The sequence below is a fragment of the Pecten maximus genome, chromosome 6 (assembly GCF_902652985.1).
Source record: "Pecten maximus chromosome 6, xPecMax1.1, whole genome shotgun sequence".
Taxonomy (NCBI): domain Eukaryota; kingdom Metazoa; phylum Mollusca; class Bivalvia; order Pectinida; family Pectinidae; genus Pecten; species Pecten maximus.
This window is the reverse complement of record NC_047020.1, coordinates 37009952-37154130: the sequence shown is the minus strand read 5'-3', so window position 1 is coordinate 37154130 and position 144179 is coordinate 37009952. Positions and strand designations below refer to the sequence as shown.

The following is a 144179-nucleotide window of genomic DNA, read 5'->3' as shown; positions in this document are numbered from 1 at the left end:
TGTCACATTGGATGTACGTCTCTGCTGTACCGTGACATTTACTAAATAAATAAATAAATAAATGTCTTCTTTGCCTGTTGTCTAAAGCGACTGCTGTGATATGATTATAAACTGTACTTATTAGACATTGTCGTTTGACCAAAGTGATTGTTCCATTTATATAAACAAATACTGAACATTTGTTTGAATTGCAAATCTATCTTTAATTATGAAGTCACGGAGTCACATAGCAGTCTTAAAATAACGTATGTTTATCGAGTGGGGTTGAAGGGAGTTTTTTTTGGGGGGGGGGGGGGGGGGGGGGGGGGGGGGTGTTTGTTTGCAGGGTTTATCGCCCGTATCGGTCGTTTTGAGGCAGGGTCTCCTGGTAGTAGCTGGTGGCTACCTCACTGAACAACATACGGGAGGCCCGTCGCATGTCATCCAGAGCAATTAGGGTAAAGTGTCTTGCCGAAAGACACAAACGACACAGACCGGCCCGTTTCTCTGCTGCCCGACAAACACACATCGCCACGGACAACAGGAGAATTTAACTACTCAACTCGGGTTTTCATCTGATGTTTCATTACTTATCCCCTCTTCAAAATGAAATAATGCCTGAACGCAATTATTAAAATATGGATTATGACACATATATAATGGACAACTAGGTTTTGACCTTCATGTGAACATATTTGAATGCATTTATGTTGCTGCTTGTGCAAACAAATAAACATGTACAGTAAATACCGACGCTTTGTCAAAAGCACATAGTTCTACCGTCCTTAAAATCGATAACAGGACGGCAAAATATGAATAAACTAAATATTTATTCAAATTAAAAATAGCAAGAAGAATTTTGTTTGTTTGCATCGACGGCTGTGATCATTTAAGGCCATGGTGATTCATTTAAGGACGTTCCAAACACCGATCCGAATGTATCGTAGATTCGGAACTCCTCGGACAAAGGAGTTACCGTTCCTGATCACAAAAACGCATTTGAGTCAAACTGTGTAGAACCACCTTAATACCTTATTATGAACAGAAATATGGGTGGCGTGGACAATATAAGATAAAATGTTCATTGTTTAAAGTATTCACATTATATATCTTAGATCACTGAAATAAAACTGGGTTAAAATAATAAGAGAGATAACGAACAGTTGATGTTAACTATGTGATATATATATAACGTCAAAGGGAGTAAGGTGAAAGGACATTAAAGTCTATAAAATAGATACACGTCTTCAAATAGCTAGATAGTGCTTTCGAATCAACGGAGCTGAAAAGAGTTTTCATATCCGGAACTCTAGTAAAGCATTTATCACGAATGTACGTAAAATCGGAACATTCTATTAGAAAACGCTATTGTGAATTGATTGTCACATGCATGGCATGTTGGTGGATCTTCTCGTTTTAAAAGACACAACTGAGTGGATATGCGTGCCCAGTACGGAGCCGAGAGAGGTTTGGTTTGGTTTGGTTTATTTTATTTAACGTCCTATTAATAGCTTAGGTCATTTAAGGACGGCCTCCCGTGCGTGCGACATGTATGCGTGTGATGAGTGCGTATGTGTGTTTTGGGAGGCTGCGGTATGTTTGTGTTAAGTCTCCTTGTGATAGGCCGGATCTTTTGCCGATTTAGAGTGCTACCTCACTGAAGCATACTGCCGAAGACACCCAGCAGCACACCCCACCCGGTCACATTATACTGACAACGGGCGAACCAGTCGTCCCACTCCTAATTTGCTGAGCGCTAAGCAGGAGTAGCAACTACCATTTTTAAAGACTCTGGTATGTCTCGGCCAGGGGACAGAACCCAAAGCCTTCCTCACAGGGGCGAACACTCAACTAAAGACCAAAAGTGAGGCATTGTCAAGGGAGACATTAGGAAGAAGAAAGTTGTTCAGAAAGAAGAGAAAAGATATGATCCCAAGTTTAGTCGCCTTTTACGATCATGCAATGGGGGCAGCAGGTACAATTCTTACGCCCTACCTGCAGGGCAGAGACGGACAACTTCCTCTCTACGATCTGTTCGAGTGTGCTCGTCTCGAGAGACTTGGCCAGCGTTACTGCCATTTACTTTGAATGGGAGTACAAATAACAGGTTTGGAATCAGTACATGGTAGATTGATTTTTTGTTTGCCGTTTAACAGGTTCGTTGCCTTTAATTCCGACATGGCTCAGAATCCCAAGTAAAATTATTTTTTAAGATACGAGATATTCGAAAAACAAGGTTTTGTACGAGTATGTTTTTTAGGATCTCGTAACTGTAAACATTGAAGGACAGACAGTGGGTGAGAACAAATGATTGTCTTTTTACTTCTATGATGCTTCGACGGAAAAGATGGAGGCGCCGTCTGGTAGTCGAACTGAGAACTGAAGTGCAATAATTAGCGGGACAGCAGGATACTGCCACTTTCTCATCTTCTTTGGAAGCACACGTGTAAAGTTGTGTGTGAAGGGTAATTCGAAACACATTCCCGAAAGAGGATTTGTACACTTCTGTCATATTACTGGATTTATCTCTCGTGGTTCTCGAGATGGTTCATTTGATTCCACATACAGGCTTTTCACAGTTGTTCGAAAGTGTCCAAGGGTTAGACATATACCCTGATTATGGATTCGGTCCAACATTTGTAGGTATGACATGCGCACTGACCGTATACCGTAGAACCGTAATCCAGTTTTGTTCGAATAAGTGATATGTAGATGCGCAAACGCATTTTACGGTCCTCTCCCAAATTAGTTTGATAAGGAACTAATAAAATGTTCGCTTGGAACACTCATCCGTTCGATACTTTATGTGTGGTATGTGTGGTGTTCCGTTAGGGCCAAATTTCCAATATCGCTCCTTCGCTCCTTCGACCTAAACGCGAAGAAGCGAGAGAAGGGGCGAAAACACGATGGCGAGGGAGCGAAAACACGATGGCGAAGGAGCGATGGAACTTCCATCGTGTTTTCGCTCCTTTGCCATCGTGTTTTCACTCCTTCGCTCCTTCGCGTTTCGGTCGAAGGAGCAAAGGAGAAATATTGGAAATTTGGTCCTAACGGAAAACCATAGGTATGAGTGCTTCTACTGAAAATTTGGATTTGAATTGTTGTCAAATCCTCTTTTTGGTTACGCGGGCTCCATCATTATAAATGTTTATGCCATCGAGGGTCGTAGCGCAGAGACGTGAAAGGGGTTATTTACAGTGATTTTTTTATATGATTTTTGGTGCAGGTTGTAGATAAAATCAGCCGTATGTTTCAGTGTGGTGAGGGCGTCAAGGGCTGTATATGATATGTCCTGCTGTTGGAAGGAGATTCCATAGTGTTATTATTTTGAAAGAATGACTATTTGTAGGTTTCCTTTGTAGTAGCTTTGTGTTTGTATGCGTGAGGATGTGCAAGTGTCGTTCGGGGATCTGCGGAAGTGACTATATAAGAATATGATATTATGAAATATATCAGACAAGTGCATCCTTCTTGTAAGAGTTTAACTTGAATAACGCGACCAAGCTCTAGTTTTTGGCAATTATATAGTGTATTATTTCGAATTACGTATCAGATGTACTTATGAAGTTGTCAAATATATTTTAAAATTGTATTGATACCCTATTATTTGAGCGAAAATGATAAGCCACAAAACAAATTCTATGCAAACATACTCGTATGATCGCAATTAGAAGACATCATTACCTTCATTGTTTATGAAAGGCAAAGAGTGAACTTTTGGCATGACTGTTTTGAGATCGTACCTAAACGATGACGTTGTAGTTGTTTGAATTTCATATATATTTTAAAGACGTTTATTAAGCTTTGATAAAAAAGGAAAGTTTCAATCAGGCTCAATGTCTTTTTATTCCATTAAGCATTTGATTTTGTTCTGAAATATGTTAATGTCGATTATATGACATCAGATAATTTTAAATCTATTGTTATTATAACATCTTCGACATCTTGATCGATATCTGTTCATGAAATTGGTACATAGGAACGCCATTCTCCTATCGTCTCAGTCCCGGGGGTCCTCGAATTCCTGGAGGAAGAGGTCCGTTTTGTAACTCTATGTAATTGTTTCGGATCTGGTTTTGGACATCAAATTCACGTTTATCTTCAAGCTCGGCATATATATTTTCTCTTTTTTTCCTTTGTTGAGTACCAGCCATTGTTGAGACAACAAGGCAAAGTACAATGACTACTAGTACCAATCTCATCCTGTACCTGTAACATAAATGACGTCATATGTTATACACTGATATTTTATTACATTTATGTCACATACGTTATACACTGATATTTTATTACATTTATGTCACATACGTTATACACTTATATTTTATTACATTTATGTCACATACATTATACACTTATATTTTATTACATTTATGTCATTCTATAGATATACATTTTCTGGACAGCCATGTTGGAACTTTTATGAGATATGAAAAAATATATATTTAAATGTTGTCGCTTGTATAAAGGAACAAACAAGAAAATGTCGACGCATGTTATCAAACACGTAAATCCAGCCTCCTAAAATTGATACAACGACGACAAGATATTATCTATATGCATATTAAAATTACACGGAAATAAAAACATGTTTTCTGGACGGTCAAGTTTCGTCAGCGATTTTAATGACAGCCGTCATATGAATATATATGAAGCCCATTCAGATTTATTATCTACTAAATTCCTGCTGACTGAATTAGTCCTTTATTTTGTTCTATTTTGTATTAAAAATATAATTATTGTTATTTGTTTTTGAAAAAAATAATTCACTTAAATGTATCATCGACCGTTATAGAACTATTAACGTTTGTTTACTTCGATACAAATATTCATTAATGGCAAATGTCTCCATATAATCGTTCATGTAATGATCAATTAGTCTTTTGTATTCTTAACATAAAACTATTTGAGTCTTAGTCACATGGACGCTTTGTCACGAATATAAGGGTTTCTTCTGAAAATCTGGATTTGAATTGTTGATCATTAAAATCTGGACAAAGTAAAGTAGATTTTTCTCAGGAAAATATGAGTCTCATTGTCTTCAGTTTAGATCAGACTAGTTCATTCGATTTCAAGTACAGTATTACAATTTGATACATTGAATAAATTAAACTCTTATTGGTTAACGTCATGACAGAGGATTCGACAGTCAGACATGTTTTTTGATTAAGTTGACAATCAGTTTCTTTGCTCGCTTGTGGGAAAGAATTTATTTACGGTGTTCAAATAATACTTCGAACAAAACCCCGAAAACATATAATTTTTATCAACAGAACCATATTTAGACCCCCTCCTACAAAAAGAAAATGAACCAATGAATAAAAAAAAGAAAAAAATGTTAATATATTTAAAAAAAAAAGAAGCTAAAAAACAAAAACTTTTAACTAACAGGTTAACATTAAAAAATAAATTCCTAAAAATCTTAAAATTAAACAAAATAAAAAAAAAAAATTAGTGTAGAAGGATATCATTAAACGGGCGCCATATCAAAGACTACACGTGTGTGATGTATCTTACTGTTTAAAAGAAAGAAGATAATTTTTGTCACAAAACCGCATCTTACCTTGATGGTGGACTTGTCGTTGGTATTTTAGATAGTTCTGAATGAGGACAGACAGTTGAAGTAAAAGGTAGTATGGAATCTCGCTGTAATGAAATCAGCTAGAGATTCCATGTTTTATATCAAACAACCAACCGCCATCCATCATGAGTTGACCACAAATGTCGTGTTATGTAATGCATTTCCTGTCATTGTGGGTAGGGATGTTTAGGTACAACTTATCTTCCAAGGACACGTTTCTGAACATTAAAGCTTGCCTACAGCTCTATTTTGTGTTATTTCTGTGCTGTTCTATTGATATTTCCTCCTTTTGCGGAGAGACCATGTATATCTGATGTTTATTTCAATGCCATTGTAGATCCATACTCACTTGCACGGGAGCGTTCATCTAGCGCCAACTAGAATTGATACAGTTTATATTGTATACATGTATGGGCCTTATACATCCACACCTGAACGTAAACGGAATCGGTCTGATTTCTCGTCCAATTCAACACCATCCCCCTCATTCGTAAGAGACATAAAACGACCTAAATCTACCGATATACTTATATATTAGTGAAAGTGACATCGTCTCGACGCAATCATCTTCTGTTCCACCAAGTAACGGCCATCAGTTCATCGCTAGCCAAAATCAACTCCAACACCAACTTTTGATGAACGCTCTATCAACACAGGGGGGCCTTCCCCAGCAATTTGTACAGCCGAGCCGACCGTATAGCCAAGGCTGTAAGGAACCTCTTGCTTGATGACATTAATGTCATTGTTTAGAACCAAATTGCCCCCTTATCTGCTCGAGTAAAATCCCTTGAGGATGAAAATGAAATTCTTAGACACCAAATCGACGAAGTTGATCAGTATAGTCGACGTCCACTTGTAAGATTCTCTGGTTTCCCCGAGAATAAAGATGAAAACACGACTGACATCATTCTACAGGCTACTACGGCATGCAGTGTTGATCTGTCCCCTGATGAGGTCGAAAGGTCACATCGTGTAGGCAAATCCGCTCCACATCAGACAAAGCCACGCCAAATAATCATGCGGTTGCGATCCGTTGACGCCAAGTTCCAGCTGCTGAAATCCGCCAAAAACTTCAAGAAAAGTAAAGATTTCAAACACATTTCCGTGAATGAAGATTTGACCCAGCTCCGTTGTAAACTTTCCTACCTCGCTAGACAGGCTGTCAAAAACGGCCATGCCGAGCACACATGGACAACTAACGGGAAAGTTCTCATTAAAGACAAGAACGGCCGCGTCCACTTCATAAAGTCCGAACGTGACCTGACTTCATTCTGTCACACCATGGGTACATGATACCTGCTGTTACATGACATTGATATGAAATTGAGTAGCATGTAGACCTTACGGTCTGCAGTACACAAGGACTTAAGTGTACGTTCGCTACAATACCTAACTTTTTCAGTATGTAACAGAAAAATTACATCATGAGCTCAACTTTCTTTATCGAAGTGTCATCAAATGCCTTACATCTATGTGAATTAGAAATCGTTCTTTCCTCTAGTCAACCACATTAAGATATATATTTTGAATAGTGTATTTTCTGGGTTTTTTTGGGTTTTTTTTGTGTTTTTGTTTTTCCTTTTCAGTATGCGTATAAAAAAAAAAAAACAATAATAACCCGGAATTACTTGCTGCGCAGATATATAACTCAGTTTCACACCGGAATGCCCCAAACTTGTGTATTTGAAAAATATTACCTTGTATTCCTTATGTATTTATCAGATCGATAAGTACACTATTTGCTATTTTCGTCATATGCATATATCAATGACATTAAATACGGCATATATGATTCAGTGTTACTTTTATCGAAATGTTATATTATGTTTTGTCACGGTATCACGGTATGTAAGTGTTCAAATACAGTTTCTTTTGTCACGATATATGTGTATAAATACAGTGTCTCTAATGTCACGGTATATATGTGTATAGATACAGTGTCTCTAATGTCACGGTATATATGTGTACAAATACAGTGTCTCTAATGTCACGGTATATATGTGTATAAATACAGTGTCTCTTATGTCACGGTATATATGTGTATAAATACAGTGTCTCTTATGTCACGGTATATATGTGTATAAATATACTACTTCCTCAGATGTAAATTCCAATTGAAGGAAGTGGACTAGTATAAGCTTTCAAGCTTGTTTCCATATCCTGTTTCTGTTTGTTGTTGTTACTAAAATGCTGTCATATACTCTACCAAAAGAAACGAAATAAAGTTTACATAAAAAAAAAAAAAATAGAAAAAGAATACTTACCAATTGCTTCCTCTTCATGTAAAAACTATCACTAGAAGCTATATTCATGATCCAGCAATTCATGAAACGTAGTGTTTTTACGTTGACTTTTAATTTTTAAAGAAGTTGCCAATGGCATTCGAGTCATCTCCTAAGCTAAAAATAGTATATCAATCATTCAAAAATCTGTCTTCCTGTTCTACCTCAACAAGTAATTTAGTTTGGGTGTATGGATCTTTAATCATATAAGACGAGCGAATAACCACTATATTTAAAATATACATGTACACTGTGTTTATTTGTTTGTTGATTTCCCCATTTTCACATTGAGAAAAAAAAAGAAAATAGTTAACATGAAAACAATTAACTTAATGTTGACACTAGACCAATATAAATATTTCCAATAGTGAAGATTGGAATGTCAACTGTTACACAACTCGAATGTTGTGTTCTTTAAAATCAAATAAAATTCCAAACATCTATCCGAGTTTATCAAGGGTGATTAAAATCTGATTCAACGTCTTTCAATGTATATGATTTAAAAAAAAAGATATATGGAAGGACATCTCCGGGCAAATAGTAATAATAGTAATAATAAAATACCGAAACAACAAAGGGCAATAACTTTTGCAAAAAATAGTAAAATAAAAATGCTATTCAGGGAAACTCAACTACACATCATGATTGTAAATCTTACTAAATGTCAAAGTGTACGGATGAAAACTGTTTGAGGATATCTCCGGACAAAAATCAAATAGTGAAATATACCAATAAGAACTTTTTCAAAGTTGAATTACGTTTAGTTTAAATTAGTACAGCAATATAAATGAAAATGGTCGGATTCAGAAACAAGTACAGTGTACTTATATTAATCTGTCTCCATAAGTTGTAACATATTGGCAAAATGACGGTACCGACAAAGTGAACTACATTAATTAATACAGGTAGCGAGGGGGTGCGGGGGAGGGGAGGAAAGCGTGTGGGGTTGAGAAGAGGAAACTGTTACATGGATATCCGATAGGATTATTTTGTTAATATATATATATATTTACACATGTACTTACAACCTTATATCGGTAACCAGGTATGTGGTATGGAATCGTATGGTGTTTTCTGTACGTATAGATATTGCGCATATAAAAAGCACACATTATAATGTGATGTTAGACGTGTACCAGTGACTCTAGAATCTGTTAAAGTGTATAATAAATGTTTGAACAATATCAAAGATATTTTCGTTATACTGGTCTGGCATATCAGGGTTACCATGTAATAAAATGTTAACATTGTAGTCGGGAGGTAAGTTTCTAAAACATTGAATTCTGATGTGCTGGTAGTTTGGACAGTGAAGAAGGAAGTGCTCTGTAGTTTCGTCAGATAAGTTGCATGAACACAGGGGACTGTTAACTAGATTGCGTATATATAAATGACTGTTCAGAGAACTACAATGCATCCTGAGTCGTGCGTGGTGAATCTGACTGTGTCTAGTAATATAGTCATATATAGGGGTACGGTTTCAGTGCCAGCATTGAGGAATTTTTTAAGATTAATAATGGAGGGGTTAGTTTTTATGACTACAGGGAGTGCGTTCAACAGAACAACAGAAGAGGGAAGTAAAGAGTCTTTGAAGAGATTAGTTCGGCAGGGAATTAATTTGAAGGAGTCGGCTCTTCTTTTGTTTCAGGGAAGCCCATCTGCATATGATGCTTATAAAGTAAACTAACATTCAAATTGATCAGTGGAACATGTAGGAAGCGATCCCTGGACAAACAAAAGTGTGCGACGAACAGACAGACCAGAATTCTGCGGTCAAATTTTGACTGACGTATAATAAATAACATATTATGTTAATATAAAACGAAATCGTTATGTATTCTAACTCAAAAACAGTTTAACAAGAGCAAAATATCAACGAAATATAAATAAGGATGGGACACTTTAATAAGAAAAACTTTAGAAAAAGGTAGTATATCTTCTGATTACAGTACAATAACATAAAAATAAAAAACTTTTTTATCAACCACGACACTTATTGCGGCTAACATCTTACTATCATCATTCTCTTACCATACTTGACCCAAAATGTGACAAATTAATTGATGTTAAGTCTGACTGATTGTATTTTAAAAGTCGTACACAGCATGTAAATTACGTTGGTTGCTTTTCATCCGTTCTATTCTTGACATAAACGGGTTATCATGTGATAGAAGAATCGGCAGTCATAATAATATTGTAAATCAACTTACATTCGAATGCGATTAATTTTCGCAAAAATCAACCGCCGAAAAAAAAGTAAAGATCACAGGCTCAGTAGGCCTTTGATGACTGTTAATCACGAAATCAAATCACCGCGGAAAAGCTGTGAGGCATGCAAACACGAAATTAAGTCGCCGCGAAAATAAGTTGTTTTACAATGGAATCAATTGAAAGATACATTACCGATATTGATGAGAGAATGACATTTCCAGATACAGCTCTGCATAAACATCGCCTGGTGAACATGTGGGATTGCTCTAATGGAGTAAGTGACTCACACTGAGGGATAACTTTCCAACATGGCATCTCTAAAGGCCATCAATAATTTGAAATCAATTTATACGAACAAAATATGCGAAATTGCTTTTTTTCAATGTCGACGTTCCAGTATTTGAGCACACCTAAATCACAATATGAAGTTTTCACAAAATCCACCCATGTTTAAAAAATAGTTCACAAAAGTACCACTGGACCTAAACTATCATTGAGTCAAGATTGGCTGACAAGATTAAAAAAAGACAAGAGAAAAGAGAAACAATTGTATATTCTATTCCGGAGGTAAATTAAAGATCCCCCTCCCCGTCCTGAGAATTATCTCTGTAGCTTGTAAGCAGATATTGTTTGTTAAGTCATGATAAAAAAACATTATGACGGTAGTCTTACAAACAGATGACGAGACTATCAAAACCTGTTAACAAGAGCGTTCATTACGAAAAGGAAATATCTAAATAAAAATAAACACAGTTTTATGCTGGTGGTTATAATGTAAAACTGTTGGTGAAATAGATTAACGAACTAATGCGTATCAGCAAAGATAACAAAATTTATCAGTTTGAATCATTTTAAGTGATAAAAAGACAGCATTTGATCAGGAATATAATCTTATCGGTGTGCCATTTGAAAAGATACATGCACTTATTCAGCTTGCATTCATTCTTAACTTTGTTTCGTTTTTAACTGCATATCTGCATTTTACACTTACCGCTACATTGACCAATCACATACTTCATCTTGACTGGTAACGCCACCTGTCGCGTCATATCCGGGGCCAAAAGAATACATATTTGCATCTACATTTAATATTTTACTGATGATTATGTACCGCCGTAAACAGTCAATGGTTAAAAGCAGAACATAAATTCGATCGAAATGGCAAAGACTAACCAAATGATAATAACGAAGTCTGGAATTATATGAAATAGACATACATTTGATGTTTTAGAAAAAAAAGACCAACAAGTCCATTGACATAAGTCCTGATTTTCAAGAAAGAGTGTTTGAAAAAGGACTTGTAATAGTCTGTTTTCACTCTGAAGATCCAGTGTTTCATTTGGAGTGATAGATAATTTCATGATTAATTTCTGTCGGGTTACTTATTGTATATACGTTTGTATTATGGTAAAGCTAGCTTTGTTTGTCTCTTTTCTAAGGAATCCCAGGCTTTATACAGAAGATAGCAAATGAAGCATCAAAATATGTATGTGTTCTATAAGTTGTAAGTTTAAATGAAAATGTTAGTGATTTCAATTTCCTTTGTTTTGGAAACATTGTTCTTCACAAAGTTGAAAGTTTTATTGTCATTGAACGCCATTTCTACATCACCGACCCGGTTTTTATTCTTGTACCAAGAATGGAATCGTGAAAATTATTGGATTTCTCGTTAACAACTTTGTTGAGTTTGGCATGTTCTTATTAGTTCCTTACGCATGTACGTAACGCCAAAGTTTGTCAGCAATCTAGCGGCTTCATTCTTGAGGGATTTTGATCAAACTTCACACATTGAAAAGGACTATAATATCTTGGACAAATGAGTTTCAATGTTACGGGTCAAAGTCAATGTCACTATTTTTAAGAAAATCATTGCCAGCATTATAGGGCGTCATTATACCCCCGCAACGAAGTTAGGGGGTATACTGGAATCAGAATGTCTGTCCGTCCGTCCGCCCGAATGTCTGTAGACACATATTGTCCGGACAACTCCTCCTAAACCGATAGGCCGATTCCAATGATACTTCACACAAATATTACTGATCAAGTGTAGATGTGTATGCTACTTTCTTTTTCTCAAAATTATGGTTGCTATGGCAACTGGTCACTATAAACGGGTTTTCCGATAAGAACCATAACTTCAAATTTGTCCGGACAACCCCTCCTAAACCGGAGGGCCGATTTCGATTAAACTTCACACAAATATAGAGGACCATATGCAGATGTGCATGTCGCTTTCTTTTTCTCAAAATACTGGTTGCTATGGCAACTGGTCACTATAAAACAGGTTTTGCGATAAGAACCATAACTTTAAATCTGTCCGGACAACTCCTCCTAAACCGAAGGGCCGATTTCAATGAAACTTCACACAAATATAGAGGACCATCTGTGGATGTGCATGCCACTTTCTTTTTCTCAAAATTATGGTTGCTATGGCCACTGGTCACTGAAATCTCTTTATTCAATATTGTGAACAACACATATTTCAAACATTCTGAATTTCAGAAATATCGGCATGCACGGGTTGTCTTAGTTAGCAGGTAATTAACATTTCCAATTCACCATTGACTCGTGCAGATTGCGGGGGTATTAGTCAGCCATCCTGGCGACAGTTCTAGTTCCTTGAGGGATTTGGACCAATCCTCAGACACTTGTGAATGGCCATATCAGCTATCAGGGATAGGGGACTTGAGCAATACCCAGTTTGCTTGCTAGACAAGGTAAAACAATCCTTCAATGTCGCCTTTAGATTGTTCAGTATTTGTTACGGGATCTTTGGCAGGACTCAACTATATCAAATCAGCTAATGTAGGTATAGCTTTTTAATCTTTGGCCTGTAAGGAAAATTTTCAGAAGAATGTTTGAATATATGAGTACATTTTCGAAATAGATGTGTTAATTTCTTGAATACTTCTCTTCTCTTTATTTTTCTATGTGTGCTTGTTTGTTGGATGTATCGTCCAATGAACAGCCTTGACCTTTAATGATGTCGGATCTCCGTGCAGTAGTTGATGGCTACTTCTTTGCGGTCGGAGTTCGATTCCTCACCTTTCACCGGATACGAAAAGGTTTGGTGTCTCCTACCTGACCATGTGTATTTCTCTCACAGTAACAACCCCACGTGCTCCTAACTGGGTCAACAAGTATGTTAAACCATATATGTCATTAGAGGAAAAAGACCTTACACACATTCACTTGAAGTCGACACAATATGGAGCCAGTTTAATGACATCTTTTCCACATATTTCATTTAAGTTTAGAAAACTATAATTTCTTTCTATTCAAACAACAGGGACACTTTTAGATAACGAGACATAACACTTAACAAAAGCGAAATACTATTTCGATAAAACGAGATAATATTCTATTAGATTGCGTAATTTAAAAAAAAGTGTCAAGATGCTCAAACCTTTCAACATTTAAGGCTATATGTCCATGGTCTTTGGTATTTATATATCTGGAGCTGATTCTCTGTGATTTAAAATGAAATCTATTGATGCTGTTTGCGCGGGGTCGTGGTGGCCGAGTGTTTAAGATGTCCCGATACTTTATCACTAGCCTTCCAACTCTGTCTCGCGTGTGGGGTAGTTGCCTGGTAGTTTCCCCCCGGATATTCCGGCTTTCTTGCACCTCCGAAACCAGGCACGTCCCCGAGGGCTGAATGATATGTTGTGAGCCTCGTATTGAAGGAGGTACTCAACGATGGTCTTTTTGAGTCCTACTATTATATCTATATAAGGGCCGTGCACCCAAGGACTAGTCTCATTTGGTTAGTTTATATCAAAGCGGTAGCGCTATAAAGTAAACAAGACCAGCGGCTTTTGCGAAATATGGTTAAAATCGGTGAAAGTGCCACTAGTGATACAATATTTGTATATAAAAGTTAAAAAGGTAGCAACACTAGTGATGACGTCATACACACATTGGACATTCTGGCAAGCCAAGAAAAGGAGTTCTATTAATAAGGCATTGAGGCCCATAAATACCGCTGGCAAAAGTGTATAGATATTGAAGGGGAATATGTTGAAAAATAATACAATATGTCCGGCAAAATTCAAATCCTTGAATATGAGGTTCACAACATATCAACAAAACCTCGTATGTCATGTTATGGGTTTTTTTATGACTGTTTCGAGATCGTACCTGAACACAAACCCTTGAATATGAATGATGACGCATGTAATGCGGCTCTCGGTGTGTTGGTTTGAATATTACGAATAAAAGACAACACAACATTTATAAATCGTAAAGAAGTTTATTAAACTTTGATAAAGAAAATGAAACTGTGTCTTACCTTGACTTAAAAGTGGCATTTCGTTGGTATTTTAGTTAGCTGTAAATGAGGACAGACACTTGACGAAATAGTTAGCTGTAAATGAGGACAGACACTTGACGAAATAGTTAGCTGTAAATGAGGACAGACACTTGGCGAAATAGTTAGCTGTAAATGAGGACAGACACTTGACAAAATAGTTAGCTGTAAATGAGGACAGACACTTGACGAAAAATGCGCTGCTGGGAAACGTGCTAGAGATTCTGTCATTTACACGTATATCAAACAGCAAACCGCTATCCATCATGACTTAACCACCAAGGTCGTTGTGACGTAATGTGTAGCCAATCAGATTCATGCACAGCCGTACCATCCAAGGACACGTTTCTGAACATTGAACTTTGTCCACTTGCACTATTTTGTGTTATTTCTGTAACTGGTAAAAAAAAAATCTGGCCATTTAGCAACTACTACTAGGAGTTTTATTTGTTACTCAGCAGTACATAATATTACGCAGAAAAGAAAATAATTAATTTTGATTTTTAAAGAAGTTGCCCGATGACATTCGAGTCACTTCCTAAACTAAAAATAGTGCCGATATATCAATCATTTTAGTAATGAAAATCCGTCTTCTTCTTCCGCCACGATAACTTATGCGTTTAGGGTGTGTTTTTCTTTTCTTCAGTCCGATGAAACGAGCGAAGATACACTATTTTTGCATATCTATCTATATTTATCTATTATTTTTAAATAATCTATTGAAACACTTATCGTTTACATATAAACAATATATTTTTAATGTAGACAATGGGCTAACATAATAGCTGGAGAAAAGTGGAAGTTTGATGTTTTATTCGTTGAAATTATTAAAAAAAATATTTTTGATGACCTGTCAGACGGGATATTCTTTCTTTCTTTCTTTCTTTCTTTCTTTCTTTAATGTATCATAAATTTCAAAGATATCTTATATGCATAATGTGTATGTATAATATAATTTAAAGTTGATAAAATATCTAATATCTTTTTTAAGATATCGTTTAGTATTACATTTAAGCATTATGACATGTTTGTCTGCAAAGCTCTATCGAACAGAGATGCCATATCAAGACAGTTAAATGCTTATATTTACGTTTGATGAATTGTTTTTATTTAAAAAATATGTTGGTTTCGACTTATAATTTAAATTTCCCGCCTTATCGTCAATCGCGAAATAACCGTTTCAAAACTGCAACAGCCTTTCTTCTCACGTGCAGTTTGCCACACAAAATAGTGCATACAAAAACGACAAAAATAATGATACTGGTTTTCACAATGTTTTATTTATTATCATATTTTCTTTATTTGATGTGTTTTTGTCGATATTATACCATTTTGTCACTCAGGAGTTCAGAGTTCGATTCACATTGGCCGCCATCTTTGTTTACATTGTACATGTATTCTTACGCACTGGAATCATGGCATGCTTTTGGTGTCAGTTATACTCTCATAGACAACACTTTGTTTTGGTTAGTTTATTTAGTGGCATTGCCAGGCAAATGTAAATATAACGTTATATCAATCAGACATATGAAATATTTTATACAATATGTAAGATATCTGATAATGTTTTCTTTATAAGATATTTGTTATAAAGATATGTTATATAATTTATTTATGGTATATTAATATATAAGATATTAACTGCTATAAACTTCATAGGTTTGGTTTGGTTTGGTTTATTTTGTTTAACGTCCTATTAACAGCTAAGGTAATTTAAGGACGGCCTCCCGTGCGTGCGACATGTATGCACGTAGCGAGTGTGTATGTGTGTTTTGGGAGGCTGCGGTATGTTCGTGTTAAGTCTCCTTGTGATAGGCCGGATATTTTGCCGATTTAGAGTGCTACCTCACTGAAGCATACTGCCGAAGACACCCAGCAGCACACCCCACCCGGTCACATTATACTGACAACGGGCGAACCAGTCGTCCCACTCCTTATTTGCTGAGCGCTAAGCAGGAGCAGCAACTACCATTTTTAAAGACTCTGGTATGTCCCGGCCAGGGGGACAGAACCCAAAGCCTTCCTCACAGGGGCGAACGCTCAACTAAAGGCCAAAAGTGAGGCATTGTCAAGGGAGACATAAGGAAGAAGAATGTTATCAAGAAAGAAGAGAAAAGATAAGATCCCAAGTTTAGTCGCCTCTTACGATCATGCAATGGGGCAGCAGGTACAATTCTTACGCCCTACCTAACTTCATAGGGATTCCTAATTAATTTTCTTTGTTAGATATCATTTGCATTATATGGGATATATTTAAGATATTAAGTAAAGTTCGTAGGTCATCTCAAAATAAAGAGATTCTCGCGAGACCGACAAAGAAAACGGGTTTTCAAATGATTGCTGCTCCCATTTTGGTAAGATGAGTTACAGAATCGCGGATAATCGGGTGATTTAGTTTATTTGAAACATTTGGCTTGTTTGTTTGTTTTGTTAAAAGTCCTATTAACAGCCAGGGTCATTTAAGGACGTGCCAGGTTTTGGAGGTGGGGAAAAGCCGGAGTACCCGGAGAAAAACCACCGGCCTACAGTCAGTACTTGGCAACTGCCCCACGTAGGTTTAGAACTCGCAACCCAGAGGTGGAGGGCTAGTGTTAAAGTGTCGGGACACCTTAAACACTCGGCCACCGCGGCCGCTAATCATTAGGAAAAAATCCAAACATATATGTAAACAAAATAATAGAGTAATAAAAAAAAAAGATGTATAAATATATATATATATGGAAAAAAATAAACTGGGTAGTATTGAATTCCACTAGCTTACTGCTAGCTATAGTTTAACTGCATTCACTTCCTACTGCCAGCTATACTGCGTGCCGCGAGTCATCAATATATCCACTACTTACTACTTATAACTTACTGTCTACTGCTTACTGTCTATAGTCCAGTCAATTTGTAATATCGATGTGACAAAATTGCAACAGAATGTATGTTTGTCGCAAACCAGTAAGAATACATATATAAACAACATGCTGAAAGTTTTAAGATATATTTTTAGGGCAACTTTGCAATAAAAAATCAGTCCGGTGCTGCAAATTTTTGTATGGCGGCCGTACCAAGGGAGGTAAATGCTACACTAAAGGAATTCATTTTTATCTGTTCATTAGCTGTGAATTCATTATAATTAATCTACAAATTGCTGTGGCGAAAATTCCCAAGTAACAGCAACCTGCATTTGGTGGTTTTCGCGATACAGCCGATTGTCTCCCGTGATGTGCTGGTACATCTGACCTTGAATCTGTCAGGAATTGCAATGACCTGGCCTGAGCTGAAGCCTTTGTTTACCTATAAATTATAAACCAATTAACTGCAATCTTTGTACACATATTGAAGGTTTAAAATTGATACACCAATTTAATATATTTTTACAATGTTTTTTTTTTTAAAAATAACTATGTAAAAGATACCATAAAATTTCGTTTAAAACCTCATATTTAAAAAAACATTAAATGCAGAATTGACTGAAAGTTTACCTTGTACTATTGTACTATTGTACTAGGCAATTTGATATAAATAACCAATGATAGCAAGATTTAATCTGGGAATCAAAGGTAGCCATTCAGCTCCCTCAGGTGGGGTGTCTGAGTAATCTGTCAACATGGAAGTAGGGGAGCATTAAGCTTCTGTAATGCTACTTGAGTGACCCGGCAAACATCATTATCCTAAAAAGCGGCATTTTATTTATGAGTTATACACGATCAAGCCATCACTATATTGTATCTATATACGACAACTCAACCATTTATATAAAACCAATAACTTCTCACCCGGTATTCTGTTTGAACATCAGTAGAACGTTGTCCCGCTCCTTCCGACGTTTCATATTAGTTTCTTCTAAATTCTTCTGATTTCATTCTACTCGACGATCATGATAAAAAGGTAATGGAGCAGGCAATAATTAACTTAAACATCTTTTCTTGAGACAATAACTTTTAAACTGAAAATCCGTATGCTTCAATATCGCGCGACCGTACTTTCAAAGCCGAATAATATTTCCGAATTGCTGAAACCATCCCCTTAAATCATTGATGTGGCAGTGATTTATAAAAACAATAAACGAATGTTGATGCTGGTATACAGATCAGTTGTGCCGCCAGACTCTCCACGGACGCCCCCACACAGTTTATAATTTTCATTTCATTTCTAAGATATTGATTTCATATGCTAACTTTTAATTACACGTTTTCATCTACATTCAACATTGTTCCAAGAAAACCCAGGATTTTGCAACGGCGTGAGAATAAATGGTTGAAAAGAGAAAGAAAACATGGATTTTCGTGAAATGATCAACCTTAACCAAATAATAATAATGATACTAATGTTTGGAACTATATGAAATATAAACATCTATATGTATAAGAAAAGGGTGTGTAACCAACAAGTTTCCTTTTACATGTGACACTTCCGAACTCATGACCTAAAGGCATTCAGACTAGGAAAACAGCTATTTGGGGACCGAGAGTTCTAGGCAGAGACAGAGTTTTGAAAGATAAACTTGTGATTCTCTGTTTTAGTTTTGAAAAGTTTTGAAAGCTAGTATTCTCGTTTTGTATTTTGTCTTTTTGTCTTTTTCAGTTTTAAGTAATTGCAAGGCTGTCGCTGATAGCATTATAGCCTGGTCAGCCTAGCTCTGCTTCGCCAGGTTACAAAGGAGTTTTAATCTTAAAGAGATAAAGCAATTTGTTGCATAGAAACATACATGTATTCTACGTATTGAAAACGTTAATGCTTTTTTTCAGCCGACCCGGTTTTCGGTTTTATACAGAGGATGGAATGTCGAAAAAATATTAGCATCTTTGCGTTTGGCGTTTGGTTTAGACATTTCGACATTTTATAAAAATAACAAAGTCCTTCAATTTCATCTTTAGTTATTTTCAGTAGAGTGGAACTTCATATAACAGCTCATGCAAGATACAGTGAAACCTGTCTAATCCGACACCTGCCATTTCCGACATCCTGTCAAATCTGACACTGTACTGTATTCCGATGATGCTAAGTGTAGTCAACAACAAATACCTGACTTTAGCGACACCCTGTCTTAACAAACCTAAAGTGTCACTCCCACATGGTGTCGGATTAGACAGGTTTCACTGTACATGAAATTCTGGCCAGTTTGGAGAATGTTCAGTTTGGAAAAATGATTCGCTTTTAAAGGTTATGATCCAGGGATACTATTGATCGGATGGCGTTTGTTTCTATGAAACACTGTTAACATTATGGAAGTTAATGAATTCATAGAATGCAGAATCTATCAAAAATTACACCAACTAATTCTGTCCTAAAACTGACTGGTAAATATATGAAATATCTATTTTCATCTTTCATTTGTCATTGGCACTGACATGCATCTGCCATGTCGTTATACCTTTATGCTCAATATGTCCCGATGAACGCACAAAAAAAAAAAAAAAAAAAAGCAATTTAATACAAGTTTCATTTTTGGAACAAAGACAGAGAGGAATTTCCATGCTTTCACTCTCTCAAATATTTTCAATATTTAGCATGACTTTTTCGAAATCGTACCTGAACGCAAACCCTTGACTATGGATGATGATGCATGCAATGCAGCTCTCGTTGAAGTGGATAAAATATTGCGAAAATAATAGGACGAAACTTTTATAAATTGTAAGATTTAAATTAAACTTTGATAAAAAAGGAAAGTCAGATTCGATGTCTTTTTATTCAATTAAGCATTACATTTTACAATATTGTAATGTCGATTACATGACATCTGTCATCGATATCTGTTCATGAGATTGAAACATATGAATGTCGTCGACTTATCGTGTCCTCAGTCCTCCACGACCACCTCCTTGATACATCTCTATGTATTTGTTGTCGATCTGGTTGTGAGCATCAAACTCACGTTTATCTTCAAGCTCGGCATATATATTTTCTCTTTTTATCCTTTGTAGAGTACCAGCCATTGTCGAGGCAACAAGGCAAAGTACAATGACTACTAGTACCAATCTCATCTTGTGTCTGAAACATGAGTGACGTCATACATTACACACTTATCTTGTACCTCTTTGTATTCATACTGGACAGCCACGTTGGAACTATATAGTCATATTGGTATATTTTTCATTCAAGTATGTAAATATTTAACGGGCGACATGAAATATTTATCTGTAACCCAAATTGTATTCATATAGACTGTATACTATAATTTGGTATCTGTTCAATGCTTATATTTACATTTATAACGATTTTTAGCTCGTCTCTTCGAAGAAGAGTGAGAGCTTACGTTGTCACTCCGGCGTCGGCGTATGATATTTTATAAAAAAAAAATGAAGAAATATGTCCAAAAGCAATAACATTTGTATTTAATATATTCATTCAATATACAACAGCATAGGTTGTCTCTCGAATGTTTGTCCATAAATAATTTATATATATGCAGATTGGTATGGTTTTGAAAATTGCAAGAATTCACAAAACACAATCTGATCATGTAAACAATATAAATATTATTAATGCAATTTGCGGAACCGTTCCAATTAATATATTTTAATTATTTATTGACAAACATTTTTGAGACGAGCTATGCTGTTCTCCAACAGCTTTTGTTACTGTAGGTTTTGACGTTTTTAAATTTGCCGCTTACCCTATCACTGACGTCATCAAGTTCAAATACCGGAACAGTCGAAATTATAAGAAAGAATAATGTAGTCCCTTATGTCATTATCAAAAGCAAACACATAAAATGGTTTTTGCAAAAAAATTGGCTTTATTTCATATTTCTTATGCGTTAATTGATAATGCGTAATTTCTGATTGTTTAAAATTAAAACCGTTTTTCTGGGTAATGATATACAGCAAACATTTAGAAGTGACGCGGCTTTGAACGGGTATTGTACAGGACAGACTCGATTCCTCGGACACTCTTATGTTTCTATCGACTGGATTTACGTTATTTTCAAAAGAATACCAGCTCTAAAATTATAAATGAATGTCGTCTTGACAGTAGGTGAAAACGATTCCAAAGATATTTGGTTCGAAACTGATTCAAATGCAATCGATCATATCAATGTCGCTAACCTAGCAGACGATTTTCATCTTCACAGGGGCTCGATTTTGTAAGCTTGGCCTTTGACATCAGTGAAATACCACAAAACTAAAATCCTGTATACATACACAACCGGAAACCATGTCGATACTCTCGATTTTTTACAAGATTTTTTTTGATGAATACTTGACTTTTAATGTTGTCGTGTTTTGCATTTCTGAAAATTTGAAAACGAGCCCATGTGAGTATTTTGATCTGCAACACTTGGGGCTGTATTTCTACACTGACCGAATCACTGTAAATTGTAGTATACAGTCTCATGAATACAATTTGGTTTACTAACGGCATATAGGCAAATGCAACACAAAACGTAAATATTATTATTTGTTTTTGAAAAATAAACCACTTAAATATATTAACAAACTTTTCTTTAGTTCGACAAAAATATCCATAATGTCGTCGCATAATCGCCAATAGAATAATCATTCATTGTTTTATTTTCTTAACAGAATGTGGTTTTAGTCTAGGTGCCGCTACGTAATAAGAAGTTTGAATAAGAGATGTTGAAGAAATTCGCCCTGCCAGTTATAGTCCATAGTCAAGTCGCTTGATAGTCAATCAGGTTTTCTGATTTGGTTGGCAATCATTTACTTTATTGCTGGTTTATGATAATGAACTGATTCCATTGGGTTCAAATCGTAATACCGAGTATGTTATTATCTGTGTTAAGTTAGGAAAATAGATCATGAAGAATAGTAAATATTCAACTCATGCATGTAAATGAACGATTGCATATAATAGGTATACAATTTTGTAGATGTTAGGGAGTGGGCAATGTGCTTGCATTACTATAAATAGGTTATCAGACTTCAGTTATCAAATTTTATTTATTGCATTTTTGCCGGGGAAATATCGAAACATATTCTTTTTATGTAAATTATATTTTACATTACAAACGACAATTGGGGAAAATTAAAAGCTGATCGGTGTATTTTGCTATAAAAATGTTATAAACAGAATGTCTAAAAGTATATTCAGTAAAACCAAGTATATTTCACTCGTACAGATAATATTTTGATATTCTCACGAGTGCTGCACTCATTAAAATAATAAAAAATATTAACCTTCTCGTGAAATGTACTTGGTGAAGATACTGTTAGATATCCTCTATCTATTAAACAACTGATGATGTAAAACGTTACCTGCTTTCTTACCTTGTTAGTGGTCCTGTTGTTGGTATCTGAGTTGACACTTTACGTAAACGGCGATCTTATATCATACAGCTAACCGCCTTTCATCATGAGTAAGCCGCAAATATGTTGCCCTAAAGCTAAGGTAAATATTAGGGGAACATAGCTTGACACTACCTACCCGTGGTTTCTGTTTCTGAGGAATCTAAGAAATGAGCCGGTCTGTGTTGTCGTGGATGTGGCCTTACGTGATATATTAGGAGATATAAAAATGGTTTGTTAATATTTATTTTGACTTTGCTAGTGGACTTTTCGTCGAAACACACTCAAGATAAATATATGGTAGAAATTATGTAAAACAACCAGTGTGATAATTAAGAATGTGCCATTTCGATGACTATAATTTTACCTTCATTTGACTTATTATCGATTTGAGGCGTACTGGCTCTGATATAAGTAGTGTCCGAGATGGTCATAGACTCGAGTGACTATTTAGTATGTTTCGTCTCTATTATGATCCTATTGACAGCTATGTTTGAAAACAGTGTGACGAGATGGTAAAATAAATAGAATAAACAATAACAAGATCGTATGATATACTGTAGTCGAATCGACTACGCTTTAAGACACACATTGTGCATGTGAAAAACATAATCATTGATGTTACTTTGTGTTTTATAATTTCTGTAAGAGAAATCTGGAAACTTATCTGATATCCTGCAGGGACCCAAATAGAAATAAGAAATCGAGCTTCGATTGATAGAAAATGAATTACCCGTATGCTCTGTATTTTCGGTAAACAAGCCAATCGCAATAGATAAAAATCTGACCACAAACGCAACTCACATAACGGTTATCAATCATGTCACGTTGTGATCGATGCTTTTGTGTATGGGCCGTGTACACGTGTGTTGTGGAATCAAATATGACACACTGTGTCACGTATCAACAGTTACCTTTCAAACAAAATGTCTTATAGTGTAATATGATAATACTGGAGCCTAGACTACATACGTTATATTTACATTCACATTTCAATATCCGAAAATACACTAACAAGAATTAAAGCAAAGCATCTGTTGTTATTTGCCTACTATAGTCAGTAACATTTTTAGGCATCACCTGTAGCCGTACCGGTAACTTATTGGATGGTTAGAGATAACTTGTTAGACAGCTAATGCGGAAATTTTAACGAGTACGTGAACATGATTGACAATAAAATACAGCAATATCAGAAACTGGATGACATGGAAACGAAGAATATGTATACAAATAAATATTCATAAAATGTGACACAAAATTTGAATATATCATCAGTTTTCCCATGTGTTAGAATTTTTTTTAACAGGTTTGAATCATGAAACACTCGTTATACGTGAAACGTACAGATAGATGTATACATATCCATACACTTAACGAGAAACACATTTTATTCGAATTCGTAATTTTGGCGATGTCCTTTTGGAGTTACAATTGAAATCTTGTGTTTTCCTATGTTTCCCTCACAATTTATGTGCATAGAATTTCTTTCATTTCATCATCTCTTAAGTGATTCGTGTAGGATCCCAGAAATATAGCTTGATTTAACTTTGATGAAAATATTGTACTTTTTTACTCTTAAATTATATAATTTCTTTAATTTCATTTCTCACATTTATACTCCCTGAAATACACTGTAATCATTTCTTCAATAAATTACTCACATTAATTGAATTTAATCCATTTCAAAACTGAATTCCGGTGCATGAAGTTTTTTGTACATGGAATGTGTTGGAAATGCATCTTCACTGTCGGACAACAGTATTTGTTATGAAAGCACTAGAACAAAAGCATGCAAAGTACTCTACAGGTCACAGCTGTCCTTATTTGTATAAAAGCCCTTTGTGAATGATTGTATATTCTCAACAAATATTGAATCTCTCTAATATCAGCACAAAGATGTATTTGTTTTATGTAACGTACCAGGTTAAACTGCCGCTTGTGTTAAATATTGGACAGTCTTAGGCGTTATGGGCCTCAGACTTTCCAATATTTTACATATTATTTTTACATCCTATATAATGACATATCTATGACGGATGTAACACACAACTGTTTCGTCCTTCTAAGACCCGTCAGTGAGGTTAGACTTTAATAGTGGTAATTCTAATGAAAGAAGTTCTACAAATTTATATCAATATAACATTTTGATTTTGTCATGTTCAATATAATGAACAAACAAGAAATTAAAATAAAGATTAACCAAAGATTATGTCCTTTATCTCAACACCTTCATCTGAACAATCATCTTTAATCAATCACATAACCTCCTAACTACTAGTAGTTCATACATTTCGGATTACAAGTAAATGTAAGAGTATCCATCAGCTCAAAATAATGCTACCGTCATGGATTTGTTGATACTGTCATGTGATATGTACATTTCAAGTAATGAGATTAAAGAAGTTGATTTGATATTGGTCAATTATTTTTAAAGAATTATAACAATTTTATATTGATTCTTTCATTGCAATTGTCACAAAAATGGTATGAGTAATTTAAGACTCTTGCCTGACACCAGTGGGATATCGAAACATGTATGGGAAAAGTTTATAATATCAACGAATGCGCATCAGTTATATTTTGAATTGTGATCTGACTCACTATATAAATGGATATTAACCAAACTTGACTGTTTTCCTATAAAACATGCTACCCGTGAACTGTTGCCCGGTCATATGATTTACCATGAATGCTACCCATGAACTGTTGCCCGATCACGCGCTGCCCAATCGAACGCGCCTGATTACAAGCGTACAGATGACAGTGACTACACTACATGTCGTCGACAGGTTTGCAAACATCGGTCGACTGTAATCATGACTTCTAGGTTTGAAGACTTAAACGATGACGAGCTTTTAAATCTCATAGAGAACAGAGACTCAGCTAATACCAGGAATATCATCAAGGGTTCTGTGAGTTATTAAATTTTGAATTTTAGACTGTTTTTTTTGATGTTGTAATTTATTCACCTCAATGGTCAGATAACAAAACAGTTGTTTAATGCCTCATCAGTCAACAGTCAAAACAGTTTCCACTCGGTGTTGGTACTGACCAGGCGAACTGTTTCCCTTGGCCTTCGGCCTCTGGGAAACAGTTCGCCTGGTCAGTACCAACACCTCGTGAAAACAGTTTTGACTGTTGACTGATGAGGCATGAAACAACTGTATACTACTGCACGGCTAAAATAACTATTGCACGGCCATGTGCGAACTATTGATTACGTATGACGTTCAGAATTTAGCCATGCCATTTCAAGCGTCTAAGTTACTCATATGTCAGCACTGCCAGACGACAGTCATGGTAAATTCTAGGTCTATAGGAAAGTCGATTTTCTAAGTGTGTTTTAGTGATTATGTAATAAAACAAATATATATCATTGGTGTCTGTGCAATAGTCCTGAATATTTGACACGTGGTACTGGTAAATGACCACTGTTATATTGCACGAGGACGAAGGCCGAGAACAATAGAAAGCAGTCGATTACCAGTACATCGAGTCAAATATTCTGGACACTCATGATATATTTGTATAATATAGCATATCAGATGAATTTATAAAGTGGTCAGATATCTTTTAAAATTGTATTGATACCCTAATACCAAACTGCCTTACGATTCCGGTATTTTGCTACAGGAAACTGTGTTGCCTGTTTGTTGACATGCTGACCGAATTGGATTTATTTATGAGGCCCCTTTTGATTGGTTGTTCATTTCGGGGACCAATCGTTTTTGTTTGTTTGTTTGTTGTCCTTTTTTTTAGGATTTATGTAATCTCTTGGTTAGGAATTATTTTCTCGGATATAAAGCTCGGTAGTTTGGGGGTTGGCGCTCTCTGTATTTCTGGTCGGCAGCCAACTGTATCGTGTAGTTGTCAGGTAAGGTTAGCCTCCCTACAGGTCGTCCCTACAGCGAGATGTAGTGACCAGGAGTTATATTCCTAATATAAAGAGTAAGATAACGTTCCGTCAGCTGAATGCTACTTTCACCTTTACTTGTTAGCTTAACTTCCGGGATGTGGGGAGGTCTTATTGTAGTTCCGACACCGGAATGAGTTCTGATTATTAGTTATTTGAGTAGTCTGGTGACATATTAATAAATTAACATCATATAACAGTATTAGGACATTTTGGGGTAGTTCATAGTACCGGAAGGCCGGATGGTATTGTACATGCACGTTGACCTTGCTGAAACAATGCAAGAAGAAAACTTTCATAGGGGGCTGGACTTATACATGTGGCTGCTATGTACTCGGGGCACACAAGTAGTTTTTTCTTAGCTTGTTTATTATTATTCTTGCTGCAACTGATCGAATATTTGTATAGTTTTAGCATGGTTTTGATTATATCACTATAAGTACTTGGCATTTGATATTAATTAGTTGACTTATTGTAACTTAAAGGTTACTGAGTCCTATCAGCTTTTTGTCCATCCATAATTTATCGAATCATTGTATAAACCTTATATCATCATAATTACATAATAAATTGTTAAGTTTATATAATTCTTTTGGTGATCTTTTCACTCTATACCATTGACACACAGAACCTGTGGTAGTAGGGGCAGGACACAAGACTTGGTTTTACGGTTCTAAGAAATGAGCCGGTCTGTGTTGTCGTGGATGTGGCCTTACGTGATATATTAAGAGACATAAAAATGGTTTGTTAATATTTATTTTGACTTTGCTAGTGGACTGTTCGTCGAAACATATTAAAGATGTATGATAGAAGTTGTATAACACAACCAATATGATATTCAAGAATGTGACGTTTCGATGACTATAATGTTACCTTCATAGACTAATAACCAATGTGAAGCGTACTAGCACTGATATAAGTAGTGTCCGAGATGGTCATAGACTCGAGTGACAATTTAGTATGTTTCGTCTCTATTATGATCCTATTGACACCTAAGTTTGAAAACAGTGTGACGAGATGGTAAAATAAATAGAATAAATAATAACAAGATCGTATGATATACTGTAGTCGAATCGACCACGCTTTAAGACACACATTGTGCCTGTGAAAATCATAATCATTTATATTACTTTGTGTTTCGTCCATTCTGTAAGAGTAATCAGGAAAATTATCTAATTTCCTGCAGGGACCCAAATAGAAATAAGAAATCGAGCTTCGATTGATAGAAAATGAATTACCCGTATGCTCTGTATTTTCGGTAAACAAGCCAATCGCAATAGATACAAATCTGACCACAAACGCAACTCACATAACGGTTATCAATCATGTCACGGTGTGATCGATGCTTTTGTATATGGGCCGTGTACACGTGTGTTGTGGAATCAAATGTGACACACTGTGTCACGTATCAACAGGTAACTTTCAAAACAAAATGTCTTGTAGTGTAATATGATAATACTGGAGCCTAGACTACATACGTTATATTTACAGTCACATTACAATATCCGAAAATACAGTTACAAGAATCAAAACATAGCACCTGTTGTTATTTGCGTTCTGTATTCAATAAAAGACTTAGGCATCACCTGTAGCCGTACAGGTAACTTATTGAACGTCTACAGGTAGCTAATTGGACGGCTACAAGTAGCTTTTTGGATGGTTACAGATAATTTAATGAACGGTTACAGATGACTCATTGGACGGCTACATGTAGCTTTTTGGGCGGTTACAGATAACACATTTGACGGTTACAGATAACTTATTGGGCCGTTACAGGTAACTTAATGAACGGTTACAGGTAACTTATTGGAATTTTAGAGATAACTTATTGGATAGCTGATGCGAAAATCTATCGAGCACGTGACTATGATTGACAATGGAAACAGCAAACTCAGAAACATGATAACATGGAAAAGAAGAATAAGTATGCAAATAAATATTCATAAAATGTGACACAAAATTTGAATATATCATCAGTTTTCCCATGTGTTAGAATTTTTTTTAACAGGTTTGAATCATGAAACACTCGTTATACGTGAAACGTACAGATAGATGTATACATATCCATACACTTAACGAGAAACACATTTTATTCGAATTCGTAATTTTGGCGATGTCATTTTGGAGTTACAATTGAAATCTTGTGTTTTTCTATGTTTCCCTCACAATTTATGTGCATAGAATTTCTTTCATTTCATCATCTCTTAAGTGATTCGTGTAGGATCCCAGAAATATAGCTTGATTTAACTTTGATGAAAATATTGTACTTTTTTACTCTTAAATTATATAATTTCTTTAATTTCATTTCTCACATTTATACTCCCTGAAATACACTGTAATCATTTCTTCAATAAATTACTCACATTAATTGAAGTTAATCCATTTCAATATTGAATTCCGGTACTTAAAATGTATTGTACATGGAATGTGTTGCGAACGCACCTTCACTCTCGGACGACAGTATTTTTTATGAAAGCACTAGAACAAAAGCATGCAAAGTGTTCTACAGGTCACAGCTGTCCTTATTTGTATAAAAGCCTTTTTGAATGATTGTACATTCTCAAATATTGAAACTCTCCAATATCAGTACCTGTGTTGCCTGTATCTGTTTGGGGGATAAATTCAATATCACCAAATATTGATGATTAACAGTATACTTATATGAATATCAATATTTTATTGCTTTGTATTATTCACTGATAATATAATAATCCAGTATTTAAAATTAAGTACCCTTAGCCAAAGGGTTACTCTCCTAAACAACATTGAATATTCCCTGTAAGTCAATTTGTCATATCAATATGTACATATACATTATATTTTCTGTATTTCTTACCACCTGTTGTTACTAAGGAGAAGACTGAGATAGGCTATGCCTGATGTCTAATCCTATTGACTTTCCATACATGTCAATGAAATTTGTTGAAATTGAAATTGAATCAGTACAAAGATGTGTATGTTTTAAGTAAGGTACCAGGTTCAAACTGCCTCTTGTGTTAAATACTGGATAGTCTTAGGCGTTATGGGCCTCAGACTATCTAATATTTTACATAACAGACAGTTTTATATCCAATATAATCACATATCTATAACGGATGTACCACACAGCTGTTCCGTACTTCTAGGACCCGTCAGTGAGGTTAGACTTTAATAATAATAATTCTAATGAATTAAGTTCTACAAATATGAATATAACATTTTGATTTTGTAATGTTTAATATAATGAACACACAAGAAATTAAAATAAAGAGCAACCAAAGATACGTACTTTATCTCAACGCCTTTATCTGAACGTTCATCTTTATCAATCACATAACCTCCTAACTAGTTAATACGTTTCGGATAACAAGTTAATGTAAGTGTTTGTATCCATCAGCTCAAAATAATGCTCCCGTCAAGAATTTTTTCATACTCAATTAGTCAGTTTTTAACGGATGCAGATTTATAAAAACTTTTATGTGGTGTGTATTATGAGAGTAAACAGATTGATTTGATATTGGTCAATTTTTTTTCGAGAATTTATAACCATTTTATCTTGATTCTTTTATTGCAATTATCACAAAAACGGTATGAGTAATAGCAGACTCTTGCCTGACACCAGTGGGAAAAGTGTATAATCTCATTTATTACATAATTCGTTTGATTTTCCTTAAACATTAATGTGCATCAATTATATTTTGAACTATTGCACGGCTAAAATGACTATTGCACGGTCATGTGCGAACTATTGATTACATATGACGTTTCAGAATTTAGCCCTGTCCTTTCAAGCGTCTAAGTCACTCATATGTCAGAACTGCCAGACGACAGTCATGATAGATTCTAGATTTATAGGAAAGTCGAGCGTCTAAGTCACTCATATGTCAGAACTGCCAGACGACAGTCATGATAGATTCTAGATTTATAGGAAAGTCGAGATTCTAAGTGTGTTTTAGTGATTATGTAATAAAACAAGTATATCATGTGTATCTGTGCAACAGTAAACAAATATATTATGGGTGTCTGTGCAATAGTCCAGAATATTTAACACGTGGTACTGGTAAATGTCCACTGTTGTATTGCACGAGGACGAAGACCGAGTACAATAGAACTGCGGTCGATTACCAGTACCTCCTGTAAAATATTCTGGAGTATGACACAGACACTCATGATTTATTTGTATAATATATCTATCAGATGAATTTATGAAGAGGTCAGGTATCTTTTAAAATTGTATTGATACCCTATTACCAAACTGCCTTACGATTCCGGTATTTTGCTACAGGAAACTGTGTTGTCTACTTGTTGCCATGCTGGCGGAAGTGGTTTTATTGACAAGGCCCCTTTTGATTGGTTGTTCGTTTCGGGACCAATCGTTTTTGATTGTTTGTTTGTTTGTTGTTTTTTTTCTTAGGATTTATGTAATCTCTTAGTTGGAAACTATTTTCTCAGGTATAAAGCTCGGTAGTTTGAGGATGTGCGCTCTCTGTACTTCTGGTCGTTAGCCGACTGTATCGGGTCGTCCCGACAGCGGGATGTAGTGACAAGGAGTTATGTTCCTAATATAAAGCGTTAGCTAACGTTCCGTCAGCGGAATGTTACTTTCACCATTACTTGTTAGGTTAACTTCCGGGTTGTGGGGAGGTCTTATTGTAGTTCCGACACCGGAATGAGTTCTGTTTATTAGTTATTTGGGTAGTCTTGTGACATAATAATAAATTAACATCATGTAACATTTGTAGGACATTTTGGGGTAGTTCATAGTACCGGAAGTCCGGGTGGATTTATACATGCATGTTGACGTTGCTGAAGCAATGCAAAGGAGAAAACGTTTACAGGGGCTGGACTTAAATAGTTGTATGTATATATATCGTATAGTTTCTATGTACTCAGGACACACAAGTTGGTTTTTCTAAGCTTGTATACTATTATTCCTGCTGTCACTGATCGAGTATTTGTATCACTATAAAGCATTTGACATTTTATATTAATTAGTTGACTCATTGTAACTTAAGGGATACTGAGCCCTATGAACTTTTTGTCCATAATTTACTAGTAGACTTCTCTTTATCAATTCATTGCATATAACCCATATCATCTTGTTTACAAAATAAATTGTTAAGTTTATATAATTCTTGTGTTGATCTTTTCACTCTATGCCATTGACACATGGAACCTTGGTTAGTAGGGGCAGGACACATGACTTGGTGTTACGGTTCAATAACAGTTGCCATTTATACATTTGAAACACAGCGCGAGTCGAGGAGACACCCTTTCATGGCATTGCCCACGGCTCACTGCATAAACGTATGTCCTGATGTACGCAAAATGCAATTTAATACAAACTTCACTTTTAGATCACAGGCAAAGAAGAGCTACTATTCTTCTACCCTCAACGCATTTTTACTGCTTTGAGATTGTACCTGAACGCAAACCCTTGAGTATAGATGATGACTCATGCAATGCGGCCCTCGTTGAAATCGATAGAATGTTGCGAAAATAAGATAATGAAACTTTTTATCAATTATAAAGACAATTATCAAATTTTGAAAGTCAGACTCGACGTCTTTTTATTCCATTAAGCATTACATTTTGATCTGAAATATGGTAATGTCGATTATATGACATCAGATAATTTTTAATTTATCATTTATTTTAACATCTCCGACATCTTCATCGATATCTGTTCATAAAATTGATACATATAGGAATGCCATCCTCTTATCGTCTCCTCAGTCCTGTTAGTCTTCCACGATCGTCATCACCACCTCCTTGATACAACTCTATGTATTTGTTGCCGATCTGGTTGTGGGCATCAAATTCACGTTTATCTTCAAAATTGGCATTTATATTTTCTCTTTTTATCCTTTGTAGAGTACTAGCCATTGTTGAGACAACAAGGCAAAGTACAATGACTACTAGTACCAATCTCATCTTGTGTCTGTAACATGAGTGACGTCATACATTATACACTTATATTTTATTACATTCATGTTCCTCTATGTATATATACTGGACAGCCATGTTGGAACTATATAGTCATATTGGTATATTTTTCATTATAGTATATAAATATTTAACGGGCGACATGAAATATTTATCTGTCACCCAAATTGTATTCATATAGACTGTATACTATAATTGGGTAACTGTTCAATGCTTATATTTACATTCATAAAAAGTTCTTTTTTTACTGTAGTTTATGATGTGTTTAAATTTGCCGCTTAGCCTATCACTGACGTCATCAAGTTCAAATACTGGAACAGCCGAAATTTCAAGAAGGAATAATGTAATCCTTTATGTCATTATTAATAGCAAACACATACAATGGTTTTTGCAAAAATTTGGCTTTATTTGATATTTCATATACGTTTATAGATATCGTCAAATTGTTCTCAATTGCATATTTTCTGATTGTTTAAAATTAAAACTGTTTTTCTGCGCAATGATATACAGCAAACATTTAGAAGTGACGCGGCGTTGAACGGGTATTGCACAGGACAGACTCAATTCCTCGGAAACTCTTATGTTTCTATCGACTGGATTTACGTTATTTTCAGAAGAATACCAGCTCTTAAATTATAAATGAATGTCGTCTTGACAGTGGGTGAAAACGATTCCAAAGATAATTCGTTCGAAACAGATTCCAATGTAACTGATCATATTAATGTCGCTAACCTAGCAGACGATTTTCCTCTTCACAGAGGCTCGATTTTGTAAGGTTGGCCTTTGACATCAGTGAAAAACCACAAAACTAAAATCCTGTATACATACACAACCGGATACCATGTCGATACTCTCGATTTTTTACAAGTGTTTTGTTATAAATACTTGACTTTTAATGTTTTGCATTTCTGAAATTTGGAAAAGAGCCCATGTGAGTATTTTGATCTGCAACACTTGGGGCTGTATTTCTAAACTGACCGAATCACTGTAAATTGTAGTATACAGTCTCATGAATACATTTTGGTTTACTAACGACATATAAGCAAATGCAACACAGAATGTAAATATTATTATTTGTTTTTGAAAAATAAATCACTTAAATATAATAACAAACTTTTCTTTAGTTCGACAAAAATATCCATACACGGAAAATGTCTTCGCATAATCGCCAATAGAATAATCATTCATTGTTTTTATTTTCTTAACATAATACGGTTTAAGTCTACATGACGCTACGTAATAAGCAGTTTGAAAAGGGGATGTTGAAGAAATTAGCCCTGTCAGTTGCAGTACATAGTCATATCGCTTGACAGTAAATCATGTTTTCTGATTTGGTTGTCAATCATTTACTTTATTGCTGGTTTATGGAAATGAACTGATTCCATTGGGTTCGAATTGTTATACCGTGTAAGTTTTTATTTGTGTTAAGTTAGAAAAATAGATCAAATATTCAACTCATGCATCTAAATGAACGATTACATTTAATACGTATAAAATTTTGTAGATGTTAGGGAGTGGGCAATGTGCTTGCATAACTATATATAGTTTCTCAGACTTCAGTTATAAAATTTTATTTATTACATTTTTGTCAGAGAATTATCGAAACATATTCTTTATATGTAAATTATATTTTCACTTTACAAACGACAATGAGGAAAATTAAAAGCTGATCCGTATATTTTGCTATAAAAATGTAATAAACAGAATGTCTAGACTCATAACAATAATAAACATATTAACTCTGCTCCTGAAATATAATTGGTATTACTGAAGATACTGTTAGATATCCTCTATATATTAAACCACTGATGATGTAAAACGTTACCTGCTTTCTTACCTTGTTAGTGGTCCTGTTGTTGGTATCTTAGTTGACACTTTACGTATACTGCGATCTTATATCATACAACTAACCGCCATTCATCATGAGTTAGCCACAAATATGTTGCCCTATAACCTAAGGTGAAGACCAGGGGAACATGGTTTGACACTCCCTACCCGTGGTGGTTTGTGTTTCTGAGGAATCTAAGAAACGAGTCGGACTGTGTTGCCGTGGATGTGGCCTTACGTGATATATTAGGAGATATATAAATGATAATGTTTATTTTGACTTTGCTAGTTGACCTTTTGTCGGTACAAATTTAACATACACATATAGAAGTTGTTTAACACAACCAATATGATATTTAAGAAAGTGACGTTTCGATGACTACAATGCTACCTTCATTAGACTAATATTCAACTTGAGGCGTACAAGCACCGATATATGCAGTGTCGGAAATGGTAATAGACTCAAATGCCTTTTTAGTACGTTTCGTCTCTATTATGATCCTATTGACACCAAAGTTTGAAAACAGTGTGACGAGATGGAAAAATAAAATAGAATAAAAAAAAAGTTTACAAGATGGTATGTTATACTGTAGTCAAATCGACTACTTTTACGAGTCACATTGTGTATGTGAAAAATATAATCATTGATGTTACTTTATGTTTTATCCTTTCTGTAAGAGAAATCTGGAAACTTATCACATATCCTGCAGGGACCCAAATGGAAATAAGCATTCGAGGCTTCGATTGGTAGAATATAAATTACCTGGATGCTCTAAATTTTCGGTAAACCAGCCAATCGCAATAGATAAAATTCTGACCACAAACGCAACTTACATAACGGTTATCAATCATGTCACGGTGTGATCGATGCTTTTTTATATGGGCCGTGTACACGTGTGTTGTGGAATCTAATATGACACACTGTGCCACGTATCAACAGTTACCTTCCAAAACAAAATATCTTGTAGGGACACAGAACCAATTCAAAAATAGATTGTGGGTTTTCCCGTTTGGGCGGAAGATTTTCATTTCATTTCAAAACATTTTATTGACACAAGGACAATAGGATTGGACAGCAGGCAAAGCCTATATAAGTCCTCTCATAAAACAGTAACATACACAATGGTACAAACATGGACATAATATAACACATTACATATTACAATCTCAATGCTTAACAAAGAGGCAGCTCCATTAGATTAGTATTAATTTTGTTTGATGAAGAGAATACTCTAAACTTTTAAAATAGGTAAAACGTTATTTAAAGCAAAAAGACAGAATAGGCATTTATATCCTTATTGAATAAAATTGAACATACAAACTGTATGGAATAAACATCTGATGATATTGAATTTCCCTATCCCAACAGATACAGGCCACATAGTCCATTTCATCATCACACTGGCCATTCACTGATGAAATTAAGAAATTCCATATCACCAGATAGTTTATATTGTTTGGGTTAAAGGTTAAATATAAAGTTTGAAATGATTTTTTGACTGAGAATAGTATTTAACAGGAGCTGCCTCACAATATTTACATGTAGGTAGAAATATATATACTTTGACCACCAAGCCACACTCTCCATAGTAAACAACCATATGACTTAAATATAGAAAAAAGTAGGCAGAAGCAGGAAGTAGCATTAAAATGAATTCAATACAAGATGGTGGCCCCCATATAAAAAAAGTTCAAATTGGTGGAATTTTTAATCATTCTATTTACAGGTTTCCGAGATGACATTCTTCAAAATAATGGCTAGTGGACCAAGGTTGAAAACTCTATTTAAGCAGGACAGTGGTAAGCGTTAACATTATCGTCAATGGGAAATAATTTGGTTACGTGGTTCCTGTAGTGTACTATAAATAACACTTGAGCCTAAGACTACATACGTTATATATACATTCACATTACAGTATCCGAAAATACACTAACAAGAATCAAAACAAAGCATATGTTGTTATTTGCGTACTACATTCTGTAAAAGTCTTAGGCATCACCTGTAGCCGTACAGGTAACTTATTGAACGTCTACAGGTAGCTAATTGGACGGCTACTTGTAGCTTATTGGGAGGTTACTTGTAGCTTATTGGGAGTTACTTGTAGCTTTTTGGACGGCTGCAGGTAGCTTTTCGGACGGTTACAGGTAACTTATTGAACGGCTACAGGTAACTTATTGGACGGTTAGAGATAACGTATTTGACGGTTACAGATAACTTATTGCACGCTTACAGGTAGCTCATTGGACGGCTACAGGTAACTAATTGGACGGTTAAAGATAACTTATTGGACAGCTAATGCGAACTTTTTAACGAATTTCGTTCATGTCATCATCCCATAAGAGATTCGTGTATGATCCCAGAAATATAGCTTGATTGAACTTTGATGAAATTTGTACTTTTTCACTCTTTAGTTATGTGATTTCTCTCATTTCATTCTCTCACAGAGACTCCCAGAAATATACTGTAATCATTTTCTTCAATGAATTGGTCACATTAATTCAATTTAGTCCGTTTCAATACTGAATGCCGGTACTTAAAATGTAATGTACATGGAATGTGTTGTGAACGCATCTTCACTGGCCGACGTCAGTATTTGTAATGTAAGCACTAGAACAAAAGCATGCAAAGTATGCTACAGGTCCTAGCTTTTCTAATTTGTATAAAAAGCCTTTGTGAATGATTGTACATTCTCAACAAATATTGAAACTCTCCAATATCAGCACAACGATGTATTTGTTTTAAGTAAGGTACAAGGTTCAAACTGCCTCTTGTGTTAAATATTGGACCGTCTAAGGCGCAATGGGCCTCAGACTATCCAATATTTTACATACTAGTTTTAAATCCGATATAATGACATATCTATAACGGATGTACCACACAGCTGTTCCGTACTTCTAGGAGCCGTCAGTGAGATTAGACTTTAATAATAATAATTCTAATGAAAGAAGTTCTACAAATATTAATATAACATTTTGATTTTGTAATGTTCAATATAATGAACACACAAGAAATTAAAATAAAGAGCAACCAAAGATAATGTACTTTATCTCAACGCCTTTATCTGAACGTTCATCTTTATCAACCACATAACCTCCTAACTAGTTAATACGTTTCGGATAACAAGTTAATGTAAGTGTTTGTATCCATCAGCTCAAAAATAATGCTCCCGTCAAGAATTTGTTCATACTCAATTAGTCAGTTTTTAACGGATGCAGATTTATAAAAACTTTTATGTGGTGTGTATTATGAGAGTAAACAGATTGATTTGATATTGGTCAATTTTTTTCGAGAATTTATAACCATTTTATCTTGATTCTTTTATTGCAATTATCACAAAAACGGTATGAGTAATAGCAGACTCTTGCCTGACACCAGTGGGAAAAGTGTATAATCTCATTTATTACATAATTCGTTTGATTTTCCTTAAACATTAATGTGCATCAATTATATTTTGAACTATTGCACGGCTAAAATGACTATTGCACGGTCATGTGCGAACTATTGATTACATATGACGTTTCAGAATTTAGCCCTGTCCTTTCAAGCGTCTAAGTCACTCATATGTCAGAACTGCCAGACGACAGTCATGATAGATTCTAGATTTATAGGAAAGTCGAGATTCTAAGTGTGTTTTAGTGATTATGTAATAAAACAAGTATATCATGTGTATCTGTGCAACAGTAAACAAATATATTATGGATGTCTGTGCAATAGTCCAGAATATTTAACGCGTGGTACTGGTAAATGTCCACTGTTGTATTGCACGAGGACGAAGACCGAGTACAATAGAACTGCGGTCGATTACCAGTACCTCCTGTAAAATATTCTGGAGTATGACACAGACACTCATGATTTATTTGTATAATATATCTATCAGATGAATTTATGAAGAGGTCAGGTATCTTTTAAAATTGTATTGATACCCTATTACCAAACTGCCTTACGATTCCGGTATTTTGCTACAGGAAACTGTGTTGTCTACTTGTTGCCATGCTGGCGGAAGTGGTTTTATTGATAAGGCCCCTTTTGATTGGTTGTTCGTTTCGGGACCAATCGTTTTTGATTGTTTGTTTGTTTGTTGTTGTTTTTTTTTTATTAGGATTTATGTAATCTCTTAGTTGGAAACTATTTTCTCAGGTATAAAGCTCGGTAGTTTGAGGATGTGCGCTCTCTGTACTTCTGGTCGTTAGCCGACTGTATCGGGTCGTCCCGACAGCGGGATGTAGTGACAAGGAGTTATGTTCCTAATATAAAGCGTTAGCTAACGTTCCGTCAGCGGAATGTTACTTTCACCATTACTTGTTAGGTTAACTTCCGGGTTGTGGGGAGGTCTTATTGTAGTTCCGACACCGGAATGAGTTCTGTTTATTAGTTATTTGGGTAGTCTTGTGACATAATAATAAATTAACATCATGTAACATTTGTAGGACATTTTGGGGTAGTTCATAGTACCGGAAATCCGGGTGGATTTATACATGCATGTTGACGTTGCTGAAGCAATGCAAAGGAGAAAACGTTTACAGGGGATTGGACTTAAATAGTTGTATGTATATATATCGTATAGTTTCTATGTACTCAGGACACACAAGTTGGTTTTTCTAAGCTTGTATACTATTATTCCTGCTGTCACTGATCGAGTATTTGTATCACTATAAAGCATTTGACATTTTATATTAATTAGTTGACTCATTGTAACTTAAGGGATACTGAGCCCTATGAACTTTTTGTCCATAATTTACTAGTAGACTTTCTCTTTATCAATTCATTGCATATAACCCATATCATCTTGTTTACAAAATAAATTGTTAAGTTTATATAATTCTTGTGTTGATCTTTTCACTCTATGCCATTGACACATGGAACCTTGGTTAGTAGGGGCAGGACACATGACTTGGTGTTACGGTTCAATAACAGTTGCCATTTATACATTTGAAACACAGCGCGAGTCGAGGAGACACCCTTTCATGGCATTGCCCACGGCTCACTGCATAAACGTATGTCCTGATGTACGCAAAATGCAATTTAATACAAACTTCACTTTTAGATCACAGGCAAAGAAGAGCTACTATTCTTCTACCCTCAACGCATTTTTACTGCTTTGAGATTGTACCTGAACGCAAACCCTTGAGTATAGATGATGACTCATGCAATGCGGCCCTCGTTGAAATCGATAAAATGTTGCGAAAATAAGATAATGAAACTTTTTATCAATTATAAAGACAATTATCAAATTTTGAAAGTCAGACTCGACGTCTTTTTATTCCATTAAGCATTACATTTTGATCTGAAATATGGTAATGTCGATTATATGACATCAGATAATCTTTAATTTATCATTTATTTTAACATCTCCGACATCTTCATCGATATCTGTTCATAAAATTGATACATATAGGAATGCAATCCTCTTATCGTCTCCTCAGTCCTCTTAGTCCTGCACGATCGTTATCATCACCTCCTTGATACAACTCTATGTATTTGTTGCCGATCTGGTTGTGGGCATCAAATTCACGTTTATCTTCAAAATTGGCATTTATATTTTCTCTTTTTATCCTTTGTAGAGTACTAGCCATTGTTGAGACAACAAGGCAAAGTACAATGACTACTAGTACCAATCTCATCTTGTGTCTGTAACATGAGTGACGTCATACATTATACACTTATATTTTATTACATTCATGTTCCTCTATGTATATATACTGGACAGCCATGTTGGAACTATATAGTCATATTGGTATATTTTTCATTAAAGTATATAAATATTTAACGGGCGACATGAAATATTTATCTGTCACCCAAATTGTATTCATATAGACTGTATACTATAATTGGGTAACTGTTCAATGCTTATATTTACATTCATAAAAAGTTCTTTTTTTACTGTAGTTGATGACGTGTTTAAATTTGCCGCTTAGCCTATCACTGACGTCATCAAGTTCAAATACTGGAACAGCCGAAATTTCAAGAAGAAATAATGTAATCCTTTATGTCATTATTAATAGCAAACACATAAAATGGTTTTTGCAAAAATTTGGCTTTATTGGATATTTCATATACGTTTATAGATATCGTCAAATTGTTCTCAATTGCATATTTTCTGATTGTTTAAAATTAAAACTGTTTTTCTGCGCAATGATATACAGCAAACATTTAGAAGTGACGCGGCGTTGAACGGGTATTGCACAGGACAGACTCAATTCCTCGGAAACTCTTATGTTTCTATCGACTGGATTTACGTTATTTTCAGAAGAATACCAGCTCTTAAATTATAAATGAATGTCGTCTTGACAGTGGGTGAAAACGATTCCAAAGATAATTCGTTCGAAACAGATTCCAATGTAACTGATCATATTAATGTCGCTAACCTAGCAGACGATTTTCCTCTTCACAGAGGCTCGATTTTGTAAGGTTGGCCTTTGACATCAGTGAAAAACCACAAAACTAAAATCCTGTATACATACACAACCGGATACCATGTCGATACTCTCGATTTTTTACAAGATGTTTTGTTATAAATACTTGACTTTTAATGTTTTGCATTTCTGAAATTTGGAAAAGAGCCCATGTGAGTATTTTGATCTGCAACACTTGGGGCTGTATTTCTAAACTGACCGAATCACTGTAAATTGTAGTATACAGTCTCATGAATACATTTTGGTTTACTAACGACATATAGGCAAATGCAACACAGAATGTAAATATTATTATTTGTTTTTGAAAAATAAATCACTTAAATATAATAACAAACTTTTCTTTAGTTCGACAAAAAATATCCATACACGGAAAATGTCTTCGCATAATCGCCAATAGAATAATCATTCATTGTTTTATTTTCTTAACAGAATACGGTTTAAGTCTACGTGACGCTACGTAATAAGCAGTTTGAAAAGGGGATGTTGAAGAAATTAGCCCTGTCAGTTGTAGTACATAGCCAAGTCGCTTGACAGCAATCATGTTTTCTGATTTGGTTGGCAATCATTTACTTTATTGCTGGTTTAACTGATTCCATTGGGTTCGAATTGTTATACCGTGTAAGTTTTTATCTGTGTTAAGTTATAAAAATAGACCATGAAAAATAGTAAATATTCAACTCATGAATGTAAATGAACGATTGCATTTAATAGGTATAAAATTTTGTAGATGTTAGGGAGTGGGCAATGTGCTTGCATAACTATATATAGTTTTTCAGACTTCAGTTATAAAATTTTATCTATTACATTTTTGTCAGATAATTATCGAAACATATTCTTTATATGTAAATTATATTTTCACTTTACAAACGACAATGAGGAAAATTAAAAGCTGATCCGTATATTTTGCTATCAAAATGTAATAAACAGAATGTCTAAAAGTATATTCAGTAAAACCAAATATATTTCACTCATGACAATAATAAACATATTAACCCTACTCGTGAAATATACTTGGTATTACTGAAGATACTGTTAGATATCCTCTATATATTAAACCACTGATGATGTGAAACGTTACATGCTTTCTTACCTTGTTAGTGGTCCTGTTGTTGGTATCTTAGTTGACACTTTACGTAAACTGCGATCTTATATCATACAACTAACCGCCATTCATCATGAGTTATCCACAAATATGTTGCCCTATAACCTAAGGTGAAGACCAGGGGAACATGGTTTGACACTCCCTACCCGTGGTGGTTTGTGTTTCTGAGGAATCTAAGAAACGAGTCGGACTGTGTTGCCGTGGATGTGGCCTTACGTGATATATTAGGAGATATATAAATGATAATGTTTATTTTGACTTTGCTAGTTGACTTTTGTCGGTACAAATTTAACATACACATATAGAAGTTGTTTAACACAACCAATATGATATTTAAGAAAGTGACGTTTCGATGACTACAATGCTACCTTCATTAGACTAATATTCAACTTGAGGCGTACAAGCACCAATATATGCAGTGTCGGAAATGGTAATAGATTCGAATGCCTTTTTAGTACGTTTCGGCTCTATTATGATCCTATTGACACCAAAGTTTGAAAACAGTGTGACGAGATGGAAAAATAAAATAGAATAAAAAAAGTGTACAAGATGGTGTGTTATACTGTAGTCAAATCGACTACTTTTACGAGTCACATTGTGTATGTGAAAAATATAATCATTGATGTTACTTTATGTTTTATCCTTTCTGTAAGAGAAATCTGGAAACTTATATCATATCCTGCAGGGATCCCAAATGGAAATAAGCATTCGAGGCTTCGATTGGTAGAATATAAAGTACCCGGATGCTCTGAATTTTCGGTAAACCAGCCAATCGCAATAGATAAAAATCTGACCACAAACGCAACTGGCATAACGGTTATCAATCATGTCACGGTGTGATCAATGTTTTTGTAAATGGGCCGTGTACACGTGTATATTCGATGAAAATGTTAGGGATCACCTGTAGGCGTACAGACTACTTATTGAACGTCTGCAGGTAGCTAATTGGACGTAGCGTTTGGACGGTTACAGATAATTCAATGGACGGTTACAGATGACTCATTGGACGGTTACAGGAAACTTATTAGAAGGTTACAAGTAACTCATTTGGAGGTTACAGGTAACTTATTGAACGGTTACAGGTAGCTTATTCGACGGTTAGAGACAATTTATTGGACAGCTAATTCTAAAATTTTAATGAGCACATGATCATGCTTGACAATGAAAAACAACAGTATCAGAAACAGGATGACAAGGGAACGAAAAATAAGTATGTAAATAGATATTTATTAAATGTGACACAAAAATATATTGTCAGATTTCCCGTGCATCAGAATTTTTCGTATAATCATGAAACACTCGTTATACATAAAACATACATATAGATGTATACATATCCAAACACTTAATCAGAAACACATTTCTAGCATTGATTGTAATTTTTTTTCATAAAATTAGTCACATTGATTAAGTTTAATCCGTTTCAATACTGAATGCCGGTAATTAAAATGTATTGTACATGGAATGTGATGGGAACGCATCTTCAAGGTCCGACGACAGTATTTGTTATGCAAGCACGATAACAAAAGCATGTAAAGTATTCTACAGGTCACAGCTGTCCTATGATGTATCAAAACCCGTCGTCCGTAGTAAACAATTTACATTATCAACTTTTTCTTAATTTCCAACAAGCCCAGGAACCTGATATTGGGTCTGTGGCATGCTGGGATAAACGGCTACCAAAATTTTTCAAATGGATGACATTGACCATCTTCATTCAAGGTCACAGGGGTCAAATATGCAAAATTTTAAATGATCTCTTCTTGATAACCAAAAAGCCCATAGACCCAATATTAGGTCTGTAGCCTGCTGGAATGAGAGGCTACCAAGGATGGCCTTGACTTTCAATCAAAGTCACAGGGTCAAATAAGCTAAAATATTTAAACGACTTCTTGATAACCAAAAAAGGCCAAATACCTAATATTAGATCTGCAGCATGCTATGATGAAGCCATCATGAAGGGCTACCAAATTCGTTCAAATGGATGACCTAGACTTACATTAATGGTCACAGAGGCCAAATATGCTAAAATATATCAACATCTCTGTAATGGATGCACCACATAGCTGTTTCGTCCTTGTAGGACCCGTCAGGGAGGTTCTAATGAAATAAGTTTTACAAATATATATTAATAACATTTGATGGTGTCATGTTCAATATAAAGAAGACACAAGAAATTTAAATAAAGAGCAACCAAGGTTATGAACTTCATCTCAACACCTTCATCTAAACGTTTATCTTGAATCAACCACATAACCTTCTAACTAGTTTATACATTTCGGATTGCAAGTTAATGTAAGTGTTTGTATCCAACAGCTAAAAATAATGCACCCGTCATCAATTTGTTTGTACTCAATTAATCTGTTTTAACCCAATTGCAACAAAAACGGTATGACTAATTGAAGCTTCTGACCTGACCTCAATAGAATTTCGGAAAAATGTATTGTATGATCTCTTGTTTACGACATATTGATTTAGCCCTGATGTTGTTTGAGTCTGTGCTGAGTTCATCTGAATCTTTCTTGGTAAGTTTAACTTTTCCTCTCCACGTAGAAATGTATTTTGTTTTCATATTTTAAATTCTTCATCATAGATTCTGCCAGCAATAGTTAATAATAAGTTAATAAAATTGGAACTCTGTTGTGTCTATAAAACACTAGAGAGCTCCACGACAACCAAACACCGACATCGCGATTGAGAAAAGTCATGAGTACACATCTTAACGAAATCAGTCTCGGTTCTAACATATAGTCGATGACAGATCGAGGTAGTATTATGGGATGTTTGTGATGTAAGCTTATCAATAAAACATGTACATACACCTATCAATCTGATTAAAACACAGGTCATCAATACACTACGTTATAAACGGAATAAAGATATCAGACAGTCCACAGTGCGGCCACTTCCAGCTGATATTTCGTCACTGAATTAACAGTTATATTAGCCAATCAAAGATAAGGTAACAAATGAGAAGTCGGTAATAGTTCCAAAATGGCGACCATAGAAGCGTTAGATGTATTGAAGAAATGTTTTATTAATCAGATTGATGCACCAATATTATTGAATTTGAAATAGAAATATATTTCTCAAATACTTCACAAGGTCATGCCGCGGTGACTATTTTTCTCTTACTCTGGTTTCCATTCGTAGTGTGAAACAAATCCAAAACGTTTGCAAATAACATGTGGGCGGCGCAGACGCTTCACACCTTACGATGTTGATTTCCTATAGTTCCGATAAGCTTATCAAAAAGAACACTAAACACACCAAACATATGTATGTTTGTGACCTTGTAAAAGGAGTTCCGGGTCATGTCAGTCAGTGATGTCATCATATTGAGTACAAGAGCACGTTCAAAGAGCACGTGCAGCTTGTATTTCCTTGGTGTGAAATAAGAAAATCTCATCCTGGTAAAACTGCGGATACCTTGTCCGGGGTAAGACAAAAATCGACCTCACACAGTAGAGTTAAGACAGCTGGCACGTGCTATATGACGCTGTTCACAATATGTACGGTTTTCCCGTACACGCCCCGTAGAGTGCAAGGTTGTGACCGAGGCTAAGGAAGTGCCAGTGACGCAATGTTTCTATCTTGACGTTGCGTTTTAATGCGTGAAAATCTGCTCCTGGACCAGTTGGAAATCCTTCCGGTTGCTCTGAGACGCCTTACTTAACCCGAAATCACTGACCCCAATACCTCAAATCGCCTAGTGAGGACACGTTGTGACGTTTTCGACGATTAAAACAATAACCCTAATTTTATCAGTTTCGGACAATCGCGGTATTTCTTTGTTCAAAAATGTTGAAACATAATGTTTTGGAATCGATTAATATTCTTTGATGAGCGAAACAAATTATCCCAGTGTGTATAACTGCGCCTTTCAATATAAATTGACATATCAGTACAACACAGAAGACACGTTGAATTAAAATGCACCATACAGATAGTTCGTCCTGCTAGGATTCATAAGTGATGCCAAGGGCCTCCTTAAGTGTTCATGCAGATTAAATAACTGCGATTAGTTATGGCAATACAATGGTACGGTGGAATGTCCAAAAGGCTCTTTGTCTGAAAAGTAACGCCACAGCATGTAGTCTTGTACGTGATAACAGTTGACAGACTTTTAATCCAAAGATTATTGGGATAATATGCTGAAGTAAATGTATGTTAAATTTTATTGTATGAGGTGGACGGCAAAATGTTGCATTACTTAAAACACAAATATATTTTCGAATGAATCAACGTTTTAAAAGTTACATTGTAATGATTTTGTTTTGAAATGTTTCCTACTTTGATTCTTAATAAGTATTCATATCCACTGTGATGGCACTTCAATCGTGCACTTTTGAATGCGAAATGTTCATTGGCATGGATTAATCAAACTTGATGATTGTTGATGCATTTCTGTTCTGAAGAAACGACCATTTCTAGGCATAGTACAAAGTTTTAAAATTTGGTGTAGGTTATCACATAAGCTCTTAATATAACAATCATTTCTGTTTCCATAATGATGCTTTGCCTTATCTTCCAGGAATGTTAGTTACAAGTGGAACATTCAAACATGTTTTGTAAGACTCCTCGAAACTTCTTTGAATAGTTGAGTTACACTGTTTGAATCTGATTAACATATAATCCGGAATCAAATGAGACTTTATTTCTATATAATTTTACAATCAAATGTATCGAACATGTTTGATATGTTTTATTTCCTATTGGTATTTTGCTGAAATGAAGATTGTCATTTCCTCAGTCTAATTTCATCTCTTCGTCGATATCTTCAATCCCCTCACGTCTGATTTATTTTCCCTCTACCTTACCAATCTGTCAGGCCACCTCCAATGCCTCCCCAGAAGCCATGCCGTTTAACACGTCCTGTAGCAGTTGTTCTGCGTTTGTTATTGGCGAGCATATACGCAAAACTTTTGTCATAGTTTTCTTGATGTTTAGCAGCTGCAGGTTCTGTTTGGCTCCTACTTGCACTCGTCAATTTTGAGACGATCAGGCACAGAGCAACAGCAACCAGTACCGCCCTCATCTTATCCCTGTGAAACAAAGAAATATACAAACTAGTGTTTTAGGAGATTTTTAGGTAATAGTACGTTGTTTGTCGTGGCTATACTGGCGATTAGAACATGCAATTTGGTTTGAATGCGAGACCGATAGGTCGAGAGTTTAAACCAAATTTGGTTTATTAAATACAGAGCGTATGTATTTAAGTAATTACGGCTCACGATGATGAACATTGAGCTACATGTACATAAAACATTTGTTGGTTGTTCCCTGTATGAAGCAATGCCAGCAATAAATGCTATTATTATGCAAGTGTTCATTTTGAGTCGTGTTTCCTTTACAAGCGACTGTATGGACAGATGGCTTTGAGATATGCTAGACAAGTGACAAGCATGTATAAATATTTACGCACAAACTGGGTATTGTCTAAAAGATATAATTTTATACTTGTTATATTCAAAAGGAATACTGAGGCAGCCTCCTTCTTTCTCCTCCATCTTTCCTTCTGGTTGACGATTTTTTGATACGACGTTTTATAACTTTCATTGTCTTACTCATTTTCTCGGTGATTTCATTTTCTGTAAGCCATGTCTTTGTTTATCACTTCCCACGCAGAGCTGTCCGTCATTTTATTGATACAGCAACTCGTCAGCGTATTCATAATCTTTGGGGCGATTAAGTTTCGCAATTCGTGTCGTTCTTACTACGTTTCAAATATTTTATTTCTTACGAACATTGGATCATCTTTGGACTTCGATTGTAATATTAAGGTAAACTTTTAATACAACTTTTAACGAAAAATACAAGATTTTCGTTAACTTTAACTTTTAAAGCATAAAACCGATTGCATGCAGGCGGTATAATTAGCACGAGTTGTCTACCTTATTACATTCCTCACTGTCGTCAAAATATAGGCGAGTCATCATCATTTTTTTTATAATACATGTATATAAAATTGGGTCACTGTGACCAACCTTTTGACTATGGGCTATTTTTCCATTTGATTGATTTCCATTATATTATATTATCACATCATTATTATGAGAAAGATTCAAAAAAATATCAAATTTCGTCAAAATTGCGCAAATAGGGAAATTGACCCCCTCATAACTCGAAATAGGCTCATTGCAATTGTAACTGGAGAGAAAGAATGCAACGACCAGATATGTACACAATAAAAGAAGCAAATTACATATCCCGGCTAACATCAAGCTCATTATTGTTATTTTTGTTGGAAGCTTATAATATGGGTTTTCCTCCCAACGCAGGAATGAGCATCACTTAAGGTCAAAGTTCATGTCCTGTATGTAAATAGCCATGAATGTCTGCTTCATAACACGCGGTCAATGTCTTGTTTCATACACGTATGTGTGTGTATATATATGTGATAAGATACATTGTACTATATTCTCTGTTATGGGTAACAATAAAAAGGCCACCAGCCATTCTTTTTTTATTTAGAATTGGCCAGTTTAATCTTAATAGATTATCTACCTTTTGTTTGAAACGTTGAATCAGAAATACATGTATATTGAAATGCAAAGAGAGAAACCTATTTATACGTAAACCCTGATTCAAGAGCTGAAGAATTCGGACTTATATACATTTCCATACTACCAGTGAAGTTTTCCTCCCGTCCCTGTTTCAACCTTATAGGTATATTCATCAACGGTCATGAACAGTCATGCATATAGCTTAAGCATCAATTATCAAAAATCAATAAATAGATAATTAGATAAATAAATAAATTGATAAGAAAATATAGATCCATATCAGGGACATACATAGAGGAATTAGAGACTCCACTAATTTGGAGACTGACATAGCGTGAGCTTTTGTATTTGTGCAATGAGTCGTAACTACCACTATATCACTTCTACTATACCATCATACATAGGTAAAATTGGATATGTATTTTATCAGAGGTCTGCTATTTGATGAAAGAATGGGATGGATACTTTTGGAGAAAACTTTATAATTTATAACTTTATAACAAACAAAAAAGTTACTACTGTGAGCTATAGCACATGCAGAAAAACCAGGTACATGTCAATGTCTGGCACTCGCACATTTACCTATTCAATTAATCAATTAATTCCTCGCATACGAACCAGGTACAGGAATCCTAGTATTAATATTAATATTAGTATTAGTGCATCTGCAACATTTCCTTTTTATGTAAAAAAGACAATGAAGATTTGTTTATTACACAGTCAACATTATCGCAATAGGCGGCTAATACTGAGTGAGTGTAGGCAAAACAGTATATAAGATATGGTGGTTAGCATTCAACATCACTTTTTGACTAACGGACGCTTTCTGGATGATGCTGAATTTATCATAGGCCACTCACAGTGTGAAATTATAAGCCAATTTAAGTGTTGTTCTCCAAGGGCAAAGTCATGCCGAAAAACATATCCAAGTAAATCATAAAAAGGAGAACTGGATAGAGTGAAAGTGAATTTGATTTCAAGGCTTGAAATGTGTCATAGAACCTTTATTTCTAAACAGTGAAGCAAGTATTGTCGCGATTGTAAATGTTCTGAAATTTGATTTTTTATGCCTACACTTTCACCAAAAGACTGTCAAAACAGCGTAACTTATATACCAGAAACATGTCTAAAAACTTTATTTAACCGGCCACAGGTAACGTACGGGTAAATTCCATACACTCCTGGAAATAAATTTGGAAAAAAGAACCAAAGATTATCTTCTGCCAATGTTTGAAACAGCCTATATACAACATATATCAAATCAATTGTTGAACATTAACTGATTGCGTTTTTTGTAACATTCAATATCAACCAAATAAAACAAAAATATAGCTTACCTCAACGCTATGCTTATTTTCTGATATCAACTGATACTTTTGAAGCTGACAAGGAGCTTGACGTTGGTAGCAATGGAAGAGTACGTTTAGAATATGAATTAATTCCGTTGTCCGGCATTTTATATCAACGAACGTTAACCAATCATGTCGTCACCTTATTGTCACGTGATTATAGTCCAGTCAAAGTGGCCGTGATTGTGTTATACACGTAGGAAACTGTCACACTGTGACTGACATGTGAAGTAATGTGTGAATTATGGTAATATAATTTTAAAAGATGCAATCCACAAATAATCTGAATACAGATCTAAATTTATGCAATCCAGATAATTAGATAAAAAGAAAACCAAAAACCAAAACAAACAAACACAAAAACAAACAAAAAGATAAACAATAAAAAACAAAACCACTTAAAAGTGCTACATCACAGACAAAATGCTATTATAATCGGCTGAAATTATATCAAAGTTACATACTTTACGCTATTGGTGCACTTTCTAGCTTACCTTTTTGTCTTATAAATTTATGTATACCAGTACGACATGAAGGTGTGTGCTAGGACTCATTATGTATATGTGGAAACTGTCTGTGAATGATAATCACGTATGTAATTGTTCACGTCCATCGTTCAACTGTCAAGTTTAAGTTATTTTTGTGCACTCATACTGCATATTGTAAGAAACTATTTTTCTGTTTTTCAGTTTACCGTAAACACATACATATCTAAAAAATGTTGTGAATGCTTTTTATTTATTTTTTTAAAATTCTTTTCCCACACTTATTCTAACGCTTACAACCTCTGATCTGCTAATTGATTTTCGCGAAAACAGCTTGGACATCCTTGTATGTTATCACGTGGTTACAAAATAACGGATACATAATATTAACCCAGAATCGACACCAAGAGTACAAGATATGAACATCAATATAATGTTCCAAGGAGACTAATGGACAAAGTGAAAGACGAATGATCAGAAGAGATGATCCAGAATGGCACGTCATCAATATAAGAACCGGGCTGGTACTGGTGATACAGTAAATTACTTAAAGATATATTAATCAGGAAGGCGCCAAGCAAAGGGGAATCAAAGTGCTTTGATACTGAGGGATTGGATAGGTATAAATTGAAAGTTTCCATGCTATGATCATTCCCTTTTTATAAAGGTTTTACTTAGTCATGTTTTGTTATGAAGATCAGGTATTATCATTTATAATCTATTGTTGTGGTTTTAAGATAGTGTGTCAAGGTTATATATTTGAAGAAATTTTGTGATGTCTTCATTGGCTACGAAAATATAGGAGGGCCTAGTGACATGGTCGATGAAAGAAATTGTGTCAAAACACTTAAAGGATGAAGAAACATTATAGAAAGATTAAACTAATTAGTAAGTGTCACTTGCTTCGTCGTTGTCATGCACGCTATAGATATCTGGATTTTTTTCTTAACCATTTGCCACATCTATGTATTACCTAGCATGAGGCTATGTCAAAATAAATAACAGTTTGGAAACCTCAATTCAATGTTCCATTTTAACCGGAGTTATGGCCCTTTATTCTTAGGAAGTTCTCGTAATCACCCGTGTTCCGTACTCTTTTTTGTTGCAATGGCTGCATCAGTTTGTTACTTGTCATATGGATTTATCACGTTACATCTAACATCGAGTTAAATATCAATGCCAATATCCCGTTTTTGCAGTAGTTATGGTCCTTCGCACACAGGTAATTATTAAAGTTAATAATTTTTCATTTGTTTTCCTACTCGTCACAGCATATTTAATCTTTGTATATGGCTTATTCAGAAAACAGAAACCATGATGATTTTCATATAGTGACCATCAATTTTTCAAAATGAAAATCAATTCATTTTAGTGGGCGCTGGTGACACTTCTGAGGAAGAATTCAAATATTTGAAATCAATGGTATAATAACAAAAAACTCTCAAACTAGATGCAGCCTATATAATCAAAATATTAATGATACAGGAAAGCTTTCTATTGTGTTGAAGTTAATTTAACTTTACCTGATGCATGTTATTATCATGCGGACAAACCGGTTCGTCAGTTTTTAAATGTAATATTTCAAACAGTCCCCACACAACTGACACATGTTACACATACTCTCTCACATAAACGTTACCACATAGCAATAACAAAAATAACTTACACTCCTTCTCTCTCCCAGTCTATCATTAAATGATAAGTAGCAAAGTTTTCTGGGGGAAAAAATGATCCAGGCACATACGATAAAAGAAACAAATGCAAATATATTGGCTAGAAATTAAGTAAGCCCATGTCCAGAAGCTAATGCACTACAGTTAATCCAATAAAGCTGATTGTGATATTAGTATTTGGTGTGTACATTTTCATGTCATGTTAATTGATCTAATGCGAAATGGAAAACTGGTACATATTTTAATCATAATTAATCAAGGAAAACGTTTTCATAACCTAAATAACACTATTTGACTCCAAATGTCAACTACAACTAACTCAGCAGACACAATTAAATTTATGTGGACATTGGCAAGATGAAACAGCTTCAACAGTCGGGATAGATAAAATGAAGAAATATAAAAAATAAAATATTTCCAAATACCTTTTGTAAAATGAATATAATAATTATGGATATTCTGTTTTAACAAAAAAAAAAACAAAAAAAAAAACAATAGTTACAATACAATGAGTAACAGCAGAGAACTTTACACCCATGGAATTTTAAAGAAAATGGAAAATGTAATTGACTCGTAACTTTTGTTAACGGAACGCCTTAGGTTTTTAGACTTGGTGCTCCATAGCTTGTTGAAGCCCAGGTGTGGCCAGCAAAAATTGAAACGAAGGTCATAATCTTTAATTAGCATGCTTGGCGGATATATATGGAGACACCAGTTTGAATACGTTGACCTCAGATGGTATATTTGTAAGATGAATCATTCAGTATGCATGTACATATGCATAATATAACAATTTGGAAACATACAGTACATCAATTAAGTATGCTAACAACATAACCCTGCATATACACAGATTATCAGCCTACAAAACCGTTTGCTTTATTATGAAATAGTTTTATCTAGTAAAATAGAGTTCACCATTAATTTGTTATACAGTGTACATACTAAATGACGTAAACACTACGATGACCATAGGCCACCAGGCACATTCGAAGCATTCTTTACGCGTTTCTGCACCACGGTACACTTTTGACTGGTACACAAACCAAGTATTTCTTTGTCATATCTGTACCGTTGTATTCTTTTATCTGATTCACAAACGAAGTTTTTTCACTCGTTTCTGTATTTTTGTACACGTTTGGCGTAGATTTTTACGTTACATATTTATGATAAGTTGCTGTCACTTTTACATATGCGTTGTCCGTTTCATCTTTTCGGCGATACGAATGTTCAGCATTTGAAAAGTTACAATGATAGCATGATAAAAACTCAACACTAACGATTTCGGAAGTAACGGTAGCTACAACACGGTTATTTAAATTGACTTTTCATATATTGTTTTTTTTTGTTTGATCCCCTCTCCTTTGTACCTTTGAATGCGATGATCTGAACAGTTAATTCTGACTTGTATCCATAATTATTGACGACACAATATCTGTTTTTAACGCGTAGGTGATACACAGTATAGTCGGAATGCTTTCTTCTACAGTGTTGTCTCTGGTGTTATAAACTGTGAAAAATCTATCCCATAATATCATGAAGCGAAAATTTCTTGTAAAGATAAAATCAAATCAGGAAAAGAAATTCAACATACACGTATATATTCACATACATGTATCTTTTGCCCTTAACGATTGCAAAAACACTATTATTATTTATAAGACGTACCCTTTGTTTCCCTCAGCAGAGGAATTTAAATAACCAAATTCTACCACGTCAAATTAATACCTCTGTACACCACACCGTTACGTAATAACTACCGTGGTACAGAATCGAATAAAGAAAATGCTTCAAATATGTCCGGTCGCTTTTGGCTAACATGACAAACAAGAAATATCTTTAAAAAAGATAAACGGCATAGTTTTAATGCTGGTTGTTATAATCAGAGACATATAGAGATCTATAGGCCTATATGTCTCTGTTATAATGTAATACTGCTGGTGAAATAAATCAACGAACTAATGCGTTTCAGCACGGATAACAAAATTAGATCAGTTTGAATCATTTTTGGTAATAATAAGACTGCATTTGAATCAGGAATATGATTTTATTAATGTTTCATTTGAAAAGATACATCCACTTATTTAGCTCGCATTCAATCTTAACTTTGTTTCGTTTTTAACTGCATATCTGCATTTTGCATTGACCGCTACATTGACCAACCATATACTTCATCTTGACCTGTAACGCCATCTGTCGCGTCATATCCGGGGCCAAAACAAAATTAGACGGCTATGCCGAAAAAGGAAAATAAATTTGCACTAAAAAACATACCGTGATACAGAAACGAGTAAAGAATGCTGCGATTGTGCCGGGCGGCCCCGGCTATCGTAAACTACTGTACGGGAATACAACTCCCTACCATTTTCAGTTTAATATATATAATATTCTTATAGTAAAAAAGTAGGGAGTAACATTTCAGTACATACAGTGAACACAAATGTTAAAGCGTAAATTCAATAATGATTACAAATAAATGCAAACCATATGAAAATCTAAAAAAAGGATTTCTTACCCTTGTTGAGCAATATCATGCTGTAATTTGTCAAAGAAAGGGAGGAAATCGGATATAGGAGGAAGGGGGACAGGGATGTTATTGGCTAGGCGAACGATAGACTGGCCCCTGATTCTAGAATATTAAAACATTCAGAAAATTTAGCTTTATGATTTTTGGTTTCTTGAATATTTCTGATTCTAAGTTTCAAACAAGAGGTAGATAGTCTTTTAAGATTAAGCTGGTCAATTCTAAATAAAAAAGAATGGCTGGTATATCTTTATCCATAACAGAGAATATAGTACAGTGTATCTTGTCACATATATATACACACACACATACGTGTATAAAACATCACAATGACCGCGTGCTATGAAGCAGACATTTATGGTTATTTACATACAAGACATGCACTTTGACCTTAGTATGATCATAAGTGACCCTCATTCCTCCTAAACTATTTGAAAAGTAGTAAGTTCGACACGAAATACGAAACTTAGTCACCCCAAATGACTATGCATACAATGACGAGCTATATTAAACAAGAAATATCTTTAAACAAGATAAACGCCATAGTTTTAATGCTGGTGGTTATAATGTAAAACTGCTGGTGAAATAAATTAACGAACTAATTAATAAATGCGCTGTTTCAGCACGGATAAAAAAAATCAGTTTGAATCATTTTGGTGATAATCAGACTGCATTTGAATCAGAATGTGATTCTATTTAAGTGTCATTTTAATAGATATATACCCTTATTCAGCTTGCATTCAAACTTAATTTTGTTTCGTCTTTAACTGCATATCTGTATTTTGCATTTACCGCTATATTGACCAATCACATACTTCATCTTGACCAGTAACGCCACGTGTCGCGTCATATCCGGGACCAAAAGAAAATTATACGGCTATGCCGAAAAATGATGGGCGGCTCTGCGTGGTAATTGATAAGCTTCATCGAGATGATGTGAACAGTGCAAGACTTCTTAAAACGTCGTATAAACAGGGGGTCCAACGTGTTTGGTATGATGAGCGCGTATTTTGGTATGAGAAGATCAATATGGCTGACAAACACCGCTTCAGACCCCACCGTTGAGTACAAAATCCTTGATATTTCGTTAATATAGAATATGACAGATTAATGGAGATTGCGTTTCGGTGACAAAATGTTTGCAGTTTCCAATCATGTATGATATATTTGCTGACAGTATATAGTTTAGAAGTAATTGAGCAGTTAACGCGATATTTTGAGACAAAAATCAACACCTCGCACCTATTTTCCACTAGATTGATACTTTCAAGTCGAGTTGAATAGCATTGTAGCACATATAATCAACTAATATCACTATCGAACCATAATCAAGCCAAATCTGACTCGCTATAATGCCCTATATTCCCATTACCGATCAGTTTAGTTTTGTGTACACAATCATTGGTATGTGTCGTCATGTATACGACCAGATTTGGTATGATGCGGTTTTTTTTTCTTCAAAAATCGTCTTTACACGTGAAAGGGATACAAGAATCAATCGTCCACATTTTGAAAATAACATCTATTGATTTCACAGACAAATAAAGAAATCACTCGAGGAAAAACAAACTCATGCCGCACAGCTAGTGTAAACACGATTGGTCGCTTTCCGCACTCTACATGTATGTGTAACAGGTTATAGGGTACGTTGATAAGTCAAATATCTGGTTACTGAAACAAGTGTCAATTATTTATTTAGTTATTTTAAATCGCTCCATTAATTAAAACAGAATTGTAATAGCAATGGACATGGTACAGTTTATGAATATGTGTCTATTTTTTAGACTTTAATTTACGATGTACTAACGTGAAGGGGAATAAAACGGCATTGTTTGAGCCAAAACTGTACGCCCGTCCTGGACCGAGTCATGGGCACAACTGAAAAATGAATATTAAAGAAATGAACAAATCTTGTACACTTTACACCTGTATGTAAATTGGTTGCAATATTGTAATAAACAAGTATTTCATATGTGTCGAGTACGTTCAAGATTTGGTAATCATCAACCGTTGTATATTCGTTTAGTTCAACAGAAGCATTATGTGGTGGTGTCACGTCGGTATGAACGAATGTATAGTTTGTGATGGGTATTTATGGCGTTGCTTTGATCTATACAGGCTTAACTTGAGACGTTTTTTGTACCGTGCCATTATGAATTACCCGAAAATAAAAAGGAGCATTTTGAACAAGCCAGTTTGGGCATCATTGCATGGACGAACTACAAAAACGCATCATACCAAATCTGGTCGTATACATGGCGACATATACCAATGATTGTGTACACCAAATTAAACTGATCGGTAATCGGAATATAGGGCATTATAGCGAGTCGAATTTGGCTTGATTATGGTTCGATAGTGATAGTAGTTGACTATATGTGCTACAATGCTATTCAACTCGACTTGAAAGTATCAATCTAGTGGAAAATAGGTGCGAGGTGTTGATTTTTGTCTCAAAATATCGCGTTAACTGCTCAATAACTTCTAAACCATATACTGTCAGCAAATATATCATGCATGATTGGAAACTGCAAACATTTTGTCACCGAAACGCAATCTCCATTAATCTGTCATATTCAATGTTAACGAAATATCAAGGATTTTGTACTCAACGGTGGGGTCTGAAGCGGTGTTTGTCAGCCATATTGATCATCTCATACCAAAATACGCGCTCATCATACCAAACACGTTGGACCCCCTGATAAAGTATCGTCAAATATATATCTTGATTAAACTTTTTTATCAGCGATACAATGCACATGGGATTTATCTTTATCGAAATAGAACGTTTTATTTCTATATTCAGGGTCATCTAAATAGCAACTCTAGTGATGTTTACAATCCGATAACTCCTTTCTATGGTTCAACTTAACAGAAGTTACTATTGACCATGCATGGGCCTTGCTGTCGACATATGAAAACGCATATTTCATGGAAAACAATTCTCAGATCGATTTAATCTTGTGAAGTCCTTTATGTTTCTTGATAAACCACATCACGATTTCCTACGTATGTGTATCATGATTAAATATTTGATCTTTGATAATTTCGTTAGAAGAAACTTGCCTCGGAAATTTATTTTTGGTTACCGATCAATTGGCCTACCTTATTTGTTCAGGAGATTCGTTGAATTACACGTTCATGTTTAAAACATTTAACAAACATTACAATATCGACTGATTTAAATCATGTAACCTCGTTTTTGCTATCGGAATCAAAATCACTTCAACCAGCTGTTTCTGTACGGTCAATTGTGTTGGCATTTTTCTTTAAAATGGAAAATCTGAGACTAAAAACAGTATTCGACGGATGAGGATCATTTTAAGTTCTCTTGGGCTATTTATAGCTCAATTATAGCTGGAATTCTTTTAATTTAAGAACAACTAAATTTTAATGTCTATTTTTAGTAACAACAGTGAAACATAAGCTATACCACCCACTAGGCGACATCGTTTGGCCGAGATTCAGTGCAATTTATGTATGTTGGTGTTATCTGGACCATTGAGAGTATCAATTAATTTCGCCCAGGCCTCCCCTTGCACAAACCAGAGAGCAAGCGTAATACTTTGGGCAGAAAATAGTTCGGAATACTCAATGATAAAGCAGGTCGTTGTCTATGATTTAAACGAATTTTCTATAATTATTTTATCTTAAACAGACGTCGTCAAATACATATAAGCGTGAATCATATTACTAGATTACAAACAAATACTTCGCCGAGTGGACATCATGAGCTGTTACATGAAGAAGCAGCAGTAAAAAGATTAAGTCGAATACGATCTATAATGATAGAACTTTATTGGACTATGAACATGCATTACCAACAAACATAGTAGATGTCTTTTACATTTGATTGGTTAAATAATTATAAAAGTGACATCATTTACAGTTTATTATAAGAGCTTCAGCAATATCACGAACCTTGATCTTCAAGCACATTGGTCACAATTTTTATTGTCTCGTACGAAGGTCCCGGTTTTCATTCAAACGTTTTATCCAATGAGAAATCCCCTGCGTTTAACACGTCTTATCAAGCTTGGGTTAATGTTGTTGCTACTTTGTTTGTTGTTGGCATCAGGTATAAAGTTCATGTTGTCTTTTGATAGCTCACTTCCGCTTGTTCTTGCCACCCTGTTTGGATAGGCTAATGTTGATACGACCAGACAAAGTACGATGGTAACTAATAACACCTTCATCTTGTATCTGAAATATCAATCATCATCATCATCATCATCATCATCATCATTGTCCGTGACTAATATGAGTTTTCCCTGACTAATGCGAGTTGTCCCTGACTAATGTGAGTTGTCCCTAATGTGAGTTGTCCCTGACTAATGTAAGTTGTTCCTGACTCATTTGAGTTGTCCTGCGACACGTTCGGTATTTATTTAGGTGATGCTCATGAATCGTGCAGGCGGTGTGTGTATCGAAGTAATTACGGCTCATCATCAATACCAGGTTTGAAATCTTCGAAAAACGAAAATTAAGGAACCATGTTAAAAGTCTGGTAGTTATTGTTTGTGTCTGGTGTGTTGTTTTAGTCCGGTAGTATCCGTGGAAAAGACATAAGATATGACTTCAAACAAATATTATTCGGGGCAAGGCCGTGTCCTTATGAGCTAGCGTAGACGAGGAGGTAGACAGACTGGCCCTCTGTCTATAGAATATTAAAATTATAAATAAAATTGAGCTTTATGATTTTGATCCCTAGGATGTGTCTGATTCTAAGTTTCAAACTAGGGGCAGATAATCTGGAATTAGAATTTAGCTTGGCAATTCTTTAAAAAAAAACTGGTGGCCAGTCTAGCGAGGAGGTAAAATGAACAAATATACAAATATCTTGATACACAAAGACAGTAACTTATTACCTTGTTAACCCTGATTCTAGAAGTGAGGAATTCGAACTTATATAACATATACATTATTTATTATTAACCAGAAAAAAACATTTCCCTCCCGTCCCTAATACACAAGATAAGCATATTCAGTTATAAACATGCTGGTCAATGATAAAAAAATGTGTAAGTTTTCCTGGTATATATACTAGGGTACCTGTCAAGTGCGAAACGAAAGCAAAACGAAACGAAACGAAACGAAATCAAACGAAACGAAATCAAACTAAACGAAACGAACGAAATCAAACGAAATGAAAAATGAAAACATTGAAAAAATAGATAAATAGACAATTTTAGACATTTGCAAATGCCTTAGTGTCCCATTCCCATCGGTGTTCAAGCAAGACACAGGATTAAATTTATCGTAATAGGACGAAAGAAGCATGGTGAATGCTAGCTCATATGTATGAGGACATTATTGTATCTATATATCTTTGAAATAAAACAAAATCATTGAACCTGAAAAAGAGTATCGCAATATTCGTTCAGTTCTTTAAATATGAAATAACTTTATTCAGAATATATTTACTTATCTATTTAACATTTTTTCCAGTCCGCTATTACGGCCTTATGGTCTTTCAGCGGACGAGGATAGATAGGAAATTGAGTAGAATAGGAACAGTATAGAATGAAAAAGGAAAGTGGGGTGGAAGAGAGTCGCATGTCCAATTGATGGTGTGATCATTATTTGAAAGCAACTCCCAGATTCGAATGGGTCCGTAACCTAGCACTGTATAGTAGCAGCTACGCTTACCCTAGCGAAGATGAAGGGCGAAGAGAGACCCTATCCCGTGAATTTGGTTTATCAAGGTTTTTGACATCCATCTAAACACCTATTAAATATTTCGAAATATTAAATACTGGCCTAAAAATACCCTATCCTCTGGGCCGGCGCTATCACACCAAAATCTTCATCGTGCAAGTTAGATATCCTCACACGGGACACCAATTTAAGTCCTATCAGACGGACTTGATGCTAGTCGTAAACGGTTAATTTAAGAACTAGTGCTTTCTTTTGTGTCCGCACGTGTAAGACTTCCTTTGATGTCTGATTCAGAATATACGATTAGTCCATTATTTATAGGCATGCAAATCGCATAGTGTATTGTGTGTACAAAAATTGTGTATATTAAACATTAAACTATATACACTATTTCTTACCCATCTGCTAATTTTACTTTCCCGGAACTCTAACTTTTCGCGATCAGATACACACCTCGCTTTCCTACTATAAAAGGAGTTGCTTACAATCACCTCTGTCACCGTGATTTTAGATCGAGCGTGCACCAATACACTACGCGATTTGCGCGCCTATAAATTGTGGACTAAGCATATTATCGAAATAGAGTAAATATTTTATATTTAACAAACTGAGTGAATATTGCGATCAAATTCATTCTTTCCCGTGTTGTTTTAACACCGATGAGAATGGGACACTTAGGCCTATGTAAAGTCTAAAATTGTCTATTTATCTATTTCCTCAATATTTCATTTTTCATTTCGTTTGATTTCGTTTCGTTTGATTTCGTTTCGTTTCGTTTTGCTTTCGTTTCGCACTTTACAGGTACCCATATATACTATATATCCTTAAAAAATGTTCAATAGTAAATTATTCATTCACATGGGTATAGTTGAAATTAGCGAATGGAAAACACATACATATAAGTATTTATTGAAATCAATAACAGCGTGTATATCTGTATAATTGTTGAACATCAAGTGATTGCGGTTTTTTTTCTTTAAAACAATTTACGTTAATAATAAATATATCTTACCTCGACAATGTAATTATTTTCCCATATCAACTGATGCTTTTTTTTTTATAAGACCATGAATTTGGCGTTGACGGTGGTAGAGGAGTTCGTTCTGATTAGGAAAATCTCCGATGTCTTGCATTTTATCAGCAAACTTCAACCAATCGTGTCATCGCCTTATTGTCACGTGATACTAATCCAGTCAAAGTTGACGGCATTGTTTTGTACTTCTAGGAAACTAACAGACTGTGACTGATATGTGAACTCAAGTGTGAATAATGGTAATAGAATTTCAAAGGATGCGATCCATAAATAATTAGATTCAAATCTTCGACTGGAAAACTCTTTTTGTTTTGTTTTTTTCTGTCCAGCAATATATGAATTATTAAAAAAAAAAAAAAAATTAAAAATAAATAAAATAAAAGTGACTTTACGCTAGTACCATTTTCTAGCTAGAGTTTTTATATTTTAAATTGTAAAGCGGGAAGACATACATACACAGAAAATCATTAACGTCGATAGTAGACATGATTATATGGAAACTGTTTATCATAACAAATGTAAATTGGTTTTACAATAAAAACGGTATAAAAAAAGAAAGATCACAGTAGAGGTTACTGTCTGTGAGGAATATTTACGTATATAATTATTTATTTACGTATATAATTATTTATTTATGTATATAATTATTCACGTCCATTGTTCAACTGTCAAGTCGAAGGTTGTTTAAGTTGTTTTATTGTAAGAAAGTATTGTTCTGTGTTTATAACTTTACAATGAAATACTTATCTATAACGAGTTGTTGTGAATGGTAATGTCTTATTTTGTTTACATTTGTTCTAACGGACACTGACCGGCTTAGTGATTTCCACTTACATCTCTTCTTATGTTATTTCGTGAGCTATGTTGGAAGACACAAGCCGAAATCTGGCTAGACGTAATAAGGCAGGCAACTCGTACTAGGTAGCCCGCCTGCACGCAACAGCCAAGTGACCCATCTCGCAATAACCAAGAGGCTAAGGGACTTGGGGCCTGTAGCATGCCAGAGTGTTCAAATAAATCACCTTGACCTTCATTCAATGTCATATTGGTCAAAAAGGCTATCATCTTCAAACGACTTCTTCTCAATAACCGAGAGGCCAAGGGACCTGATATTGGGTCTGTAGCATGCCAGGGTGAAGCGCTACCAAATTTGTTCAAATGAATTACCTTGACCTTCATTCAAGGTCATATGGGTCAAAAAGGCTATCATCTCTAAATGACTTCTTCTCAATAACCAAGAGGCCCAGGGACTTGACATTTTTATTTCGCAAAACGTATTACAAAAAGGTTACTTTACTTAATACGACAAGTCCAAAAAAAATCCCAAGTTCTTAAGAAGTAATGTATTTGAAAATGTAAGTTCGACATGAAGCACGAAACTTAATCGTCGTGAATGATTAGGTCTATCAATACGCAAACAAGCAGCTATAGTTTAAAACAAAAAATGATGGACGGCTCTTCGTGGTAAATGGTTAGCTAATGAGTAAATGAACACGGAATCAGCGAGAAGATGAGGACACAAAAAGATAGTGAACGTCATTAAACGTTGTATTAATATCAGCAACCAGATGGAAGGATGGAGGAGAGCGAAAGAGGCCGCCTTGGTATTCATGTTGAATAAAAAAATATATAAAGTTTCTGCTTTTGGACTATCAAGTTGATGCGTACATAAAGATATAGGCTTATTGTTACTTGTCACTTACTTTAAGGTAGCACTTGCAAATTAATATCTTTTATTGCTGGTATACCATCATAAGCGATGCTACCAGTATCAATGAAATTAAGTATTTGGGAAAAGACTATATGTGTATTAATGACACATTTAAAGTAGACTAAGAAAGTAATTAAGGATTCAGTCCTCCTAATACACAAAAAGTTATTTGCCGGTAAGGGTAGATCTCTTTAAGAATATAAAAATTTAGATATGTACAAGAAATTTAAGCAGGAATTTCGACTGGACATTTTTTTATATAACATTAGCGACGTCAATATAAGTCTCCTACCGGTGAAACCGGGGGGACTATAGGTTTTGCCTACGTCCGTCCGTCAGTCCGTCAGGCCGTCCGTTCGTTTAAGTTTTGGTTAAAGTTTAATAATGGTATTAGGATGCTGATTCTTTGCATAGAGATTCTTTGGGGGATGTGGCATTACTTTTGTACAGTTAAAAATGAAAAAAATATTTTCATTTTTTGGTATTTTTGGCATATTACGAACTTTACTTTTTTCTCTGTATTCTTCAGGTTAAAGTTTTGGTTAAAGTTTTATATTGCATAGAGGTTCTTTGGGTGTGTGGCATTACTTATGTTCAGTTAAAAATGAAAAAAATTTTTTTTCATTTTTTGAAATTTTTGGTATATTATGAACCTAACTTTTTTCTCTATTCTTCAGGTTAAAGTTTTGGTTAAAGTTTTATAATTGCACACCATTCACTTAAATAATGGTATTAGGATGCTGATTCTTTGCATAGAGGTTCTTTGGGTGTGTGGCGTTACTTTTGTACAGTTAAAAATGAAAGAATTATTTTTACTTTTTTAATTTTTCCCCATATTATGGACTTAACTGTTTTCTCTGTATTCTTGAGGTTAAAGTTTTGTAATGGATATCTATTCACTTGATAATGGTATCAGGATGCTGCTTTTTAATTGTTAGTATTAATGAATCAATATATACATGTAACCTACTAGCATCTCCATTGGATTGAATGAACAGTGCAATTCTATCTAACATTTCATCTTCCTGATGAAAGATTGATTGATTAGTTTAACATTTAAATGTATTGAATGGTTCACTGATATGAGATTCTTTTGGAATAGCATCAGTGTACTACTATGCTGTGCTATGCAGAATTATGTTTATATTTCAATCCAAGGCTGTATTACACATTTCACTTTAAATTCACTTTAGATTATTTTACTCTGTACAGTAGACATACCAAAAGAATACCTGAATATCTTTAAGGGGCAAGAAATATTGTTTATTCAACCAAATAGAGTTGAATTTACACATTCTTTGGAATGAACTTATATATATTTTCATATATTTATTAACTTAGAGAAACAACACACGGATTGGATCTTTACGGTGTAAAATATCATTATTTAACTATTGTTCGGAGACCTGTCTACACTCGGAGCACTGCCGGGGTGTCTAGACAAAAATGTGTTTGTTATGGAGGGGTAAACGTGTCTGTAACTGATTTAATTGCCATCAAAGAGGTTGGTAGTTGCCATATCGCTTGCAGGCTATAAAGTGGTTCTTGTGAAAGAAAATCGGTTGCAAGTGTGCATATCGATTCTTACGTTACCATATATGACATAGTAAAGGCTTTCAGACATTTGGAATTCGACTTCTTAGACGAACTAAAAACACAAAAAGCCATAATCTCCGGCAATAATTGCTCATCATACCAAATTACATACGGATCATACGAAACACGCTCGACCCTCTGAGCAAACTGCAATAACAATTGAACTTTTAATTTTACTCAAAGATATAATTGGATGCGATATTTCGGTAGGTTTGTATAATTGTTTACTTAGCGCGATAAGATGATGAGACCTAACGCGGAACGAATTTTACAGAACTTTTATCAGATCTGGTGAAAGTTTTGATCAGCAATACTCATTCCAAATCATTTTACTCATATTGGATACATTTATATGGATACAAGCCTATTAATCAATTCTATGGTGTAACTTAACAGAAGTAGCTTTGTGCATTGTTACCATAGCTATAACAATGGACCTTCACGATGGCATGTACTTTGTTAATGTGAAAACGGATATTTCATGGGAACACAATAAGTTCATGAGCATCACATCTACTGCACAAAATACACATGTCGTTATGCTCGCTGGTGTATATAGTACTCAATGTATAATAAAGTTCATAAAAATGTACTATTTACATTATATCTATATCAATGATATAATATTTACATTTTACATCAAACTACACAAGAATCACACAATCATAGGTCAATAACAATGTTATGTGGCTGATTTTCTAAACACTGTTTGATAAACAATAGTTATGAGGCATGAGGGAAAACATTATTTTGTTCACAAATAGCCTAGTTCCTAATGATTTTGTGTTGATGAACCACTTTCATAATTCCTAACTTTCAATCCCTCGCGTGAAGCATCGCTGAACGCTCTTGACACTTCAATTAGTAAAATGCACCAACATAATCTAACCAATGACAATAGATGTCATTACAATGTCGAGATAAATTAGGGCCACATATTTGGCGTATTTCACCTTAGCAAGATATGTTAATTAAAAGTCGAATGAATTATTTTAAGTCGACTTATCATGATACTATTGGCGTGACAATTATTTTGGCAAAAAATATGCGGTGACAGGAATATGCGAACATATCTTTGAGATTAGAATTGTCAGATATAAATTCAGATATTTTATTTGAATGACAACCCGATTATTTTGTCATCCTGTATTTCGCTACTGTTATCCTGTCATCGAAATGTCCAGTGTAAGCTTTCTGAAAGAGAGTTGTTTCCCTTCTCACAGTCACGATTAACACCCACGACGTAAAAGTTTTCTATTTTGTTGATAATGTGTCTATATGAGGAGACTACAATAGCAGAAGTTGTACTTTTCACATTCTGTTTTATATTTAAATCACGTATACAAGATATTAGTTACACCAAATTATATCAATCCTTCTTGTTGCACGCGAGGGGTCTTACTGTTAGAAGAACCTTGAGAACAGTACTATCTGGGAATCGAACCCAGGCCTCCTAGGTGAATTGAATGTTTGCCACTCGACCATCCAATTATGTTTTTCATAGGAAATATATTTAATGTTTACAACATTTAAGATCTGCATTTTGTCTGATGATTCCGAACCCACATTCAAATTGACTAAAATATTTTACTCCACACTACTAGAAAACTTACATCAGACTACATCGTCAATTATGCAACAAAATATTCCTTCAGAAAAAAATAAGATGCACAAGTGTGATAACCAAGCTGTTTAAATGTATGGAGTTTAGAGAAATGATTGTTATGCGAAACATCTTTTAGACATATGAATTGAACCGCGACGCAACGAGGAAAGATATACAATGTTAAACGTCATTGTTTAGATGTTAAGATTAGACAAAGAACGTGCAGGTGAATACTTTATGTAGAATAGGTATATAGATAAATACAAAAGGTGTGACATACAAGGTAATGCTATATATATATATACTGTAACATGCATTGCTTTATAGAGCAAAGGTGCTGAGAAAGGAAGTTTTTACATGTATAACATGTTCATGAGCAATGCACGCAACTCGTATCCCCGTGTGAAAACATTATTCTCACAAACATGATTTTACGCAACTGTAATCAATTTTAATCGTTTTATTCCCCAGATGGAGACAAAAACAAATTAAATATACCTTTGATGCATTATTTGTTAAAAAATGGAACTGAAAAATATGTATTGAAACATAATACCGCAGTAAATATAAATATTACAAGTCACTTAGAATTTTGAGAAAAAATGTATATTCTTATGTAAACACTTGTTTGTGTATCCTTCTTTCTCTCTCTTTCTTCTCCTATCATTCTTTTTTTCCCCGTTTTAATCGTTTTTTTTCTGCTTTGTTTATGGTTTATTGGTTATGCCACACTAAAATGTACCGTGGTACAAAAGCTAATAAAGAAAATGCTTCAAATATGTCCAGCCTCTTTCGGCCTATAGAACAAAAATGAAGAATGAATTTGTATTACAAAATATACTGTGGTACAGAAACGAGTAAAGAATGCTGCGATTGTGCCGGGCGGCCTCGGCTATCGTAAAATACTGTACGGGAATACAACTCCCTACCATTTTCAGTTTAATATACATAATATTCTTATATGGAAAAAGTAGGGAGTAACATTTCAGTACATACAATGAACACTAATGTAAAAGCGTAAATTCAATAATGATTACAAATAAAAACAAACCATATTTAAACCTAAAAAATGGATTATTTACTTCCTGTTGAGCGATATCATGCTGTAATATGTAAAAGAAAGGGGGATGAAATAGGATATAGGAGGAAGGGGGACAGGGATGTGATTGGCTAGGCGAAGAATAGACTGGCTCCTGGTTCTAGAATATTAAGGACATTCAGAAAATTTTGGTTTCTGGAATATTTCTGATTCTAAGTTTCAAACAAGAGGTAGATAATTTATTAAGATCAAGCTGGTCAATTCTAAATGAAAAAGAATGGCTGGTATATCTTTACCCATAATAGAGAAAACAGTACAATGTATCTTGTCACATTTATATACACACACATACGTGTATAAAACATCACAATGACCGCGTGTGATGAAGCAGACATTCATGGTTATTTACATACAGGACATGAACTTTGACCTTAGAATGATCATTAGTGACGCTCATTCCTCATAAACTATTTGAAAAGTAGTAAGTTTGACATGAACTACGAAACTTAATCACCCAAATGTTAAACAATGACGGACGGCTCTGCGTGGTAAGTGATAAGCTAATGCATGGGTAACAGAAAACGGAATCATCGAGAAAATGGGGACAGTGTTATACTTCATAAAACGTCATATAAGATATCGTCAAATATATTTTTTTAAAATTTTCGATCAGCGATACAATTCACTCCTGATAATTTTCTATACGAAAGCCTGTATATGGGATATATCTATATGAATCATTATGTATTCTTAATATAACGTCATATTTCTGTGTTCAGGGTCATCTAAATAGCAAATCCAGAGATGTTTACAATCCTATAACTCATTTATGTGGTGCAAATTAACAGAAGTAACTTGTTACATTGTCAGTATGTATCATAAATGACCATGGGCCTTGCTGTCGACATATGAAAACGCATATCTCAGGGGAGCTTAATTCTTAGATTGATTATTTTCTTATGTCCTTCATGTTTCTTGATAAATCACATCACATTTGATAATTTCGTTGGAAGAAACCTGCATTATTCGTTCCGGGGATTTGTTGAATCGCACGTTCATGTTTTACACATTGTACAAGCATTTCAATATCGACTGATTTAAATCATACAACATCTTTATCGGAATCAAAATCACTTCAACCAGCTCAGCCAGTACGGTAATTATTGTTGTTTTTCTTTCTTTGAAATGACACCAGAAGCAATCAGAAGTATTCTCATTTCATTTTAAGAATCAAATGTAGAAAAAATCTGAGATTTCATTTATCGATTGCCAATTTGGAAATCTGAGACTAAAAACAGGATTCGGAGGTGGCCTATTTTGATCAACCCAAGAGGCTACTTTCCAATTTCATATCGACTATAGTGTGAACGAGGACCTCCCCTTTCACAGACCAGACAACAATCGTAATAATTTGGGCAGAAAATAGTTCGGAATACTCAATGATTAAGCAGGTCATTGTCTTTGATTTTAACGAATTTTCCATGATTTATGAATCTTAAACAGGCGTCGTCATATATCTAAAAGCGTGAATCATATTACTTACAAATAGTTCACGGAAGGACATAGTCTGTTGTTAGTTCTTTTGGGAAGAAAAATATCCGATCCCATTCTAAAATCATCGTGATTTGTTTTAGATATAAGCGACATTTTAATTCCCCCAAGAGATCCGAACGAATATGTCCTTGAAAGGTGGGTGGCGATAGCTATAGGTGGCTGTTCTTCTGAACCTAAAATAAGTTATATCAAGAAATATCAGCATTCAGTGGACATTATGAGCTGTTACATAAAGAAGCAACAGTGAAAAGATTAACTCGAATACGATATATAATAATATAATTTTATTGTACTATGAACATGGATTACAAACATTATAGTTGATTTTTTTATATTTTATTTGTTAAATAATGATAAAAGTGACATCATTTGCAGAGTTTATTATAAGATATTCAGCAATATCACGAACTTTGATCTTTAAGCACATTGGTCACGATTTTCATTGTCTCGTACGAAGGTCCCGGTTTTCATTTAAACATACCATATATAAATCCTCTGCGTTTAACACGTCCTATCAAGCCTGGGTTAAAGTTGTTATTACTTTGTTTGTTGTTGGCATCAGCTATCAAGTTCATGTTGTCTGTTGATAGCTCACTTCCACTTGTTCTTGCCACCCTGTTTGGATAGGCTAATGTTGACACGACCAGACAAAGTACGATGGTAACTAATAACACCTTCATCTTGTATCTGAAATATCAATCATCATCATCATCATCATCATCATCATCATCATCATCACGAAATGACAGATGGTTTATGTGTTGTCCTTTACTTATATGAGTTGTCCCTGACTAATGTGAGTTGTTCCAAACTAAATGAGTTGTCAAACTCTAATATGAGTTGTCCAACACTAATATGTATTGCCCGAGACTAACATGAGTTAGCCCAGGTTAATGTGAGTTGTCAAACACTAATGTGAGATGTCCAACAGTAACATGAGTTGTCCAATACTAATATGAGTTGTCCCAGTCTAATATGAGATGTCAAAGACCAAATGAGTTGTCCAACACTGATATGAGTTATGTAGCAATAATGTAAGTTGTCCAACACTAATATGAGATGTCCAACCTAACATAAGTTGTCCAATACTAATATAAGTTGTTCCAGACTAATAAGAGTTGTCAAAGACCAAATGAGATGTCTAACACTAATATGAGTTGTTTAAAATAATATGAATCGTCTAACACTAATGTGAGTTGTACAACACTAATATGAGTTGTCCAACACTAATGTGAATTGTCCAACACTAATATGAATTGTATAAGACCAATTGAGTTGTCTTAACACTAATATGAGTTGTCTAACACTGATATGAGTTGTCACCACTAATATGAGTTGTCCACACTAATATGAGTTGTCCTTGACTCATCTGGTTTGACTACAACACGTTCGGTATTTATTTAGGTGATGTTGATGAATCGAGCAGGCGGTGTGAGTAACATATACAATATTTATTATTACCCAATATTTACATTCTGTGTGACAGTCTCCCGTTACTCCTGTGTTAAAGCAGATGATAGTGATCACTGTATAAATGCAGACCAGATCTTATGACGTCACTTCCGTCAGCGTAAAAAAAATGTTTGTCATTGCGTTGCGGGTGAATCAAACCTAGCAAGGATTTCGACCTAAAACAATCGCGTAAATATGACGTCATTTTGGTGCTTTGCTGATAATAGTCACGCCGAGTATTTGTATTACACATGAGTTTGAATGCAAGCCAAGCACTACAATGAAATCGATTTCACATGTGCCGTTCTTTCAATTGAACAAATAGGGGAAAAGCTGAACTTAAACCACAGATTTAGCAAAGAGAACGTGAAGTCATCATGTCTTAACATGAATGTAACAATTAAACGCTTGTAAGCTAGTATTTATTGTTAATACCAATGCAATCTGGGTGACAGATAAATAGAATGACGCCCAAATAACAAGATAAGCATATTCACTAACAGTCATAAACATGCTGGCCAATAATAATAATAAGAAGAAAAAGAAAAAAAACAGAACATGTATGTCTTACCTCGACCATGCATTATTTTCCGATATCAACTGATGCTTTTGTGTAAGACCTCGTCGACGGCAGTGGAAGAATTCGTTCAGGCTAGGAATAAGATCAGATGTCCTGCATTTTATATAAAAAAATCAACCAATCATGCCATCGCCTTATTGTCACGTGATACTAATCCAGTCAAATTTGACGTCATTGTTTTGTACCTGTAGGAAACTGACAGACTGAGACTAATATGCAAACTCGAGTGTGAATGATAGTAATAGAATTTCAAAGGATGCGATCCACACATAATTAGATTCAAATCTATGACTGGAAAACTCGTTTTGTGAAAACGGATATTTCAAAGCAGCACAATTAATTCATGTGCATCACACTGCGGAAAATACACATGGCGTTATTCTTGATGGTGTTTGCACCACTCAATATATAATAAAGAGTCCTTAATATGTACTTTTTTCACATAATATCTATATGAATGATGTAATATTTACATGTTACATCAGATTACACAATCATAGGTAAAATAACAAGGCTATTTGGCTAATTTTCTAACTGCTTAGTATTTTGCAATAAACAATACTTTTGTTCACAGATAGCCTAATTTATAGTTCCTTATGATTTTGTCTTGATATACCACTATCATAATTCCTAACTTTCAATCCCTCACGTGTAGCATCTCTCAACGCTCTTGACACTTCAATTAGTATAACGCACTAAGCTTATTTTAAACAATGACAGTAGCTGGCATTGTAATGTCGAGATAACTTCGGGCGACATACTTGGTTATGTATATCTCCTTAGCAAGATATGTTAATGAAAAGTCGACTTAATTATTTAAGTCGACTTATCTTGATACTATTGGCGTGACAATTATTCTGGCAAAAAAAAAAAAAAATGAAGTGACAGGAATATGGGAACATTTTGGTAGATTAAAACGGTCAGATATAATGTATTTCGCTACTGGTATCCTGTCATCGAAATGTCCAGAGTACGCTTTCTGAAACACAGTTGTTTCCTTCTCACAGTCAAGATTAACATCCATGACGTAAAAGTTTTCTATTTTGTTGGTGAGATGAGGAGACTACAATAGCAAATTATACCAATCCTTCTTGTTGCACGCGAGAGGTCGAACTATTAGAGGAAACCAGAGTACCTTGCGAACAGTCCTATCTGGGAATCGAACCCAGGCCAGGTGAATTGAATGTTTGCCACCTGACCATCCAATTATATATTTAAATAAGAAATATATCATTGATGTTTGCATCTTTTAGATCTGAATTTTGTTTGATGATTAGGAATCTACATTCAAGTTGACTAAAATGTTTTTCTCCACACTAATGTTTTGCTTTTAACCCAAAGATCAAAACAAAGAATCAAAGAAAATATTAAGTATCCTTCCGCAAGTATAGGTAGAGGTATCACGTTATTGTACTATTATACCTGATATAGAATACAAAACAAAAGAATAAAAACATTAACCAGGAACTCAAAACGATAATTTACATCAAACTGCATCGTCAATAATGTAACAAAATATTCCCTCAGAAAACAAAATAGATGCACAAGTGTGATAACCAGCTGTTTAAATGTATTGAGTTAAGAGAAATTATTGTTATACAAAACAGGCTTTTAGGCATAAGAATTGAATCGCGACTCTTTGTTTTCTTTTTGTTTGACGTCCTATTAACAGCCAGAGTCATTAAAGGACGTGCCAGGTTTTTGAGGTGGAGGAAAGCCGGAGTACCCGGATACAAACCACCGACCTACGGTCAGTACCTGGCAACTGCCTCACGTAGGTTTCGAACTCGCAATTCAGTGGTGGAGGGCTAGTGTTAAATTGTCGGTACAACTTAACCGCTCGGCCACCGCGGCCCCTTTCTTCATACAAATAGTGATTCCGTGCGAATAGCTATTAACAAAAAACAAACAAAATTCACAAAGTTCACAAAAACTGTGTTATTTATTACTGAAGAGCCCTCTGTATCATTCCACATTTTGCTTTTCCATTTGTTTTCTCTTCTTGCCAATTTTTAAGAATGTCATTATTTCCGTTTTGTTTGTATTTTCGAAGCAATTAATTATTTAACTTTGGTCCTGACGTGTTGAACTCTGCTATCTTATCATGAAGCAAAGCATTGGTTAATGTATCTTCAGACAGCACCTTACCAGGAAATAGATGGTTGGGATACATACATCTCTACAAAGAAGCCAATGACCTCATTCCGGGATTGTCGACAAACCCAAGTCATTACTTCATTAAGTTACGCCAGCAGCTAAACACACTACTATAAAATAGTCGAACTATGTTAGGAAATTGAAAACAACGTAGATATAATAATTATTGTTTTGATATTTAAATAAAACTATCGAATGGGCGTCAGTACAGAGTAGAGTACATTAACATATTACATATAAAATCATCACATCTGTCTTGACTAAATATAATGTATGTATTGGCGCAAATCCCATCGCTCTAAAAATATGTAAATTGATTGTACAAAGAAAATCGGCAAATAAAGACTATAATGGGTTTAATTGTTTATTAATGATATTCAGGTGTTCATTCACGCATAGGTTAAATTAAATGTTTGCCGCTCGATCATCCAATTATATATTTTTTAAATAGGAAATATTTTTATGTTTACAACATTTAAAATCTGCATTTTGTCTGAAGATTTTGAATTCATATTAAAGTATAGGTAGAGGCATCACGTAATTGTAATATTATACCTGCTTTAAAATACAAAACAAAAGAAAAAAACATTAACCAGGAACTCAATTCAATAATTTACATCAGTCTTCATCGTCAATTATGCAACAAAATATTCCTTCAGATAAACATATTAAGATGCACAAATGTGATCACCGAGCTGTTTAAATGTATTGAGTTTAGAGAAATGATTGTTATGCGAAACATCTTTTATACATATGAACTGAACCGCGACGCAACGAGGAAATTATATACAATGTTAAACGTCATTGTTTAGATGTTAAGATTATGCAAAGAACGCGCAGGTGAATACTGTATGCAGAATAGGTACATAGCTAAATACAACAGGAATGACATACACGGTAATTCTATATATATAGACTATAAAATGCATTGTTTTATAAAGCAAAGGTGCTGAGAAAGTTAGTTTTTACTTGTATAGCATGTTAATGAGCAATGCACGTAACTCATATCTGCGTGTGAAGTTGGTGAAAACATTAATCTCACAAACATGATTTTACTAAAGTGTGATCAATTGTAATCGTTTTATTCCCCATATAAAGACAAAAACAAATTAAAATACCTTTGATGCATTATTTGTTAAAAAAAAATGGAGTTCAAAAATATTTATTGAAACTTAATACCGCAGTAAATATAAATATTAGAAGTCACTTTGAATTTTGAGAAAAAATATTTATTCCTATGTAAACCTTTGTCTGTGTTCCTCAAACAAAACCTTTCCGCCATACTTCATATTTGTCTCAAAAGTATCCTTCTTTCTCTTTCTTCTCCTATAATTCTTTTCCCCTTTTAGGGAGCAACCAACCAATTGAAAAAATAGATTTTTGAAACAGCCCCTGTGTGTAGAAAGTTGAGCCAAGGATAAAATGTCTGGCAGCCACTGATTGGCCAGTATGTTATGAAGCGAGAAAATAGATATGTAGCCTGATAGGTAACTATCAATAAGTACGATGGCCGACAAGAGCCTGGCAAAATGAAATGAAAAAACTGTACCACTTTTTTCAATGGTACAGTTTTTTCATATCTTTTTGTACCATTGAATGGTACAGAAAGATGTGAAAGCGGAGTTGAAATGAGTCAGTCGCTTTTGTATCTTTTTGTACCAAAATGCGGCCGAAAACAGCCATGGTACAGAAACATATGAAACGGCTAAAAGCTGTTCTTCTGCACCTGTAATACGTTATATCAAGAAATATTAGCATTCAGTGGACATTATGAGCTGTTACATAAAGAAGCAACAGTGAAAAGATTAACTCGAATACGATATATAATGATAGAATTTTATTGTACTATGAACATGCATTACAAACATTATAGTTGATTTTTTTATATTTGATTTGTTAAATAATGATAAAAGTGACATCATTTGCAGAGTTTATTATAAGATCTTCAGCAATATCACGAACCTTGATCTTCAAGCACATTGGTCACGATTTTCATTGTCTCGTACGAAGGTCTCGGTTTTCATTTAAACATTACCATATATAAATCCTCTGCGTTTAACACGTCCTATCAAGCCTGGGTTAATGTTGTTGCTACTTTGTTTGTTGTTGGCATCAGCTATCAAGTTCATGTTGTCTTTTGATAGCTCATTTCCACTTGTTCTTGCCACCCTGTTTGGATAGGCTAATGTTGATACGACCAGACAAAGTACGATGGTAACTAATAACACCTTCATCTTGTATCTGAAATATCAATCATCATCATCATCATCATCATCATCGTCGTCATCATCATCATTACTAATTTGAGTTTTCCAACACTAATGTGAGCTGTCAAACATTAATGTGAGTTGTCCAACACTAATATGAGTTTTCAAAGAATAATGTGAGTTGTCCTATACTAATATGCGTTGTCCAACACTAATATGAGTTGTCGACACCAATGTGAGTTGTCCAACACGGATATGAGTTGTCCGTGATTAACAAAGTTGTCCAACACTAATGTGAGTTTTCTAACACGATTGTGAGTTATCCAACACTAATGTTAGTTGTCCAAAACTATCATGAGTTGTCAAACACTGATATGAGTTGTCCGTGACTAATAAAAGTTGTCCAACACTAATGTGAGTTGTCTAACACTTATTTGAGTTGTCCAACACTAATGTGAGTTGTCAAACACTAATGTGAGTTGACCAACATCAATATGAGTAGTCCTACACTAATATGAGTTGACCCAGACGAAATGAGTTGTCCAACACTAATATGAGTTGTCCAACAGCAATGTGAATTGTCCCAGACTAATATGATTTGTCCAAGACCAAATGAGTTGTCCTGCACTAATTTGAGTTTTCCAACAGTTGTATGAGTTGTCCAACACTAATATGAATTGTTCAACAATAATGTGAGATGTCCAACACTAATGTGAGTTGTCCTACACTAATATCAGTTTTCCAACACATATGTGAGTTATCCAACACTTATGTGAATTTTCAAACACGAATATGAGTTATCCACCACTAACATGAGTTGTCCAACACTAATATGAGTTGTCAGACTCCTATATGAGTTGTCCAAAGATAATATGAGTTGTCCCAGATTAATATGAGTTGTCCCAGATTAATATAAGTTGTCGAACACTACTGTGAGTTGTCCAACACTAATGTGAGTTATCCACCACTAATATGAGTTGCCCTTGACACATCTGGTTTGACTACGACACGTTCGGTATCTATTTAGGTGATGTTGATGAATCGAGCAGGCGGTGTGTGTATCATATCGAATATTTATTATTACCCAATATTTACATTCTTTGTGACAGTCTGCCATTACTCCTGTGTTAAAGCAGATGGTATTGATCACTGTATAAATGCAGACCAGATCACATGACCTCACTTCCGTCAGCGTCAACCAAATGTCTGTCAATGCGTTGGAGGTGAATCAAACCTAGCAAGGATTTCGACTAAGAACAATCGCGTAAATATGACCTCATTTTGGTGCTTTTTGATAATAGTCTAGCCGAGTATTTGTATTACACATGAATTTAAATGCAAGAAAAGCACTACAATGAAATCGATTTCACATGTGCCGTTCTTTCAATTGAACAAACAGGAGAATAGCCGAAATTAAACCATAAATTTAGCAAATAGAAAGTGACGTTTAACATGTCTTAATGTAAATATAACAATTTAACGCTTGTTAGATTGTATTTATTGTCAATATCAATGCAATCTGGGTGACAGATAACTAGAATGACGGGCATCATTCTGTTTATCTGTCACCCAGATTGCATTGATCTTGCCAATAAATACAATCTACCAAGCGTTTAATTGTTAAATAACAAGATAAGCATATGCATATTCATCAACAGTCATAAACATGCTGACAATAATAATAAAAAATAACAAAACAAAACAAAACATAACATGTATTTCTTACCTCGACCATGTACTATTTTCCGATATCAACTGATGTGTTTGTGTAAGACCTCGTCGACGGCCGTGAAAGAAGTCGTTCTGGCTAGGAATAAGATCAGTTGTCCTGCATTTTATATAAAAAAATCAACCAATCATGCCATCGCCTTATTGTCACGTGATACTAATCCAGTCAAAGTTGACGTCATTGATTTGTACATGTAGGAAACTGACAGACTGAGACTAATATGCAAACTCGAGTGTGAATGATAGTAATAGAATTTCAAAGGATGCGATCCACACATGATAAGATTCAAATCTATGACTGGAAAACGCGTTTTGTTTCTTTTTACTTCAAGCAAAATATGTATTTTGTATTTTTAAACTCCAAAAATGTGTTCCATGCCGACAAAGAGTTATTATTATCGATGGAAATAAAGAATATGCTGTTGAATTTAAGAAAAAAAATATCAAAAGTTACTTGACCTTAGTACCATTTTCTAGTTGTTTGTTTTATCTTTTAAATTTTAAAGCGGGTAGACATAAGCATATGTACACATGAAATAATTAACGTCAATTGAGGACATAATTATATGGAAACTATTTATCATAAGAAATGTAAATTCGTTTTACAATGAAAACGGCCAGAGAAAGATCACAGATTCTTTGCTGTCTGTGACTGATATTTATTTCAACTTTTTTTATATCATAACTTCTTATTTTTGTTCAACTTTCAAGTCAAAGGCTATTTAAGTTGTTTCATTACGATAAAGTGTAGTTATGTGTTTATAACTTTATAGTGAAATACTTATCAATAAAGAGTTGTTCTGAATGGTAATGTCTTATTTTGTTAACATTTGTTCTAACGGAAACTGACCGGCTAAGTGATTTTCATATGGGACAAAAAGGCTGTCATCTTCAAACGATTTCTTCTCAATAACCAAGAGACCAAGGGACTTAAGAAGTAATGTATTTGAAAATGTAAGTTCGGCATGAAGCAATGACTAGGTCTATCAATACGCAAACAAGCAGCTATAGTTAAAAACAACAATGACGGATGGCTCTTCGTAGTAAATGGTTTGCTAATGGGTAACTGAACACAGAATCAGCGAGAAGACGAGGACAAGACAAGACAGTGAATGTCATAAAACGTCGTATCAATATCAGCAACCAGATGGAAGGATGGAGGAGAGCTAAGGAGGCCGCCTTGGTATTCATTTTGAATAAAACAAAATATAAAGTTTCTGCTTTTGGACTATCAAGTTGATGCTTACATAAATATATAGGCTTGTTGTTACTTGTCACTTACTTTAAGGTAGCACTTGCAAATTAATATTTTTTATTGCTGGTATACCTTCATAAGCGATGCTACCAGTATCAATGAAATAAAGTATTTGGGAAAAGACTATATATGTATTAATGACACATTAAAAGTAGACTAAGAAAGTAATTAAGGATTCAGTCCTCCTAATTCACAAAAAAATATTTGCCGGTAAAGGAAGATCTCTTTAAAGAGGCTTGCCCGCAGAGAGATCAGAAAAATTGGCTAATAGAAAAAGATTTTTTACACATGACAGATTGTTGGAATTGTTGAGTTTTTCATTTTATTTTCCTTATAGAACGCTGAAAAGTGATATTAAAACCTCATTTTTTAAATATTATTTATTTAATCGCAACCCGCAATAAGTCCCCGCTATAAAGTGGAGTCTAATTTGATTGACACATCAAAGAAACAAGCACGTGCACAGTGCCGCACAGTGATAACTTCAAAGGCAGCGGCGATTTACAAAGAAGATTTGCCGTTATATTCCATACATTTCCCTCTCAGGTTAAGTTTTAAAACGTCTTTTTAAATACATATTCTGTAAATGTTTTCAAGAAATAAAGTCGGAAAGCCTCTAATTTTGTCACATAGAAACGTGTACTGAAGTTTATTTAGTGATCGGAGATGTGCCGTTTACAGGTCCGTCTGCGAGTAAGCCTCTTTAAGAATATAAAAATGTATATATGTACAAGAGATTGAAGCAGGAATTTCGACTGGAAAATATTTATATAACATTAGCGACGTCAATATAAGACGACTATATACTAAGTTTAGATTCTGAGAACATGACTTAGATTGTTCCGTTGTCGAATAAAAACACTTCTCAAGACGCTTATTAGTGTGTAAAATTCGTAATGTTATTGAAAACGAAATTTACTTTCCCCCCCATACTTTGGATGGGGTGATGATGAACATTGATCTACATGTACTGTATGTCCATTGCGTGTATCTAATGCTCTTCATCAGTGCCATCATTTGTACCCCATCTTTGTTACTACATCATTATATTCAGTAAATACACTCTGTTTTTTTGCAAAACAGCAAACATTATTCATAATGAATAATAATGTATTGTGGACTCGCAAGAGTTCATAAGTCATTCGAGAAATGACCTTTTAACAACAATGTAATTTTGTTGTCTTTAATTTGCGAGTCATCATTTTGCAACAAACAAGCTTCAGTCTCTGAACATGATCCAGGCTTACACAAATGCCCTTTATGGGTCAAGTTAGAGAAACAACGCACGGATTGTAACTTAATGGTGTAAAATATCAGGCGTGTCTGTAGCTGATACAATTGCCATCAAAGAGGTTGTTAGTTGCCATATCGCATGCAGGCCTATGAAGTGGTTCTTGTGAAAGAAAATCGGTTGCACGTGTGCATATCGATTCTTACGTTACAATATGTGACATAGTAAAGGCTTTCATACACCTGGAATTCGACTTCTTAAACGAACTCAAAAACACAGAGCCATAATAACTGGCAATAATTGCTCATCATACCAAATTACATACGAATCATACGTAACACGCTCGACCCTCTGAGCAAGCTGCAATAACAATTGAACATTCAATTTTACTCAAAGATATAATTGGATGCGATTTCGGTAGGTTTGTTTAATTGTTTACATGGCGCGATAAGATAATGAGACCTAATATGGAACGAGTTTTACAGAACTTTTATCGGAGCTGGTGAAAGTTTTTATCAGCAATACAGCTCATTCGAAATAATTTTATTCATTCGGGGTATATTGATATGGATCATTATCAATTCCTCTTAATAGAACGTCAAATTTCTGTGTCCGGTGTCACCTAAATGGCAAATTCAATGATGTTTTACAAGCATATTTATCATTTCTGTGGTGTGACTTATAAGATGTAACGTGATGTATTGTTATTATGTATCATATAGATAACAACGGACTTGCTGTTGGCATATAATTTGTTAATGTGAAAACAGATATTTCATAGCAGCACAATTAATTCATGTGCATCACATGTACTGCGCAAAATATACATGGCGATATGCTCGCTGGTGTTTACAGCACTCAATTTATAATATGTACATACCTGGTTATGTATTTCACCTTAGCAAGATATATAAATGAAAAGTCGACTGTATTATTTTAAGTCACCTTACCTTGAAACTATTTGCGTGACAATTATCTTGGCAAAAATATGAAGTGACATGAATATGTGAACAAACTTCTTCGTTATATATAAACGAGGCGCTCACCAAAGCCAGGAGTCAAGTTTATGCTAAGGCGAGATTTCTTAAGTCCCAAAATCTCATCTCTGGTACATGGACAAATGACGGACGTATTGTTATCCGCAATTCGAGTGGCGAGAAATCTCAGGTTACCCGTCTTGACGAGCTATCGGCATATCCTGACCCCCTCCCAAAACCCCTGGAATACGTACAGTCAAGAATTGGATTCCTGGTCTGGTACACCTGATACCGGTGCACGTGCCAAACCGAGAACCCAACCTATTGAACCTAATACATAAACTGTGTTCCTTGTCTGTATATTTTGTTTGTCCACTATATATAGCCCTATGTGTGTTAAGTCTGATCACATGAAACCCACTACATTGTAATTCTAATGGGTTCTGCATTGCTAGCATAATGCGTACAGTGTATATGTATGGTTATTATCCTGATTATACTAATTACTCTGATTTTTCCTTATCATAGTCTATAAAAGAAACGATTAGCATGTATTCACACTCATGTGCATGAATATATATATGGGAAGTAAATCAAGATCCCATATTTATTTCTATCTAATGCAACTCAATATAGTATTATTTCTATTTCTAATTGGTATATACATGTATGCTTCCCATACTGATATGAATACTCAGGTATTGGAATTACTAAGATACACAAGTACATTTAATCTAGTTAATCTTTTATTTATTTTTAAATGGTACAGTTAGTATTACATATTATATTGTTGATATGAAGTTACATGCATTGTAACTTCATATCAAGTACTGTGCATTGTAATTAATCAGTGTCATCTAAACATCTAATAAAAAAAAACATGTATTAATGTGAATGATCATATGAATGTACATGCACTTGATTTCTCCCGGAGTACTGCTTGAAATAATGTGTATATCTACATGATTTTTTTTTTTAAAGAAAATAAGTATACTTATTATAATAAGCTTGTTTAGTACTTTCCACACAAAGGCAGGTCCTAGGTTGATGGTAATATTTAAAAAATAATATGACGCAATGTTTGTATCTCCACCTTTACAATCAGAAATGTAAAATTGTAGATCCAAATTATACATGTGTATACGTACGTGTCTCGTATATATACATGTACATACTATACCTCTTCTCCATATGAATAATACTTGTAGCAAAATATATATGAAATGACACTCATATTGTATACCTCACCGCGTTTCCTGAGGTTTCTTATTAATTATTTTCTATTTAATGTATTCCAAAAGTAAATGATAGTTATATCCAATGTAAATCCACGTGCACACTCAATGTTACAAATCGGCGTGCCTGCTTTTATGCCTATGGCTATCATAATACTCTTATGAAAGAGCACACCTCTCAACTGAATATGATTACACTTAGTTATGTATATAGTCTCTCAAATGTAAGTTTAATTATTTATGTCATGTATTCATTATTGCTAATCTCTTTACTCAAAAGGAATTATCTGACCCATTGTTTGATACTTTGAAAATAATACAATCTAACTGTACTGAACAGTAAATGGTAAGCAAACTGAAACTTAGTTAAGCGTTTGAGAGACTATGATGAGAAGATATGATCGTGATCACTAGAGTGCTTTCACGTAGTCTGTATATAAATAGTTGTACGTTTTGTTTACAGTTTTGAAGATGTCCATCCATGTAAATAGCGGAATGTCTTCTATGATTTTTCATCCATGTATGGTAATTACATGTATATATGTATTACTTTTGTGGACTTTGCCCACAAATCGCTAATTTTTTCACATTTTGTTTTATTATAACAATTTTAAGACTTGCCCAGTCTCAATGTATACATTTTCACTCGTACAGGTACATACAAATACCAGCTGTATCACATGCCCTATCAAATATATTATAAAGATATGGTTATTTGATAATGACTAGTATAGTAATATACTTGTTCTGTGGTAGGGCATGTAGAATCACCGGGGGCAACATGTACTTATTTGTGTTTAATTATAAATTAACTGTACAAAGTATTGCATACAATATAGCATATTATCTACCCGTGTATTCTACACCAATAGTTAACAACTCAATTTTTGTTCTATATATTATTGGTATGTTAATAATAATTAGTTGTGATGTTGAACTAAATCCAGGTCCCTTACACAACCTTGATATTTCCCACCTAAACATAAGATCACTAAGACATAAAATAGATATTATTGAAGCTGAATTATATGATAGTGACATTATCTGTCTAACTGAAACACATCTCACTCCTGAAATACCTGATTCTGAACTAATGATTCAATCTTATTCTGAAAATATTCACAGACTAGACAGGAAAACTGGCCCCGGTGGTTGAGTTTAAATATATCATAAAGATAATATTGTTACTAAAAGAAGACATGATCTTGAACAAGATGAAGTTGAAATGTTATGGGTAGAGGTCCACATTGAATCTCGAAAATTTTTATTGGCTTGTTTATATCGACCGGAATCACCAGTTAGATATTGGGACATTCTGGACACCATCATTGAAAACGCCATTAACACAAATCTTGACATAGTGATAACTGGTGATATCAATATCAACATGCTTAATCTTCAACCTTATTCAAATCTGGCTAGAATGATGACTAAATTTAATCTTTCAAATCTCATAAAGGACCCTACTCGTATCACCCCAACTTCATCAACTTCACTGGTTCAATTCACTATCTCCTATTCAGTTTTCAAAAAACAATCTTATCGTAAAAAAATCTTTATATATCAAGATGCTGATTTTGATAAGATGAACAGACATATTTTAGAGAAGGATTGGGATAATTTAATCAATATACATGATACGAATGAATTTAATAATATTTTATGTAATACTGTAAATGATTTAATCAGTGAATGTGTACCAAGTAAATATGTTACAGTTAGACCAAATGATAAGAAATGGATGACTAATGATATCAGATTAGACAAAGAAATAGAGTTCATAGGAAAGCAAAAACTACTACTTCCATGCACCATTGGGAAAATTATAGAATTAAGAGAAATGAAATTATTACTAAGATAAGAGAAGCAAAAAACACATATATTGAAAATTTACAAAAGTCACTTTCTGATAAATCTATTCACCCCAATAAATGGTGGAAAACTGCAAGAAATGTCCTTAATATTAATAATAAATCTACATCTATTCCCCCACTATTACACAACAACACTTTTATACCACATCCATTTGACAAAGCTGAGTGTTTAAATAAATATTTTGTTTCCATATCAACAACAGCAGCAAATACTAGTCCAATTCCAGAAATTATCCAGAATTCCCCCCATTCCTGGGGAATTTCCATTGACAACATTATTATAACACAGCAGGATGTAAAAGATCAGTTATTCCTCTTAAATAGTAACAAACCTGCTGGACCAGACAATATGATTCCTAAAGTCATAAAAAATCTACTATCATCTATATATGTACCTCTTACTCTTTTATTCAACAAAACTCTTGAAACAGGTGTAATCCCACTTAGCTGGAAAATGGCAAATATTAATGCTATCTTTAAAGGTAAAGGATTAGTCAATGAGGTATCTAACTATAGACCAATTTCTGTAACATCATGTTTTAGTAAAATGCTAGAAAAGATTATTTTTAAATACTTAAATAATTACCTCACCACTTATAAAATTATCACTAAACATCAGTCTGGCTTTACACCCAATGACTCTACTGTAAATCAATTATTGTCTATCTACCATACCATTGTTAAATGTCTTGATCAAAACAAAGAAATTAGATACATATTTTACGATATTAGTAAGGCATTTGACAGGGTTTGGCATGATGGCCTGCTTTACAAGCTGGAGTTATATGGTATTAAAGGTAATCTTTTAAACTGGTTTAAAAAAAATTATTACACAGAAAACAGAGAGTTCAAACTGAAGGTTTTGTATCGACATTTGACCCTGTTCAAGCTGGGGTTCCTCAAGGCTCAGTCCTCGGACCACTGATGTTTTTAATCTATATTAATGATATTGTTGACTGTGTTTCTAATAAGATAAAACTATTTGCAGATGACACCTCTCTGTATGGTATATGTGATAATAACCCCATTGAAATAGCTCAAAGTCTCACTAATGATTTAAATAATATCAAACAATGGGCTAATAAATGGGATATTAAATTTAATCCTGCTAAGACAGAATCAGTTATATTTTCTAGAAAAAATAATAAAGATCACCCTGCTGTAATTTTTTATGATGAACCAGTTACTGAAAATAAATTACATACACACCTTGGTCTAACACTCAGTGATGATGCCAAGTGGAACCAACACATTTCTAATATATATGATAAAGCTTAAAAAAGAATGAACATTTTAAGATTATTAAAAACTAAAATTGATAGGAAGTCTCTAACAACCATATATACATCCTACATTAGGCCAATTATTGAATATGCCGATGTTGTTTGGGATAACTGTTCACAAATACAAAAAAATCTCTTAGAATCAATTCAATTAGATGCTGCTAGATTAATTACTGGTTTACGCAAAGGTACTTCACATGAAAAACTATATACAGAATTAGGGTGGGAATCATTGAGTTGCAGAAGGCAAAAACACAAGCTTATCTTAATGTTCAAAATATTAAATAATGAAACCCCAGATTACTTAAGAGAAATTATTGAACCATATATTCATGATGAAACCTTAGTTAGATATCCACTCCGTACAATCCGATTATTTGACCCCCCTTTATGTCGTACAGTAACTTAATTTGAAAGTTTTTTCCCATCCATGTTAAATGAAATGAATAGACTCGCTCCTGAAATCAGTAATATTCACTCCACTAATCAATTTAAAAAAAACTTTTAAATCACAATCTCCATATTATATCCACTACAACTGATGTATTTAAATATTCTGGCCGGCGTGATATAAACATTATTCTATGCCAATTAAGAAACAACGTAAGTAATCTAAATTACGACCGTTTTAATGATCATCTAATTGAATCTCCAATGTGTCAATGCAATCAATCTGTTGAAACTATATCACATTATTTCTTTGAATGTAATTTATGTCAAAATCCTCGTCTAGTACTAATACAACATTTAAATCATCCACATCATAATCATTTATGTACCAATGTCATTGTCAGTGGATGTACTCTTTGTAATAATATTCAAAATTTTAGCATCTTGACACATGTCTCAAATTTCATCCTGCAATCAAAGAGATTTTGAAATCATGTCTGATGTATAATGATCTAATATTTCTAATACTTCTTTTTAACCCCTGGTGACTCCAATTATACAGCAATATAATTAAATAGACATCTAAATACATGTTTAGAATATGTAATATGAAATTGAGTGACAATGTCTATTTATTCTTGATTACCAAATATACTTGATTAATGTAATAATGAACTCTGGGCAGTCTATTAACAATTTATCTTCTGTTAATCTATTTTATCTATAACCTTATTTGTTTGTGATTATATGTAAGTGAGGTTATTCCTATAAAGGTCTTTTTGAAACAATCATTTTATTTTCAAGAGTTGGTGTAACTCTACTAACTTAATATGTTTCTATGGGATGAAATTGAATTTTGATGTTATTTAATGTTAAAATTAATAAATCCTTGTAATTATTAAGGAATTACCTCCCCTGATACCCTCACCAACCTTCCATATATATAAGGAAAGGACTAAGATAGGCTATGCCTGATGTCCAATCCTATTGACTTAACATCATGTCAATAAAATATGTTGAAATTGAAATTGAAATATGGGAACATGTTTTGAGATTAAAATGGTCCGATATCAATTTAGATACTTTGAGTTTCACCTCGGTTATTGCGCAATCCTACATTTGTCCAGTGTACGATTTCTGAAAGAGAGTTGTTTCCCTTCTCACAGTCAAGATTAACACCCACGACGTAAAAGTTTTCTATTTTGTTGATAAAACGAGGAGACTACAATAGCAGAAATGGTACTTTTCACATTCTGTTTTATATAAAAAATCACGTATACAAGATATAAATCACACCTAATTAAATCAATCCCTCTTGTTGCACAAGAGAGGTCTTACTGTTCGAGGAAACCAGAGTACTTTGAGAACAGTCCTATCTGGGAATCGAACCCAGGCCACGTGAATTGAATGTTTGCCACCTGACCATCCAATTATGTATTTAAGTAAGAAATAAATAATTGATGTTTGCATCTTTAAGATCTGCATTTTGTCTGATGATTTTGAATCCATATTCAAATTAGCTAAAATGTTTTACTCCATCCTAATAGTTTGCTTTTAACTCATAGATAAAAACAAAAAATCAAAGAAAATATTAAGTATCCTTCCGAAAGTAAAGGTAGAGGTATCATGTAATTGTACTATTATACCTGATATAGAATACAACAAAAGAATAAAAACATTAACCAGGAACTCAATTCAATAATTTACATCAGAGTGCACCTTAAATAATGCAACAAAATATTCCTTCAGATAAAAATTAGATGGACAAGTGTGATATACAACACTAATGTGAGTTGTCCAATACAAATGTGAGTTGTCCAATACAAATGTGAGTCGTCCAACTATAATATGAGATGTCCAACACTAACATGAATTTCCATCTCTAATGTGAGTTATCCAATACTAATGAGGGTTGTCCAATACAAATGTGAGTTGTCCAACTCTAATATGGGTGGTCCAACACTAATATGAGTTTTCCATCCCTAATGTGAGTTATCCAACACTAATGTAACACAAATGTATTTTGTCCAACACAAATGTGAGTTGTCCAACTCTAATATGAGTTTTCCAACACAAATATGAGTTTTCCATCTCTAATGTGAGTTGTTCAACATTAATGTGAGTCATCCAACTCTAATATGAATTGTCAAACACTAATATGAGTTTTCTATCCCTATTGTGAGTTATCCAACACTAATGTGAGTTGTCCAACACACATGTGTGTTGTCCAACTCAAATATGAGTTGTCCAACACTAATATGAGTTTTCCATCTCTAATATGAGTTGTCCAACACTAATGTGAGTTGTCCCTGCGACATGTTCGGTGTTTATTGAGGTGATGTTCATGAATCGAACATCCGGTGTGTTTATCTAAGTAAATATGCATCATCATCATCATCATCATCATCATCATCATCCTCATCATCATCAGGATTTAAATCTTTAAGGGAGAGAGAGATTTAACGAATTCTGGAAAGTCTGGCAGCAACATGTTGTGTCTGGTGTGTTGTTTTAATATAGTAGTATCCGTGAAAAAGAAATAAGATATGGCGAATCGGGACAAACCATGTCCTGATGAACTGGCGAATGTGAGCCGGTAAAACGAACACATATATTGATACACAAAGACAGTAACTTATTACCTTGTTAACCCTGATTCAAGAACTAAAAAATAATAACTTAAAACCCATTTACATTATTCATTATTACCTAGTGATATTTTCCCTCTGTCTCTGATACAATAGAAGTATATTTATCAACAGTCGTAAACATGCTGGTCATCTTTGCACATAGCATAAGTGACAATAGTAAAATGTTATATTTTTAAATACATAACAAATGCAACACGAATGTAAGCTTTCCTGATATATATACATTGTACTATATATTCTTTAAAAATGTTAAAAATAGTAATGATACATTCACATGACTATAGCTAAAATTAGAGAATGGTAAAACACACACATATCAGTATTTGTTGAAATCAATAACAGCGTGTATATCAAAACAATTGTAGGATATCAACTTATTTCGTCTTTTCCTTTATAACAATTTACATCCTCCCCCCTAAAAAACCAAACAAGCAAACCCAAAAAGATCATGTATGTCTTACCTCGACAATGTAATCATTTTCCGAAGTCAACTTATTCTTTTGTATAAGACTATCCATTTGGTGTTGACGGCAGTGAAGGAGTTCGTTCTAATTAGCAAAACAACTCCGATGTCTTGCATTTTATCAACAAACTTCATCCAATCATGCCATCGCCTTATTGTCACGTGATACTAATCCGGTCAAAGTTGACGTCATTGTTTTGTACATGTAGGAAACTGACAGACTAAGACTGATATGCAAACTCAAGTGTAAATAATAGTAATAAGGTTTCAAAAGATGCGTTCCACACATAATGATATTCAAATATACGACTGGAAAACTCAGTATTTTTTCTGTGAAGCAATATTTTTTTTTTTTTAAACTCAAAAAATGTACTACATTGCCGACAATGAGTTTTCATGACCGATAGAAATCAAGAATATGCTCATGAATTTAAGAAACAATATCAAAAGTAACATTATGCTACTACCGTTTTCTAGCTTGTTTTTTATCTTTCAAATTTTCAAGCGGACAGACATAAGTATATGTACACAGGAAATCATTAACGTCAAGAATAGACATAAGTATATAAAAACTGTTTTCATAACTAATGTAAATTTGTTAAACTGTTTATCATAAGAAATGTAAATCTGTTTTACTATAAAAACGGCCAGAGAAAGATCACAGTAGATTTCACTCTTTGTAGCTGATATTTACGTATATAAATATCCTCGTCCATTATTCAACTGTCAAGTCATAGGCTATTTAAGTTGTTTTATTGTAAGAAAGTATCGTTCTGTGTTTATAAGTTTACCGTGAAATACTTATCTATAAAGAATGTTGTGAATGGTAGTGTCTTTTTTGTTTACATTTGCTCTAACGGACGCTGACCGGCTAAGTGATTTCCGCTTACATCTCATGTTATAACTTGAACTATATGAAGGCAGACCACTGTACTTCTATATCGAAAACAAGCTGGAATCTTACTATACGTAAAAAGGTAGGCAACTCGTACTAAGTATCCCGCCTGATGCAGTAAGTATACAAGTAAACGAAAATTATTTCAACGTTTAAGAAAAAGTTTTTCCTTAAACAATACGACAAGTCCAGAAATAATCAAAAACTCCTAAGAAGTAATCTATTTGAAAATGTACATTCGACATGAAGTACGAAGCTTGATAACCGCCAGACAAGCAGCTATAGTTAAAAACTAGAACTGTCGCCAGGATGGTTAACTAATACCCCCGCAATCTACACGAGTCAATGGTGAATTAGAACTGTTAATTAGAGGCCAACTAAGATAACCCAGTAATAAAGTGACCAGTTGCCATAGCAACCATAATTTTGAGAAAAAGAAAAAGAGATGCACATCTGCACAAGGTCCTCCATATTTGTGTGAAGTTTCATTGAAATCGGCCCTTCAGTTTAGGAGGAGTTATCCGGACAAACTTAAAGTTATGATTTTAATCAGAAAACATGTTTATAGTGACCAGTTGCCATAGCAACCATAACATTGAGAAAAAGAAAGTTGCATGCACATCTACTCATGGTCCTCTATATTTGTGTGAAGTTTCATTGAAATCGGCCCTGCAGTTTAGGAGGAATCGGCCCGACAAACTAAAAGTTATGGTTCTTATAAGAAAACCTGTTTATATTGACCAGTTGCCATAGCAACCATAATTTTAAGAAAAAAGAAAGTTGCATGCACATCTACACATGGTCCTCTATATATGTGTGAAGTTTCATTGAAATCGGCCTTTCAGTTTAGGAGGAGTTATCCAGACAAACTTAAAGTTATGATTCTTATCGGAAAACATGTTTATAGTGACCAGTTGCCATATCAACCATAATTTTGAGAAAAAGAATGTGGCATGCACATCTACACATGGTCCTCTATATTTATGTGATGTTTCAAGGAAATCGGCCCTTCGGTTTAGGAGGAGTTGTCCCGACAAACTTAAAGTTATGGTTCTTATTAGAAAACCTGTTTATAGTGACCAGTTGCCATAGCAACCATAATTATGAGAAAAAGAAATTGGCATGTACATCTACACATGGTCCTGTATATTTGTGTGAAGTTTCAATGAAATCGGCCCGTCGGTTTAGGAGGAGTTGTCCGAACAAAATGCGTCTAAAGACGGCCGGACGGACGGACGGACTGACAGACAACCTGATTCCAGTATCCCCCCCTAACTTCGTTGCGGGAATATAATAAAAACGACGGATGGCTCTTCATGGTAAATGGTTAGCTAATGGGTAACTGAAGACGGAATCCGCGAGAAAACGAGGACAAGACAAGACAGTGAATGTCATAAAACGTCGTATTAATATCAGCAACCAGATGGAAGGAAGCCGCCTCGGTACTCGTTTTGAATAAAAAAAATATATAACGTTTTTGGTTTTGGACAATCCAGTTGATGCGTACATTAATATACCGGCTTGTTGTCTTGAATCTCTGAAAGCAATCTCTCCATTAATCCGCTTGTTAAGGAAACACTCACTTTAAGTAAGCACTTGAAAAATAGTAGCTTTTTTATTGTTGGCATATCTTCATAAGCGATGCTACCAGAATATATTAAATAAAGTATTTTGAAAAGACTATATATGTATTAAAGACACATTAAATGTGAAACTTAGAACGTGAATAAGGATTCAGTCCTCCTAAAGCACAAACAGTTGCCGATAAAGGTAGATATCTTGAAGAACATAAATGTCTATATATTGAAAGAAATTGAAGCAGAAATTTCGACTGGAAACATTTTTTATACAACATTAGCGATGTCAATCTATGACGTTTATATACTAAGTTTAGACTCTGTGAACATGACATAGGATTATTCCGTTGTCGAATAGATAACTTCTCAAGACACTTATGAGTCTGTAAAATTCGTAATGTTATTGAAAACAAGATTAGCTTTTTTTCAATAAATGTCGTTAGTGGGTCAAGTTCTGAAACCTGAAACAAAATAAACCGAACCAAACAAATCTTACATGAAAATGTATAATATTGTAAAGGATTTCAGACGTTTGAAATTCGACATTTAAGACGAACTCAATAACACATCCGGTGGTTGTGTGACCACGCTTAGCGAAAGTCGCGGACACCGAATAGAATTAACGGTACCGAAGATATTGGGAATTATCGTTACAGAAACATTAGTATATATGTATTCTAAAGTGATGGTGATAACATGTCAAACAATTGTTCAACTTGACTTTAAGAGCACATCCAGCAGAAAGCGTCATGGAGGTGATTGCGGAGTACAAAAGCAACAAATAGCCTGCAAAAAATGGATACACGGTTTCATTACTCGCCATTTGCTCCCTAAGCCATGATCTCCGGCCATAATTGCTCATCATACAAAATTACATGCTCATCATACCAAACACGCTGGGCCCTCTGAGCAAGCCGCAATTACAATTGAACTTTCAGTTTTACTCAAAGATATAATTGAATGCCTTGTCGGTAGGTTTGTATAATGAGACCTAACGAGGAACGGATTTTACAGAATTTTTATCGGAGCTGGTGAAAGTTTAGATCAGCAATACAACTCATTTTAAATTATTTTACTCATATGGGATATATTTCTATGGATAATTATATATTCTTCTTAATTGAACGTCAAAATTCTGTGTCCAGTGTCACCTAAATGGCTAATTCAAAGATGTTTAACAAGCCTATTAATCACTTCTATGGTGTAACTTAACAGAAGTAACTTGATATATTGATATCATGTATCATATATATGACAATGGACTTTGCTGTTGACATGTAATTTGTTAATGTGAAAACGGATATTTCATGGGAGCACAATTAATTCATGTGCATCACATGTACTGCGCAAAATACACATGGCGTCATTCTCGCTGGTGTTTACAGCACTCAATATATAATAAAGATTCCTTAATATGTACCATTTGCATTATATCTATATCAATATTTACATTTTACAGATCACACAAGAATCACACAATCATAGGTCAATAACAATGTTATGTGGCTGATTTTCTTAACACTGTTTATTGCCAGATATCAATTAAGATATTTTGTTTGATTGACAACCCGATTATTGCGTCATCCTGTATTTCTCTACTGGTATCCTGTCATCGAAATGTCCAGTGAACGCTTTCTGAAAGAGAGTTGTTTCCCTTCTTACAGTCACGATTAACGCCCACGACGTTAAAGTTTTCTATTTTGTTGAAAAGATGAGGAGACTACAATAGCGGAATTGTACTTTTAACATTCTATGTTTTATATTTAAATCACGTATACAAGATATAAGTTACACCAAATTATATCAATCCCCATTGTTGTACGCAAAAGGTCTTACTGTTGGCTGAAACCAGAGTACCACCTATCTGGGAATCGAACCCATACCTCCTAGGTGAATTGAATGTTTGCCACTCGATCATCCAATTATGTTTTTAATAGGAAATACATTTTATGTTTACAACATTTAGGATCTGCATTTTTGTCTGATGATTTCGAATCCACATTCAAATTGACTAAAATGTTTTACTCCACCCTAATGTTTTGCTTTTAACTCATAGACAAAAACAAAGATTAAACAAAAAATAGCGATTATCCTTCCGCAAGTATAGGTAGTGGCATCACGTAATTGTATTTTGATTTGATTTGAAAATATTTTATTGTTATAAACAAAAGGATCGGGCACAAGTTATTACAACTTAGAAAAGCCCTCTCCACAAATATATGTTACGGAAAGTGTGATAACGACACAAAATGATTACATTGATTTATATAGAAAGATAGCAAATAGTTGGAAGGAAAAGGGACAGATGTAGAGAAATCAGGATGAGAAGATGAAAATTGATATTTTTAATAAATTTACTAAGTGAAATGTTCATGAATAATGTGCACAAATTATTAATTGTTAGGCCAGAGTAATAACATATTACAATATAAACATTATCAAATTACATATTCTAAGTAAGACATAGGTTAAAGTTAGAATAAACATAGAGATATAGATGTTCACACGAATGCATGAATTTAGAAACGGTCACTAAATTGAATAAAATTTTGAACTGTTCGAAAAATGAATTCATTTTCAGCGGTCGTCAGGTCTACGTTTCCACACAACAATAAATGCAAGCGAATAGGCTGATGATGTAAGAGTTGATTAAACATTATACGTCTAATATTCGTGTAATTTGGACATTGAAAAAATAATGAAAAGAGTTTTCACATGGGAACCACAAGCACATGATGGAGATTCTACAAGATTAACACGATATAGGTCATAATTTAACTGGCTGCAATTGTGTCTAAGTTTTGTTAATATGATGTTAAGGCGTCGAGTCCCGTAACTAAAGAAATCTGGGGTATTATTTAGATTATTTTCACGAGGTGTTATAGCACCTTTAAAACTTTTAACTGTTGTCTGGTTTCTGGTATTCTCAGGAAGGTTATTCCATATTTCTGTGGTTGCTGGTATAAATGATGATCTAGTGTTGGTGAGATTATAATTTAGCATTGTGTAGTTATTATTGTTTCTTAGAGGATATGGAGTTCTGTCACCTACTAATATTGGAAGTAATGTATATAAATATGAAGGAGTTATCTTGTTATGCATTTTATAAAATAATGTTAAATTTCTCCGTTTTCGTCTTGTTTCTAATGTTTCCCATCCTGTTTCAGAATATAGAGAATGTTTACTAGCGTATACTGGTAGACCTGTTACCACCCTGGCAACTTCTAATTGAAGTTTCTCTAGTGATTCGATGTTTGCTTTGGTTAATCCACTCCAAAGTTCACACGCATATTCCATTAAAGGCAATATAAAACATTTATAAATTTTGCCAAGAATGTTCCTATTTACCAAAAATTTGATTTGTCTTAGAGCATTTATTCTTTTTGAAGCACTTTTGCAAATAATTTCAACATGATCACTCCATTTCGCATCAGCACTAAATGCGATTCCAAGGTGCTTATGTTTATCTGAAAATTTTAAAACGTCATCACCTAACATAAGTTCTAAATTGTGATTTTTTAAAATATTTGAAATAAATAGTACGTCTGTCTTATTTGAATTGAAAGTAACTAACCATTTCTTAGACCATTCATTTATACAATTTAGGTCGTGGTTCATGACTTGTTTAATTTCATTACATGAACTAGAGCCAAAAATCAAAGATGTATCGTCAGCAAAAAGCCTTGATACACTGATGAGATTTTCTGATATGTCATTTATATATATTAAGAATAAAAGTGGGCCTAATACTGAACCCTGTGGTACGCCTGCTTTAAGAACCTGACTATTAGAAAACGATCCACCTATAAACACGTATTGTTGCCTGGAATGAAGGTAGTTAATTATCCATTTCAAAAACTGTCCTGTAACACCATAAGATTTTAACTTTTCGATCAAACCTTTATGCCAAACTCTATCGAATGCCTTGGAAATGCCACAAAATATAACGCAAGTATGTTTCTTTTCCTCTAGATTTAAACAGATATTATGATAAATTTCAATAAGTTGGTGCACAGTCGAATGGTTTGACATAAAACCTAACTGTCTTGAATAGAACAATAAATTTTCCAAAAAATAATTGTGAATATGCTTAACGATGACTCGTTCAAAAACTTTCCCTACGGCTGAAAGAAGGGAGATAGGTCTGTAGTTCGAAGGCAAGTGTTTGTCTTCTTTTTTATATAAAGGCATAACTATTGCTTGTTTCCATAGGGACGGGTATATACATTTTGACAAAGACATATTAAATAATAGTTCAAGGGGTTTGCATATTGTTAATGTAATTGTACTATTATACCTGATATAGAATACAAAACAAAAGAATAAAAACATTAACCAGGAACTAAAATCAATAATCAACATCAGACTGCATCGTCAATAATGCAACAAAATATTCATTCACAAAAAAATAAGATGCACAAGTGTGATAACCAAGCTGTTTAAATGTATGGAGTTTAGAGAAATTATTGTTATGCAAAACATCTCTTAGACATATCAACTGAACCGCGACGCAACGAGGAAAGATATACAATGTTAAACGTCATTGTTTAGATGTTTAGATTATACAAAGAACGCGCAGGTGAATACTGTATGCAGAATAGGTATATAGATAAATACAAAAGGAATGACCTAGACGGTAACTCTATATATGTAGACTGTAAAATGCATTGTTTTATATAGCAAAGGTGCTGAGAAAGGAAGTTTTTACATGTATAACATGTTCATGGGCAATGCACGCAACTCGTATCTCCGTGTGAAATTGGTGAAAACATTAATCTCACAAACATGATTTTACTGAACAACTGTAATCAATTTTAATCGTTTTATTCCCCATATGAAGACAAAAACAAATAAAAATTACCTTTTATGCATTATTTGTTAAAGAATGGAATAGAAAAATATTTAGTGAAACATGATACCGCAGTAAATATGAAAAGGTCACAAGTCATTTCGAATGTTGAGAAAACTATATATTCTTATGTAAACGCTTGTTTGTGTTCTTAAAACATAACCTTTCCGCCATACTTCATATGTGTCTTGAAAGTATCCTTCTTTTTCACTCTTTCTTCTATCATTCTTTTCCCCCTTTTAACCGTTCTTTTTCTGCTTTGTTTAAGATTTCATATTGGAATTGTTATAGAGACCAACCAACCAATTGTTTTCCCATAGACTTTAGTGTTAACGTTTTGGATTATTTCATTCAAATTCTTGAATTGAATATGACGATTATGGTTTATAACAAAAGTTTAGGGTCTGATATAACACCTAATCAAAAAAAAAAGTTGGGTCCTTCAGCTCAAATTTTCTCCAGGGTAGCCATTTTGAAAATAGGTGAATTTCGCAGTAAAAATTCTCAAAAATCTTAAATGTTTACCTGTTTACTATTATTACGTGAACTTTTGGGGAAAAAAACAATCGGACTTGCGAAATTTATATCAACATTTCTTATCGATAGTTACCTATCAGGCTACATATCTATTTTCTCACTTCATAACATACTGGCCAATCAGTGGCTGCCAGACATTTTATCCTTGGCTCAACTTTCTATACACAGGGGCTGTTTCAAAAATATATTTTTTTCAATTGGTTGGTTGTTCCCTTATAGACTGTTTACCATGAGACCATTGCTAAATTTTGCACATTGATATGTTTTGAGAACAAACGTCTAGTCTTTTGTGTATTTTTTATATATGGAATGAAATCTATTAGAAATCAATAGTTAACCTGAAATAAGGCAAGATGACAACATTGTGAATGCTGTATTGGTGAGTTACTATACTATATACTATACTAACCTATACTATACTATACTATACTATATACTATACTATACTATACTATATTATATACTATACTATACTTTACTATACTATACTATACTATACTATATACTGCAAACAGTACTGAGCTAACAGGAATGGTGCAAACAAGCTTGTAAAATGTCATCATTGACTCAAGTTCTCTAATAATTTTAGTATTTTACAGAATCCAGATTATCAGAAGACGTTTCTATTGAGAACAGATTAATTTTAGAACAAATTTTATTATCTCATTATGTTAATCACGGAATTGATATGTTCAGACACATTTTGACAAGAACAAGGCATTTGAGTTGTTTGAATTTAAACTTCTGTATTTGGTATCCGTTCTGAAAATTTACATTATATGCGGAATTTCATCAACATAAATTTCAGTAATATAAACATTAAACAAGCAAAGATAGGAATACGTAAACCTGCTGAATGACATTGATATCATCGACGATCTGTCAGACTCAAGCCTGGTAATAAACCATGCTATATTACTTTTATTGTAAAGCACACGCTAGATAATTTTGACTGCTATTTGCGTGACGCATGATAGAGAATATCAAACTGCATATTGCCAGTGAATCTATAGTATGGATTTTTATTACAACATTAACATTTTAACAATGACGTTACTTATTAGTCTACATTAATAATATCACTAAATTACCCGACGACAGTCCCGTGCGAGGTACCCAGTTGTGAAAACCAGTAACTTGTATTTGCTGTTTTTGATGTTGTTACATACTCATGGTTAATAAACCTTATAATCTCGGTTATTACAGGCTAATAACGTGTACCGTTCAATACTAATTGCCCTATTAGAGAGTATGGTTAATGGCCTGTGACGTCATTATATCTAACGTGCAGGGACACCAAAGGATACGTCTTATTAATAATAATAGTGGTTTTTTTCAATCTTTAAAGGGAAAAGATATGTGAATATGTACAGTGTACGTGCATGTGGAATTTCTTTTCCTGATTTGATTTTATCTATACAAGAAAATTGCGCTTCATAATAATTTGACGAATGTATATCGATGAACACGTTTTCTTAATTTGTTATTCAGAATAATCTTCCATCATGGGACACATTTTTCACAGTTTATAACATCAGAGACCGTAGAAGACATCATTCCGACTATACTGTATATCACCTACGCGTAAAAACACAGATATTGTGTCGCCAATAATTATGGAAACAAGTCAGAATTAACTGTTCAGGTCATCTCATTCAAAGGAGAGGGAATCCAACAAAATGACCAATATACGAAAAGTCAATTTAGATACCCGTGTTGTACCTACCGTTACTTCCGAAATCGTTAGTGTCGAGTTTTTATCATGCTATCATGGTTACTTTTCAAATGTTGAACATTCCAATCGCCGAAAAAGTGTCAAGGACAATGCATATGTAAAAGCAACTTATGATATATAGGTAACCTAAAAATGTACGCCAAACGTGTACCAAGATACAGAAACGAGTAAAATCAACTTTGTTGTGGAATTTAGTTGTTTATTAATTTAAACAACCAAATTCCACAACGTCAAATTGATACCTCTGTACACTGTTACGTAATTACTATCAGCGGCCACCCTAGGCCACACTAAAATATACAATGGTACAAAAGCTAATAAAGAAAATGCTTCAAATATGTCCGGCCCCTTTCGGCCTATAGGGCAAAAATGAATGCTTCGATTGTGCCAGGCGGCCTCGGCTATCGTAAAATACTGTACGGGAATATAACTCCTTACCATTTTCAGTTTAATATATATAATATTCTTATAGGAATAAGTAGGGAGTAACATTTCAGTACATACAATAAACACAAATGTAAAAGCGTAAATTCAATAATGATTATAAATAAAAGCAAACCATATTAAAATCTTAAAAAATGGATTATTTAATCCTGTTGAGCGATATCATGCTGTAATATGTCAAAGAAAGGAGAAGGAAATGGGATATAGGAGGAAGAGGGGGGGGGGGGGGGGGGGGGGGGGGGGTGATTGGCTAGGGGAACAATAGACTGTCCCCTGGTTCTAGAATATTAAGGACATTCAGAAAATTGAGCTTTGTGATTTTGGTTTCTGGAATATTTCTGATTGTAAGTTGCAAACAAGAGGTAGATAATTTTTAAAGATTAAGCTGGTCAATTCTACATAAAAAAGAAGGGTTAGTGGCCTGCCTATCTTTACCCATAACAGAGAAAACAGTACAGTGTATCTTGTCACATTTATATACACACTCATAATAGTTTTTGTATTTTGTTCATAAGATGAGGAGACTACAAGAGCAGAAATTATACTTTTCACATTATATGTTTTATATTTAAATCACGTATACAAGATATAAATCACACCAAATTATATCAATCCCCCTTGTTGCACGGGAGAGGTCTTACTGTTGGAGGAAACCAGAGTACCTTGAGAACAGTCCTATCTGGGAATCGAACCCAGGCCTCATAGGGGAATTTAATGTTTGCCACTCGACCATCCATTTATTTATTTTAATAGGAAATATATAATTTTTGTTTACAACATTTAGGATCTGCATTTTGCGTGATGATTACGAATCCACATTCAAATTGACTAATATGTTTTTACTCCACTCTAATGTTTTGCTTTTAACTCATAGATAACAACAAAGATTAAAAGAAAGTATCAATTATCGTTCCGCAAGTATAGGTTGAGGTATCACGTAATTTTTATACCTGATATAGAATACAAAACAAAGGAAAAAAACAATAACCATGCAGGAACTCATTCAATAACTTACATCAGACTGCATCGTCAATTATGCAACAAAATATTCCTTCAGAAAAAAATAAGATGCACAAGTGTGATAACCAAGCTGTTTAAATGTATGGAGTTTAGAGAAATGATTGTTATGCGAAACATCTTTTAGACATATGAATTGAACCGTGACGCAGCGAGGAAAGATATACAATGTTTTTTAAACGTCATTGTTTAGATGTTAAGATAAGACAAAGAACGTGCAGTGAATACTTTATGTAGAATAGGTATATAGATAAATACAAAAGGTGTGACATACAAGGTAATGCTATATATTTACATTTGGATGGCAAAGCCATGATATAAACAAACTAAACAAATTTGCAGTCTATGAGAGTATAACTGACACCCAAAGCGTGACACCATTCTATGCATAACTGACACCCAAATCGTGCATTCAGGTGTTATTCATACGCGACCGGATCCCCCGGAACTACTTGCAACCAATGTAAACAAATGGCATCTTATCATTGCTCATCATGCTATCGGATAGAGTAAGAGACCAGAAAACAAATCTTAAAATGTAAAACGAAAATAAAGGTAAGAATGGTTAGGCCTAACAATCACGAAAATGGAAATAAAACAAGATTTAATAAAAGATATTTGTTCCGGGGCCAGAGTGGAAAATCATTACACACCACATTGTTTGCGCGCCACCGCCATCCAGTGTTTGAATGACAAAAATTTTGAAACCCGACACATCATGTTTATGTCAAATCATAAGAACGAGGCTTCTCTCCGTTCGTACAATAGAACAGCTTCTTCTTCACAAAAGAAAGCATCAAGTGGTGCATTATCGCGTCTACCGCATCCTAAACTTGAGACAGCCATGGTACCCGTCACAAGCAACGTTGTCGCTGAAGCTCGTCTAACTCCCTCGGCCACTGTCACTTCTCTCATTGGTCGTATCCCTGACACCGGTGCTGTTGTAGCTACTATAAACTGTAATGCTGTTTCTATGCAATCAAAGAACATGTTTACACCTGGTTTCTTGGCGAATTCCACTTTCTCCCACTGCACATTCCACTGTCATAGCTAAACTCTGTCAATGCTGTCAGCCGTTGCGTGAGCGTGGTGACGGGTGAAATTTCCATCCGCATAATTGTTCCGGATGGTAATTTTTTTTTTTTAAATCCGAAATCGTTAACAAACTGAATAATTTATCCGTATATTCTGAAATACTGACTACCAATATTATTGATATTGTTATTAAAATATCTGATGATGTTTTCAGTATTTTTTTAATTATTTCCACGCACTATTTGTTTTTTTTTTTTTTGCCAATCAGCACGTGAATCACAATAGGCTGTTCAATTTGTTCACCTCTGACAATGGAAACGTCGGTAAAAGTAAGATTTTGAATTATAATGAAAATTAAAGTTGAAATCGAAAAGAAACTAATATAGAAAACGTAAATATAAGCATTAAACTGTCTTTTTATGGATTATATGGTCTATATAGATGCCAGAGCTTTGCAGACAATCATTTCATAATGCGCTAGTGCGCATTATGAAGATTGTCTGCAAAGCTCTGGCATCTATATAGACCATATAATCCATAAAAAGACAGTTTAATGCTTAAATATATATATACTGTAACATGCATTGCTTTATAGAGCAAAGGTGCTGAGAAAGGAAGTTTTTACATGTATAACATGTTCATGAGCAATGCACGCAACTCGTATCCCCGTGTGAAATTGGCGAAAACATTATTCTCACAAACATGATTTTACGCAACTGTAATCAATTTTAATCGTTTTATTCCCCATATGAAGACAAAAACAAATTAAAAATACCTTTGATGCATTATTTGTTAAAAAATGGAACTGAAAAATATGTATTGAAACATAATACCGCAGTAAATATAAATATTACAAGTCACTTAGAATTTTGAGAAAAAATATATATTCTTATGTAAACACTTGTTTGTGTATCCTTCTTTCTCTCTCTTTCTTCTCCTATCATTCTTTTTTCCCCGTTTTAATCGTTCTTTTTCTGCTTTGTTTATGGTTTATTGGTTATGCAACACTAAAATGTACCGTGGTACAAAAGCTAATAAAGAAAATGCTTCAAATATGTCCAACCTCTTTCGGCCTATAGAACAAAAATGAAGAATGAATTTGTATTACAAAACATACTGTGGTACAGAAACGAGTAAAGAATGCTGCGATTGTGCTGGGCAGCCTCGGCTATTGTAAAATACTGTACGGGAACTCCCTACCATTTTCAGTTTAATATACATGTACATAATATTCTTATAGGAAAAAGTAGGGAGTAACATTTCAGTACATACAATGAACACAAATGTAAAAGCGTCAATTCAATAATGATTACAAATAAAAACAAACCATATTAAAACCTAAAAAATGGATTATTTACTCCTGTTGAGCGATATCATGCTGTAATATGTCAATGAAAGGGGGATGACATAGGATATAGGAGGAAGAGGGGCAGGGATGTGATTGACTAGGGGAACAATAGGCTGGCCCCTGGTTCTAGAATATTAAGGACATTCAGAACATTGAGCGTTGTGATTTTGGTTTCTGGAATATTTCTGATTCTAAGTTTCAAACAAGAGGTAGATAATTTATAAAGATCAAGCTGTTCAATTCTAAATAAAAGAAGAATGGCTGGTATATCTTTACCCATAACAGAGAAAACAGTACAGTGTATCTTGTCACATTTATATACACACACACATACGTGTATAAAACATCACAATGACCACGTGTGATGAAGCAGACATTTATGGTTATTTACATACAGGGCATGAACTTTGACCTTAGAATGATCATTAGTGAAGCTCATTCCTCATATACTATTTGAAAAGTAGTAAGTTTGACATGAAGTACGAAACTTAATCACCAAATGTTAAACAATGACGGACGGCTCTGCGTGATAAGTGATAAGCTAATGCATGGGTTACAGAAAACGGAATCATCGAGAAAATGGGGACAGTGTAAGACTTCATAAAACGTCATATAAGATATCGTCAAATATATATTTTTTTTAATTTTCGATCAGCGATACAATTTACTCCTCATAATTTTCTATACTAAAGCCTGTATATGGGATATATCTATATGAATCATTATGTATTCTTAATAGAACGTCATATTTCTGTGTTCAGGGTCATCTAAATAGCAAATCCAGTGATGCTTACAATCCTATAACTCATTTATGTGCTGCAAATTAACAGAAGTAACTTGTTACATTGTCAGTATGTATCATAAATGACCATGGTCCTTGCTGTCGACATATGAAAACGCATATTTCAGGGGAGCATAATTCTTAGATTGATTATTTTCGTATGTCCTTCATGTTTCTTGATAAATCACATCACATTTGATAATTTCGTTGGAAGAAACCTGCATTATTCGTTCCGGGGATTTGTTGAATCGCACGTTCATGTTTTACACATTGTACAAGCATTTCTTTATCGACTGATTTAAATCATACAACATCTTTATCGGAATCAAAATCACTTCAACCAGCTCAGCCAGTACGGTAATTATTGTTGGTTTAATTTCTTTGAAATGACACCAGAAGCAATCAGAAGTATTCTCATTTCATTTTAAGAATCAAAAGTAAAAAAAATCTGAGATTTCATTTATCGATTGCCAATTTGGAAATCTGAGACTAAAAACAGGATTCGGAGGTGGACTATTTTTATCCACCCAAGAGGCTACTTTCCAATTTCATATCGACTATAGTGTGAACGAGTTCCTCCCCTTTCACAAACCAGACAGCAAGCGTAATAATTTGGGCAGAAAATAGTTCGGAATACTCAATGATTAAGCAGGTCATTGTCTTTGATTTTAACGAATTTTCCATGATTTATAAATCTTAAACAGACGTCGTCAGATATCTAAAAGCGTGAATCATATTACTTACAAATACTTCACGGAAGGACAAAGTATGTTGTTAGCTCTTTTGGGAAGAAAAAAAATCCGATCCCATTCTAAAATCATCGTGATTTGTTTTAGAAATAAGCGACATTTTAATTCCCCCAAGAGATCCGAACGAATATGTCCTTGAAAAGTGGGTGGCGATAGCTATAGGTGGCTTTTCCTCTGCACCTAAAATAAGTTATATCAAGAAATATCAGCATTCAGTGGACATTATGAGCATTTACATAAAGGAGCAGCAGTGAAAAGGTTAACTCGAATACGATATATAATGACAGAACTTTATTGGACTATGAACATGCATTACAAACATTATAGTCGATTTTTGTTTACATTTGATTGGTTAAATAATGTTAAAAGTGACATCATTTGCAGAGTTTATTATAATATCTTCAGCAATATCACGAACCTTGATCTTCAAGCACAATGGTCTAAATTTTCATTGTCTCGTACGAAGGTCCCGGTTTTCATTCAAACGTTTTATCCAAACATATATCCTCTGCGTTTAACACGTCCTACCATGCCTTGGTTGATGTTGTTATTACTTTGTTTGTTGTTGGCATCAGGTATCAAGTTCATGTTGTCTTTTGATAGCTCACTTCCACTTGTTCTTGCCACCCTGTTTGGATAGGCTAATGTTGATACGACCAGACAAAGAACGATGGTAACTAATAACACCTTCATCTTGTATCTGAAATATCAATAAACATCATCATCATCATCATCATCATCATCATCACGAAATGATAGATGTTTTTTGTGTTGTCCTTGACTTATATGAGTTGTCCCTGACTAAAGTGAGTTGTCCCTGACTAATGTGAGTTGTCTCTGACTAATATGAGTTGTCCAACACTAATGTGAGTTGTCCAATACTAATATGAGTTGTCCAACACTAATATGAGTTGTCTAACACTAATATGAGTTGTCCAACACTAATATGAGTTGTGCAACACTAATATGAGTTGTCCAACACTAATGTGAGTTGTCCAATACTAATATGAGTTGTCCAACACTAATATGAGTTGTCCAACACTAATATGAGTTGTGCAACACTAATGTGAGTTGTCCAACACTAATATGAGTTGTCCAACACTAATGTGAGTTGTCCAACACTAATATGAGTTGTCCAACACTAATGTGAGTTGTCATACACTAATATAAATTGTCTAACACTAATATAAGTTGTCTAACACTGATATGAGTTGTCTTAAACTAATATGAGTTGTCTAAGAATAAATGAGGTGGCCAGCCAACACTAATATGAGTTGTCCAATACTAATATGAGTTGTCCAACACCAATATGAGTTGTCCAACACTAATATGAGTTGTCTAATACTAAATGAGTTGTCTAACACTAATATGAGTTGTCCAACACTAATGTGAGCTGTCCAACACTAATATGAGTTGTCCAACACTAATATGAGTTGTCCAACACTAATGTGAGCTGTCCAAGACTAAATGAGTTGTCCTACACTAATATGAGTTGTCCAACACTAATATGAGTTATCCAACACTATTATGAGTTGTCCAACACTAATGTGAGTTGTCCAATACTAATATGAGTTGTCCAACACTAATATGAGTTGTCCAACACTAATATGAGTTGTCCAACACTAATATAATTTGCCGAAAACACAAATATGAGTTGTCCAATACTAATATGAGTTGTCCAACAGTAATGTGAGTGTCCAACACTAATGTGAGTTGTCAAACACTAATGTGAGTTGTCCAACACTAATTTGAGTTTTCCAACACTAATATGAGTAGTCCCTGGCTCATCTGATTTGACTCTACGACACGTTCGGTATTTATTTAGGTGATGTTCATGAATCGAACAGGCGATGTGTGTATCTAAGTAAATACGGCTCATCATCATCATCATCATCAGGTTTGAAATCTTCAAAAAGAGAATTAACGAACTCTGAAAAGTCTGGCAGTTACATGTTGTGTCTGGTGTGTTGTTTTAGTACGGTAGTATCCGTGAAATAGAATTAAGATATGACTACAAACAAATGTGATTCCGGTTAAGGCCGGCCGTGTCCTTATGAGCTAGCGTAGGCAAGGAGGTTCAATGAACAAATATATAAATATTTTGATACACAAAGACAGTAACTTATTACCTTGTTAACCCTGATTCAGGAGGTGAAGAATAGTAAAAACTTATATAACATATACAATATTCATTATTACCCAATAACATGATAAGCATATTCATCAACAGTCAATAATAAGAAAATGTATATTTCGAAATGAATAGATATATTAAAAATGCAACACGAACAAAATAGCGTACGTTTTCCTAGTATATACACTATATGTCCTTTAAAAATGTTCAATTGCAAATAATACATTCACATGGGTATAGTTGAAATTAGAGAATGGTAAAACACATACATATAAGTAAGTTGAAATCCATAACAGCGTGTATATCAAAACAATTGCTAAATATTATCTAATTGCGTTTTCTCCCTTTATAACAATTTACATAACCAACACCCCCAGAACCCCCCGACCCCACCCCCCCCCCCCCCCCCTCCCGACCCCCCCCCCCCCCCCTCCCGACCCCCCCAAAAAGCATGTATATCTTACCTCGACAATGTAATATTTTCCTTTATCAACTGATGCTTTTGTATAAGACTATCAATTTGGCGTCGACGGCGGTGGGAGAATTCGTTCTTATTAAGAATAAAATCAGATGTCCTGCATTTTATATAGAAAAATTCAACCAATCATGCCATCGCCTTATTGTCACGTGATACTAATCCAGTCAAAGTTGACGTCATTGTTTTGTACATGTAGGAAACTTACAGACTGTGACTGATTCAAATCTATGTTCTGTCAAGCAATATATAAAGTATTTTTAAACCCAAACAAATGTGCTACATATCCGACAGAGAGTTATTATGATCGATGAAATGAAGAATATGCTGTTGAATTTAAGAAAAAATATCAAAAGTGACTTCACGCTAGTACCATTTTCTAGCTTGCTTTTTTATATTTTAAATTTTAAAGTGGGTAGACATAAGCATATACATGTACACAGGAAATCATTAACGTCAATAGTAGACATAACTATATAGAAACTTTTTATCCTAGGAAATGTAAATTGGTTAAACTGTTTATCATAAGAAATGTAAATTTGTTTTACAATAAAAACGGTCAGAGAAAGATCACAGTAGATTTCTCTGTCTGTGACATATATTTAAGCAATGAACAGCGGTTTTAATGTTGTTATTGTCGATATGGCAGCAAGATGTATGGTGGGCAAATGGCATGGGAACCCGTTATCTTGCTGCCATATCGACTTTTACAACATTAAAACCACTGTTCAATACTTATATTTACACTGTCTTATCATTTCTGTTAACTTTGAAAAAAAACTGAACCAACAAAAAAAATCCCGCCTTTTTTAATGTCACATGACCCACTGAGTGTTATAGCCTGAGGCACTGGGTGTTATAGGTGTATGGTGGCAACTGCCTCTTAGCATTGTGTCTATGGGGAAATGCGGAGCAAATGTAAATATTTACGTATATAAATATTAAAGTCCATTGTCCAACTGTCAAGTCATAGGCTATTTAAGTTGTTTTATTGTAAGAAAGTATTGTTCTGTGTTTGGAAGTTTACTGTGAAATACGTATATATAAAGAGTTGTTGTGAATGGTAATATCTGATTTTGTTTACATTTGTTCAAACAGACACTGACCGGCTAAGTGATTTCCGCTTCCATCTCATTCTATGTTATTACGTGAGCTATATGGGAAGGCAGACAACTTTACTTGTATCTTGAAAACAAGCTGGAATCTAGCTATACGTTAAAAGGCAGGTAACTCGTACTAGGTATCCCGCCTGCATGCAACATATATAAAAGTAAATTATTTCGCAAAACATATTAGAAAAAGTTTACCTTACTTAATACAAGTCCAAAAATAATCAAAAGCTCCTAAGAAGTAATCTATTTGAATATGTAAATTCGACATGAAGTACGAAGCTTAATCACCGTCAATGACTAGGTCTATCAATACGCAGACAAGCAGCTATAGTTTAAAACAAAAATGACGGACGGCCCTTCGTGGTAAATGGTTAGCTAATGGGTAACTGAACACGGAATCAGCGAGAAGATGAGGACAAGACAAGAGAGTAAACGTCATAAAACGTCGTATTAATATCAGCAACCTGAATGAAGGATGAAGGAGAGCGAAGGAGGCCGCCTCGGTATTCCTTTTGAATAAAAAAAATATAATGTTTTGGACAATCCAATTGATGCGTACATGAATATACCGGCTTGTTGTCTAGAATCTCTTAAAGTAATCTGTCCATTAATCCGGTTGTTAAGGAAGCAGTTACTTAAAGTGAGCACTTGAAAACATTTTTTTTATTGTTGGTATACCTTCTTAAGCGATGTTACCAGAATCTATGAAACAAATTTAAGACACATCAAAAGTAGAAAATAAACTAATTAAGGATTTGGTCCTCCTAAAACACAAACAGTTATTTGCCTATAAAAGTAGATATCTTAAAGAATATAAAAATCTATTTATGTACAAGAAATTGAAAAAGGACTTCCAACTGAAAAAAAAATAGTTAGATAACATTAGCGACGTCAATTTAAGACTATATAATATTATGATATAATGAAAAACTAATATAATAATATATACTAAGTTTAGACTCTGTGAGCATGATTTAGAATTGTTACGTTATCGAATAGATAACTTCCCAAGTCACTAATGAGTCTGTAAAATTCGTAATGTTATTGAAAACAATTTGTTTTTCAATAAATGTCCTAATGGGATCAAGTAAGAGAAACAACACACGGATTTGAACTTTATGGTGTAAATTATCATTATCTAACTATTGTTCGGAAACCTGTCTACACTCGGAGCACTGCAGGGGTGTCTAGACAAAAATGTGTTTGTTATGGAGGCGTAAACGTGTCTGTAACTGATTTAATTGCCATCAAAGAGGTTGGTAGTTGCCATATCGCATGCAGGCCTATAAAAAATGTTTCTTGTGAATGAAAATCGGTTACACGTGTGCATACCGATTCTTACATGAAAATAAATGACATAGTAAAGGCTTTCAGACGTTTGAAATTGGACATCTTTAACGAACTTAAAAACACATCTGGTGGTGTATGTGACCACGCATAGCGAAAGTCGCGGACACCAAATAGAATTGACGGTAACGAAGATATTTGGAATTATCGTTACAGAAACATTAATATATATTTATTCTAAACTGATAATGATTACATGAATTTGTCATACAGTTGTTCAGCTTGACTTAAATAGCATATCCATGCGAAAACGTCATGGTGGCGATTGTTGGGTGCAGTTGTATGCCTCAGAATATCGTTTAAACTGTTCAATAACTTCAAGCAGACAACAAATACATCTGCCGCAGATGGATACATATTGCTACCGAAACACGATATGAATTAGAACCCTGCATCTACGTAATGAGATATCTCGATTTCATACGAAACAAGCTGGACCCTCTGAGCAAGCCGCAATAACAATTGAACTTTCAGTTTTACTCAAAGATATAATTGTACATCACTCAATATATAATAAAGATTCCTTTAAAATGTACCATTTACATAATACAATGTATATATTTATCAATGATATAATATTTACATGTTACATCAGATCACACAATCATAGGTCAAATAACAAGGCTATGTGACTAATTTTCTAACTGCTGAACTTTTTAAAAATAAACAATAGTTATGACGCATGAGGGAAAACTTTTTTTCACATATAGCCTAGTTCTAATAATAATGTGTTGATATACCACGTTCATAATTCCTAACTTTTAATCCCTCGCGTGCAACATCTCTGAACGCTTTTGACACTTTGATTAGTATAACTCACCAAAATTATCTTAAACAATGACAGTAGCTGGCATTGTAATGTCGAGATAACTTAAGGCGACATATTTAGCTATGTATTTCACCTTAGCAAGATATGCTTAATGAAAAGTCGACTGAATTATTTTAAGTCGACCTATCATGATACTATTGACGTGACAATTATTTTGGGGGAAAAATATGAAGTGACAGGAATATGCATTTTTTTAGATTAAAATTGTCATATATAGATTTAAATATTTTGTTTGATTGACAACCCGATTATTGCGTCATCCTGTATTTCGCTACTGGTATCCTGTCATCGAAATGTCCAGTGTAGGCTTTCTGAAAGAGAGTTGTTTCCCTTCTCACAGTCACGATTAGCACCCAAGACGTAAAAGTTTTCTAATTTGTTAAGGAGACTACAATAGCAGAAATTGTACTTTTTCACATTCTATGGTTTATATTTAAATCACGTATACAAGATATAAATCACACCAAATTATATCAATCCTTCTTGTTGCACGCGAGAGGTCTAACTATTAGAGGAAACCAGAGTACCTTGAGAACAGTCCTATCTGGGAATCGAACCCAGGCCAGGTGAATTGAATGTTTGCCACTCCACCATTCAATTATGTATTTTAATAAGAAATATATCATTGATGTTTGCATCTTTAGGATCTGTATTTTGTCTGATGATTAGGAATCCACATTCAAGTTGACTAAATGTTTTACTCCACCCTAATGTTTTGCTTTTAACTCATAGATAAAACCAAAGATTCAAAAAAAAAAAAAATTAATTATCCTTCCGCAAGTATAGGTAGAGGTATCACGTAATTGTACTATCATACCTGATATAGAATACAAAACAAAAGAATAAAAAATTAACCAGGAACTCAAATCAATAAGTTACATCAGACTGCATCGTCAATAATGCAACAAAATATTCCTTCAGAAAAAAATAAGATGCACAAGTGTGATAACCAAGCTGTTAAATTGTATGAAGTTTAGAGAAATGATTGTTATGCGAAACATCTTTTAGACATATGAATTGAACCGCGACGCAACGAGGAAAGATATACAATGTTAAACGTCATTGTTTAGATGTTAAGATTAGACAAAGAACGCGCAGGTGAATACTTTATGCAGAATAGGTATACAGATAAATACAAAAGGAATGACATACACAGTAATTCTATATATATATACTGTAACATGCATTGTTTTATATAGCAAAGGTGCTGAGAAAGGAAGTTTTTACATGTATAACATGTTCATGGGCAATGCACGCAACTCATATATCCGTGTGAAGTTTGCGAAAACATTAATCTCACAAACATGATTTTACTGAACAACTGCAATCAATTTTAATCGTTTTATTCCCCATATGAAGACAAAAACAAATAAAAATTACCTTTGATGCATTATTTGCTAAGAATGGAATAGAAAAATATTTAGTGAAAAATGATACCGCAGTAAATATGAAAAGGTCACAAGTCATTTAGAATTTTGAGAAAAATATATATTCTTATGTAAACACTTGTTTGTGTTTTTAAAACAAAACCTTTCCGCCATTCTTCATTTGTTTCTTGAAGGTATCCTTCTTTCTCTCTCTTTCTTCTATGATTCTTTTTTCCTTTTTAACCGTTCTTTTTCTGCTTTGTTTAAGATATCACATTGGAATTGTTATAGACTGTTTACCATGAGGCCATCACTAAGTTTTGCATATTGATATGTTTTGAGAACATACGTCTAATCCTTTTGTAAATTGTTTATATATGGAATGAAATATATTTGAAATCAATAGTTGACCTGAAATAAGGCAAGATGGCGACATTGTTTATGTTGTATGGGTGAGTACAGTACAGTATATTATACTATACTATATACTGCAAACAGTACTGAGCTACCAGGAATGCTGCAAACAAAAGCTTGTAAAATGTGATTTGACTTAAGTTCGCTAATAATTACAGTATTTTACAATATCTGGATTATGAAAAGATGTTTCTATTGAAAACAGATTAATTTTAGAAGGAGTTTTATTATCTCATCATGTTAATCACGGAATTGATATGTTCAGACACATTTTGACAAGAACATGGCATATGAGTTGTTTGAATTTAAACCTCTATTTGTGAATATAATGATTATTTTAGAATAGGTACCTGTTCTGAAAATTTACATTAAATGCGGAATTTCATCAACATAAATTTCATTAACATTTACATTAAACAAGAAAATATATAGATTTTATTTCGATATCTCAAATTATTTGATAGGCATTCATGCGTAAACCTGCTGAATGACATTGATGACCTCGACGATCTTTCAGACTCAAGCCTGGGAATAAACCATGCCATATTACTTTTATTGTAAAGCACACGCTAGATAATTTGACCTTTGACTGCCATTTGCGTGACGCATGATAGAGGGGTTTGAAAATATCAAACTGCATATTGCCAGTGAATCTATAGTATGGATTATTATTACAACATTGACATTTTAACAATGACCTTACTGATTAGTCCACATTAACGATACTAGTAATGTCTAAATTACCCGACGATAGTCCCGTGCGAGGTACCCAGTTGTGAATATCAGTAACTTGTAGTTGCTGTTTTTGACGTTGTTACATACCCATGGTTAATAAACCTTATAATCTCGGTTATTACAGGCTAATAACGAGTACCGTTCAATACTAATTGCCCTATTAGAGAGTATGGTTAATGGCCTGTGACGTCATTATGTCTCACGTGCAGAGTAACGTCACACTTGATTAATTCTTAATAACTAGGTACACACTTCAACATGTAATTTAAAGACTATTATGTATAATGAAAATCAAATAATGTCTTCAAATTTGTTTTCTTTTTACACCAAAGAGAAAATTTTAACCCGTGTTTATAAATGCTGTGAATTTGATTTAGAATAAATTGATGTTAATATAAGTATAAAATAGTTCACTTAACAACAGCCTATTTATATAAAGTATACATATATATAAAAGATTAAACTGGAAAACAACGCATTATTTGTTCACTTTCCCTAGTAAACAATTTAAGAAAGCGATGTCATTGACAGTTTAACGGCGGTCATGCATGAATGAACACCTGAATATCATTAATAAACAATTAAACCCATTATAGTCTTCATTTGCCGATTTTCTTTGTACAATCAATTTACATATGTTTAGAGCGATGGGATGTGCGCCAAATCATACATTATATTTAGTCAAGACAGATGTGATGATTTTATATGTAATATGTTAATGTGCTCTACTCTGTACTGACGCCCATTCGATAGTTTTATTTAAATATCAAAACAATTATATCTACGTTGTTTTCAATTTCCTAACATAGTTCGAATATTTTATAGTAGTGTGTTTAGCTGCTGGCTAACGTTGTGAAGTAATGACTTGGGTTTGTCGACAATCCTGGAATGAGGTCATTGGCTTCTTTGTAGAGATGTATGTATCACAACCATCCATTTCGTGGTAAGGTTCTGTCTGAAGATATATTAACCAATACTTTGCTTCATGATAAGATAGCATAGTTCAACACGTCAGGACCAAAAGTAAATAAGTGATTGTTTCGAAAATACAAACAAACGGAAATGATGGCATTCCAAAAAATTGGCAAGAAGAGAAAACAAAATGGAAAAGCAAAATTTAGAATGATACAATGAGCTCTTCAGTAATAAATAACACAGTTTTTGTGAATTTTGTTTGTTTGTTTTTTTGTTAATAGCTATTCGCTCGGAATCACTATTTATATGAAGAAGAGGTCGATATTTTCTTCATAATGTCAGTTTAGATACCTCCTGCAAAATTCAGTACATACATCTATCAAGAACATTTAGCAAGACATTCGCTTGATAGATGACATAATAAAAAAATCAGGAAAGTATGATTTTTTTAGGAAAGAATAAATATTTGAAGACAAAATCTTGGTATACCATAGGTTTTCATTTGTTATTTTTCAATGATCAGTCTCCTTACGTTGATTTAATGTACGGTATGAAGCATATTCGCTATTCATATAGTTGCATGGGTCAGATTTGTGCAAGAAACGCTCTCCCTTGCGGAATACATGGTCCACCTCTAGTGTTCCTGTGGGCATCCGTCTTGTTAATTTTGTTTTGACGTCTCCCGGCTTCGTACTTTTGAAAATAAACAGATAAATATCAATATATTTCTTTTCGAAAAGTGACCCAGAATCTTATAGAATGTATTTTTTTACTCTTAGTCTTCTGAATTGTCTTGTATGTGCTAGTAGAGATTTGAGATTGAAGCTATGTCCATATTTTGTTTGCTGTTTACGATAACCATATATCTATATATATCTAGTGTTGTGTCTCATCTTGTCTAAATTGTTGTTTAGAGTTTGTGGATACCTGATTATGCTTGTCCAGAATTTACATATACAGTTATGTACTAAAGACCCGTCCCTTCAATTCAGGACAGGCCATTTACCTTAATGCAGATCAAGAACTTTGTATATTTAGTATCGGGATACACTACACATAGCTAGCATTACTGAGGTTGAGCAAGGTCATTCTCGAATTTATGACCAAAGGCAGGGGTGTGTTTTAGGAGGATTAGACACGTGTTAAATAAAGACGATATAAGATTATTTACTGTCAATTAAAGAAAAACTAAATATGTAATCTCTACACTTACAGGTGTTTGAAAATCAATTCCTTTTATAAAGAATAACAGCTAGTTTAGATACTGATCTTCTTTTACCTTCGAAAGAATATATTACATATATAATCACTACAGTTTGCTTAATATGTTAAACCGATTGATACCGACATAGATACTACCATATATGGTCACTGGCCTATTATACAGGTCACGTGAGACATTATGGGTTTACCATGGATTCCTGATCATAGGATTTTTATGCTGATATCAGTACTAATAAACTGTAATTGAATTTTCTAAAATATCTCTCTATCATTTAAATGTGTCATCAGGATAAATAAGCACACATTAACATACCAATATGTTGATTTAATCATGATATATTAAGAGCGAAAATTGATCATATTAAGTCGATGTATGGAGAAGTTGCATAGTTTAAAAGATTAGCAAAATGTTTAGACAAAAAAATATTATATGACTAGTTTTTGTTAACACATCCAAGAATTAATCGTGAAATTGAAATATATGTAGTAGTATATGTTTTGTGAAACGTGTATGAACTTTTATAGTAAACAAATTATAAACTACATATTTGTGGTGTTTAAAATACCAGAATTCACTATACTTTAAGTGTATCATTGTCTTGTTTGCCTTGGGCCATATGAAATATGTACTGTATTATAATTATTTATATTTGTTTAGATAGGCTAATGTTGATACGACCAGACAAAGTACGATAGTAACTAATATAGCACTTTCTTCTTGTATCTGAAATATCATCATCAATCATCATCATCATCATCATCGATAGAATGACGCCACCTTCTGAACCGTCTCTTGAAAATTAACAATAACATTTGATATTTTTTATAAGATTTTATTGGTTTTTCAAATATAACAACCCTTGAAAAAAGTTATTACATGTAGTTTGTTTTTCAATTTCATTTAGAAAAATATAATTCATTCTCACACAATATAACGACTTTCTCGCATAGGCACACTTATTCTCACATCTAACGTTGGAAGATCGGACATCTTTGTTTGTGAAGAAATCGTTATTGACATAATTTCAAATCAGATTCGAAAAGTGTGTATCTTTGTTAAGTAAAGCTTCATGCAACAACTAATCGTTTTAACACACTGTACCATACTGATCATGCCAAGATCAATTATGTAAGCAAATGTCAATAAGCTTAACAACTATTTACTTTGAATGATTTTGCCATTTTAATGTTCAGTAATATTAAGAAGAATGAACCAGTAAAATGTTTTCAATATTAAATACCACAGCGTCAGCACATCAGAAAAATTAAGATAATGCGAAATGAAACAGCAACGACTGAAGTGCCTATATAACTTACAATTATCATCTCCTGGAAGCGACTTTGATGTGGTTCAAATGAAAGATTATTGCCCAAAACTATAAGCTTAAATAATACCTATAGTCTTAATATGTATACTTGTTGAACCTACTGTAAACGTTCTAATCTTAGCGCACGAATATCATTTGCTATAGAAATAGAATGTAGAATCTGTAGCCAGCTTAATCGTAATTTAGCGCAATGCTAAAAGCTTCCAGTGCGGAAAGAAGATAACCACTAAAATATGTAAGTTTACGGCATTTTATATCGATTCGTTTGCTGTAGCCTTTGTCTTTAGTTTTGACGTCGTGGTACACTTTTCTATATTATTTCACAAATATTTCTTAAAACCTATTGCAGAAGGTTCGCGATCGATTTAGGTTCCATATCTTCCTGTAGATTATTTCAAAATGGTTTTAGACCTGAAACACATTTTTGATATGAAAAAAGTTAATTATGACTTGTTCGTGTAAACAATATTGAAAATATGTCCTTTGAAATCCAGCACAACCACACAAAAACGAGATCAACTGTGAGTTTGTCAATAATATAGCATAGCACTCACAAAATATGTTTGGCACAAATTGGGTAAATGTTTATCACTTGTAGTCTTGAACACATTTAATACTGCAATAAGACACAACTAGGGACTGTATTATCCATAAGAATGCGTAAAAGTCTGTTAGCACCATCAAGACGAAGTATTGTCCCATCGTTTCGGAAATTATGCATTGAAACAGTTAATGTTCTACTTCGTGATTCAAGCACCAGGAATAAAAGTAATCAGGATTTTCTTGTATTGGTAAAAGACAGACGTCATTCCTCTGCCAATGTCGAGTTTGATATTCTCTTGTTGTCGTATTCGGGGTTTGATTCTCACAGTGATGTAAAGGAGAACAAATACCTCAAACATTTAATTCATATTTGATCTTGTTCCTTTTCCTTCATTTCCTCTGCATTCTGAAATTATAAAAACGATTATACAGATAAAGAGGAAAAGAAAATGTAGCGTAATTTAACGTAAAATGCACTCAGAATTGTAAAGAATAATCTCAATGAATAAACTAATTGATTTAACTAATATGTACAATCCGTATTATTTAATATCGAAATTACCCGTATAAAAAATCATGGTTATACTATTCGGTTGGTACTGTTTCACTATTTTTCCACAATACAATAAATTGTGGTAGATGTTGAATAACCTTACATCAACCAAGAGGATAATTCACTCTTCCTATTTTTCCTAAAAGACAGATACTTCGGCATCGAGTGAGTAATTTACGTACCTATCTTGAAACAGACCCCGCAGTCGACTTGGCGTTAGGATAGACGGTGATGTCTTGGCACTTTGGCAGGCGTGGTTTGGACGGCAATCTAATGACACGATGGGACATCGTTATGGGAGACAGGAAATATACCCGAAACCCACCTGGAAGGTAAGGAACATTTATGAACCAATCATCAAACAAATTCATCAAAATATTTATAAATCTTGCTAAGTAGTTATTATTTTCCTTAAAAGGTTAATATGGTCGAACTAGAGGATAAAGTTTTGATCAATAACGGCATAATATTTATCATTTTCCAGGGACATTTTGACCACGTGTGAGATAATTGTATAATTATTAAATTAACTGAATGACAATACATCAAAATATTTGTTCCACTTACCAGTTTTGGTCCTTGGACCTGATGTTATACAATGCATTGTCTGCTTGGTCTCACGACATCAACATATTCGTCCTCGTGATCCAACACGTAACTTCCGGAAGTCGTTGTACTGTCGTCGTTTCCACTGAGTATAAATGAATTTCCGGTTGGAGACACACCTCCAAATTTTATGGGAGAAAGTCCATCCTGATTACTCTCATAATTAAAAAATCTATCCCCGAATGATAACGGAGCTAGCGTTGGCTTCATATGATTTAATTGTCCATAATCATGTTCCGGAAGCGGAAATAGATCTTCACGCATGCCCGCATTTTTTGAACAGCTTCTGGGTGTGCGTTTTCCTCTAGGACTGTGGGCTAAGTGATCTGTGATACCATAGAAAGAAAAAAAAACAACGTTATTAGATATTCACACTCGCAATATTTGAATTGGATAAGAAATAATTTATAAGGAACAACTAGAAATATATCTGTCAGGGTAACAGGATTTATGAACAATTAAAAAAAGAATATAGAGAACGTATATATCATAATATATTCATAGTTTCATAGACTTATTTATCTGATGATGAAACAAATATTAAAATTACACATGTACAAACATGAATTATATCAAACTTAATTCACTTATGTCAATAGATATATATATGTTTATTAATTTAAATTCTCTTAGCGATTCTTGTGATCGCTGATGCGTATATTCCGAATATGATTTTATTTCTTGTATGTTATCTTTTTGCTTTGATACATTTAGAATATTAAACATCCACTTTCCTTAATGTGACAGTTATCATCAGATGTCCCCGTTAATTACATGTTAATAACATAACTCCCTCTCTTGTAGAGCTTTATACCAGGTACATCTCTACATACAGCTTGAGTGTTTGATCTCATCGCCTTGTCATGTCAGTCGTCAAAATTTTAGCCGTTAGTGTATAAACTTATGTATATATCGGGGCTCCAGATACTCATATATTTGTCAGCTTAAATTAGCTTAAACCAAAATGCTTCTGATCGTTCATTTTGAAAAAAACACAAACACAAACAGAAAAAAAATGATATTGTTTCATACTTCTACTCTCTGACTTCAATATACATTATGTTATATACTTATGCATACGTATTTGTATTAAACATTAAAAATATGAAAGGTATTTAAGAGAACCATACCTGATGTGACCAATATACACTTCAGGCGCCTGAGGATTATATGAATCAGTGATAGTTTGTTATAGAGTTTAGGCGGAAGCATCTACGTATAAATGTACCTGGACGATAAACTCGCTCACCCTCATCCATCGATCAACTATCGACACTTAACGCAAAACATGTCAGTTTTCCAGAAACTTAGTCAGTCTGTGTTATTTTCGTGTTAGAAATCACGCTTAACAACCCTATGGTGTAAACGTTTAAAATCTCCTTCGCAATATTCATTAAAACCCATGTTTTGATTTCTGGTCAATATTAGAACATTGTGCAATATTCTCGGTATATTTCTTTTAAATAGTTTTTGAGATGTTGTGAATTTGAATTGCTATACATAATTTTATCACTGTTATCACTGATATGTAAATTTTTCAAGTTCATATCATTATTCATCTCATCTAATACCCATGTAGGTTATTTTCTAAATCATTTGACTTCAAATTATACTCCTAAGGTATAACATAAAACGATAAATTGTATGCACAATTAAATAGCTATCTAGAATGTATTGATAAATGCAATTTGAAATAAGACTACTGAATCGCCGAAAAACATGCATATACTCATCATATTGATCATGTTTGTAGTGAACACTGAAAAATTTAGTAGTTCACAAAATTAAAATGTGAAGAACTACAACATCACACTTGGAAAAAGATGGATTTTGTTTTTAATTCAACGTTCACGATTTCCGAAACTTACCGAAGTCTCCCGAATATGAAAGGATGCAGCTGGTATTGATTTCATCCTCACTACCGCCACGCCCACTATCGCTTGTGTTTGCCTCGCCAGACAGGTCGCTATGGTTATCCGCCTCCTGGTGAGTAATGAGTCCTGACAAGGGAGGCGACTGGAGGACAAAGACAAGGTCAATATGGTATTAATGACATATAATCACGTATAAATAAATTCTTTGAAATTGAACTTGATGACAGCCCATCCAAATATGTTCTATTAGAAATGTTTAATCTTGCATTGTAATGAGAGACTACCAAGGAAATGAAAGGTTAAAAGGTTTGCAAATGTACATTATAATTTTTATTTCTTTCAAAAGAACCCACATTGAACTGAAGTCGATCAAATAGAAACATTTGAGCTATTAGCACAATGAAATACCACAAAAGGCGACTAGTGCAGAGGATTAACAAACCACATATTGCCATATAAAACATGACAGTGCGTGACTGCCTAAGATAAAGCCCTTTCAGATTCATATATGTTCAGCAAAAGATGCGAGAGATTCAACAAACAAAAAAATGTCTGAAATATGGTTCCAGCAGATATATTCATTAAATAGCGTCAGCGTAGCTGCCTAAAAGTGACGGATAATATTATTTCTGGCATATGTTACTGGTAAACTGGAGAAAGATGCAAGATTTATTGACAAATTGAATTCGATATTGTAACTCATCTTTGTCTGAACTAGGGTATACCCGTGTTTATGTGTGACAGATGGCGACAAGTTTACCTACCATATGTGACACGGTTGACCGATTCTTGGAGCCGCTGGGCGAGGTCAGTAGAGCGTTGCGGAGCTGGAGGCTCGTGAGCTGGTGATGTCGCCGATCGCCACTGTCCAGACTTCCCTGTCCACTATCGCTCTCGTGACCACGGTCCGGACTCTTCAAGGACACCTGCAAAACACAAATATTGTACATATTAGCATAATAAATTAAAAGTAGTGTATAACTACAATATTAATCTGAATATCTAATCTATAAATCCACATTATGGTGATAATTTAATGTGTGTAGTTATACATATCAAAATAATCAATGTAATACCCAAATACGTAAATAGTTGAAACACGAATTTTCAACAGATCTATAAAGATAATGAAAACTGCAACAGCAATATGATATTGTAATAATTATGTTTCAATCTTTAAACCTATTAAAGTTTTACGCAATCTTATTGATCTCAATATGAGTAAGCTTAAATCGCTCATGTTCACATTTCATTATGATTTATTGCTCACGATTAAGTCAATTCAAATATATCAAATTGCAAATTTGTAAAATCTACGTCAATCAATTTTGAATAATTGGGCTAAATACTGCAACAAAATTGACAGTATATACCATTCATGTCAGAGCCAAGGTAACCCAATATGCAAATTTATGCAGTGATATAATATTATAATTATAAGCATTAATTGCATGTTAAACATGATATTCTATAGTACGTTTCGACAAAATTTGTCAGGGCTTGATAAAATTCAGTTTTGTGTATGTATTATTTGTCTTTATACGTTAATATCATTCAATATTGATATAATTTATCTATAACAACACAAAGTCACGTGACTTTGTACGAGATTTGTATCTCTGATATAACTTCAAATACTCGCCACGAATACACCCACAGGGAGCTGACACAAATTCCTAACCCATGGTTCACATAGATGTATTGTACGTATCATCATATATATGGACTATGGGTTTGGAGTTTGTACAAAATTCCTGTGAGTCCTCATCATGTGATCTCACAGAAATCGTTATCATTATATATAATAGCAAAATATTCTGTTTGAATCGGTAACAGATGTCGAATACCAACTGCTATAATAAACACCACAATATCCTTTAGCTAATATTTCTGTTTGAAAAAGGAGGATCGATTCTTTCTAGTTCATATTTTAATATTTTTGTTTGTGTTTACAAATGTTTCACATTGCTCCCGCCCCTATAGCAAGTTCTTTCACCTTGGTCGTTATAGCAGGACATCTGTTCAACATATCCAGATCTCATTTCAACACGAGGAACGATACATCAGCTACAATTGCTAGGTTCCTCAGTTATCCGGCAAAACAACTAGACACATTTAAATATCTTTAACACTAAGTTACAGTATTACGCAACACCAGAGCGACGATTTATCACCCAGAAGTACAACTGTCACCAAATACACAGCATGATGACATCACACTTTTCATTTGATTCCGTATTTACCAGCAGAGAAGATAACAGCTTGAGTGCCACTCCTAATGTTACCTTTAAGTTAAGATATCCGCCATAGTACCTCCTGTGGATCTATAACCACTATAATCTGTGTTTAGAGACTTTATTTGAATATCTTTGCCATTGCCTGTTGTCTTTGATAGTACTGTGTGTGTTTATGTTCGGTGAGGAGGTCTGGCGGGACCCAAAGACACGTTCCATGTTAGGGGGTTTGAAGTCCTGGCTACTGTATGGTAGCTTACCCCGAGTAAATATAATAGTAAACATCCAGTGCTTAGCAAGCGCAACTAACATACCTGATCTATTTGTGACCTAAATCCTCGTCTTGACTAATTGAAATGTTGATCCTGTTCCAGGAAGTAAACAATTCATAAAGGTTTGATTTTCTTTTCCTCACTATTTGTCTATATTAAATTCATTTTTGGCTTTACTGTATCTAACTCAAAGTGTTATAATACGTTATGTCTATTGTACAATCCCACAAAAGAACATACTTCATTCTTAATTTACGTTTTAATTGTTTTTCTTACGTAATAATCTGCATAACATACGTTTTTATCAATTAAATACACACATTGCCTATTAACAAACTAGAGATGTATCAGAGAGGTATCTTTCGGTGTCAATTCAAATTACTCAACACCATGTACTTTTAGCTGATATAAGTAATGGTATACCAGTGACTTATGCAAATCGGCTGTACCCTGTTGCGTGTTTATGTATTACATTGTAGAATTGAATACCAATCCCCCATCTTCACATACGATATATATACAACTAACGGAGAACCCTGTGACCCCTATATCACGTGAACGGGTATTTTGTGATGGGACAAGATAGCAAATGTTGGTATCATATTTCACCAATTTTCTATCTCACTGAAGGTGTCCAGGACAGACGTAAATATTCAGAATGCTTTCGTTTGAGATACCGCGGACATGTTCGGGATAATTGAGATAATTGCTCAGTGAATGGATGTTAGCACTTCAAGCACCCGACATTTTCATTACTAATACAGACTTTATCAGTATGTGTTTTGCATTACCGGCGTATTACGTGTAATTACATGTTCTACTAAATGAGTCAAATCACAGATCAGCATATTAAATCAGATAACACAAGCTAGTTTTCATTATGATCATGAGTTAATTGCTTTATGTCGTGTCATTGAAACTGTTTCTCGACGATTTGATATTAAAGCAATATCACCGTTCAATGTTTGCACTAACAGATTTATATATGAATAACGCAATTACCTTTCTGAAACAGCGGGTTTCATTATCATTTTTTTTTATATATAAAATCATACACTCAATACATGTCTTTAATTGATTTCTCACGATATCAGGAAAAAATAAGTTTTTGAGATATATTCATTGATATTTCGTAGAGCGACCATAATAAATGTGTTGTTAGTTTAAATATTATTTTATTTGACAACAATTATGCAGTGTATATTTAACCTCGATGCATAAAGAGTGGGTAATTTATATTTTACTATATAACCTTGATATGTTGAAACAATAACCAACGAATTATTGCCTTGCTAAGCCTCCACACATTGGTTGATCTTGACTACCGTCGCTTTGTTTAATGTGTACGCATATCTGCATTTGTGTTACAAAACACTACCTCAGACAGACACAGAAAGATGAACGTCGCCAATTGTAAAAAGAATTTAAAACTAAAACTCGTTAAAATATCACTTTACCAATTAAACGTACGGTTACATTTGCTTTAGCCCCCAAAGTAAATACGTTAAATAGACAGAAACCGTTAAAGGTAATTAAAATAGGTTTCAAAATATCCCAGGTTGACTTTATATACATGTATATGTTATCGAAGTCATTTAAATACGTCCCAGTCGAGACCAAGTCATCACTGTAAAAAGGGTTAAAGCCAAGCGCATTCATTAGACGGTGCCGGAATGCATTGTCCCTCCCCTATCTTGTTCCCTTGAGATCAAGGGCAGTGGCCCCCACTTTCGTTTCCTCTACGAATGCAGGGACCCTCCTATATCACTGAGATAGATAGACTATCTACTCAGTAACCATTTAGAAAGGATTTTCCAGGCGATTAGGTAACACACGATCTGTTATTTGTTTGAAGCTTTAGACGTTCTTTCTTCTATTGGTTTAGGTACTTTGACATTAGTTGTTAATTCATCGTACCGGTTAAACCCGACATCTCGCGGTCATATTATTGTAAGGGAAAAATCAATTTCCGAGCACAGGTTACCATATACGGTTTGATCTTGATCGAAAACCTATCAGTCTTCGTCAACCATATTGGTTATTGTCTGCCGAGTATGTATAATAGCCGGCATGTACATGTCTAAGATGGCGTATAATAGATTTTATATTGAATCTAACATCTGTTGTGTTTTTATTGGACCATTATATTGGTGTAAACTCTCTCACATACCAAAGCGAATCAAAGCCTTTTACATGTTGTTTCATTATTAAGTTCCAAAGTTTCGATCATATTTTTCTGTATAAAGCTAAATCTTTGATGTATTTATAATCACCGCGGTGGTATAAGACTGTCAGTTGCTGTAGGTATATTTGAAATAACCTTGATTTTTCAAATTTTAAATATTGACATGACCATTTTGAGTTATCGTGTAATAAATCTCAAAATAACATTCAAGCATTTTCACGATAGTGATCACTACTCGCTCCCTATCCTACAGACCACCTAGGTTTTCCTTTCCCATAAGCATGAATGGTTCCGAAGGTGAAGAGGGCACATTTATTTATGTAATTAAATCACCACCCATGCTATTCTAGAGGGAATATGTCTAAATGTTAACGTCGACTTAGATATAAGTATCCAATTTAATCATATCTATTAACTTATTATATTATACTAATCCCAATATCCAAGTACAGTCATATGAATAGGGTTTTACGACAAATATCGTCCATTAATAGATACAATATTCAATAAGAGCTATATTAGATATTATTGACACAGGGTATTAATAAGAAGTGTTTACTTTTCTGATATGTACGAAATCTGCTCGGCGACAGCTGAAAAAGCGTATTAATATTATATATAATCCAGGCATGTTTTAACAGAGTGATATATGAGAACAGGTGTATTTTAGGAGTTAAATATTGGGTATAACATGTTTATATTAATGATTTATTAAATATTAACAATAATATAACAAATTAAGAATGGAATCTATGCGAGAAAATTGTAAATACCTAGGTATGCTAGATAATTGTGAGCTTAAAAGTTACCATGAAATAAACAAATGCGCATAATTTATATTTCCCACGAGACCAATATAATTATGATAAAATGTCCTTACTGGTTATAGAAAAATATTACGTTCGTCTTCGAGTTTTGAATTAAAACGTAAAAACGTGAACTAAAATGACCATATAAATGATTGATATTATATTCCAGATGTTTCCGCAATTAATACGACGATTGATATATGTACAGTCTAATTAACAAGCGTAATATTCCTTCCATAATTAATACATATGTATTATTTTCAAAAATAAATCATTGCATAAAGAATAATTTGATAATGAAAATTATATTACTGTAAACTAGAGACCTAGTATTTATGTGGCTATATAAACTATTTCTTTAGACAGTTTCGCGCATAAATAAGACGTTAATTTATAATTGCGTTATTAACAGCACTTGCATATGGTTTTATCATGATTTATATATAGTTTTTATGTCAGTCGGTCATAGCTCTTCTCTGTAAAATGTCGATAGTTCGAGGAAATTTGAGCTCGCCAAAATATCTCTATTTACAGTAGCTGCTGTTAATAGTTCCCCTTTATATTCGCAACACAAACCATAACAAAAAGGCACGACAATCGGAAAAGGTCGTTACATGTTATTGTTTACCAACAATTCATTGAGTGCATTCATTATATCATATATACCATTGTAATGTGTTGAGTAAACAAAGGAAATAGGTCTTATCTCTCTCTTAAAGGACCCAGGCTGTACGTTTATAATTATAAAATTGTTTGTCTTCATAAAGTAGGTGTTCTGACTACTATTCAACGTGTAATATGATTCACCAATATTGTTAAGCATTATCACGGTCTCAAAATCCTTTTCAGTCTTGCATTTAAGACGATGTAACTAAATTACCCAAGGGAATTTTATAAAGAATTTAAATGAAATTATATTAGTTGGCAAGATTAGAGATTCAAGTATGAGCTGTTATAAGTGCACCAGGGACAATATTTAAACTGCATTTTTAAATCTTTAAAGTTTTTAAAGGAAGTCAAAGCACTTAGAGTGTTCGCTCCTGGGCGTTTTGACCACAGATAATCCAGTAAAAACGTTTGCATGTTCACCTAACATTAATCCTAGTCATTAGTCGCTGACACTTGCAAAACTCTGCTAATCACTGACATTCACTGGATGCTACGCTATTTTTCAACAAAAGATTAAAAATGTCTTTTATTTCACAAACACACGAGAAACACCTTAGTTCTAGCAGTTAGTTATGAAAGGAATCGTCTTGCCTGCGTCATGGTCTGTCACCATATTTTGAGTTTTACGCGAGGAATGTTTCTAATGTGAGTGACGGGTGTCATATAACACACGAAACACGAGTTCCGGTTATGAAGTCCGACTACCCGGCTTCTGACACTCTCGCTTTCCTTGGGTAATAAGGGAAGGAAAACCTGACCCATCACAATGATTATAGACCGTATTTGAAATGGTCTCCAATTAGCAACACTTGAGAAGCCATGAGTAAACAGTTTATGTTTGATAAAATCTCCATCGCTGTCAAGAAAAATAAACTTAGAGAACCAAATATGACCACACATCACACAAATTAGCAATGAAAACTCGAGTAATGAGCCGCCAATGGATTTGTAGGGCGAGAACTCTCGTGAAGAAAAGATATATAAAATAATTATCATCTGGTTCAGTGACTTTGGTTGACACTTCAACAATTTAGAGGTACGAACTGGAAAGCCATTTATCAGCAATGACAACTATGGTAGTCAGAGGTATTAATCATGAAATCTACTAGTATTTGACCTCTGGTCATTGCGTCAGGACTTGACCATTACGTCGAAGCGTCAGTTTGGCGCGAGGTCTACTTTAAAATGTTAATATCACCATCTATGTTCATTAAAATGTAATTTTGATTTTACGGCAAATTCTTAGTAACGATTTTAATGATTAAGAGAGGCAAGGGGTGTTCCTTTCCCAGTATTCTGATGACAATGAAGAAGTTCTAGTCCACATAATCTTAACCGCGATATATTGTGTTCATCCAGCTTATGTCGAATTGATACATTTTATTCAATTCAGTCGAACTTTTCGATTACACAATCCAATAAAGACGCATGCTACATCAAAGCAAACTCCCTAGAAAGGGTGTTTTATAAGTTACGGGCACTAAACTCCGGAATGTTCCGTGAAGTCCCTCTGTTTTATTTCTTTGGCAGGGTAACAATACCCGAGCATGTAGCCTGAAACTAGAAAACTGGTCCATACATAGAAGACAACGTCCTTGTCATACCGATAGGCATCCCTGAGGTGCCACCCATATAGATCTACTCATCATTAGGTTTGTCAACTTGCGCTTACTCTCAAACAAAAATAACTTGAGTGACATTCTGTGATTTCTAAACTGTCTTTACTCACCCAAGAAACATTTGTGTATAATTCTAAACTGTTTTTACTCACACAAGAAATATTTGTGCATAATTCTTATATTTTGTGCGATCGTTTAATCTCGGAGATGTTTTGTGGGTTCTACGGAGTATAACTGAGTACGATATGTACCCAGTGAATGGAATCAAACTTGATATGGGAGGGGGGAATGATCAAATTGTCGAATTGGATAACAGTCACGTACAATGAATCACCAGCATAGGCATCTATCCTGTCTTGTAAATAGGCGGGTTGGTGGGGAGAGAGTGGGATGATTACTCCATTTTCCAAGACATTTATGGGATCTAGTGAATGGGATATAAATGGGAAATGCCTTGATCGGGTGGACAGAATGGATAGAGCACCCAGGTAAATCATACCCATTGTCTTCCGCACCACCAGGCAGGTGGGGATTTATGAGACACCGCTTCAAATTTCCAGCCTATTCTTTTCTTCGTTTAATAGAAATTGGATTTTTCGGCCATCTAAACATGGGATTGTTTACCTACGGGTCACGATGAACGCGACTGGACCTTAAGTAAATCGGACAAAATGAAGCCATTATAGCCGTGTTTTCTTTAAACATTCTGACACCTCGCACATGTGGGGTAGTGAATTTTACATCATAGGGGGGTGTCTTGCAACAGATATGATCCCTCTGTGCATGATTATCACCCATATTGAGAGCTGCTGACCCATTCTTTATCAGGTGATGGCTGGAGACAGCGATTTAAGATGAATCACAATATTTTGACAAGTTTAAGCTGCTTACTTTTAATTTGTTCACTTTTATGCACATTGTTGAATATGTCTGTAAATTTTAATCGAAATTCAATACTCATACTTGTTTTCATAAAAACTCCTAAAACTATGCATGGTATCCTCGTATCAGATCAATATGTTAGAACTTCAAAATTTCTTTTTGTAACATTCTAGCATAAATAAATACATCATATATTACATAAAATTATGTGTTTAGTATGTATATTAATTAAGGGCTGAGATATAATATTTTTGATTAATATTACTTTGTATCAACTACAGAGATAAAAATTGCAAAAAGAATTAAGATATGATATATGTAAATCTAAGCAAAACGTGATTTGGCATAAATATTTATATCTATTTATATATGTAATATGTGTCTTCAAATTGACAGTTTCATCATTTACAATACCGGCAAACTATAATGAAAATAAAAAAATTTAAAGAAGGACAGACGTTTCTTTTTTATATGACATGAAATTGAAAATGTATTTGAAATGTGGATGTGATTTAAATTATTCATAATCTATAATTCATAAACCAACTATACATATATGATCAATCATCAATCATTTTTGTCATAAAACATTTCTTACAGATGATTTGGCATATTTGTCACGGTGTATGAAAGGAACATAGCTACATGTACACTGTAGGGTAATGGAACAGTTATATCTGTTACAGATGACCATAAAAATACAGGTACATCATTGCTATTTTATAAGAAAAAAAACCATGTCAAATATATAAAACAACTGGTGAGACATGCTGTTTTAAAAACATTTTGACAGGTTCCATCAAGAATAAGTTTAAATGTATGATAAATTGTTGTATTCATATATTACGATTGTTAACGGGTATGGCAACATTCTGGGTAGATGAGTTTTTTATAAGTAAAAACATGTCGAACATGTAAAAATCAGATGAGAGACACTGTTTTAAAAACATTTTGACAGGTTTCATCAAGAATAATTTAAATGTATGATAAATTGGTGTACTCATATATTACGATTGTTAACGGGTATGGCAACATTCTCGGTAGATGAGTTTTTTATAAGTAAAAACATGTCGAACATGTAAAAAACAGTTAAGACATGCTGTTTTAAATCATTTTGACAGGTTTCATCAAGAGTAAGTTTTAAATGTATCATAAATTGGTATAGTCATCTATTACGATTATTTACGGGTATGGCAAACATTCTCAGTAGATGAGTAGGTAGAGATAGTATCTCGAACTGACCCTGGAGGGACTCTGTGTAAAAGCCTACACATTTAACCTATCCTTGTAGCATTATGCTGTGACCATAATTTTAAATCAAGATAGAGGTTAAATGAAAAAAAATTCTCGTTAGTATTAAATTAAGGATCCCAGTCACCTATCTAGAGGAATGTCTTCATTCTTAGAAGGTTTTAAAGTCGGTCAGATATGTCCTAAGTAAATATCGATATTTCACAATATAACTAACTACTTGTTATGATAGATAAGTGCGTTTCACGTTTTAATCTAAATAGACAAATTTGTTCTTGCATTGGACTTCAAGAATTTTAAATGCATCATCGTTATAAATCTCTGAGTAAAGCGTGGTCTTAATGCACTGGTTCAAGAGAGTTATAGACTTGTAGGTTGTACTGTTTAAACTTTCTTCCTCTCAAATTAATCAAAATGCCTTCTTCAAAATAATGAAGTTTTCAATGAAATCTTAATAAAACAATTTGGATAAGGTTTGTGTCAATATTACATTATATTGCCAGCTGATATAATCTGCAATGCAGGAATGCGATAGATGCGGACTCTTCAGATAATATTCTACTGGAAAGAATTGTTTCTTGGCGAAATGCGACTGACTTCATGAAGAATATATTTCTAATTATGAGAATTATTTTAACAAATGCGCTAAAATGTGACGTTACTGTCATGATATATTGGCAGGTCTCAGAAGCCTGGTGTCATACGATAAGATGAGAGGATTTAGATGATGTCTACGATTGGATGACATGAAGATGATAGGATAATATCATTATCGTTTTATGATAGGACCATTTGTATATTTCACTCTTTTCAATAAGGACATGTTCCCCCATGGCCGGAACTGACAGGTCACATAAATTAGTGTTGATCCAATGTTTGGTGACATGATACCAAACATTGGATATTACCTGAAGAGGCTTAAGGCAGTAATTCCTATGTAGAACAATTTATCACGTACCTGATAACAGGTAAGATAGTGGAGTTAAACAGGTAAAATAACAATAACTTACCTGGATAGACCCCGTGGGTAGTTCAGGATACAGGTGACTCTCGGAAACGCTGGACCGACCCCCGGGCATAGTCGTCATGACTCGATCATTGTTACTGAAGCTGACTTTCTTTCTCGTTTCCTGTCTCCCTCGAGGTCCATCCGAATGATCTTTCGACTCGGAATATTTTTGCTTTATTCTATCAGCTCGTTTAATAAGGCAGATGGTCAGTATGATGACAATAGCGATGACAGCAGTTACACAGGAAATAGCTACAGCGATAAGGAAATACTGACGATTCTCTTCCGGTGGTGTGACGTCACCACCTAATCCCTGGGTAGTGACAACGATGGACATGGCAATCTCGTTAATCCTGGGAGGGGTTCCCTTGTCCTGGGCAATGATTCCGAATGTGTATTTCTTCGCATCAGAAACTGTCAAAACCTTATCCAATACAATACGTCCCGAAAGATTATTCAATTTAAAAATATGAGAGAAATTTTTATCCTTCATAAAATAAGTCACCTTTGAGTTCATTCCATCGTCAATATCCCTCGTTTCGACAGTGGACACTATAGTATTGACCGGTGTTTGATACGAGATGACCACTGTGTTATTGTGAGCGTTAGGGAAAACAAACTCAGGATTATTATCATTGACATCCAAAACGAACACCGTCACGTGCGCGGAGTTTCGCAGGGACGGAGTTCCCAAGTCTTCAGCGATGACGGTGAAGTCGTACCTCGCTTTCGCTTCACGATCAATAACCTGGGTTGCTATGACACTTCCGTTTGGCAAGATAGAGAAGGGAATTCCCGCGTGATAGTTAGGATGGAGGAAGTATGTTACCTGGCTATTGTTACCATCATCTTTATCATTCGCCACCAATACGCCAATACTGACATTCACGTGGTTGTTTTCCTCCAAGTTGTATTCAAATGCACTTTCAATAAATTCAGGCTTATTGTCGTTAACATCTGTAATATACATCTTCACCTGGGCACTTCCGGTCAGACTTGGTGAGCCTTTGTCCGCCGCAAAAACAGTGAACGTAATCTGAGTTACAGTTTCTCGGTCCAAAGCAGAATTTACAGATATAACTCCAGACGTTTCTCCAATGCTGAAATATTTCTGTCCCTCGGAATCTAAAGAAAACTCTATTTCTGCATTCTTACCGTTGTCGAAGTCATTGGCAGCTACCTGCATCACACTAGAGGTCAGAGATTTATTCTCTTGGACGCTGATGAAGTACTGCTGTTGTGTAAACTTGGGTGTATTGTCGTTGATATCCATCACGTGAACAATAAACATGGAGGAAGCATTAAGCTGTGGTGTTCCAGTATCGTGGCAGTGAACTGTCACCTCGTATCTGTCCTTGATCTCGCGGTTCAGAGGCTGGTACAGCACCACTTTGTACTCGTGAACCGCGAACTTTTGCAGTGTGAACTTATCACTGTTAATGACAGAGCAGTTCACAATGCCATTCATACCGGTGTCGGGGTCAAAGATGGTAATATGTGCCACAGCCGTATTGAGTAGCGCGTTCTCCAGGATCTCGGAGTCTTCCGTATTGGAAAGAGGGGTCTATACTGATCTCAGGCGGGTTGTTGTGTACATCCAAGACATGGATGAACACCTTTGCCTGTGATAACAAAGGCTGCATTGCATTGTCTGACGCCTCTACGATTATAGTATAACTCTTGCCTGGTTCGTAAATGAGAGACCCGATAATGATGACATCACCAGTAGACTCGTTCATAGCAAATAGTGTAGGAATCTTCTCGGCCTGGTTTGGACTTAGTTTGTAGGTTACTCTTCCATTCCCATCTTGGTCGGGGTCATCAGCGAAAACCGTAGTGATAGTCGTGTTAACAGCGACATCTTCGTTGACAGTGACGTTGTACATCTGGGTACTGAACCTTGGACGATTATCATTAATGTCCAAAACATCAATGGCTACCTCCAGAGCCCCTGTCTTAGGGGGTTCGCCTCCGTCCCTTGCTATAACGTTCACTTTATATGAGCTTGTGGTTTCTCTGTCTAGCTTTCCGTTCAAGACAATTCGGACACTGTAGCTTCCGTCAACGAATTCCTGGTACCCGACAGTGAAGGGGGAAGTTGGGGGTTCTAAAGTGTAATCCTGAATTGAATAGTTACCAGTATCAGCATCCTTAGCGGCCTCTATGGGGATGTAAAACCCCGTGAGGGACCCCTCCGAAATGTCACGTGTTATAGAAGGCACAGAAAAGGATGGAGAATTGTCGTTAATATCCAAAAGGGTTATAGAAACTTTGATTTTCTTGTATAAACTCCCAGATGTAGATCTTGCAATCACCTCTAACTCCAATATACATTCCTCCTTGAATTCACATAACTGTTCTCTGTCTAGTTTCGTGGCGGTATACAAAGAACTCTGTCTCTCATTAATATGAAACAGTGAAACCATTGTATTACCTTGTGTTAGGAAACTATACTTCATGGAATTGAGGTCCGCAGGATTCGCAGCTTCGGAGACTAGGTCAGCATCATCAGCAACATTTCCGAGATAGAAGTTAGCTTGTTCTTCTTCCAATAAAGAATAAGCGACATCCTTCCCCTCTACCCCCGGGGCCACGCACGTGAACAAAACACACATAAAAATTAAATCCAAACTCAGAAATCGTACCACATCCATCGTTTAAGTCCGTTTCAGTGTTTAAAATCCCCGAAATTTTGTCAGCGAGTTCAGTACAACATGCTTCCTCAGAATACAGTCTGTAAATAGAGAAAATAAATACATTACTGTTTAATTAAAAAACAGTTTGGAGATATATCGTTAATTAATCTTTCTAGTCGTGTGTGTAATTAAGTGTACTTTACCTTCTTCACTGTAAGCCCATTTATGTAACTGTCGCCGAGTCTACATAAATATTTTAAGTTTGTGTGTTCATGTCCCGGTGTCTGTGATAATGTATCAAAGTATAGTATACACAAGGTTTAAACACATGTGTCACAGCCGCCAGTCAGTGCCTATCTCTGACCATATCTACTCGCACCTCAGCGACACTGTCTCTAGGCCACGCCTACCTCGCGGTATTGACCAATCAGCGCTGTCGTCGTTCACCGTGTAATAAATTCATCGAGGCGAATAATTCGGATTTAATGTACATCTCGTGTACGATGTAAATAAGCTATAGGGGACTTTTTCTACAGCCCAGCAGTAAACTAAGGGATATGTTTAAAATCTGTACGCATGATTTACTCTGATATTTTCTCTGTCATTCATATTTGTCTGTTCTCAGTCTATCACTCGCCACAACACACAATATTAATTCAGTCAGCGTACACTCGTTTGTTAAGACTCTAACCTCCACTAAGAGGCTTGTTTCTCAATTGTGGCTTTTTGCACACAGTTTGCTACATGTACCAAAAGCACATATATGAAAGAGGCTTTGAATCAATAATAGAATTGATGAAAACGTGCTTCAGAATATTCTCAGGAAGTCAACGTTTTTTAATTAGATTTCATCTACTCATGCACTCTATCGGGTGGGGTCAGTCTATAAGCGAGTATTGTCATAGTTAGAGGTCCTTAAGAAACGATTCCTTTGATAAAGTTATGGGTTATGAATACATAGTTATCGTAAGCCTGGGTAAGAGCGAAGGGGCGTTAGTACTCTGCCATACAGAGTAATAGTCAATACAAATCTTGACCTTCATTTTGATCATTCAAAGGCTTTTTAAGTGGTCATTAGTATCGGCGATAGGACTAGCGGAGACATTAGCATCGCAATGTAGGTAATAGCTATGTACATGGTAACGATACTCACATTCGGGGTACACTAAGATGTCTGTGATTTTACGTCAATAGTCTTTATGCGTTAATTCAACTTTTTACCTTTCTAATTAGATTTTATTTATGAAGAAGGAAATTTTTTAATGATGTGCTGATTGAGAAACTTCGGATCAGATTTGACATGAATCGAAATTTGAAATAAAATGACATTGGCTTATCTAATTATCGCTAGCAATTCACCTTGGATTTTTTTTTATAAAGAACTCCAACGAGTTTTAAATGCTGTGCTTCCTTAATTTAAATAAACTTCTTTGATATTAACATGACGTTTGACACGTCGAATTAAGCACACAATGTCGGCAGCAAGGATAAAAATGTCAGACTTATTGGCAGTAAATAAAAGTTATTTGATATTACAGAACGATATTATGATTTTTCATTTTTAACCATTTATCAAATTTTATCCTTGAAAAGTTCATTATATGACGAAATATTTTATTTGGTAATTTCTCATACTGCATAATGATTTATTGTGAAAATCAATTCCCCTAGGTATTTATCGATTTTGGTGAAAAAAGGAGGTGAACTGTTGAAGTGTTCTTGATTAAACTTAATGTAAAATAACGTTTTGGATAATTCCATAATGAGATATGACCTTAGATCATCAATTCTGTGGTATTAGGGCAGTGACAGCTCGGGGTTACGCTTGGTTACGTATCTCGGTATGGACAAGTTCCGGTGGTAGACAGGTCAGTAAAACTGGGATTTTGACAGCATTGTCAGCTTAACGCCATATTTACGCCGAAGTTAAGTTAGATGTAGATTTATAGTATTTGAAAATATACACACATTTATTTATCCATTTCTGTCAAAAATGCGTCCTATTTATAATATTGATAATCACACATACTGAAAACATGTAAGAAGATTAAAAAAAAAGTTCTCATTCTATTGAAATGTGTTCCAAATTAAACAATGTATATTTAAAAGCAATTTAAGGCCAACATATGATCGATTGTCCAGACAATAATTTAAACTTGGTCAAGATAGGCCTAGTTTCTGAGAATCTGTTTTAAGAGAATACACAAGATTTCGATTAATACAAAACACTTGAGAGACAACAAAAACATTAAAGTGAATAGATTAATGGGATTCGTGTAATTATTCATTGATCCATTCGGGTGTCACACCAAGAGGGGGACATTATTGTCCAGTGACACAAATGAGAGTTTAGGATAAGGCTGGATGGCTATCTGCCTGGGCAAGAGGCTTGTTTGTCCGTAATCCATAACGACTGGACACGTTTGGTCAATCAAGGAGATATGGACAGTAATCTGTATTGATCCCCGATACACATCTACCAGATTAATCCCAAGTTTATATAAATACAAAATGGCGTCATTATCAAATCTGACACACGACAATTTACCCGGGCTTACGGCAATTTACAGAGAAACACAAAAGAACAACCCTATCTCAACCAAAACTCAACTTCCAAACACAAGTTTGAAATATAACAAACGTCCTGTTTGATCAACAGTGAATTATTAAATTGACGTCCCTGTTTCAGTTTTGGGGAGAAGAAGCAGACGAGACTGGATTAAAGGGCGGGAATTGGGCGAATTACATCTCGACGCTTTTTATCTACTTTAAACATACAATTCAAACAGTGTTTGGTAAATAGATATGAAAGAAAGCATTTATACACATTAAAATTGATAAATAGGCGACTTTTTTTTTTATTAATCTTGTTAAAACTTTTAAACAAAAGTCGTGGCTGTTTACTCTTCAATTTTACTTCGTTTGGCAATCAATTCAAGACAATGTTTCGCTTATAAATGTAACTATTTCTGAGGCATAAATGATTAGGTGATTCTCGCCCACTTAAGAAAGCGACCACAGTACTGTACACTAATTAACAGTAATGTATATGTTTGTCAAGTGTGAGACGATTGACTTAGCCCTCTTACAATTAACATTATCACACCTCCAGGGTGTGTCAAGGCAAAGGCTTGTTAGCTTCTAAGCAATGCCGAAAAACTCTACTTTCTACATATTTTAGTACCTTTATACAACTCGTCATATTAAAATCCTTCCATAGAGATAATGTTTAAGTTATTAAAGTACGACTTTTAATTAGAAATTATCGTATGGTTAGAAAATATATCTGTTGAAAATACACTATACATATTTTAAGTTAATCATTCTTCAAACACTTAGGCACTTCAACTTAAACTTGTTCATTTGTTCACTAATTCCATAAGGAGTTCCTAGATCAAGGTCGCACTGCTTAACCAAAATATTTTTATTAAACTTATATCGCAACACTATAAATTCCTATACAAAGTTCTCTAGAGTCTTTATATAAGAAATGTAATAATTTCCGAAGGTATTTTTAGATTATTACGAAATTAAGCGTACCGGGACACCATTAGATCATTTTCTAGAATAAGTCACAACTACCTATACACTTTGAAGGACACCTTCTTGTCAAGTCCAAACTGCATGTGACGTCATTTCATTCATGTAAAGGGACGGATGGGTTTGGTTTGGTTTGTTTTTGTTTAACGTCCTATTAACAGTCAGGGTCATTTAAGGACGTGCCAAGTTTGGAGGTGGAGGAAAGCCGGAGTACTCGGAGAAAAAAAACCCGGCCTACAGTCAGTACCTGGCAACTGCCCCACGTAGGTTTCGAACTCGCAACCCAGAGGTGGAGGGCTAGTGATAAAGTGTCTGGACACCTTAACCACTCGGGCACCGCGGCCCCTTGGAGGGGTGGGGAGGGGAACGTGTGGAAAGGGGGTTACGGACAGTGTGTCGATCTGCCATATGTTCCCTCCCCATATCGCTGAGACCTTCGCGATAAACAAGATTACATTTCCAAAGAAAAACCAATATCGCAGAGCCTCAAAGCCGCAGTGTATTGAAGAGAAAATTTAAATCACGAAAGTTGTTAAATTTGGAGAAGATAAGAGTAATTTAGATGAGATAGAAGCCTTTGTCATACAGACTACCGTATCAGTATGCTGGTAATAATTTTCATTTCAGGTGACTGTAAATTAGAAGTTAATTCGTAATCAAGGTTCAATCGAGGCTAGGTTTACAGATGTAATGCTCATATAATCTGCCTGTTATCGCCAATTCTGATTATCGCAACCCATGTTACATCTGTCTACCGCCGACACGCATACCTGTGTGTCTCGGGAGGGGGAGGAGAAAAAGGCATGTCGGGCCAACTCTGTTTAGCTCTCCGAACACCCCGGAGGTGCAGGGACGTGTAAACTACAGCCTTATGCACGTGACCAAATCTCACCTTATGTCAGAATATGATCCAAACGAGACCATGCCTTCACGCGCAAATCACCATAACAGCGTTACTAATGCATCCTTTGTATAGAAATGTGCTTAGTAGAGATTGCGTTTTGACCAAATATGGAATTATAAGCAGCTTGCTATTTCTTTTCAAATTATACCAAGTACGTGTAGCTAAAAAGGTAAATGGTATCAGTTTTACGGTATACTTTTTGAAGAAAATGAGATTGTGCTATTTTTTTTTCTCTCTGTCTTCTTTTTAGCATTCAGAGAAGGGGATAATAACCAATATTTTTGGAGCTGTTTAGAGTTTCTCTCAAGCTATACCATGCCTCTCATCATATACATGTATTTATAATACACGAATCGCACATACATGTATAAAGATCCGATGATATGACGACGCAACAAGGATTGGTATATGCGATTTTTTTAAAGTTTAAAGTTCAAAGAACTGTACGACATTTATGTAAAATAGTTTATAATAAGACTGTATATCTTAGACACGGTAGATTTATTTACACCTTTCATATCATAAACACATTGTTGACTGCAGTTAATGATATGTAAATAAAATTGTGTCAAAATCAATTACAAGCAGCTCTTTATCAGATATTTATGTGGTATATCCTCGCAATAAATTAACTGTGATTAACACGTGCTTTGCATCAAGGAAGTGGTATTTTTTACATTTTATATTGCATCTAAATATAGATGTAGCGAAGCGGTCTAAACACTGAACCATTTTGAATGACTTATCTTTACTTTGAGATTAAAATATGTAATTTTTATTCTGAAAATAACCTGCAACAGAAAGAATAGCTGTTATTCTTTACACGATTGATATTTGTTCATTAAGACTTATTTAAAACTGTTGTTTGTTTGATCTAGAAAAGATCTTATTTTTTATTTTATTTCATTTTTTTTTTCATTTGGAAAACCAATTGTTTGTATAAACTAGATATCACAGACAAGATAAAATGACTTTATTTCCAAGCGTTAGAAAGATGAAGATGGCAACCTAGCCACGTACAGGGTAGATAGGGGATGTCGTTGGGTATTAACTAAGGTTAAATACATGTTACACACAATAAGTGTATTTGTGGAACATTTAACATTGTATTTTAGCGAGAGGTTGCTATCTTTGTATATCAACTCCACACAACGCTCAAGTGTCCCTCAGACAGAAATCAGGACGGGTCTGTTTGATCTGTCCCCTGTGAATCGTCAGTAATGGGTCAGTAAATTAACGAAAAGGATAAAAACAATTTCTCTCTAACCGAAATACCTGGATTCTCAAGCTCGGCAGACATGTAACCAAGATATGCGTAGAAGTCCCACATTTGATAATCTGACGCCCCAGAGAGTACGCTCTCTGCCAGATAACATCGTATTATCGTACAAACGTACACTGAATGTAGCCGCAATTACAACTCGGATATACATTAACCGGTGTAGATTTTAAATTGTGATAAAAATATAATTCAAATGAAATAAATTTGTCGATTAAGACTACTGCGGCTTTATGTATATATTTCAACATTGTAAATCTTTATCAGTGCAAATAATCACCAGGTCACAAGTAATGACATTTTTTGCCTATAGTTTTCGTTCGTTGTGCAGGCTTGCGTGAAAGAGGTGACGGACTTTTGAATAGATATTGGGGTTAGACAGGGCTGCTTTTCTGATGCCCTGTTATTCCATGCATATAATAAAGTATGATTTGTAATTAAAACCAGCATCCGTAACAATTTTACCGGGTTGACGACAAGTTTATGTGAGATAGGGATGCAATTACGTGTCTGCTATAGAAATCGTACATCTTTATTTAACTGCCCAGTTTTTGATCTGATTATTATCTCCGTTATATAAAGAACGTCATTTCACATTCAAGACAGGAACTGACTAAGTGTGATGGTGTCGAAATTCTAATAAATAATTGGCAGTTATACGGTTGTGAGGAATGGATGACTTAATAGATAACAACTACGAACTTTCATTTTCTCCAATGATGTATTTTGAAATGATGAATGCGTATATTTCCATTAGTTTTTAGATTTCTAGATTGCTGATGTAAATAATAGCAAAGCGAAAGTATTATCATTTTGAGCTGAATTTTAACATACACAACGATATGTGTAAATATTATTGAACGCACCGAGATAATTTACTAAAATATATATCTTTGGTCATTTTCAATTATCGGCTATTGTTCCGTTAAAGGTATACAAAGAGTTACACTGTTTACAAAAACACCATAATGTTTGAATCTTTTCGCTTTCATCTAAACTTCTATTGGCTTTCTGTCTTTATTTCGGGATTAACGCGCTAAAGATATAATAGGGTGAAAATTGACCAAGACAAAAATGAGATACAATCTTACCTGTCGGTGAAAGGTGCCGCTAATCCCTCCAATCATGCAGATTACAGGTGTTGATTCTCTCACAGACGATAACAATAACCCGTTATCATCGGGTAGAAAGGAAATATCACAAAACTAAACCACAGGTAAATCTCTAAGTATATACAGGTAAGTGTAATCACAATCTGTCCGTCTCTAATCCACACCTTAATGAAATTAATTCTTAACTTTACCACCATTTAATTAAATCTCCCGGTCGAATCTATACCGGGCTATAATTCGACCAATCAGAAGCCACGGTTCAGTAGCCTGCTGATCGACTACTACCTAACCGCCGGAAGCTACGGACGGGCCATTTGATGGCGGTAATATATATTTTTTGTAATGACAGAGGTTATAGATTAATTGAAAAGGTTACATGGCCCGTGGGTGTGTGTTACGTCATTTTATCTGCTATCTCTATTTACTTTAGCTGTTGAGATCTGTGTTAAGTGTTTACATAGGCGTTTTCTGATGTGTCAATATCTCCGATCGACTATCATCAATCCTACATTGTTATGACCCGCGCACCTGTCTCCCAGCAAAACTAACAAGCTTGTCTGTTTATCAGTGTGAATTAAATGCAAAATGGCCAATAATCACTTATTGTGTTATAGTCAACGGCAACCTTTTTATTTTAATCTGCTAAACGTGAGCAAAAACCGGACCAGTGAGTTAAACGGAGATATCAGTTAGGGAACCGCTTTGATGTTTCATATGTGGTCTTCAGGTATCGATCACTGATATTCAATATCAAAAAATGAATTCAATCAAATTGGCTATGCATTATCAAGTTGTCAATAAAGAGATGTTGTGAGCTTTGCTGTCCAGATCAAAGTGAAATACGTCCGTTAATTACGGAAACAAGATCAACTTGATATCCATTTTAGAATCTTTTCATTGATAAAACAGTGAATCATTTTTGTTCAATATTGAATTACTTTCCGTCCAAAATTGCAATAAGAAAATATCGGAATCAGTTCTTTTCGTTTTCCTTCTGGCCAAAGTTAACCTTTGTCAATTTATTTTGTTATTCTCCATTTAATTAAATCAATTACAAATTTGTACATTTGTACTGTACTATGTGTTGTTATCAACTTAATGCGGAATTCTGAATAAGTAAAATGTACAATGCAAATTTCACTAATTTCAAAATATGTTGGAAGGAAATAATCAAAACGAACCCACGAATTGGTTTATATATAGGTTAAATCATGTAAGTTCTCCATAAGATGAAAATTAAGTGAAATGGATCAATTTCTTTTGGTTCATTTAAAATTCAACATGTAAGTGTTGCAAGGGTGTTAAAATTGACCCCCCCCCCCCCCCCCCTCCTCCCCAGTTTTATAGAAGTCCTGATATCAAAATCCATAACCCTTACCTCATATTTTGAACTATACAAAAAAGAAACATGTCTTGCACTTAGCGTGAGTCCACTGAAATTACAATTATGACTGTAAAGTTAATATTTTATTTACACCAGAGACGTATATATAACATATGATATATACGTCTTAGTTACACGTAAACCACAATCACATGTATAACTAACTGTATTTAACTATCTTAAGATAAGCGTTAACTCATAACTATGCCCATAGTTAATTAATAATCGTTCATTAATTATGAACAATCGCCAGTCTCTACGTACAAACATAGCATGATCTTAGTTCCTCTTACAATTAATTGAGATTACGTATTGAATTACATCTGAACGCGGATATTTTGTAAGATACTTTTTTACTTATTATACGCAAAATATGTGATAAGGAGCCTTCAAAGGAAGTATTCTGTTCCTGGAATCAACGACCATATAGAAATGATCTGCGTTCAGTCTCGTTGGTTTCTTTTGAGTCAAAATAAAAAATATCTTTCTCGAAAGACACGAAATGACTCTCCCTTTTGACAAATATCTGATTACCACGCAAATACATCTAAAGATCACAACTTAAAAAGGAACTTCCTTTTTCTCAAATCTATTATGAGATAGATCAAATCATGTCGAAATTTCGACACAGCATTATTAAAACCATCGCTATCCCGCCGTGTTGTGGTCAAAATTCTAGAGTAGCCTTCTCAGTAAAGATCAGAAGACTCCATTGTCAGTACGCCACGTTCAAATATATCTGTTTGTCTTCGACCACCGATCAATACGACAAGGTCGTTTAATTAACTTTGATGATGACAAAAGGATAAAAATCAAAGCATGTATGTATTGACGTTTCTTAACGAAATTACCCGTGTACATATCAAATGGTGCTCCGACATTGTGTGTCCATTTCGTACTCAGCTATTAAAAGGAAATGTCTTTGTGATGGTTAGTGCAAATGGGAATGTATTAGAATGGATAGTATGTCACCTAAAACAGCTTCTTTTTCTTTTTGCCGTCGCCAGTCAACATTCATTTATTCCTTTATACTTCTTCCAGGTATGAAGAATATATGATTTAATAAATCTTGCGTTAATGAACCAGGGATAAAGATTATGCAACCCTAAATGGAAGAAATTTACAGAAAACCCGTGAAAAATAATAAATAATAGTGGAGTGATTTCGAAGTAAAATACTGTACATTATTATATTGTAAGAAGTAGGTCATAATAATAAGATGTTATAATTATTCTTTTCCGAATTCAGATGTTGACATTCTATTACAAAAGATTGACACGATTTATTCATAATATGCTATAATATACCGACCTGTAGGAATCTAAGATATTAACCTCGGGCGTCGTCCTCGGTTAACATTGGATTCTACCAGGTCGGTATAACACCATACTGACCTCACTAAAGGTCTATAATATATCAATATGAATACTAAAATCGATATCGTAAGACATCTTAAAAACAGCATTGTGCACAGTAACAAAGAGTACGTTCCAAACTATTTTAAACTCATCAGAATTGCGATAAAGCTAATCGGTAATTTCATTATATTGTATTGACAGAGAAGACACTAAATGCTAGAAGATTTACAAACAATAAATTCGCTAATATAAAATGAGTAACAAAACGCAGAAGTCAATTAAAACAATTATATTGTGATGTTGTACTAGATTTGGTTGTTTGCGTTCAGACAAGGTGATGCAATCTTCCATCTCTGTTCTGCAATGCAAAGTTTCAAATGTACAAGCGAACACTATCGACAGTTTCTATGCCCAATTTAGGATTGAAAGTCCGAATTGGTAGACTTTAGACCCGTTAACAATAAAGACATTTTCTATAGGAATGTGTGGATGGAAATTACGTTTTATTATTATTTTTAATAGAGAGTTTATATTAACTCTATGTTAACCCTGATACTGCGCTCCCTACAACTATTCACCCGAAAACTACACTCCTTCCGTAAACCACATCTTAGTTGTATAAACACTCGCTGATGTGTGACAAGAGGTTAGGGGAATTTACAAAGTCACCACAACTCAAATTCATATAACACAGTTATCACTACGACAAAATAAACTAACCGACGCTTATAAAATGGTTCTGCTTACGTTCAAAACTGGTATATCGTGTTAAAATTTACGAATTTGCTGGTACCACGGTATTTGTTCATGGATGATAATCTATAACATAATGATATACAGCCATTAACACCAAGATATCAGAGGAGGGCGCATTAGTTTTTAAAAGGTGCGGTGATACGCAAGTCTCGTTCCAGAAATGATAAATTCTCCCGCTAATACAAGGTATCTGTACTGATTCGGAGACAGCGCTTACTACAAAATGTCGAAAAAATTTTCATGCATGAATAGCATAATGTAATTTTATTACAGAAATAAAGTGAGGTTTTCTGATAAAAAAATATTTTTCTGTATTGGAATACAGGGACTCGGCTTCTCTTCAAACCCATCTGTCCGTAAATGTATGATTATGTGCAATAAAGAACCGTAAGGTTTTTTTAATCTTTTCATACATTACAAAGAAAAACAATTATTCAAAAACATGTTAGTTTTAACTTTTTCTCTCTTGTATTGTTTTTGTTATTTTTATTTGATATGAAGAAATTAATTGAAATATCCACATCAACTATCGACCTCTCCTCTCTAAAGCGAACGTCTCATCACTAGGCTAAAAAAGAAACTGCCAACCAGCCAGAGTTTGTGAGATGACCAGTACTCGTTTACAGATTTTTATAGATTATGATATTGTTCAGGTATACACTATGAAAAATAAAACTGACGGTATATTTTATGAATACACGTTACTACCATCTGCCTGACCTTCTTGTGGACACACTTTTTAACAATGCGACACCTGCTTAGATTCCTAATATAAAAAAAAATAATTTGAATGAAATTATCAATATTTATCTAGCTAAAATCCATATTTAGAGAAAAGGCCATATTAGATTTCAAGAGACATTAACATATTTGATATTCAAAATCATTTTTTTATATCTATTCAAAAGAACAGAAAATTACACTGTTATTGACGGTATCTGCAACAACCGTACTAAAATTCTTATCTGGCTGTTCGTCAGGGTGTTAACCTTTAGTCAAAGTTATTGACACGCATGGACCAAGATGCTCTGAAGAGCGTTAGCTTGCAAAGTGATCAGCATTAACGACGCTGAACCCGTGACGCTCATTTTTAATATTCATCTGTCCAAATGATGGACTGATATGTAGATTAATGTGACGACTTGTTATGCCAAGTTCGATAATATCTAGATATTAGAAATGTAGATGAGCGGAACCAATGCATCTTAAGCATGACAAGCTTAACGAAAACGTATACATGTATTTTCAATATAAATTCAATTCTAACTTAATTCATTTTTTGATATTTCAGTGAAAGAGTGGACATTGTTAGTCCACATTTTGACTAAAACACCACTAGGACTGAAAACAATAAAGTGAAATAAAGTAGATTTAATAATATATTTTTTTCTGTTAAGCTGACAATGCTGTACAATCTTGACCCACGGCTTATCTTTACGTGTTCCATCATACGATATCTTTCTCGCTCCCCCATCCCGTACTTTCTCCTTCCCTATTTATAAGATAATACCCCATCATCTTTTTGCCTCCGTTATGACCGTATCGCACCATTCCCATAATTGGTGGACCCCAATCATACTCTACCGATCTCACAGACTCATCGTTGATCTATATGACGTTTTTATATAAAATGATAGCATTGTAAAGTTACTCGACAGTAAGTGCTTTGTCGAATAATTGTACAAACCTGCATGCATAATATTCCGTACGTGGTTGAACTTTTTGAAAGAAGCATTTTGTCAAAGCCCAGGTACCCTTTTATGGGTTTAACTCAATCATTTAATTGGACGACCGTAATTTTCATGTACCTCAAATGAGCAAAACGGAAACATATGAACCGCTGATATAAAAATGTCTAATAAG

The 144179-nt window shown here is 34.4% G+C and overlaps 1 protein-coding gene and 4 long non-coding RNA genes across 5 annotated transcripts; all 5 read right to left on the bottom strand.

Annotated features, from left to right (window-relative positions):
* Nucleotides 1-32029: 32029 nt before the first annotated feature.
* Nucleotides 32030-34304, bottom strand: LOC117328655. Its single transcript, XR_004532995.1, has 2 exons — nucleotides 34272-34304; nucleotides 32030-32429 (listed from the first exon to the last, which is right to left on the bottom strand). It is a non-coding gene; the product is annotated as an uncharacterized LOC117328655 (long non-coding RNA).
* Nucleotides 34305-45937: 11633 nt separating this feature from the next.
* LOC117329687 lies at nucleotides 45938-49750 on the bottom strand. The gene is made up of 2 exons (XR_004533250.1): nucleotides 49621-49750; nucleotides 45938-46822 (listed from the first exon to the last, which is right to left on the bottom strand). It is a non-coding gene; the product is annotated as an uncharacterized LOC117329687 (long non-coding RNA).
* Nucleotides 49751-69094: 19344 nt separating this feature from the next.
* On the bottom strand, nucleotides 69095-70645 carry LOC117329686. The gene is made up of 2 exons (XR_004533249.1): nucleotides 70535-70645; nucleotides 69095-69198 (listed from the first exon to the last, which is right to left on the bottom strand). It is a non-coding gene; the product is annotated as an uncharacterized LOC117329686 (long non-coding RNA).
* A 3947-nt stretch (nucleotides 70646-74592) lies between these two features.
* LOC117329685 lies at nucleotides 74593-105666 on the bottom strand. Its single transcript, XR_004533248.1, has 2 exons — nucleotides 105560-105666; nucleotides 74593-74941 (listed from the first exon to the last, which is right to left on the bottom strand). It is a non-coding gene; the product is annotated as an uncharacterized LOC117329685 (long non-coding RNA).
* Nucleotides 105667-114406: 8740 nt separating this feature from the next.
* On the bottom strand, nucleotides 114407-132342 carry LOC117329679 (protocadherin alpha-1-like). Its single transcript, XM_033887753.1, is given in 8 exon segments — nucleotides 114407-115790; nucleotides 116120-116262; nucleotides 116505-116869; nucleotides 118412-118559; nucleotides 119182-119343; nucleotides 129349-130908; nucleotides 130910-132081; nucleotides 132187-132342. Coding segments are annotated over 5 exon segments (3303 nt in total). The 5' UTR covers nucleotides 132002-132081; nucleotides 132187-132342; the 3' UTR covers nucleotides 114407-115790; nucleotides 116120-116262; nucleotides 116505-116528.
* Between the last annotated feature and the right edge of the window lie 11837 nt (nucleotides 132343-144179).